Genomic DNA, 138,729 nt, shown 5'->3' on the forward strand with positions numbered 1-138,729 from the left:
CCTCCCCTGTGTCAGGCTGCCCGCCCCCATCAGGCCGGCCCTGAGGGAGGGGCCCAGGAGGAGCATTCTCACCAGTACAGAAGCCTCTGCCTACCCTACTTGCAAGGTCAGAGAAGCCCCTCAGAGGGCGACCGCCCCCCCAGCCTGGCGCCTGTCTACACAGCATGAAACCCACCTACACACTCAGACCTAGCTGTCCCGAGCCTTTCAGCAAAGTGGCTCCCCAGAGCCCCACAGCTGGATTTCCCCACACGCCTCAGGGTCTGAGTCAGAGGTCTCCCCAAGCTGGAAAGACAGGTCCTCTGGGGTCAGACGCTGCCTGGGGCTGGGAAGTCAAATCCCATAGGGAAAATGGAGTTGGCAGTGGAAGCAGCTGCTGTGTGCCAATTCCAAGGGTCCAAGTGACCACACACAGCCCCCTCTCTCTCTGCTCGCACACCCTGGCAGCCCCTGCTCACACTTTACCCCTCCCTAGCAGACTTTCAGATCTTTCCAGAACACCCCTTCTCCCCCCCCACCCCAAACACACATACACCATTCTTCACCATCCTTCTCTCTCTCTTCCCTTTTTTCCCAATATTGATTTTTCTTTACTGGGTTTTTTAAAAAGGTGATTTAATTGCTTTTTTTAAGGTTACTTCAGTCTGGGACCCAGCCAAGAAAGCGGGAGCTGCCCCCCTCCTCTTCCTCCACTGCCTTGGAGTCCTGTGTATCCCTGAATTCCTTGCCATGCACTGAAATCTCAGGGTCAGGCTCATTCCATCATCCGCTGGCCTCCATCATGAGCCCGGATGACGCCCTCTGTCCTGAGAGACACCATGGCAGGAAGCCTTCCACCTCTAAAATGAGCGGGGTTGAGTAGTAACTGGGTCTGGGGGAAGAAGAGGAGGGGGTATAGGGGCACTCTAGGCTGCTAGGAATGTAGCAGTAGTTACATGCACACCCCATCCTTGCCAATGGCCAGCTGTCTCCAATTGTCCCCACCATCCATCCAGTCTCCCAGACCTCCAGTTATCTGGTTATGCTCAGTGGGGGGTTCCCCCCACATCCTTTCAGTCCATCTCTTGGCTTTTACCACCCACTCCTCCTCTGACCTCCTTCCTGTTCCTCTACACCCCCTTCGTCTCTGGTCCCCCATCCCCTCTCTTTCCTCTCCCTGCTTCCCTGCCTGCATCGCTCTCTGCCCGGCTGCAGTTGGGTGATAATCTCCCTCATTTAGCCTCCCGGCTGCTTCCCCGGCTCATTGCCCAGCTGGTCCCTGGGGCCCAGCCCAGCGTCTTCCCCACCCCCAAGCCCTGCGCCCAAGCTCCCCCAGCTCCTGCCTGTCCCCCCCATCCATTCCCAGGGGACCAGCTGCCCCTTGCAGGGAAGCATTGGGGCTCAGGGGAGCTGGTCAGGACCTCAGCCAGATGTGAACAAAGCTTGCTGCTGTTTAGGGCCCTGGAGCTGGTTGTGTGGGGAAGGGGGTTGCTGTATGGTCAGGGAGTAAAGCCTTAGCCAGGGTTCCTCTGCCCCCCCAATTGTCCCCAGACTTCTCAGATCAATTCTTTACCCACTTCCATTCCCCCTACTACCAAGGAAAGAGCTAGGCTTCCAGACCACAAGAAAGTGGTAGACTGGCGAGAAGGCAGAGATTAGACAACAGGACTGAGAATGAGGGGGAGGGGGCAGGGAGGTGGGGGACAGTGAGGGCAGGATGTTCTGACTCTGAGCACCTGGGAGGAAGCAGGGGGGGGGGTTCTTTGGGCAAATAAAAACCTTTGTCCCAAAAGAAGAGCTGGGAGATCTCCCAGGATTCAACTTGATGGCGTCCTAAGGGAGTCCTGTTCTCAACAGCTAGAACCCCCAAGCTGAACCGCATTTAACTGCCCCCCCCTACTGTGTGTGGACAGCAAGCTCACTGCCTGGCTATCTCTATTTGTGACCCTTCTACATGATCTCTTTACATGGCTCCTGACCTTCTAGACAGTATTCCCCACAGTCCCCAGCCTCCTGTTCCCAGGGGACAGCCCTTTACTACCTTTCCCAGCCCAGAAACCTGCTGCTGGTGCTGATGGGGGGGGGGGGCAAACCAGTGTGGGACACACATGGGTGGGAAGGGACAAGGATGGGGTGGGGGCAGGCCAGGCCTGGCTGGTGAGCAAGCAGCGGTGACAAACGGGCTGTGCACGGGGGCCGAGGGGCGGGGGGCGGACGGCGGCTGATTTATCTGGGTTATTTATGCTGCGGACGAGGCAGGAGAAGCGGTTAATGAGAGTCCCTGCAAAGGGGGGTGGGGAGGCCCAGGACGTGATCTGAGGCAACTGAAGAGGGTTAGTGTCCCACCGGCAGGCCCTGCCCCCACTGCTGCTGGTGCCCTTCACCCCCACCCTAGACCTTTTCGGGGCAGCCCAGCCCTTTCCTCTGTCTCGTATTGAAACCTGCAGTCCCACTCAGGCACTCTGGCCATGAGTCACCAGGACTGGAGGGGGGCAGGTCCACAATGGGGGTATCAGGAGGAACTGAGGAGGGGACCAGGAAGGGGAGGACAGAAAGAAGAGATATAAATGCTGGCTGGCCAGAAAATGACCAAGTCATAGGGTCTATGGAGAGGGCTGAGGTGGGAGAGGGGCTGGGGAGCGGATGGACAGCCCACAGCCTCTAAAGGAAGCTAGAGCGGACAAAGGGTGTTGGAGCACAGATTGGGTGTCAGCCCAGGGCCCCGACAGGGGCTGGAGTACGAGAGAGGCTGGGGGCGGGGGGGGGGGGCAGACACGCTGGTCAGAGACAAGCGAGAGCCAGGAAGGAGGGAGAAGATCCGAGGAGGAGGGGGAGAGGGCTTTGCAGCAGCGAAAGCTGCTGGGAGCAGATAAGGCTGCACAGCAAGCAGGAGGGATTAAAGCTCTGAGGGGCATGGGGGGGGAGGGTTGTGAGATGGGGAGAGGCAGTGAGGAGGGGGCTGGGGGCAACACACCAGGACAAGATGAGGGGTATGTGTAAGGGCTGTGGAGGGCAGGATTTAGCCAGAGACCAGGATGCCATCATTAACTGGGAGAGGCAGCCAAGAAGGGAGTCTTGATCATCTATTGTGGGGAGGACTTCTTTTCTGCCACTGATGGAGCCCTCACGCCCGGCATGTCAGGGGCAGCAGAGCTAAAAGGAGGGATTTGCTGCAGAGGGCACACAGTATGGTGGGATTATTGGAGGGAGGAGGGGGTGCACGGAGTGGCAAAGGCCTGCCTTGGGAGGCCATGGCTGAGCTGATGGCTGGAGAGGGAAGAGCGCACAGCACCTCTTTGAGGGTGCCAGCCAAACACAGGCGTGTCCCCACAACTGGTCAAAAGTGTCCAGTCCTCTGCTCTGGAATAGAGACCCCATCACGACCAGGCTGTAGCAAGAATCAAAGTTTGGGAAGGGCTTTCTTTGTAGGGACAGGTGTAGACTTGGAAGGACAGCAAGTGTTTTCCCAGGATGCATCCCAGATGCCCCTTCCCACCCTCTGCCCACCTAGAAAGGGGTGCTTGGGGCTGGCGAGGCACCTGCTCTCCCCAGGCCAGAGTCCAGGGCAGTTCAGAGGGCGGCTTTGATGACAGAAAGCAGCCTCAGAGGGAAAGAAGAGAAGGAGGGAGATTGAAGGAGGGGTGCGGGGGTGGCAGGCGGGGCTGGGTAATTGCGTGTTTGCCAGTTCTCTGTCTCTGCACACGAGGGAGCGAGGGAGCGTGTGTTGGTGGGTGTAGCTGTGCTTTGAGGAGTGTGTCTATTGGCAGAGGTGTCAGTGTGTCTGTCTCAGGTCTCTAGGGGTCTCCTTGGCCCCCCACCACCACTTTGCATTTTGGGGAGCGTGGCTCTGGGCACACCCAGCTGTGCTCCGTGCTGATGCGGCAGATGTGGCGGGCCCCAGCTGCGCCTGCTTCCCTGAGAGGAGGAGGGGGCTGCAATCTGCTCCCCCCCATAATGGCTGCTAAGTGCCACAGGGAGGGGGCTGAGATGGAGGTGGGACTAGAGCCCTGGGCAGCCCTGCCAAAGGGATGGGAGACGAGAGCCCTGCCCCACCCCACCCCGGCCCGGTCCAGCCTCCCCGCCTCCCCCAAGGCTGTGTTCTTGGCTCAGCCTCTTCCCCTCCGCTGGCGCTTGAAGCCCATCCAAATTTCTCTCCACACTCAGTCCCTGTCCCCAGCTCTTCCTCCCCTGTCGCCCCATCCTGCCTGGTGCCAGGGACCCACCCCCATTCCCGGCCCCCCAGTTCACTCCCCCTCGCCGATTTTACAGAATGATCTTTTTATGGAAACTGAAAAAAGCACTAATGGCAGGAGCGCACCCCTCCCCCGCATCCCTCTTCTGTTTCCTCCCCCCACTCCCCCCCCCCCACACCAGTTCTCTTTCGTTTCTCCCTCCCCAAATCTTCTCCCAGGCCAGCATCCTTCTACTCCTCTACCCCAACAGGGCCAGTGATAGCTGGATACAAGGTCCCAGAGGTGGCACAAAAAGGCAGGGTGCTCTGTCATGGGTGCTGAGCTGCTCCCTTGGATATGAATGGAGCTTCAGGTTCTTTCCAGCTCAGAAAAGGGCTGAAGGGGCACACACATCAGTGGCTGCCCTCATTCTGGGGTGTTACAAAGGCCTCGGCTTCCCCAGCCACCCCCTCCCAACACTGACCCCTTTCCTCTTCCACTGCCTTTCCCCACCATGTCCCCACCCCCACTGGGTCTGGGAGGGGGGTCCCGGGGGCCAGGGCCTGACACAGACTTATTGGATTTCACGGTGTTTTGCTGAGAAAATAATTAAATTATCATATTTATGATGGAGCTGCCATGGCCTCTGCCAACCACTCGGAACAGAAGGGTCAGGACAGGGGAGGAGAGGGAAGGGATGCAAAGCCTGGCTCTGTGGCCTGGCCCCCTCTCTCCTAGTCCCTTCCTAGGGGAAGTGACCCCAGGCTGATTGGGCCTCGACAGCTCCCTACTGGCAGAGATGATCCATGCGGACTAAAGGAAACATGGGGAAAAGGAGCTGAGGCAGGTAACAGGTCAGCGCTGCTCAAACCCTGGGCCATGCTCCATGGCTCTCACACAACACCTAGATCCTGAAGAGGTGGGGAGGTCAGTGGAGCCAGCCTCCAGGTCAGTCTCAGGCAGGTATCTTCCTAACTGCCTGCCTAGGAAGCTAGGAGAGCCCGGGCTCTGTCCCAGACTCTGGTGCTGATAACAAGACCCCAGCACCCAGTGCGTGCCACCCCAGCCTGCTGCCAGGACCTTCCTCCCTCCCACCTACCCACACCCTACCCCCCCACCCCCATTCTCTTCGGGTAATTAGATTCCTCTCAATTAGCAGATTACGATCATTACCAGCTCATCTGGCAACTAAGCTCGGCACCCACAGCTGAGGAAAGGGGGGCACAGAAGGGGCACACGGGGGTCATGGGCAAACATGAAAGATGGCAGGGAGAGGAGGGCTGAGACCTACCAAGGGGTAATACCAGATGATGGGAGGTGACCAAGGCTCCCCCACCCTTCCCCAGAACAAGTACTCTCTTTTCATTGGCATCATCTCAGACCCACCCCCTCTGCCAGGGAAGCAGGAGACAGAGACACAAAGCCCCAGGCAGGGGTGAACCCCCACCTCGCCAAGAGCCAGGCTGGGAGCAGATGGAGCTGGCAAGGCGGAAAACGGGCCAGGGCTGTGGCTCGGCAGGAGCTGAGGAGAATGGGTTGCTGGGTCCAGCTCCAGGCCCAGCTGAAATCCTCCCTCTTCCCTGAGAAAGCTACGCTAAAGGAGCTGGGCCAGGCCAGTGAAGCAGCCAGCAGGGGCCAGCAGGCTGTGGAGCCTGGAGGGCCTTTCCTCTAGAGCAGAGCAAGAGGCTGAGGACGTGGGAGGGGGAGACTTACCAGGGCTCTAGATTCATTATTCATGAGCCCGCAGCAATGACTCCAATTTAAATGCTAATGTGGGGGGGCCTGACTCAGCTGTCTCCCTTCTGCCCCCACCCCCCAGCCCAGGCACAAGCAAAGTCTGTGCTGGCTCCGAGGTTCACGGGGGTTTATTTGGGGAGGGAAGCCAGGAGTCCCTGGCCACCCACGTCGCCCCTGGCTTCCTCTGCTCTCTTCTGGACAGAGGCTGGCCAAGCACGCAGCAGCCTCAAAGAGAAGCGGAAAAGAGTTGGGGGCCTTCCGGCAGCCCCAGTCAAAGGATGATCTGGTTGGTGAAGCTGCGACTCAGCTCCTTGTGTGGCAGAACAATGGAGTTCAGGATGAGCACCTCGGCAGGGATCCGGACACGGCAGCCTGTGGCGGGGATGAGGGCAGCAGGGGCAGGTCACTCATAGGAGGGGGCAGGGGCAGGGAACTAGGGGACCATAGCCATCCAGAAGGGAATCTCTCCCTGCCCATCCGGGCACCTGGCCTTACGCACCTAGTGACACACTTAGGTCTGGCACACAGCAGGCACTTGGTGAATGTTTGCAAAAAGGAGGAAATATACAACACACACACACACACACACACACGCACACACACTCACTCTTGAACTCCCCGAAGACCTCTAGACATCACCTGTGGCACATCCCAGCCCCAGCCCCCGAGAAGCCATACCCAGGATGGTGATGGCGGGCAAAAGTTTCCCATCCTTGAAGAGGCTCTCACTGTCCATACGAGCTCGGGGGTCATTGGGGTTTGGGTCATTGGGGGTCCCCTCCACACGAGACCAGCGCCCCACGGTGCTCCCCCAGCCCACGATGCTGTGCAAGACGCAGGTGTGTTCCTGTCAAACAAGATGGTGGAGGTGAGTGGGGTGGGGTGGGATCTGGAGGCAGGGCTTAAGAGGTTTACTGTTCTCCATTCTGGGGGGTACCTAGGCCCTCCCTCAGTCTCTGGGGTGTCACACACCATTGTGTGCCCGGGGCCTACCTGTAACGTGGCTCCATGGAGGACGATACTCTCTCGGAGCCGCACACCCTCGCCCACAGTCACCCCTTTCCCAATGGAGACGTTGGGGCCCAGCTATGGAGAGGAGCACACTCCGTGAGTCTTGGAGGGACCTAGGGGAGCCCAAGTCCAGTCCCCTCCTAGAACAGATAAGGCGGAAGCAACCTGCTCGAGGCCACACAACAAGCTGAGACAAAAACAAAGACCAGCACCCAAGCTCAGGTGGTCTCTGGGCACCCTCATCCCAACAGCCACCTACGGTCTGAGGCTGGGCCCGCAGCTTACCACAGCAGATGGAGCCACTTTAGCCGTTGGGTGGATATAAACATTTCCTAGAAGCAGAAAAGAGGACCATATCTAGATGGAGAAAGGCAAGAAGTGACACCCTGCCTCTGGACCTTGAGGTTAGGGGTCCAGGCTCAGGGCAGAAGGGGGTACCTCGGATTCGTGGACCCCCTGGGGTATGCTTGGCCAGTCGTTCTGGGTGCGTAATCTGGTATCGGTCCAGATAGAGGCGAGAGGCATAGAGGGCTGAGCTAAGAGCCAAAAGGAAATGAGGCGGTCAGGAAGGAGCTAGCAGGGCCCGGGTCACCACCGTACAGTGTCAGCCCCCCAGGTGTGCCCCATGTTCCGGCCCACATACCCTGCAGACTTGATCTGGCTCCAGATCCCATCAGTGAGGTGCACATAGATCTGGCCCTGCCCAGCCAGGGCTGAGAACACGTCCTGCTCCAGGCGGATAGTTCCCGCCCCTGGCCAGGAGCCTGGAGAGTCCTCTCTGGCAAAGAAAGGGTTCGCCATCAGTTTTCCTAGTTGAGCTGGAATGTGAGGCCAACCTAAAGAAGTGCAGACGACTCGCACAACCTCTCCAAGTCCCCTACAAAGGGCTGTTCCACACCCCTCCATCAGCTGTCCTCACGGGGGAGCCCCAGGCCTAGGCTGGCTTTGCATCCCTGCCTGGTATCTGCAAGGTCCCCCCAATTTTCACATCCTCCTCTCCAGTTACCCCCCTAGACACCTCCCCCAAAACTGGATGGAATGAAACACAGACAGACTCACCCCAGAGCAAGGCAGCTGGTGAGGGCAGAGACAGTCACAGAGAGAGGGAGAGAGAGATGGTAGAGATGCCAGTTCAGCAGAAACAGAGACAGAGAGGCCAGGAGAGATGGAGAGAGAGATATGATGGGGTGAGAGATGGCTATGAGCAAATGAGGCGTGCATCAGGGGATGGGTAGGAAGGGCAGGGGGGGGGATGGAGACAGAGGAGCCTGCCTAGAAGGTAACAGTTTTCAGGCCTTGGGGGGAGGAATGACCCTGGGATTGGCAAGCAGGCTCTGGGGCTACATTCCAAGGGTAGCCAGCCTGAGAATGTGCGCGTGCGCGCACGAACATGTGTGCACTCAAGTGTGTTTGCCGTCTGTTCTGAAAGACATCGTCTCTGGGATACTCAGGGCTTGAGAGAAATGGACCAGAAGGGGAGTGGGCAGGCAATGACAGAGGAGGAACTGGGCGGGCTAAGGAAGAGGGACAGAATGAGGTTAGAATGGGAGGAACTCGTGAGGCGGGCTAGAGATGGGAGAAGGGAGGAGGAGGGTGAGCAGGTTGAGACGGAGCCTATGGAGCCTGGCGTGGGCCAGGATGGTGTGACAGGGATGCCTGGGGTTACAGGGTCATGGGGCCTGCCTCACAGTTGCCCATCCTGCTGATTCCGCTGGAAGACATCACGAAGAGGCTTCAGGGCTTCTGGGGAGAAGAGGTAGATGCCGCAGTTGATAATGTCACTAATGAACGTGCTGGGTTTCTCCACATAGTGCAGGACCTGAGGAGAGGGAGGGCTGGAGTACTGGAGTGGACTGCCACCTGCTACAATACCTTAAGACCTTCTTCCCTCCCTGGCAGGGTGGGTTTCCTAAAATGCACCGAACATCTTGTCCCTAACCGGCTTTACATCCTGAGATAACTGCCCTTCATCTTCACCTTCAAGGCAAGTCCCACCCCCATGCCTCCCTCCATTCCATCCTCCCTACTTCCTATCACTAAGAAAGCATAGCATTCAGGCCATACACACCTGAGCCTGGCTGGAATGCCCTGCCCTCCCTCTTCCTCTGAAAAACCCACCTTTCAAAACCCAGCTGATAGAGCTCTCTCCTTGAATCTTCTCTTGCCTGCCTGAGTTTGCTGTCCAGGGCTGGCACCAGGTATACTATACCATTTCCAAAAGAAATGCTGTTCTTTCCTCTGTCTTTGCACATGCTGTTCCCACCGCCTGCAGTACCTTCCTGACTCCTTATTCATTTAGACAAATCTAACTCAGTTCAGTCCTCAATGCTGGGCCTCCTTTATGTGTTCCGTAACACCCTGTGCATACATTTATTATAGCGCCACACCTTCAGAAATGAACTGTCACCCCTTTCCCTCTGCTATCCTCTCTTAAAGGGCTACATGATGATTAATCAGGGATCTGTCACACCCATTTGACAAGACTGGGACCCATCTCACCATATTCCAGCATCCTCTAGAGGTAGGAAGTGAGAGGTAATGATCCAGAGTAGCCCCCCCCCCCAGCCCCCTCTCTGCTCTCACCTCATGTGTCTGTGGATTTTCAACGATGCAGCCGTAGTTGAGGGACTGTGTCCTGTTAGCCTGAAAGACAGATTCACCCCAGACAGTGACCAGCCTGCTCCAGGGGTAGTCAGGGCTGTTTTCTTCTTTCTTTCCCTCCCCTACAGCACCTGGCACGCAGCTCTGCCACTGACAAGCCTTCAGCATGGGAGAGAGCTGACAGCTGCCTCCCCCTCCCTACTTCTGAGCAGCCAAAGGGCACAGGGTTGCCAATGACACTTCTGTTACTGCTAGGGCAGTACATCTTCCTCCCAACACACGTTCCCACTTCCAGCACAGGGAAGCCTCTGCCTGTGACACACCCTCCATCCTTCCCAGCGCCCTTACCGTAGTACCAAGGAGTAAGAAAGGGTGGCGCTGGCGTCTGTGGGCATCCAACATAGCACTCAAGGGGAAGTCAGAGCAAACATCAGCATTGAGCACGAAGAATGCTTCAGGGCCGCCAGCCAGGATCTGGTCCCGAAAATGATACAGACCACCCCCTGTGCCCAGGGGGGCAAATTCCTGGAGGTATCTGTTCCCAGAGACAACTGAATTAGATCCAGTGAGCTAGAGCCCCTGATACACACTCCATCTCCCAGAGAACTCCTGGCTTAAGTCTCACAGAGAAGCTCAATAAATAAGGGATTCTAATATGTGAGGGTAAACTCTGCCTTGCATACTAGACTCAACCCATTCTCATGAACTCAGCCCCAGTCTCCCCTACCCCCATATATATGTGTAACAAACACCTGACTGGAAGGTTAAACTCCTGCTGAGCAGTTTCTAGGAACTGGGTAAGGGCCTCATCAGGTTGGTAAAAGCCAATGAGCAGAATCTCCTGCATCCCAGGGACCTGAGGACAAAGGAAGAGGTTGAGAAAGAAAATATCCGATAGGAGGAGTGATGGAGAGATCCCAGGGCTGACCCAGAAGTCCAGAGGCTACGGTTTTAGGTTCAGCTGGGAGCCCCTGGGCAATCATCTTATAAAACTCAGGCCTGCTTTTTCCTCTGGATAATAAGGAAGCTAGAGAAATCTCTGCCCAGATCTTCCCATCTTTTATATTCCCTGCCCTACTTAAACTGGGACTCTAGAAAAGACTTTGGCTACCAAGCTACATCAAAGTAAAATCCATGCATCTTTTCTCTCCTTTTCTTATCTGGGAGGCAATGCTTGATACCAAGGTGAGGTAAGGGTATCACTTATCAAGGGCCTGCATTGAACTAGGCACTTTACAGCTTCTGTCACCTCACAAAGGTCTAATCTCTACTCGATAGATAAGGAAGCCCAAGCTCAGGGAGGATGTGAAGTTCACTTGCTCTAGGTCTCACAGCAGGGGCAGGCTGGATTCAAAACCAAAACCTTGCTGTCCCACAGTGAGCGAGAGGATGAATTCTGAGCTTTAGTATCATTGAGGGTCCCCATGCTATGGCTTTAAATTGTCTCTAAGATCCCTTTACATTCCCTACTTTAAAACAGGCATGAAATCTGAAGCAGGAAGAGGCCAAAACAGCAAGGCAGCTGTGAACAATTTGAAAGATTGTCATTCATATCTATGAATGATGGTTAGACCTGATGGGAAGAGATCATGGTTGGGAAAGGGGGAAATACAGCATGACGAGATGAGAAGTAAGGGTGGTAGGAGAGGGGAGCCTGTGAGGTTACCTGGGCACAAGCCTCAATGTGGTGCTGGATCATAGGGACCCCCGCCACAGGAAACAGTGGTTTGGGTACTTCAAAAGACAATGGCCTGAAGCGAGTGCCTAGGAGAGGAGAGAACATTTCAGCCTCCTGCCTCCCTCCATCCCTCAACCCACCAACCATTCCTGCCCAACCCTGGCCTCCTAGCTCCTCACCCTTTTGAGGACCTCCAATCAGGATCACAGCTTTGAGCATGATGGTGAACTACCTAAACTTCAAGCCCCAACAGAAAAATTAGGCTCAGATTTCACACTCCAAAACAAACCCCAAATACCAACAGTTAGCCCTGGTTCCCAAGATATAAAGTCACCCAGAGTTCAATGGAGTCCCATCACTGGATACATACAACACCACAGAAATTTAACATCTCAAATCCCAACCCATCATCATCCAGCTGGTCTTGACAACTCACAGTGATTCTGCCCAAATTCTAAAATCCACACCTCACAATTTGGGCCCTGAACCAATCCTGCAAATTTGGAAAGTCAGCAGATCACCCTCTCCCTTCTCAGACCCCAGACCTCAAAAACCGGAAACTTCCTTCTCCAAGACTCTTTCTAGATGTTCAACTCTGTATTCCAACAGGAATTGCACACCTAGGCTAGGATCCAGATATCTAATTTCAGTTCTGAACGTGAACCCCAACTATTGAACACTGATAGGCACTTGATGAACCCCAGTTCTAGCAAGACGGTCTCCAGATCCTAAAATCACTTTCTATGTGGAACTGCCAAGAGACAGGTTATCTTAGCATCTCAAACACTAAACCTACTACCCCTGGAGCCCCAATAGGGTCTGGAACTGAATCCCCGGATGCGGATTGACGGCTGACCCTCTGAACCCCACCACTGATCCTATCCAATAAACACTATTCTCTCGTAGCCAGTGTGATGAGACGAACACAAATACCGGCGCACAGAACGCCAACCGTGACCTCGAGAGCTCGCCCCGAACTAGGGGCGCTCCGCCGCTCCCACGCCTCCCGCCGCCCCTCCGCCAGGTCCCTTTACCACTAAACTCCCTTTATTCCAGCTCTGCCGCCTGCCCCTGCTTTCTCCTTCCGCGCACGTGTCTTCTCGCAGCTCGCGAGATCTGGTTCGCAGGGCCTGCCGGGAATTGTAGTTCTGAAGATCCCGCTCTCTTTCCAACTTTTACCAGACACTAGGGGAAAGCAGCGGTGGAAGCTAGGGGCGTGGCAAAGGGCGAGAGGGGGCGGGCCTCTATGGAAAAAAGGATGGGGCTTAGAAGCTGGTTTAAGCAGTCCCGAAGACTGAGACTTGCTGTCCAGGAATGAGCTCGGGGGAGAGCCAGGTCACAAGGGAAACAGGACTGAAGAGGACAGGCTGTAACTTGCCTTAGAAGAGGCGGGAACGGAGATCAACGAGCCAGGACAGGGTGGGACCTAAACTAAGCAAAAGATAAGGCAGAGTCATAATTCCCCCGCGGGTCCCACTAGGGAAGTCTGACTTTAAGAGAAATCCTATTTCGGATTTACTATTTGTAAAAATGAAACACTGGGGCCTGATTCGAGTGGCTCATACCTGTAACCCTAGTTACTCAGGAGGCTGAGATCTAAGGATCATGGTTCAAAGCCACCCCGGCCAGGCAAGACCATGAGATTCTCATCTCCAATTAAACACAGACACACACACACACACACACACACACACACACACGAAGCACTGGATTAGGAATGCTCTCCAGACTCCCTTTGACTCTAATAGTCTATGATCTTGGCATGTAGGTTTGGAATAAGTGTAAGGAGTAGGTGCGGGGAAGAAGAAATGGTGATACAAAGGAACAGAAGAGAGGCAAAATAAATCTAAAAACAAAATCAGAGAGCAGCTTTACTAATCAAGACCCAAGGGCTGTCAATCCCACTGGCCCCTGAGCTTGAAGCAAGAGTGAAAGGTCTGGCGGTGCCTTTCAGGCCACGTCCACACGAGCAAAGCTCTGGTCCATGCCAGGCTGTTCTCCACATGCACCTCATACTTGCGACTATCCTGGGGTTGCGGCCGGGTAGTGGCCAGCGTGGTAGAGGCGATCTCGAAGAACACCCTAGACCCTAGACCCGAGATGGGAGGGGCGGGGGGGGGGTAGAGAGCACAGCACACTGGGTCAAGCTAACGAACCAGCTCTGTTCTTTGCCGCCCAGTTGTCTCATTGCTTTCTCTCAGGGTTTCTGGGCACAGTACCACCCACATTCTAGCCCCAAGCCCCGCCCTGGCTTAAGTCCTGGCCCTGGCCTGTTGTCCTCCTCCATGTCCTCTCCGTCCTTGCATCAGCCCCCATCGGGTGGAGGCTCGCCCAGGATCTCCAAAGTCAGCGTGCCTGTGTCCTTGCCCGTGGTGCCTTCGCAGGCCTGAGTGGGTGTTGTCAGGTCCCCTATGAACCTTGGCCAGGACTAGACAAAGGGGTGGGGGGGTGGGGGGGTGGGGAGAGGGACCCAGTGAGGGGCTCTAGGGACATCACCTCCCCAGCGAATATTTTGCCCTAAATACAAAGTGCATTTGGGCTTGTAATACGATATTGTACAAATTATTAAGCCTTTCTAGTTTCATCTCCTTAGCTATTAAACGAGACGCATTCCCTGCCCCTTCTTACTTCCGCGGGGATGCATAGAAGATCAAAAGAGCTAGACGCCCGGGAATGTTTCCACGCCTCCAGGTGCCTTGGAGACAAGCAATGGAAATTGCCTAGCTGTACCAGTTGTACCCCTGGCTGTGCTTCTGGCTTGCTCTGTGACCTTGGATCCCTGGAGTCGTGTGATCTAAGCCCACAGCTTAGATCTTCTGGGGCTGGGTGGGGCCATAGGGAAGGAAGAGCCCTGGCAGTGTAATGAGGCACACCGGGTTGCGTCTGGGGCTGTGCTCCACCAGACCCCGAGTGTCCCCACGCGCGCCCCTCCCCCTCCTGCACCTGCCTCCCACGAGGATGCGCGCCCAGTGGGAGCACTGGCTGAAGGGGTTGGGTAGGTTGATGCTGTACTGGCCCGGGTCTGTCTGCCCACCAATGCCACAGTCCTCGGAGATGTGGTACTTGTGCCCATCGCATAGTCCTTGTCATCTTTGCTCCAGCAGGTGAAGGGGTCTGGGAAGCGCATGTCAGCTTGACCGCGCTGCCCTGGATCCACATGTCCTTCAGCGGCTCCAGCACCCTCGGGGGTCCCTTCTCATACAGTTCCTTCTGAGACTACCCATGAGCCAGCTCAGGGCCCAGGGATGCAGTGACATGCATGGCTCTAGCCTGTCCACCCCCTTTGGACCATCTCCAAATAGGGAAATGCATAGGGATGTGTAGAAAGGGGGTTGACCCTGAACTGTCATCCTATTAGAAAGACCCTCTCTTGACAGTCCTTTCTGCACCTCTGTGACTGCACTTTCCTAAGGCCAATGATCCTAGTGGTTCGTGACACTGACTCCATGTCCTAGCCCAGGCTGATCTTCATTGAGCTGGCCATCCCTCAGGAATGTGTTTTCCACAGTTCCATCTCCCTTCCTCTCAAGGGCTTCAGGGGTCCCTGCTCACCTGAGGCCCCTGTAAGAGGCCTGGATGAGAATAACAGCACTCTGGACCTGCGGGTCATTGATATCCAGCGTGCATCCTGGAAGTGGTGCTGCTGGTTTCTTGGCACGTCCTGCTTTGGACATCTAGATTCAGGCTGAGACACAGCCTCTGACCTTCAACCCTTTCCCTGTCTAATTAAGATATCCTGAGTAAGGATAGGGTTTGGGAGATGCAAGCACACCTCTGAGGAACGGACTCACCCTACTGGGCTTGCCTTCAGGATTTCTGCTGACTGGTTGGATTCAAGCAAGCACAGAGCACTCCTGGGTAACACAGCAGGAGGGCAGTCAGGTAATCAGCTTCTGTCCCTGTTTTTATACGTTGTTCTCTTCCTTGCCTTGTTTGGTCTAGTTGCCCCTAAGCTCCTTGGGACCCCAGCCTCTGCCCCCTCACTCAAGTGGGCTCCTTATATAGCCCTAGGATATCTGGGATGCTGGCTCAGCCACTGATGCAGGCCCAAAGGTGAAACGAGAGTGGTTCTGGGGTATTCTGTGAGTCAGCACTCAGACGGCTGGACAGCTGGATGTGGTCCCCTATGTCTGTGGACCAGGCATAGCTTCAAGATAAGACAACTCAGGGCTGGAGCCGCTTTATGTGCAGGTCAAACTGAAGGCAATCAGACAACATGCCTTTTCCTAGATGTTGTAGATAAGGGGGGTACAACTGTTTGTGGAGGTGTCCCTGAATTAAACTAGAGAAGGCTTGGACTTCATGGTCCAGATAGCCAACCATGACAGGACCAAGGCTGACAAAACCAATGCCAATCACCTTACTCTTTCTCAATACCCACCCTTACAATCCAGGAGTTTATGATGGTTCTGCACTGTGCCCCCTGGTGGTAAATTGATGTAAATCTAAAGGAGATTGGACACACACACACACACACACACACACACACACACACACACACACACACACACACCTCTCTCTCTCTCTCTCTCTCTCATATATATATATATATATATATATATATATATATATATATATATATGCCCCTTTGATGATATTTTCACTCCTGTTCACTCTATTCTGTATGACAGGGGAGGGTCTTGCTGGTTTGCTTTGTCCCTGAAGATTAGCACTACTACTAACCTAGGTTTGCCCAAGCCATTTTGGAAGATAAACTGCCTCATAGGGGCATAAAATCACCTGGGTGAAGGGATTCTGTTAACCCCTCAGGGATTGACTGGAGTCCAGTCTAGCCAGGCCAGGGCACAAGGCAGAGCATGGCTACCATTTACTGTAACTACTTACGTGGGTATGGAGCGCTGTCACCTTTTGATTAGAACAATCTTGACACTGCTCTGCTGACATAAATTACCTTTGCTCCACCGGGTTTAGAATAAGCAGTTCATATGCCATTTCCAATGGAGATGGGAAGGGAGCTCCAGATCAAAGGGGGGACAAGAGAGGAATTTTACCATTTATCAAGATATGAGTCCAGGCACCTCATTTTTATACAAAAACATTTGCAGTGTGTAGGGGATTGGAGATTCTCACAGGCGAACTGTATATCTTCATTGCTAAAATGACAGGTGGGGAAGGTGTCTCTCTCACCGCCTCCAGCTGGCTTTCACATCCTACTATTTTATGATGATGGGGTTTGCCTCTTCCCTGGAGTACTGGGAAGCTGGAGAGGCTGGGCTGTATTGGGCAAAGGGCGGTTGGAGCTGGAGCCAAGGGGCTCTCAAACTCAATTGACAACATACCAGTGCCAACACTCTCTGCTCATGGCCGGAGGCGTTGTTCTTTGTACTTTGCCAAGAGCAGAGTTATCAAGGGAGGGAACCATCCCCCTGGACACAGGAAACCAAGGTTCTTTTTTGCCCTTCACCTCAGCTTAGTTCCAGTACCCAGTGACTATTTAGTGGCTTTGCATGGGAGTGCCCCTGGCACCCAGAAGATCCAGTGAGATGCGTCCAACAGCACTGTGAAAATGCTGGACACAGATGTCCTAAGCCCTCACAGATGCTCTGTGTGCTTTGTTCTAAACTCCAACTCCAAGAGCCTGGGCCTTTGACTTGTCCTGGTTTCTTCTATAGGTCTTCACTTCCTTCTCTCAGGGTGAAACCTTTCTGCCCCTATGTACAGGATCAGAGTAAAGGAAGCTGAGACTAGACGGAAGCATAGGCTGGCCCATTCCAGAGCCCAGCAGCCCTCAGTTGCTATGAAGGAGCAGGTGAGCAGGGGTGGAGGTTACCAGAGTCTAGTTTGGTTAGAGGGTGATGGTGGGGATCCAGTAGGACTGCCAGCATTCCAAAAACTGCAGGGCGAGAAACAGATCACATTTTCCCTTTCTTCTAGAAATAAGGGATGAAGGATCTGAGGCTCAGAGAAAGGAGAGGGGTTAGCGGATACACCTTCCAACATGCCTTCATTGCCCAGGAAAGGCCAAATGCCCCATCCCAGGATTCGCACTCCCTACCACTCAGCCCTTCCAAAGAGAGCCACACAGGTCCTGCTGCTTGCTTGTCTGTTTTTATTTTCTTTATGACAGACACACAGAGAGCTGCACGGAACAGCTGGATGGCTGGGAGAGGGGAGAGGGTATTGGTGGTGGTGGTCAGGACAACATGGGCAATTGGGTTTAGATGGAAGGGGAAAACTTCATAAAAGTCAATAAATAAATAAATAAGAATAGGATGAAGGGTAAAGGCCAATGGAGAAATGGTGGGTACATCTTTGGGCTAACAGAGAGTGCCCAGAGCTGTACCCCACTGGGAGAGGAGGAAAAATCCAGCCACTGGCCTACGGCTCTCTTCTGCTCTCTGTTCTCCTGCTGGGATGCAGCTGCTGGCCCATCCCTCGTCTCCTGAACCTGCTGCCCCCCTTTTCCTACCTGCTGCCCTCTCTCGTGTCCTGGCTCTCGTTCCCTGGCACTTCTCCATGTCTTGTCACTGCCTCGCCAACGCTCGCTGCCAGCTCGCTTTCCTGCTTCCTTCACCTTCCTGGGCTCTCCCTGAGATGCACCATGCCCCCACCTCCAGAACCTTCAGTCTCCCCCTTCCTGTCTCTCTGTATCTTTTCCTCATCATTTCCCTATTCCCTTCTCACTCCTTTTCCTGTTCCCACCCCTGCCCTGCCTGGCTGATGGGTCCTGTGCTCTGGCTCTGGCGGGGTGAGGGGGGGACGGGGACAGCAGGTAGAAGTCCTGGGGCCTCATCCCCTCAGGTCCATGAGGTATAGCCTGGCCAGATGTTGCTGCTGGTGATAGCTGAAGCCCCAGGCCCACCGACTCAGCGTGGGTCCTGGAATGTCCCTTGGCAGCGGTGGCGGCATCAGTGGGAACCGGAGTTGGAGCCCGCAGCTGGGCTGTGGTCCATGCCACTAGGGGCTGCCAGGATAGGAGCGGAGCAGCACCTTGTGGCGGGTGGCAGTCTCAGCCCTGCGACGCCTCTGCTCACCCAGGAACTCTTTGAGCCGGTTGGTGGTAAAGGTGAGCGTCTGCCGACGCAGCTTCATCAGGTAGGCGTCCTGTAGCCAGGGGTGGGCCAGGCAGTCCTGCAGGGAGGGCCGGCTCCTGCCAGAGGAAGCCAGGCAAGGTGAGCCAGGACAGAAGTTTCCCATAGGGAACAGGCTCCAGACCCATATCCCAGACCTGAGCCACTACCATGTGCAGTGGCAGCTAGAGTGGCTGTGCAGTAGAAGCAGCAGCCATATATTATTAGAGTAGGGGCAATGGGGGAAATGTAGCCAGTGCAACCTGCAGACAGCGGCAGGTAGGGACCTACTCACCAAGGATGCACGGAGAGGACCTTTCGCAAGAAGAGGGTGGCACTCTGGGAAGTGTTAGGGTACAGCTGGAAGGCATCAAAGCGGCCCCCCACAATCCGAGCCTCCGTCTCCTGGGGTTCTGGCTCATAGAATGGGGAGTGCCCACTGAGCCTGTTGTGGAAGACAGTTTAATTGACACAGTTGACACAGTCCCAGCTTCCCACTCACTAGCTCTCTACCTTAATAGACTGAGGGTCAGTTTGCGAACAGGGCCACCCTGTGGTCCCGTGGCTGGGGAGGCAGCTGAAGCCTGGCCAGACACTCACATGATATAGGTAAGCACGCCTGCTCCCCAGATGTCCGTAGCAGAGCCGATGGGTTCGCCCTTCACCATCTCAGGAGCTGACAGGAGACAGGCCAAGCTGACCCAGCTTCCCTGTGGTAGGGAAACAGGGAGAGGCAGGAAGGCCCCTGGGGCCTTGCAGAGCAGAGTAATGCCAGGCCATCACACCATGGGTCCAACCAGAGCAGCAGGCCTCGGAGGCCAGCAAGCAGGACAGAGGTGGGATGTGGTCTGCCTTGAACAATTAGCAGGGTGCTAAGTGCTGAATGATGCGGAGGTTCCCAGAACTCAGGAGAACTGACAAACGGCGTCACTAGCTCCCTTGGATCAGTCTCAGGTAGGACTTTAATTCACAAAGATGGTGGCTGACACTAAGATTAAGAGCCTATGAAACCAGCCCGGCTGGCTCTAATCCCAGGCTTGCCCCTTCTAGCTATGGGACCCTTGGCGATTTACTAAACCTGTCTGGCTCACCATTGTCTCAGCTATAAAGAGTTGCTTGTAAGACTAACTCCAAGAAATAGAGATAATAAACATCAAACACTTAGCAGGTAGCCAAATGACAGCTCGTTTTCCTTATTTATATACCATAATCATTGATTTTCCTCTATCCAGCTTTGGCAAATCCTGTCTCTACCATTTATAACTGTCAGATTGGGCAGTACTTCACTTTCTCATGCCTCTGTTTCCTCATCTGTAACAAGTGGGTAATTCTTTTGTTATTTTTTTATTTTATTTTTTGTCGGTTGTGGGCCTGAACTCTGGGCCTAGGCTCTTCAGCTCAAAGCTAGCGCTCTACCACTTGAGCCACAGCGCCACCTCTGGCTTTTTCTGCTAATGTGGTGCTGAGGAATTGAACCCAGGGCCTCATGCATGCAAGGCAAACACTCTACCACTGAGCCACCTTCCCAGCCCTCAAGTGGGTAATTTTATGCCAAACTCCAGGGCTATTGTAAAGACTCACTGAAAATGTGGACTAAGTCCATCGTTAGTACACAATAAGCATACAGCGAAGAGTACACACATGTGAAGTGAGCCCCAGAGGCTACTCCCTCCACCCCACCAATGCCCCAATCCCTCACCCCAGTTGCCTACTGGTCCTCTCACCCATGAACTCCAGTGTGCCTGTACGGTGGCCAAGGGGCCGCAGGGCCTGGGGATTGTATGGCTGAGCACTACCAAAGTCCACGATCTTGAGGGCATTGTCAGAGGCCAGCAGCAAGTTGTCTGGCTTGATGTCTAGGTGTAGCACACGGTGGCCGTGGAGGTAGTCCAGGCCTTGTAGCAGCTGTACCACGTAAGTGGCCACGTCATCTTCTGAATACCGGAATCTGGGAGCAACAGGGGCTAAGTAAGTGACATTCCAACTTGTCTCCCCAACTCCATCTTTCTGATCCCCGCAATGTCTGCCTACCTGTCACTCAGCCCACAGAGCAGTTCCCGGTTGCCACAGCTCTCAGCGATGAGCACTAGGTACCGAGGGGTGATGTAGGCTTCGTGCAGGGACATGAGCCGCTCATGGTGCAATGCTCGCAGCACTTCGTATTCTTGCAGGACTTGCCGCTTGCCCTCCGCGGCATATGGCACAATCTTGGCCATGAACGTTCGGCCTGTGGCATTCTCTCGACATGCTCGCACAACACCAAAACGACCCCTGTGTGTGCGAGAGAGGCATCACAGATTTGGGGGTGTGTGTGATACTTCTATATGAGGGCTGAGGGGGTAGGGAGGCCTGGACCCTGGGGACAAGAATGTAGTGGCTGCAGAGGTCAGCCCCAGGAATAGAAGGATCCTGTTGCAGCTGTCTACCTTTGGCAAACTTCCACAGCCTCAGTTTGCCCACCTGTGAAATAGGTGATGATAATGACGATTATCAAGTGGTGTCTTCCTTTCAGAGTATGAAGATGAGGCAATAGCACATGGCTACTAGGCTCAGTATAGCACCTAGCGCAGCTGACTCACCCCCTGCTGAACTCAGTAGTTCTAAGGACCCACGTCTCACCAGCTTCCCACAAGCCCCGCCAGGACAGCTTGTTCTACTCTCCGAATCCTTGGGCTCCTCGCATCCCACCCACTTCCCCGTCCTCCTTCCCTTCCTGGGTCTGCTTGCCTGGCCTTTTCCTCCAGGAAGGTGTAGGGTTTCTGAGGGAGGCCCTGCCGGAGAGCAGTCCCCTCCGCTGTGGGGGAACTGGCCACTTCCTTGGCTGGGCTGAGGCTCCGCACAGTGGCCTTGATGGGCTCTGGAGGGGGTTCGGGGGCAGGGGGCTCAGGGGCTGGGGGTGCCGACACAAAAGACGTTACCATATACAGGGCAGTAGAGGAAGATGCTGGTTTCACCCCTTGAGGGGTGGAAGCTGGGGTTGGGACTCCAGTGTCAGAGACAAAAGACTCGGGCTCACTTGGGGTAACCTGGATACTAGGTGGGGTGGGCTCTGCTTGCTGGGCAGCCTGCAGGCCCCTGTGCTTTCGTGGGGGAGTTTGGGGTGGTGGACCCACAGCCTTGAGAGAGGACAAGGCCTGGCTGGGGGCAGTGTGGGGAGATGAGGGGCTGAGCTTGGCTGCCTGGGAGCCTGGGGGAGCAGGAGCTGAGGCGGGGGCCAGTGAGGTAGGAGAGTCGGGTGGCGGGGCCCTGGCCGGCCCTGAGGTAACAGGGGCATCTTGATGAGCAGCAGATGGCCGAGTGGAAGAATCTAAGAGGTGGGAAAAAAAAATCATCATCGCATGTCCTGTGGGCAAGGCCATGGTGCTCTAAGAAGGAAGCAGCCCCATTTCCTCTCATGCGCCCCCATCTTCTGACCTTGAGTGCCCTTGACGAGAACCTTCTCAGAAGGGTTGCTGAAAGGCCCCTGCCCTGCACGATTGACACAGGCCACACGGAACCTCACCGTCAGCCCGACGGGTAGATTTGTCACATTGTAGTAACAGTCAGGGATGCCTGCGCTCACTGGGTGCCAGACAGACTCCCCTGCGGACAGCACAAGGGGGAGGGCTGAGGCCGCAGAAGGGATGGCCTGACCTTCCCATGCCAGCTGCAAAGAGCCTGCAGAAGCAACTCTATCCAGAGAAACTTGCCTTTCCAGCCCTGCACCCCCCCCACACACACCCGGCTTCCTCGACCTTACCATCCACTCGCCGCTCCAGCGTGTACGTGCAGGGCGCCCGGCCATCCCCGGGTTTCCACAGCACCAGTGCCGTGTCTTGGTAGGTCTGGGGCACCTCTGGAGGAGCTAGTTTTCCTGGGGTGCCTGGAAGGAGGAGGAGAGGTCCAGTGATGTCCCAGCTAACAGCACCTATCAGGCATCTCCATCACTCCACCCTTAGCCCTGCCCCGGGCTTACGGGCCACAGCCACGGTACAGGAGCTGGTGATGCTGCCTAGGACGTTGGTGGCGGAGCACTCATAGAGTCCAGCATGCCGTTTGCCTGCCCGGGGGATACTCAGCAGCTGCCGACCATCTTTGCAGGAGACGATGACCACCGAAGGCTCTGCCCGAAGGGACTGCTTGTCTGGGAACAGGGAAGGTAAGAGGGCCTGCTGAGGAGGGCCGCACCCATCTAGGCCCCCCTCTTACACCAGCCTCCCATGAGCCATGCTCACCCCAAGGCTTTGCCTCACCTTTCTATTTTCCACCCCCTTCCCCTGCCTTTCTCTGTGAGAGATAGAAACTGCTTACCTTTCATCCAGGAAATACGAGGTGCAGGGCAGGCCGCCGGCAGGCAGAGCAGGGTGGCTGCCTCCCCCTCGAGCAGCACCTGGTCCTTGAGTTTGATGTGGAAGACTGGGGGGAAGTCTGGAGAGAGAGCAAAGGCAGTCATCTGTGTGTGGGACCCTGGCGTCTGTCTTACTGCTGAGGAAGGGGCAGGTGTGTGTGAATCCTGGCATGGCAGGAAAGCCAGGGGAAGGTTCTCTCTTCCCAGCCAAACGTGGGGAGTGGAATCTCATGCTATGTTCAAATACTTTATTTTTTGAGCCAGCACCAATTCCCTCAGGCCCTCAACATATGCTAGAACTATCTTTTCCTGGCACTGATTATTAAAGATGTTGAATAAGTACCTCATGTTTGTAAATCACTTAGCACAGGGATAGGCACTAGTTAAGTGCTCTACGAGTATGTGTTAAAAAAAAATAAAAGCAAATTGTGAAAATCATTAATAGTTAAAGTCTTGCCATACCTACTCCCTCTGGGGTATTGCAGGATGGAAAGGAAGGGAAAGGATACAGATTTCGTAACCAGAATGAACAGTCTCAAAAGGTCTAAAGCCAATACCACGCTGTTCAGCCCCAGAAGTGTGCCAGCATCCCTGTCCAGCTTCCTGTCTGGAGTGTGGGTGAGGCTCTTGTGTACTAATTCAGGTCAACCAAGTTGAGCTTTTGAAAGGGCAGGAATCAGTCTCTACATGACCATGAGCAAATCATTTACCCTTTTACAAACTCCATTTCTTATCTATAAGCAGAAAATACCAAGGTCGGAGGGATGATTTGAGAACCAAAAGAGGCATATAAAATGCTATCAGGGTGTGTGTGTGTGTGTGTGTGTGTGTGTGTGTGTGTGTGTGTGTGTGTGTGTGTGTGTGTGTGTGTGTGTGTGTGTGTGTGTGTGTGTGTGTGTGTGTGTGTGTGTGTGTGTGTGTGTGTGTGTGTTTGAATTCAGGGTCTCCTGCTTGGTAGGCAGTTAGTTACTCTACCACTTGAGCCATTCCACCAGCTCTTTTGTGGAGGTTATATTTGAGACAGTGTGTCACGTAATGCCTGGGCAAACTTGGACTTCATGATATTCCTATTTGTGCTTCCCCAAGTCACTAGATGATAAGTGTACATCACACAGTGCCTAGTCATTGGTAGAGATAGATTCTCAAGAACTTTTACCAGCCCCTAGGCTGGCCTCAAACTGTGATCTGCAATCTTTTGCTTCCCTAGTACCTAGGATTACAGGTTTGAGTAACTACATCCAGCTTAAACAACTCTGTAGTTGCTATGATTCTGTCTTTATTATGCTTGACACAAAAGCCAGGAGCAGAATTCAGGAAAAGAGATGGTTTCAGCAAAGCAAGGAAAACGGTTTCACCACTGGCTAGTGACCTTGTCCATGGCAAAGCTGGGACAATAAGCTTTGCTCCAGCACTGCTGGCCCGTAGCACCTTAGTGCCTGAAGGATTTGAGTTTGTGGCCCCTGGAATGATTCTTTAGAAAAATCCCAATCTGGGCTGGGAAGGTGGCTCAGTGGTAAAACGCTTGCCTTGCATGCATGAGGCCCTGGGTTCAATTTCTCAGCACCACATAAGCAAAAAGAAAAAAAGCCGGAAGTGGCGCTGTGGCTCAAGTGGTAGAGTGTTAGCCTTGAGCTGAAGAGCTGAGGGACAACGCACAGGCCCCACGACCAGACCCCCCCCCCAAAAAAAGAAAAGAAAAATCCCAATCTGAAGTCAGACGCCCCTGGCTCACACCTGTAATCCTAGCTACTCAGGAGGCTGAGATCTGAGGATCCTGGTTCAAAGCCAGCTGGGGCAGGAAAGTCTGTGAGACTCTTATCTCCAATAAACGACCAGAAAACTGGAAGTAGCACTGTGGCTCAGGTGGTGCAATGTTTGCTCGTCTTGAGTTGAAGAGCTTAGGGACAGTGCCCAGACCCAGAGTTCAAGCCCTACCACCACAACAAAAATCCCAACCTGATTCTAGCCACAGGGAATGGGGACATTCTTTTACACTTGGGCAGAGATAGCTGAAGACCCCTGAGAGTCCAACTGCTGCCTCTAAGAATCAGGAGGAAGAGGTGGGGCGCGGCGGGAAATACACCTGAGCTGGGCATACCCCCACCATACCCCGGGAAGGAGCTTCTCTGAAGTTCCCAAGTACTGTGAAGCCAGTCTCATCAGCAGCTTCCACCAGACCAAGTGAGAGAATGAGGGAAGGAGGGAGAGGAGGGAGAAAGGTCACCTGCGTCCAGCTCTTCCAGTCATACCCCAAATTCCCTAGGACTAGCCCTGGTTGGTAAAGTGGACACGGGGCAGGCTTCTTCTGAAGGGAAAGGATGAGGTCAGGGAACACTGTGCGGCAGGAAATCAGCTGCACAAGCAAAATGGAACTGGGAGGGAGGCCCCAGATGGGAAGGGATCAGCTGTTCCCAGGCTTCAATGCTAGATGCTCTCCTCCTTTCCCCCTCCTTTCCCACCCTCCCTCTACCAGCTGGCCTCCCTCCCCCTCACTCATTCATTACAGCCCTGGCCAAGGCTGGACACAGTCTTGCCTAGTGAAAGCAAGGCAAAAACTATTCTGAGCAATTTAAACAGGAACTGGACAGGGATGAAGCAATGGCTGATAAAGTGGTATACACAGCCTTGCTTGGTGTTTGGCTCCTGTCCTTTCTGCTGGTCTGGAAGGGAAAACTAAGGCCTTTGCTTATAGTCCTTGAGTAATGCCCATTTTTCCAGCTGGGGTGACCCAAGTTGAGAATGCTTCCCTCCTCACAGCTCTAGGACACCTGCAAGAAACAGACCAGGGCATACCTTAAGACTGCCCACCCCCCAGCATAGAGCCCCAAGGCTGCGTTTCCACTGCCTTGTGGAGGGGGGCAGGGGAACATCGAGAGGCAGCTATGAGTTCAGAGTTGTAGAGAAAGGGAGAATTTAGGAATTGGTTCAGCCAGAGTCAAAATGTGTCTTTGGGTGCATACTCCAACAACTCACCTGAATTGGAATGTGGAGGCAGGGGAGCACAATTCTGAGTTTCTTAAAAACTATACCTAGAGCAGGATGCCAGTGGCTGACGCCTTTAACCCTAGCTACTCAGGAGGCGGAGGTCTGATGATCACAGCCAGCCCAAGCAGAGAAGTCCATGAAACTCTCATTTCCAATTAACTACCAAAAAGCCTGAAGTGGAGGCTCAAGTGGTAGAGCACCAGCCTTAAGCAAAAAAGCTACAGGATAGCACTCAGGCCCTGAGTTCTAGCTCCAGTACCAGCACAAACAAACACACTAACCTAAACATAGGTTTAAAAAATAATAACAAACAAACCTAGAATATACCATAAGACAGAGGTCAAGCCAAAGAAAAGCCTACGTAGAATGGTCCGAGAGCCACATCTGGGCAGTGGCTGTAGAAGGCTACACAGTCCAACTCTGGCTGTTCTGCTTTCTAGCTGTGGAACTTGGACAAGCTGCTTAGCACCACATTGCTAAGCCTGTTTCCTCACCTGTAAAATAGGATGATGACGATAATTGTTCCTAAACAATGCTGCAGCACTGAATGAGACAATGCTTGTAACACGCTTAATGGGACACTTGGCTTTGCTAATTAATGGCAGCTGCTGTTATGATTACGGTAGTTGCTTTCCTGACTCGAGGCCTCTTCCACAGCTTGTCCAGGCTCCTCCAGGGGGCCAACACCTCATCCAGCTAAGACTGCACACCTAGCAGGCCTCTCTTACCTGACTCACTGGGCACATACTGTTGACCCAGGTCCTCTTGGACACTGGCAGAGAGGTTCGGCTGTGATAAACCCTTGTCCTTCCGTAGCCTGGAAAGGCCCCAGCGCAGACGGCTTCGGCTTTCCCCAGGAGCTGTGCAAATCCAGGCCTGAGATCAATGGTCCAGCCAGTACCAGCGCACCCCAACCTCCTAGCAGCCCAGACAAGAACAGAGCACCGGCTCCCAACTGCTTACACCCCACTTCTCTGCTTCTCAACCTGTTCATCCTCTCTCCCCTCGAATTCCAACCTCAGGACTTCCAGCACCTCTGCAGCCTCTGTACACGACTGCCCCCAGCCCTCTCCTCCTCTCAGAGCCTCTCTGCCGCGAACCCCACCATCTTCCCCTACCCCAAATCCCTCCTCACCCGAAGAGCCCGACGTGCCACTGGCCTCGGAGCCCAGGGACTCCGCAGAAGGCGTGGTGGCGCCGGCCTGCGAGGCCAGCTGGTTGTGGGGGACGCCGAGGCGTCGCAGACTCTCGCCTTCCGAGGTGGCCCTGCGCAGCTTTCCGAACAGCGGGGTGCTGCGCCCCGAGGCGCCCCCGGAGTCCTCGCTGCTGCTGCCGCGCTGCAGACGGCTGGACAGCCGCTCGAGCGTGGAGCTCAGCCTCCTGCGCACCGCCAGCACCGGGGAGCCCCGCGCCGAGCTGCCGCCCTCGGAGCTCTCCCCGTCCGCGCCGCGGGCCTCCCAGGCAGGGTGGCGCTGCGAGGGCGGCGTCCGCCGCAGCCTCTGGGACAGCGACAGCGACAGGCGGCGGACCAGGCCCGGCTCCCCGACAGCCCTGAGGTCCTGCACGGAGCGGGAGCGCTCGGGCCTCCGTACCAGCTCCAGCGGGGTCCCCGCCGGGCTGGGCCGGTAGATGCCGTCCTCCTCCTCGGCCCCGCGGAACGGGCCGCGCTCCTCGGAGCGCGAGCGGCTCAGCAGCCGCAGCCCCCGGGACAGGGGCGATTCGCGGCTGCGCTTGAACTTAGCCTCGAACACCGCCTCGGACTCCAGGTTCTCGATGCTGCTGCTGAGGCTGCTGCCCGGCCTGGGGGGCACCGTGGGGACCCGGGCCTTCTCGGCTACCATCGGAGGAGCCCTGGCCGAAGGCGAGCGCTTCCCGGGGCCCCCGGCGGGCGGGGAGGCCACCCTGGCGAACACGGCGGCGTGGGGCTGGGGCTCCGCTGGGAGCGCGGTGGGGACCTGCGGGGACTCGGCGGGGGACAGCTGGAGGGACTGCATGATCTGCGCGTAGGGGGTGAGGGGCAGCGCTGCGGGGGCCTGGGCGGGCTTGGCGGTTCGGACCGGTCTCGGGCTGGGCTGTGGGGCCTTCTCTGGAGCAGGCTGGGGTGCCGAGGGCGGGGGAGGCTCGCTGGGTGTGGTGGGGGCCGAAGGCTCCGCAGACTTGGGGGTACTGGGTTTGGGAGCACTAGGCCGCGCAGGACTGGGCGGCTGGGCCTCACTGAGGGCGGACAAGGAGGGCGACTCTTGTAGCCTGCGGGCCCCAAGTTTGGCTACCGGGATTTCAAGGGGCGCCCCGGCGCGGCGATGCCGACCCCGGGGCTCCGCCTCGCCCTGCGAAAAGCTACTGCTCTTCTGCAGGCCCCGCGACTCCGGGGGCGGCGGGTGGTGAGGCGCTGCCTCGCTGGAGGCCGCCCGTGCCATCCGGGGGTCCCGCGCACGTCCCCCCAGGCTCTCCAGCAAGGGACCCCTGAGGCCGCTGACCTTGCCATCCTCGGCGCCTCCCCGCAGCAGCCTCTGGCGCAGGGCCTGCAGCCTCTGGGCGTACTCGCCCTCGCCCAGGCCTCCCCGGGTCAGGCGGGTGGCGCCCGGGCTGGGGCTTCTGCGCTGGGGCAGCTCTACGGATGCCGCCTTGTGCAGGCCCCGGCCCGGCTCCCGCGGCCCGGCCCGGGGCAGGGCGCTCTCAGCCGAGCTGCCCCTGCGGAGCTCTCCCCGCCGGGGACTGGGCCCAGCTGGGGACTCCTGGCCTGGAGAGGGGAGGGTCTGAGAGCTGGGAGCCTCCTGGTCCAGAGAGGGAGCCCTTCCCTGCTCTTGCCAGTCCAGGGGGGTGGCGACCCCAGCCTCCGGGGACCCCAGGGTCTCATCCTCAGTGGGAATGTCAGTGAGGGACACGCGAGAGCCAGAGAACTCGGGCTGCAGGGGGCGGGGCACGGAGGGTAGCTCCTCCAGGTCTTCCTCTTCTGAGTCCGAGGAGGACGAGAGCCCCCCACTCGGGGGAGATCTTCTGGGCATGGCCACCCACACCCGCTCCGGGGGCGCCCGCAGCAGCTCCGGGATGGGGCGCAGCACTAGGTGGCACTTGTAGCTGATCTGGGAGCGCTGGAAACAGGGTACTACAGTAAGATCAGAGGGGCCTAGAGCAGGAATGCCCCAGGAGAGAAAGGGCAAAAGCAGGCAAGGAGTCAGAGGGGAACCAGGTACTGACAAATGCAAAAGCAGGAATATATTAGAGGCACAGGGGAGGGTCACCATGGAAAAGGAGGCCGGGTGAGAAAAGACTGAGCCACACTTACCTGCCACCTCCTTCGGGACAGGAAGAGCTTCAGGTGATCCGTGCTCACCTCTGCACCTTTCGCCTGTGTCTGCACACCCAGGAAAGAGGGCCTGAGAGACAGCTCTCTGTCAATCTAGACCCCTCAGTACTTTGCAATCAAGACAGGATCTAAAGACAAAATCCAAAGCCACACACTGGTGGCTCACGCCTATAACCCTAGCTACTCAGGAGGCTGAGGTCTGAGGATTGCAGTTTGAAGCCAGCCATGAGACTATCATGTCCAATTAACCACTGTGAAAACCAGAAGTGTCACTATGGGCTCAAGGTAGTGGAACACTAGCTTGAACAAAACAGCTCAGTGACAACGCCTAGGCCTCAAGTTCAAGTCCCATGAGAAAGGAAAAGGAAATCTACTGGGAGGGGGGGACGGAGGAGGGTAGAGTAAGGGGTGGTCTGAGCTCCTGTAGGGTCCCCTTGAGTCTTCAGGACAACCCCCCATGGCCAAGATACACAGCTGTGACAAATCCCTGAACCTAAAGGAAGGCAGAAAACAGGTAGCTCCAGGAGTGGCTTCTGAGCTTCACCAGGGCCCAAGGACCTTTCTCCTGATACTCTGGCAGTCCCAGAGACCACCTCTTAGGCTGCTGGCTAGCCTCTCCCCATTGGTTTCCACAAAAGGCCAGCAGCCCAAACATCTGGAACAGTAGTGGTTCAGCGAAAGACAAAGGCTGTCCACAGAACCCACCTAGCCTCTTAATGCCATTTCTGGTCTGAGGAAGACTCTTATTTCAAGCACTGCTGGGGGAATGACCTCAGTCTTCAGCTGACTGACTCAACACAGTACTCAATGGAGAGTTTATTCAGGGGCCCTTCTACTCTCATTTGCTTGGCCCTCAACCCTATATCTAGCATTGTGTTCTAAGGTCCCAGTCTCTGGAAACAAATGAGAATTCTGTCCACATGAAGCTCATAATGAGGGAGTAAGCTAGCCAGGCCACCCACCCACTTATTACAGTGTATGCACTCTGACCAATGTAGGACACAGCTGGGTCATGAGAAGGGAGATAGATCAGAGCTGGTCTCAAGTTCCAGGGAGAACCTTGAAGAGATGCCCTGCCCCTTTCCCCAGGCTCTCGGTCCAGATCGATGTCTGGAATCCATGATACTCCAACTTGATCATTGATTTGGGCCCCAATTTCCCTATTAACAAAACAAGAGTAACAATATCTTCCTTTGTAGAACTATTGGGAGGCTAATATATGTATCATAGATACATATATATACACACACATATATATATACATATATATTATGTATCATTGTTACTGTACATAGTAGATGCTCAAGAAATTGTTAGTAACTGTTAGTAACATTTTCTCTCCCTCCACCTCTGCATCACCACTTAGCAAGGCTAGACTCACTCTGAACCAAGGATGTTCTAGTGTCTCCTCTGCAGTAGGTCTCCTGTAAAGGAATAAGAATTAAGCACAGATCTGCCATTCATTTGTTCACTCATTCAATCAGTTAATGAATATTTGAGAAACTGGAGCATCTTGGGAGCTGGGGTGTTGCATGTCTAAAGGCAGTTGCTTGTAGGAATAGGTAAGGGCATGCAGGGTATGTGTGTGCATGTGCAGGGAGGGGGGGTGTCCTGTTGGCCTCATACTCACAGCCTGTCCTGCACCAGCACTTTGATGAGGAAGCCCCGGGCCTCTCTGCTCAGGCTCAGGAACGTGGTCTCCTCAAAGGCCACATTGTAGTTTCGGATGTTCATCAATGTTGTACGATCATTTTCCCCAACAAAAGGGGAGATGCCTGTCAGACTGCAGGAATAGACAGCGCTGTGGTGAGAGGTGAGCAGGGCCCTAGGGCTGAGGCAGAACTAAAATGGGATGCCCAAGGGGGTACAGAACTAGGGACAAATGGAGGCCCCAGGTCATGGGACCAGCAGAGGCCAGAGGATCTGCACAAGAAAGCCAAACCTTTCAGACTTCTAGTGTCCTACCCCAATCTGAGCCCCACAGTGGGCAGGGAGGTAGACTCCCCTGGGATGTGGTGTAATCATGCTTTAGAAGGCAGGTTCTGTCCTTCAGTGTGACCTCTCCATGACATGAGGCATATGTGCCAAGGAAAAGTGCCCTCCCCCGCGAGACTGAGTACTACCCCTTCTATCCATGCTGTAGACACTCAGGACCAAGAGGTGCAATGCTGAAATGGTACTGAGCCTGCACTAGCCTCTCTCAGTTGAGTGATTCCACCTCTCAAAGAGGGATATGGTGATTGGAAGAGCTTGAACAAGCAGCTTAGGCATCCATATTCATGCTCATCACTCTTCCTGAGTGAGGAAAGAGGAGCAGAGGGCGTGGAAGACAAGGGAGCACCAGAAGACTGCAGAGGGGATCTTACCAGAGGAAGGCAACAACGCCCACAGGCCTGTGGGAAAGGAAAGGGATGGGTGAGAGGACAGCTCATCTCTGCTGAAAGTGAGTTCCCTCTTCCTCAAATCGGAGAGGAACATGACACCCCTCCCCCAGAAACACTGCCCTGGACATATGGGTACAAAAGTGCCCGCCACCCTGAAGGAGGATCCTGGATCTAGTGGTCCAGATCTCCTGGAGAAATCAAAGGTCAACACAGGACTGGCACAAGCCCAGGCAACTTTGGGGACCATATCTACTTTGCTAGGGGGAAAGCCCCAACTTCAGGGGAGCCAGGTGATGCCCTGAGTGCTTAGGTTAGCGCTGATCCATACAGGATGGGGAAAACACAGACAGGAGACCCCCAGGACCACTGCCACCAACTGACAGACAGCAAAGTAATCCAAGCTTCCTAAAGCTCCTCCCTCCAGGCCATACAGCAGGCCAGCATTACCAGATATCAGTGACTCCAGACACAGGGCTCTGGTTGACAATCTCAGGTGCCACAAACTCAGGTGTGCCATACTGGCAGTACTGGGGCTCCCCTGGGGTCAACTCCTGGGCATTCCCAAAGTCACAGATGCGCACCTGCTCTTCACCTCCTTCGCCATCCCATACCAGAAGATTTTCAGGCTATTGGACACAAGCATGTGAGGGATCTGAGTGAAGAAGGACACCTGCCTCTTGGCCCTATAGTGGCTGCCCCCCCACCTCACCTTCACATCAAGGTGTAGCACGTGGCTCTGATGCAGGTAGCATATTCCTTCCAGCACCTGCCGCATATAGGCCCGTATCTGTGGGAAAAGGGGAGCAGAATCAATGGGGATGGGGAATCTATGCTTGATCACCACCAGTGCTGTGGCTAGAGTCAGGGATTGGAAACGCAGGTGTGGTATTGTTAATACCTAGGGATACCATGTACCGCAGCATATGTTGGGCACTGCACAATTAATTAAACATGACATTATAATATAATAAATAGAATTGTGCAGTATACAACATATAGAGCCATCTATGGAAGCACTTCAATGGCATCAATTGAGCTCCTTCCAAGAAAAGACTAGAGATCAATAGTTAGGGTGGGTGTGCTATCATTGAGAGTGCACAGCACAAGTCCCAAATAGACAGTGGTTTCCTGGGTTGGGAAGTCCTGCTGCCTATCAAACTGTACTCTCTACCACAGGACTAGGGCAGGACCTACCCAAGGGTTCTCAAGAGTTCACATACATGAAGACTGGTGCCCAACCTGGCCCCTGCCACCCACTGCCCTCACCTCAGACTCACACACGGTGGGCTTCCTGGCCATTCTTTCCAGCAGTTCCTCCGTGCAGCTGTGATGCGGATCAAGGAGAACAGGACTAGTGTGACAGCCCAGCATAGCCTCAGCCTGGCACTGGGGTCTCCTCCCCCGCCAGGTACATACCATTCAGATACCATCTACCTTCCCTTTCTCCAGCACAAGTGGCACCCCCCACCCCCACCCCGTTAGATTCTCTGGCAAATCACTTATCCTGTCTGAGCATGGGTTCCCTCAGGGGTAAAATGGGGATAACATTTCCTCCCCTGTACACCTTAGGAAGTTATTTATAGGGATCAAATTACAGCGCTATCTTGTTGACGGTTGGTGGAACTTCTTGACTCTATTTGATAATGACCCAGAGGTCCACAGCAGAATAATCTTGTCATTTTGCTGAGGTTTGGATTTGGACAATGCAGCCTGGGTGGCTGGTGTGCAGGTCATGGTCACCTTGCTCCAGGAGGGCTGAGCCAGCTACCCAGCATCCTTAGCGCAACGTGCCTTTGTTTAACCATCGCTTTTGTGAAAAGGTAAGATCTGTTCTTTATTAAAAGAGCCCTCCAGATAAAACTAGGAATTGGTGCGCAGTCTGAAATGGGTCCCTTCAAATGTGCAGATATGCTGTACTGTGTTTTATGATTAAAAATAATAATAATCATATGCCATCTGCTAGCCGTGTGACCTTCAGCCAGTTATTTAACCTCTTCATACCTGTTTTATCAGCCATAAAATGGGGACAATAAAATTCTACATGGTATACATGAGGGTTGTCTAGGTTAATATTTGTAAAACTTGTACAACACACATTAAATGCTACTCAGGTTCAAGCTTATATAATGGCTTTTGCAGAAGTCTCTAGATTCATTCCTCCCAACTATCAAGGGGACCACTTTGTAAATGGTAGAGTATGATGCCCATTGGCTGTTACAAGAACAGGAACAAACGGGTGTCCTCCACTCCCCAGCCTGTCTAGGATACAGCTCAGTGACAATGACCAGTCCTCGGCGTCTCTCGAAGGCTTCGTGGAAGTAGAGCACACAGTCGTGCTGAAGCCGGGCCAGCAGCCGGGCCTCTCGCCGCGCCGATGCCTTGGGCTTGGCCTGGCTAGGAATGAACTTGGCCGCAAACTCTAGGCCAGAGCTACGCTCCACCACACGCCGCAGGTAGGAGAAGGCTCCCCTGGATGAGATAGGTAGGGGATAGGTAGAAAAAGGCTTCCCTAGGTGACCATGGCCCTCAGTTGTTATTATAGCCCTGGCTGTTCATCCTTCCTGGTTCCAGACCCAACAGTCCCTCTGGACCCCAAACTCTGGCTCCCTCTTAGCCCCATACCTGCCAATCTCCTGGTGGATATCATAAAAATCACTGAGTCTCCTTCCTCGGTGTTCTTCGTCCTCTCCGACCCCCTCAACCTCCATAGCTGTCTGAGCTGGGGAGGAGACAGACAGGTAGGGAAGGATAAGAAAGGGATGCAGGCAGAGACGAGGACAGGTGGAGATGAAGGAGACAGAAGGGGAGCAACATCGCTGGGCCCAGGCAGGTACAGGGTTGCAGGTTGGGGTGGTCAGAACAAGGAAGAGCTCACAGAACATTCCAGGATGGTGTCCTGATCCCTCCCTCTCCCCAGGGACACCAGCCCACCTGACTGCACAGCCAACTCAGCTTTGCAGGAGACTTCGCCTGCCAGGTTCCGGGCAGTGCAGGTGTAGACTCCTCCATCCTGGACCCCTGTGCTGAGCACCACGAGGGAGCACTCATTCTCCTCATACACGAAGCTCACGTGATTGCTCTCAGCCAGCAGCATCTCATCCTGCAGAGTGGGATATCACCACCAGCCCAGGCTTGGCTCCCCAACACCAGGGCCCCCAGCTCTGGCTCTCCATGGCAGAGATTAAGTTTCACCTGGACCCAAGGGCCAGGAGCCTGTCTTCCTGGCCTCACCTCTGTCTATCCCCAGGACAGTGTCATCTCCCCTCCAAGACTCAGCTTTGGCTTCTCCCTTAGGGTCTACCAATATCCCTATGTCGCGAACCACTCCTCTGCCCAGGCCTAGTAGGAGCCCTCACATCATCCCCAGGGAGCACCCACACCCCCCCCCCCAGGATCTCCACAGCTGCTGCCATTTCCCTCTGACCTTGTACCACATGATATCCGGCAGTGGTTTCCCTTCAACAACCACAGCAAAGCGAGCTGTTTCCCCAGCCCCGACCTCCACATCCTCCATGATAGACTCAAACCGAGGGGCCTCTGAAATGTACAGGAGAAGGGAAGGGGAGGTGGAGGGAGCAGCAATTGGCTCAGCCAAACCCTCCTCTCGGGGCACCAGAGTTTCTCCCTTGAACCATGTGCCTTCTCTGGCACCCCCAAATGTGCTGTCCTCAATGCTTCAGTCACAGGTGCAGGCTTGCTTTGTTGGACTCCCAGTGTTCATTTGCCGGCTTTGAAATGTTCACACACAAAAGAATCTGAATTTCCTGTCTCTTGGAAAATCAGGACTAGCCTTTCGGAGCCCTTCCCTGCTTGCAGTAATCAGGCGAGACACAGCTCAATGCTGCCCCCTGTGGGTGATCGCCCTTCTCACAGCCCCACATAGCAGCTTTTCTGACTTTGCCTGTACTTGGCCCCTGTGGGAGGCTCAGCATGACCTAGAATTAAACTCATAAATGACTCTATCTTGAAGGTTCTCTCTCTGAATCTTATTTAAATGTTTAGGGGTCTGTCTATCATCATGGAGATGGCAAGATAAACAAATGAGTAACCTCCTGATTAGCTGTGCAAACTAGAAGCCAACTCTCAGCTTAGTTCTTCCATACATGGCTGGGATTTTATTCTCCACATATAACACATGTCACAGTGTTCCCTATAAAGCAGCCTCTAGTTCTCACCATGGAATCAGAAATATTTTGCTATGTGAAGAAGTCCATAGCTTCCAGGTTACCCCTGTCCTGAGCATGCCTGAGGATCTAGGCTCTAAAAGATTGGGGTTTAAGGGAAAGGCAAGGTGGTTGGGTACAGACTGCCAGAGAGACCTACCTGGCTTTTATTCTGGCAACAGGGAGACCATTCTAGGGGTGGAGACGCGGGTAGGAGCTAACCATTTCATTTGCCCTGCCTAGGGGTAGGGTGGGGCCTAATGGAACAGTATTGACGTCAGCCCCAGGCTGGCTTTCCTGGCTGGCTAGGATGCAGTCTCCGTCTGTGACTGTCCAGAACAACATGAGCTGCAGAGCTCCAGATGCCAGGGCCTTCCTGTATCCTAGATGTGGGGCTACATTCGGGATGATGAGTCTAGCAGATGGTACTGTCCTAGAGCGAGGTAGTGTCACAGCAGGAAGTATGAGAGCAGGGCAAGGGGCAAGACTCATCAAAAGGCCACCAGGGGCCTAGGGCAGCACCCTATCTAACATCCTTGCCACCAGGCCAGGAGGCCCCATCTCTTTTTCTCTCATACTATGTCTGCTTCTTATCTACTCTGTTTTTCTTTGCTGGCTCCAGGGTTCAACTCAGGACCTCATGCTTGCTAGGTTTATTTAGCTAGTGCTCTACCATTTTGAGTCCTATTCGCTGGTTAATTAGAGGTGGAATTTCACAGACTGGGAAGCTGGCTAAAAACTTTGATCCTCTGGATCTCAGTCTCCTGAGTAACTGGGATTACAGGCATGAAGCACCAGCACGTGCTACTTCTTACACAATTTACAGGCACCTTTCCTCCCCTTTAGAAATTTAATTCCCAGTCCACTGGGGTGTGTATGTAGAAGGGGGTGCAGTCTATGAAAGTCAAAGCACAAAGGTTTTGAAGTGAACTTCAAGGTGTTTTTTTTTTAAAAGCACCAGAAAATATCCATTTGCCCGCAGATCACCTGTGTTAACTAAAATGTCACCTCCTTTGCTTTTGGCTGGAATTGTATCCACCCAGCAGGTTACACTATTCAGCTCATGTGGATCTGAAGTTCTGAGTGGCGGTTACAGATGTCTAGAGTTAATTAACAAACCAGAAAACAGAACAATTACTGCCTAATGCATGCTAGGGCTTGAGAGGCTGCGACTTTAAAGGAGAAATTACAAAAAAAGGCCTTTTCTACAAGGGTTGAGAGGTTTTTTCAAACAAGCTGTGTCAAAGGGCAGCCAGGAACCTCGGAGCTGGAAGGCAGGAGATAAGCTGTACTCCTAGCGTTTGTTCTTTAATCCACTTGGACTTCTCATGCTAGTTATAATTGAGACACTACTTCCTGTTGTGCTTAGTACAGGAACTAGACATGGCTCCTGGCTTTGCAGTTTGATGTATAGACTTGAACTCAGCTCCAGTAGTTGTTTTGTTTGTTTGTTTGTTGCTGATCCTTGGGCTCAAACTCTAGGTTTGGGCACTGTCCCTGAGCTCATTTTTTTTATTTTTGTTTTTTGCCAGTCCTGGGCTTAAACTCAGGGCCTGGGCACTGTCCCTGAGCTTCATTTGCTCAACGCTAGCACTCTACCATTAGAGCCACAGCACTACTCTGGCTTTTCTGTTTATGTGGTACTGAGGAATCAAACCCAGGGCTTCATGCATGCTAGGCAAGCACTCTACCACTAAGCCACATTCTCAGGCCCCCTGAGCTATTTTTGCTCAAGGCTAGCACTCTGCTACTTTGAGCCACAGCACCATTTCTGGATTTTTCTTTGATTAACTGGAGATAAGAGTCTCACAGACTTTCCTGCCCGGGCTGGGTTCAAATTTTGATCTTCAGATTGCAGCAGCCTGCAGAGCAGCTAGGATTATAGGTATGAGCCACCGATTCCCAGCTTCTGTCATTTTGTGACATCAGGTTGTGTGACTTTGGACTAGGTTATTTAGCACTCTTTAAATCTCAGCTTCCTCAACAGTGAAATGGCGGTATAACTGACCCCTTCTCACAAGGGACTGTAAAATAGAAATGTGATGATATATATGAAATATTAAACACTGGTCCGGGCACGTAAGAATAGTACGCTATGTACTATTACTGCTCATCACCAGCACTGGTCCTATTACTGCCATTAGAAACAGGGCATAGGTGCTGGGAAGGTGGCTCAGTGGTAGAGCGCTTGCCTTGCATGCATGAGGCCCTGGGTTCAATTCCTCAGCACCACATAAGCAAAAAGAAAAAAGCTGGAAGTGGCACTGTGGCTTAAGTGGTAGAGCACTAGCCTTGAGCTGAAGAGCTGAGGGACAGCGCCCAGGCCCAGAGTTCAGGCCCCACGACTGGACCCACCCCCCCCAAAAAAAAAAAAAAGAAAAAGAAACAGGGCATAGGATTGGTCCCAGTCAGCGGCAGGTGAACGTGGGCGCCTGAGAATGTGACTGAGCCAATGGAATGAGGAAAACCCTGTTGTCACTCACCTGCCAGCTCCAGAGTGACTGAACAAGCCTTTGTGCCATGCCGATTACGCGCGGTGCAAGTGAGGGGTCCCAAGTCCCGGCGGCTCACCCGGCAGATTCGAAGACAGTACTGGTCATCATCTGGCTGGCTCAGTTCATAGACACCTGCCCGTGCCTCCAGCAGGGCCCCTCGGCAGCTAAGAGACACATGACAGGGAGGTCCTACCAGGCTGGGCCAGGCCTGGGCTGTCATAGGTGGGAAAATCGGTGATCACGGGGAGTCCCTACCTCCTCCAGACGACCTGGGCCTCCACATGATTGAAAGTGACAGTGACACGGGCAGACTGTCCCTCTACCACATACACGATGTCAGGTTTGTCCAGCACAGCAGGAGCCTCCTCCAGGGGTGGACCTGGGAGGGGGGTGGTTGCGGGGGGAGTCAGCTCTGCACAAGGTTGATGCTAGGACCTTGGTACCCCCTGTTCCTTTCACACCCCTGATCACCACTTAAGCTCCAATTTCACAGATGAGGAAGCCGAGGCTCCTAGACAGCTTTATTTAGCCTTTTGTTCTGGGAACACAGCCAGGTAGCAGAGAAGTACCAATTGGACTCCAGCTTGTTAGACCCCCCCCCCAAGCCTTAGATTTGTCCCCTAGATTTGATGGGCTGGGGAAGAGGGGGGGTCCACCTGGGGGCGGTCCCACCCAGCCACACTGTTCCAGCCATAGTTATCAAGTCTAGAGCACTCCCCAGGCTTCACCAGAGCCCCCTCCCCTTGCCCGCAGGAGTGCCTGCTCACCTCGCTCCAGCAGCTGTACAGGCTCAGAAGGAGCTGAAGGCTTGCTGCTGCTCTTGCCACTAGTGCTGAGGACCCGGAAGACATGCTGGAGCCCCTTCCGTAGTCCCGTGGCTGCCCACTCAGGCTCTTGCAGGCCTGTAGCCAGCACTGTCCACTGGTCAGAGCCTAGTACCTGGTGCTGTACTGTGTATGTCAGGGAGTCTGGGTCTAGAGAGAAGAGGAGAACAGCAAAGATGCTTCTATCCCTCCCCTATACTTAAGCACTTTGCTCCTTGGTGCCCCTGCCTGCTCCTTTCCTGCTCATTCCTTTCTTGCCCATCCTCAGTCCTATGTGGCCCAGACCTACCGATGGCCATGTCCAGACTCCTGGGGGGATTCCAAGCAAGCATGACCATCCTTCCTGTCACAGCCACTACCTGCGGTACGCCATCTGGAGGGCCTGGAACCACATCTGAAAGCCACAAGGTGGAGATCCGCGTGTGTCCTTTAGGGCCCAACAGCTCCCTGGCATCACCAAATGTTGGCTGGGGGGCTGGGAGTACAGCTCCAGGGGACAGGGAGGGCCAGATGGCCCTCAGGGAGTAGAAGAGGGAACCGGGTGTGGAGGCTCCTTCTTGGCATCCCCAGGGGTGCGGGAGGTCAGGCTGTGGATGTAACTACCCAGGAAGGTGCCTGCCTCACCTGTAACATAGAGATGAGCGTAGCAGGCAGCTTTGCCCAGCTTGTTGGCGATGACACTCTTGTAGACACCAGCATGCTGAGGACCCACGGCAGGAAACACCAGGCGATGGACATCCCTGTCTGGTGGGGGAAGGGCAGTAACACAGGGACTGAGCGAGGAGGCTGTGTAAGGTGGGTCCATACCATGCATCTGATCACTCAAGCCACCCAATAGGGAAACAGGGAGGGCAGGCAGCAAGAAACAGATCTTTTCATGTCAGTCCGAATCAGGTCCTATCTCATGCCAGTCCAGATCTTAGGTTCTATCACCCTGGCCTCTCTTGCCACCCCTGTAGCGCTGTGGGCTAGCGAATCCTTCATAAACTGGGTTATGCTCCTCATCCCTGCACTTTGAAGGGGTCAGAGTTGTGACAAGACTTTCTTCCTCCCCCAGACCCTTCTTCTCCATCTCCTAACCCACTCCTATTCATCTTGTCTCTGGCAGAGACTTAGGAAAAGTCCTCCATGAGAGCCACCAAAGCCCAAACTCCCCTCCCACCATGCGGACTGCTACGCCTTCACATTTTAACCTGCACAGACCATCAGACCAAGGAATAAGCCACCAGAGTTTCAGCTCCAAGTCTTTGCTTATTAATTCCTTTTTTTTTTTCCTTTTGAGTATTCTCCTGTTACCTAAGTCTTCTTTTCCCTTCAAGACACAGTAGAAGCGAGTGAAGCCCCAGGAAACTCACCAGGCATTGTCCTGGTCTCCCTTTCCTTTTCCCTAATTTCCTTCCTGAGATTCCAGTCTTTTGACTGGCACATAACTTGGCCCACACTGCTTTGGAGGATTTTTTTCCTCTTTGCGTTCAAACTCCCGTCTGGCTCATCCTCTTAAAGACAAGTCTCCTTTTGTTCAGATTGGCTTGTCCAACCCAGAACTCAATGCCTTTCACACATATAGTCAGTGCCAAATACATGTTACCCTATCAGTTATAATAGCAGTTGTCTACTCTATGCCTAGCCTATATAGGTACTTGACATGCTTTATCTCACCCTAATCTTTTCAACAACTCTACAAAATTATCCCCATTTACCAGTGAGGTCAGAAACAATGACTGACTCACCCAAGGTCACACAGTTCATAAATGATGAAGCTAGAGATGGAATTTAGTCTCATCTCATTCCAAAGCTCTTTCCTTACACCCTGCTTCCTGAATGATAAAGAGGCTGTCTTTGGTGAGGACACAAAGAGCAGGAGGCACTGTCCTCCTCCGCATTAGGGATGTCCCCAAATACCTCTCTCTTCTCTTAGCAGTTATCTCCACATAGAACAGTCACTCATCCATTTATCTCCGCTGACACTATTTATAAGAGAAGAGATGCCAAACGCTGCCAGTGACCTCAGATACATGCAGAAGCAGAGACGCCAGATCTTGAGTCAGACACCCACCCAGGCTCAAAGCGGATGGGGACATAGGGAACTCTTGTGGTTTAGCAGTGGCAGCTGCTGGAGGGGCTTGAGGGTAAAGGTCAGGGCTAGAGTGGTGGCTAGAGATAGGGTGAGGTTAGGGCTGGGAGAACGGGACATGGGCAACTGGGAGGGTCCCTGAGGTGACAGCCATGAGTCAGGAAGTCCTTGATTGCCTTTGAGTAAGTCCCTGTACCTCTCTAAGCCTCAGTTTCCTCATCTAGTAGTATCTTCCTCATAGGTACAATGATCTATGTCAGGTCTTTAGCATTTGGGGGTCTGGCACATAGAAAACCTTAATAAGAGGAACTTGTTCATCTGTAGCTGTTGGAGAAAACCATCATGGGTGACACTGTGGGTAAGAAGGAAGGAAGGCAGAAGGACCTCACATGAGGATGGAGCATTGGTGATTCCTTGAGAAAACATCTAGGAGGAGAAGGTGCCAACACAGAGGGCACCAATCTAAACATACTTCCCTGGACATTCCTCCCAGGACTGCCACACTCTGTTACCATGGCCCTTTCACTGAGATTTCTTAGGGACTACTGGCAGCACTGTTTTAATAGCAATTATACTAAGATTTACCACTTACCGACTTGTGCCAGGCCCTGCTTTTAGTGCTTTATATTTAAGAACTTGTTTCCTTCTTGTAATAACCTACTCAGATGAGGAAACTGAGGCAGAGTAGGTTCTATAATCTGCTCAGGGTCCCTAGGCTGGTCAGTGGCAGGTTGACTTGCCCATCCAGTAAGTCCACCCAGGGGAAACTCAGAAGGTAGGTGCTGTGTGAGCTGAAGGAGGGAGACACAGACCTCAGCCCCTGTAGGCTCCCTTCCCCGAGCAACTCATCTCGACCTGGGAGGCTACAGAAAAGGGAGAACCCTGAAGCCAAAAGCTTGCTCGAGAGAACAGGCCCAAGGGTCCGTTCCCAGACACGTACACTGTGTCATGCGCCGGTCATCACTGCTCTGGATGCGGTGGCCATTGTGAAACCAGCTGATGGTAGGATACGGCAGGCCTGTCACCTGACATTCCAACATGGCCTCCTTGGCTAGTCCCACCTCCAGGTCCTGCAGCGGCCGCAGGAAGTCAGGAATGGACAGCCGCTCCAGCTCCCCCTGCTCTGGCTCCTCAGGGATGGATGGCATCTTCTCCAGTTTTGAGCTGTAAAAACCATATGGCTACCCAGAGGCTGAGGGCTATGCCTTCAAGGGCAGGGCAGGGGCATCCCAAGGCAGCTAGCAGCGCCTGGAACTCTAGATGGTACCTGGGGCCCGAGGCAGCTGTCCGAGGCTCCTCCACATAGAGCTGGGCGGAGCTGTGGGCCTGGCCGTGGGTGTTGGTGGCACTGACTGCATAAAGACCCTCATCCTCGCTGCCCACATGAGCAATGTGCAGTGAGTGCAGACCCCCGTCCTGCCGCAGGCGCAAGTTCTCACTCTCCTCCACTGGGCGGCCTGGGGATGGGGGGAGGCAGGGATGTAGAGCAGTTACAGTAGAGGCCCGGCTCTCTGGTCATGCTCTAACCTAGCCAGGACCCTTAAGGGTCTCTCAATATCTGCAGGGTGGGGGAGGCATACCAAAATGAGTCCAGGTGATGGAGGGGGGTGGGGTGCCGCTTATCTTGCAGTCGAAGCGGGCTGCACGGCCCTCTAGCACCTCTATGTCTTCCAGTAGCCGGGTGAAGAGGGGTGCCAGTGAAGGCCGGACGGTCAGGCGGGCACTGCAGGTCAGCTCATCTGGGAGGGAGGGGAGCACGGCTGTGAAGGCCCAGGCACTGCCATCTCTTAGGTCCTTCCCAGCTCAGGGAATCCCTGGCAGAGCCCTGCAAAGGCTCTGGGCATGAGGGCTGAGGCAGTGGGCAAAGATCCATAGACCCGATGTCTCAGGAGGCTGGAGGTCATCAAGGATGGGCATCAGGACACTAGGTTGCCAACCTGGGCTATGGATGCCATGGAAACCCAGGGCTTGGCCCAGCTTCCCTGCTGCCTCACTCTGGCGACCAAAGATGAAGCACAGCTTGGCTAAGAAGGTTCTAGAAGCCAAGCCCACTGCTTCTCTCACCACCCCCTCCCCTCCCCCCCCTCCTCAGAATTCTTCTCTGTACCATCTGAGGAAGGTGTCATCACCTTTGCGTATCCAGGAGGACAGGACCAGGTCCAAGATGTCATGCATAGCAACAACTGGCACCTATTAGATGCCACCCTTTGCCCAGGCCCTACACTTTGATCTCTGCATAAATGATCTCACTGATCCTGCCAACCCCCACTATGGAGCTGGTATTAGCATGATCTTTTAAAAACAGACGATTAGTGTCAAGTTCAAATAGAGGAAGAGACTTGTCCAAACATATGGTTGACAATTTCCAAGGAAAGAAGGAGAGCCTAAGACCAGGTTTGTTTGCTACCCCTTAGTACACCTGACCCCACAGGGGAACAGTGGACATGGGAGAAGGTACCTTCTGTCCCAGGTATTATTCTAGGTGCTTGTTGTTTAAAGGCTGGAGTCTTGCACTATCTGCACTTCCACAGAGATAGACTCCTGTTTCCTGGGCTTCGTATTCTGCCCCAGCTCTTTCACATCCAGCTCCCTCCCTCCGACTCTGGGATGAACCTGAGCCAGTGGTTACCTTTGGCTGTGCTGAGCTTGCAGGTGTAGGTGCCACTGTCGTCCTCATGCACAGAGGTGAGCAGCAGCTTGCACTTGCGGCCATCAAAATGCATCTTGCATTTGAGCAGCGCTGGCTGCAGCAGACGGCCATGACACAGCCAGTCCACTTCCACGTCGGCGGGACCTGCCACCAGGCACTCAAACAGCGCCATCTCCCCGGCCCCCACGTCCACGTCCTGCAGGGGGGCCAGCACGGCCAGGGACCGGCTTTCAGGGTGTGCTGGGGGAGGGGAGGAGGAAGCAGCACAGGCGGCACACACAGAGCAGAGACGTACAGGGCGAGGGAGACACACACATACACACAAAGAGACAGACACAGAGAGAGAGAGATGCATTTTGTTCCTCTGAAGATGGGGGGGTGAGCCCACCCACCCCGGCCAGGACAACAAAGGGCTTCTAGACCTGGCTTTAAGATAGCAACCCAAGCTGGCCCAGAGAGGGAGAACTGGAGAAGTGAGAGTGAATTGGGGGGAGGAGAATCGAGAGGATTATGTGGTGGCAGCAAACGGCGGTGGAAAAGAAAACACAGCACACAAGCTGGGTACAAACTGGACTTTATTTGAGCTAAGAAATAGTGTTTCCAAATACCTCCACCCCCCACTATGGCCCCGCTGCTGCGCCGATCCTGGCTACCTCCCTCGTTCCCACAGCATCCTGGGCCCTGGCTGTGGATGTCCCACTGGACCCTAAACCTGCCAGGGCCAGGGCTTAGCTGGGGGCCTTTGGCTTTTTTGTCTCTGGTGGAGTAGAAAGTGTTGTGCCATTTGAAACCCATTTCTGGAATGGTCAGCACCCTGCTCGCTCCCAGTGGGCCCTATGTCCACAGCCCCTGTCACTCTGGGCCCCTCCACCACCCTATGGGTGCCATGCCCTGTCCTTTCACCCCACTCCATCTAAGAGGCAGCCTTCCCTGACTGTCACAGACACACAGACAGACAAACAGATAGACAGTGGCCTATAGCAACATAGCACATGCATTCGCTTAGTGCTCCCCCACAGTGGGCTCGAAACCCCTCCTGACTTGCCCCTCCCAGCACTCAGTCCATCTGAGGGCCTCCTGGCCTGCACAGCCACATGTCCACTTTGGGAAGAAGGGTCCACAGGGCCCCATGGGCTACCCCCAGAGTGCTGCATGGGCTGGGAAAGATAGGGGAGTCTGGGCGGGTCCGGGCCGGTGGGCCGGCTGGGTCTGTGGGCAGGAGGCAGTGAAACACAGCGAGGTCCGAGAGGTGCCTGAGACAGGGGCGCAGCTCGGAGGGTAGCTGGGGGGAGCGCAGGTGGCCCCCTGAGCTCACTCGCCTGTGTACAGACAAAAACCTCAGTCAGCAAGCGGCAGGTTAGTGCAGCACACGCGCGTGTATACACACACACACACACACATGCATGCGCACACCCACAAACACTCGCACAGACCTAGCTAGGGCCCTACTGGCTGTGGCTCTGCCTCTAAACCTGCAGGGCAGCCACTTTCAGCTCCCCAAGACTGGCCGTGGGGTGCAAGGGCCAACGGCTAGCCTGGTCCCTGAGGATCCTAGGTAGGTGGAGACGGCTGGGCATCAGGGGAGAGACATTCACAGGTCCCCCTCAAAGCCTGTGGGATATTGCAAAGCATCCCAGAGAGAGAGGAGAAGCACCAAGACACAGGTTAACACAGAGAAAGGAGGCAAAGCTAGACCCTGGAGAAGGAGTCAGCCAGAGAGAAGGGGCTGAAGAATTTGTAGACCAAAGAAACGGCAACCATAGGATCAACAGATGCCAGACAGAAGGTAAGCGAGGTCTGGCAGATCGACTATGAACCTAAGGACCAAGATTCCCAAGCTGGCCTCTGCTGGGCTTGAAAGGTCTGAGCCCCAGGGAAGGTGGGGAGGGCTGATGGTGGAGTGAAAAGCTGAAGAGAGATTCCTGGTACTCTGCCATCGCAGGAAGGGTGAAGGCAGAGGCCCAGCAAATGGCCAGCCTATGGAGAGGAAAACCCAGTAGTCCCTGGGGGGGGTAACCTGCCTAGGTCCCATCATCTCAGCTGCCTAAATGTCCCCATCTTATGCTCCCCAACTCTGGGGTCCCAGCCTTCTCTGGATTTCAGGGCTCTGGTCATCCTAGCACACCTGAGGTCCCTGCAATATTCCATGCCCAAGTCACCCCAAGGGTCCCTCCGAACGGGTCCAACCACCAGACTCCCCACTGCTGCCCCATCATGAAACTGTATGCCAGTGGGATGGGTAGGAGGGCAAGGGGCAAGAAGAGAGCAGGATGTGGAAGGGCCTGGGCAGAGCAGGGTGACAAAGGCTTAGAAGAGTGTGGAGAGAAGACAGCCAGCTACAGGAAACAGGGTTTCTAGCTGACATTAGGGGCTGGCGTGATGAATCTGGAAACATTAGCTGTGTGGCCTTCAGCAAGTTGCTTCTTCTCTCTGGCCCTACTTTACTCAAGTATAATATAGAAACAGCCAAATGAGGGGATCTTCATGGCCCTTTCAGTGTGGCACTCTCTAGGTGAGGTTGTGTGAGAGCCATTAGTAGGATAGAGACCTGGGCCAAATTGCAGGGGAGGGGGTTGTGTGTGAGGTTCTCACCTCGAACCTCCAGGCGGGCCTCACACTGCCGAGCGCCATATTCATTGACTGCCTTGCAGGTATAGAAGCCAGCATCGCCCCTCTCCGCAGCCAGGATCCGCAGCCGGCACAGTCCTCCCTCAGCCTCCTCTGCAAAGCGCCTCTGGTCGGGGCGCACAGGCTGGCGGTTTCTCAGCCTGTTAGAAGGGTAAGAACTCAGTCCTAGAGCCCAGGCCTCGCCCTGCAGGTGCAGTGAAAGGAACACCGCCCCTCCCCACCCCCAGCTATGGCAAGACTTTGCTTCCCCACACTGCTCACTCACCCCAAATCTATCCCTCTGCCCATGGACACCCAGGGGGCTTCAGGGCTAGGTTTTAACCCTGATTCTTATCCCTGCTAAGAACTTCCAACCATCATGGCCCATCTGACTCTCCCTTCTCAGAACCCACTGCACTTGGGAGCACAACCTTGCTGTTTCGCTGTTACTTGTTCCTAAACTTCCTCATGTCGAATTTTCATCTATTAATACCAGAAAGATGGCTTGCCCACTTTCCAAAAGGAATACAAAAGAATTCACAATGTTAACAACAACAAAAATCACAAGAGACCAGACAATCAATTAAAAATGAAAAACACAAAAGCTAAACCAATAAAAATCATGCTGGGCAGGAGATGTTCTAGGAGCCTGGGGTAAGCTAGGCACCGCAGCTGAGACCCACATTGAATTCTGGGCCTCCCCAGGAAGCTCAGAAACAAATTGTAACGCCCAGGCCAAGCACAGGATTGGGTAGAGAGGAACTCAAAAGTCACCCTGTATCAAGTGACTGGATGGGGGTGGGTTAGCCTTGTCCAGGACTAAGAGTCAGATGTGAACCTTATATTACTCCAACGTCTCCCGAGAAGAAGGCTCTGAATAAACCTTGAATACCATGGTGACCTCTCACCATGGATGGGAGTGGGACTGCTAGCCCTGGGGTAAGAACTCCCAAGGAAGTCTTCTAGGGCTCTGCTCCCTTCCGCCAAAGCCAGCTCTCAGAAGTGGAGATGCTGTGGGGGTGGTAGTAAGTGGCCACTACTTACCAAGAGACCACAGGCTTGGGCTCACCCTGCACACGGATGCTCATGATGACATCTTGGCCTTCCCTTACTGACTGGTCCATGAGTGAGACCTGAAAGGGAACCCCAAAGTGTCAGGAATGATAGGGTAGAGTGCTGGGGAACTTGGGACAGAGATCTTTTCCACGTCAGTCTCAATGAGGCTGGCTTTGGATAAGGAGGAATAATAAGGCTTAGGCATGACCCCAAGGGGCATCCCAAAGAATGGGGTACATAGGGCCTGGGAGTCATCTCAGGGGTCTGACCTTAAAGGTAGGTGGTGCTTTGCAGCCAGTGTCAGAAGAATGACGATCTTGGCTGGGACTGAGCTTCATGGTGGGGGTTTGGGGCCAGGTCTCCCCAGGCTCTGGGAATTCCTCTGGGGGGCTCAGGTACTCTTCATCGGAGGTGATGGGGCTGCTGAAAGGGGATGTGGACCCACCTGGAGGAGAGACAGAGAGGATGCCAGGGGAGGAAGAGACAGAGAGACCAAACACTAGCTGTGAATGTCACAAAGAGCCCAGGAATGAAGGGCTTCTGTGGGCCCTGCCCTGACTTTACCTCCTGGACTCCATCCAACTGCATGCCCAAGTCCTTGTTATCCCTGGGCTCCAATTCCTCCTCCACCTCAGACCTTGCCAACACTGACCCTGTTCACCCCTCTAGGAGGGACACCACAGCACAAGGGTGGCAAATGGACTTTGAGAGGGAACTCTGAATTCTAAAGGAGCAGGAAATTTGCATTCCTGGTGAGAAGCGTGAGTCCAAACGACCAATCACAGGCCCCCAAAGCAGGCAGCACAGGTCTCTGCAGCCCCAGAGTAGCAGAACCAAGACACTGCTTTCTTAGGCAGGCTAGGCATGGTGCAGAGGAACACACACCTCCGACGAGTCCCATTCTGACCTCCGTCCAGAGCCAATGATGTGGCAGTGTCCAGCCTGCCCTTCCCCCCTCCCTTCTCAGCTTCCTGCCACAGATACCGCAGGAGCACCTGTTGGCCCTAACTCTACAGCAGGGACCCCAAAAGTCCACAGGGAGGGGGAAGTGGAGCCATGGTCATCCACAGAAAAGGGTGACTCCGTCTGGTGGAGAGGACACTAGAGTGTGCCTTTGGGGGGGGAGGTGTCCCCAGAGCCCTGACACCCTCCCCCAAAGCTGGCCAGGGGCCCAGCCATGCCGAGCTGGCTCTTATCCGACTGCCAAATACAGACATGGATCTACCACAGCCCCTGGGGCCCCTCCTCCTGGCTCTCCCCCCCATACTCTAAGCCCCCAAAGAGCTGCACCCCAACTCACTCCGAGACTCTGCACACGGACCCCGACCTGCACCTTCCAGGAGGCTCTGCTCTGGCACCGGTCCTTCCTGCCGCCTTCCTACTGCCCACCGGGCCTTGGCTCCCCAGGGAACAGACACCCAGCCGGCCAAGCCCCACTCACTCCCTGCCCCAGCTGAGGCCCCTACTGAGTGGGCCCTGGGGGAGGGGAAGAGAGGTGGGGGTGGCCAGTGGGAGGCTAGCCTGAAGCAGGCAGCAGGCAGGCAGGCAGGCAGGCAGGCAAGCGCTGGCTGGGAAGGTGGTGCCTGCTGAGACCACAGGCAGCCGGGCCAGGAGCCGAGAGGGAGCAGAGGGAGGGGCAGAGCCTAATGGAATGGCTGAATTTAGCCCTAGCTCATTCCCAAGAAGTGGTCTGCCTTTCTTCTCCTTACAGCTCGGGGCCCTGACAAGAGCAGAGCTCCAGGTGAGAAGTGGGAGGGAGTGGGGGGCTCGGTCCACAGAGGGGGACAGAGTGGGTGGCACTGTACTATGCCGTTCATGAGCCTAGCCTCACCCATTAGGGTCCCCAAGTCCACCAAAGGAGCTGCCCCTCCCTAAGCCCCCCACCCCGACCTGGGAATGCCCGGATCAGCCTCAGCCCTACAGCCAACACACTCTTTGCTTGCTCTCTTCCCCCTTGACCTGATGGGGGTCCAGAAACCCCACTTCTTCCTCCCCAGTCCTGGCCTAGCAGTCATTCCAGAACATGGGGTCAGCACCCCACGAGCCCTGCAGAGCACCTGCTGAAAACCTGCCCTTCACCCATCATGCCACCAGTGCTAGAGTTAAGGTAAGGGTGGGTCCCCCTTGCCAGCCCCCTCCTCATAGCACTTATTTGCATCTTGCTGGGAAGCCTCAAGAGGAGGCTGTTAAACAGGGGCCACATGTCCTTCTCCCTCCCCTTCTCACCTTATCCCCTCCCAGGGCCACATTCCCAAGCTATGACCAGTGTTTCCCAGCACTGCCAGTGAGGAAGGGAGGGTGGGAACCAAGAGGGGAGGGCCCATCTACAAGCTGGCAGTCTTGGAGGGTTGCTGCTAGAGGCTTGGCCCTCAGCTGACACTGAGGTCACAGGCATGGCCCCTCTCCCTCCTGAAGAATGGAGTCCTGCTCCAGGGTCACCCCCAGGCTGGACAGTGCTGAGGTAGCTCCCCCGCCCACGGAGGGAGGGTGGGGAAGAGATTTATGTGAGATTGGGAAGGTTTGCTGGGTGCCTCAGAGACCCCTGGTGGCGTCTGTGGGAATAGCATCTCAGGGACATCTAGCCATAGAGCAAGCCCAGGTCCTCAAGCCCCTTGGACAAAATGACTACCAGCCTTGTCCAGGTAGGAGGTTCAGGGGAAAAGTAATAGCGGTGGTCCCTATGTTGACATACCCCCAAACTTCATAGTCAAAGATGCTGATGGAGGATCCTGGGGCCCCACACTTGTCTCTACCAGCCTGTCATTGGGTTCCATGGCCAAAACCACCTTTGTAGCTAGTCCCTAATAGGCCAGCCCTGCTCCACCCACAAGGCTGGTTTTCCCTGTGGAAAAACAACACTCAGGAAGTGGGGAATAGATACCCCCACCTAAGAGGTATATACCACAGAAGGCCTCCCATACTGACCACCCAGTCCTGTATCTGCCCTTTGAACAACTGTTCCCAGGTCAAACGCAGTTAATGAAAACACTGGCATTAGGAAGCTCACAAATAAGGGAATTGTCCTTCCTCAGACCAGCCTGTCCCAACCTTTTCCAACAGCCCTGTGCTCTCACCACAGAGAGAGCTGCAGCCACCGCATTAGATACTAGTTAATATCTAACACATGAAATGTGCGCCACCGGATTCCTGGGCCTTGCTTGGCCTATAGAATTAAGGTTTTTCTGATACTAGATCAGGAAATGGCATTTTCAAAAGTACTCAAATGATTCCTATGCATGTGAAAGATTAGGGACCACTGCTGATGGATCCTCATGGGAGAAAGAAAACTATTAGGTAGTTTCATTGAGTCCCGGTTAACATAGTCATTCAGCTTTAGAGCAGGGCCAGCACAGCCCGTGAACTTCCCGCTGCACCAGCTAGCCTCTCATCTTGAGCCAGATCTCTAAACCCCTACAGTGCTTTTCAAAGTTTACTAGGCAGTAAAAATCACCTGGATGGCCCCTTAGATTATAGATGGCTGGAATGCAATCCTGGAGTTCCTAATTCAGGAGGTCTGGGTTGGGCCAACAGTCTAAATTTCTGATACATTCCCAAGGGACACTGATGCTGCCAGTCTGGGAACCATACTATTAGGACTATAGTTTTCCTCCACTCTTAGGCAAAACCTCACTAACCTGCCCAGCCTTCATGTGTTGCCCAGAATGCCCTCAGTACTTGGAGCTGCTGAAGCTTTCTGTCCCCAACTTCTACCTCATATCCAGTCCTTGTCATTTACATAGTCCTTGGATGTCCAGGAAGGCCTCCAGGGTTGACAGCAAAGGCTAGAGTATAGAGAAGGCCCAGATATGTGTTCAGTAGCCTTTGACTAGTAAGGATGACAAGTCAAGCCCAGAGATGACTAGACCAGCAAGCAGCAATGATTGACAAGGTGCCCAGAAAGGAGCAGATAAGGGCCATAAGAGTGCTGTGGAGAGCTGGAGATGACTTTTGGCTCAGGGAAAAAGAGGGAACTAAGGGAAGAGGTGGTATTTAAACAGGAAAAAAAATAGCATTCAAGGCAGAGGCACCTGCATGAACAAATGTTCAGAGGCCTGGAAAGCACAACTGAGGCCTGTAGCTCAACTGTCTGGTGACAGAGCTGGGGGAAGAAGCCAGCAATGCAATGTGAGAGCAAGTGCCTTTTGCTGCTTCCTGTCACTGTTGATGCATCCTCAGGTCTCTGACCCCTCCAGCTAGGGATCCAGAAGGTAGTGATCAGCTTAAGGAATGTAGCCTTTATTCACAAGGCCAAGAGGGGCTCTCTGTGTTGTAAAGAAGAAACATGCTGGAGGTTTGCCTATATTTCCACTTGGCCTGGCCCTTCACTCTCCTTCTACCTGCACTGCTTCGGTAGGTTCTCATAGATCCTTTTAGAAATGGATGCTACAGCAATGTCCCATGGAAAAGCAAGAGGAACAGAAGGTATAAACTATCAGGAGATAAGACTTGGCACTGGGTGCCAAATGTTTCAGTTTTTTTTTTTGGGGGGGGGGGGTCTGGTCGTGGGGCCTGAACTCTGGGCCTGGGCGCTGTCCCTCAGCTCTTCAGCTCAAGGCTAGCGCCCTACCACATGAGCCACAGCGCCACTTCCGGCTTTTTTCTTTTTTTACTTATGTGGTGCTGAGGAATTGAACCCAGGGCCTCATGCATGCAAGGCAAGCGCTCTACCACTGAACTACCTTCCCAGCCCCAAATGTTTCAGTTTTGACTCAAAATGTATTTGCCAAGCATCAGTGTCTCATACCCATACTCCTAACTACTCAGGAGATCTGAGAACTGCAGTTCAAAGCCAGTGGGGAAGGCAAGTCTGTGAGACTCTTATTTCCAATTAATCACCAACAATCCAGGTGTGAGGCTGTAGCTCAAGTGTCAGAATGCCAGCCTTGAGCAAAAAGCTAAGGGACAGCACCCAGTTCCTAAGTTCAAGCCCCAGTACTGGCACAAAAAGAAAATAATGAAATATATAAAGCATGTCAGGCATGATGATGCACCCTGTAGTTTTTCTCAGTGTTCAGTAGACTGAGGTAGGAGGATCATGAGTTTGAAATTGGCCTGGGGCTGGGAAGGTGGCTCAGTGGTAGAGCACTTGCCTTGCATGCATGAGGCCCTGGGTTCAATTCCTCAGCACCACATAAGCAAAAAAAGAAAAAAGGCGGAAGTGGCGCTGTGGCTCAAGTGGTAGAGCGCTAGCCTTGAGCTGAAGAGCTGAGGGACAGCACCCAGGCCCAGAGTTCAGGCCCCACGACCGGACCCCCCTCCCCCAAAAAAGGAAAGAAACTGGCCTGAACTTAGTCAAATCTTGTAGAAAGAGAGAAAAAGAGAGAAAGAGAAAGAGAGAAAGAGAAGAAAGAAAGAAAGAAAGAAAGAAAGAAAGAAAGAAAGAAAGAAAGAAAGAAAGAAGGAAGGAAGGATGGAAGAAAGAAAGGAAGGAAGGATGGATCAGCCCCAACTTGAAGGGAGGAAAGACTTCTGTAGAAAGGAAGGACTTGAAGTCCTGCAATAAAATAATACCCTCTTCCAACTTGAGGAGCATCAGGAGCTAGACCCTAGGCAAAGAGACAACGCTTTATCCACCTGCCCTTGTCTCTCAGGCCTTCCATCTCATAAAATCCCAAACTAGCCCCATCTTTCATCCTCAGGCCAATGGGCCTCGGTGAGATCCCCAAAAGGGCCTAATGCATGAGAGGCACTGTGCTGGACAGACCTGTAGGAAGCAGAGGGGAGGGGAGGGGAGGAGAGGGGAAGGGAGGGAAGGGAAGGGAAGAGGTGTATAGCTAGGTGCCAATGGCTCATGCCTGTAGTGTTAGCTACTCAGGAGGCTGAGATCTGAGGATCTCGTTCAAAGCCATCCTGGACAGAAAAGTCTGTGAGAATCTTATCTCCAATTAATCACAAAAAAACCGGAAGTGATGCTGTGGATCAAAGTAGATGAGAGCACTAGCCTTGAACAAAGAAGCTCAGGGAGAGTGCCCATGCCCGGAGTTCAAGCTCCATGATTGATTTTTTTTAAGTATGTATGATCACAGAGAATTTCACATGGTCAGACTAACCTAGCAGGAAAATGTTGAATTTCTCACATATGATTATCCTGGACTGCCTCAGGTTAGATAAAATGTTTGCACCCACAATAAATAAGGTCTCCATTCTTTGCACAGACAGTTGGTAAAGTCTATTCTAGGTAACAGTTTTGGGGACACAGGGTATTCCTGCTGTTGTTAGGAGGAAGGGGAAAGGAGGCTGAGTCTGGTGGAATGGACCATGCCACCCTACTTTTTCAGATGTTTCTCAGACCAGATGTTGTTCAAGATGAATAGCAGAAACTATGAGGTATATAGGTTCCCACCATTAGCAGTAACTGCCATCACCAAGAACCTGAAACTAGCCAGGCACCAGAGATCCATGCCTGTAATCCTAGCAACTCATGGAGGATGAGATCTGAGGATAACAATTTGAAGCCAGCCATGATATGCTTGTCTCCAATTAACCATCAAAAATGCTGAAAGTAGAGCTGTGGCTCAAGTGATAGAGTGCTGGCCTTGAGCTGAAGAGCTGAGGGATAGCACCCAGGCCCAAAGTTCAATCCCTAGGACCAGCACAAAAGAAGACAAAGAAGAAGAAGAAACTGCTGCTGCTGCTGACACTGCAGCTAGAGGCAGGGGTCTGGGGCAGAAGAGGAGGGTAGGATTTGAGGGCATGATTTTCTTCCTTTTCGTTTACATGCATGACCCCAATAAACAGCTTCTTCTTTGGTGTGAAAGTAATGATCATGGAGTTGGAGGTATGGCTCAGTTGGCAGAGTACCAGCCAATGAGTGAATGCATCAAGTACTAAGTTTGAGAATCAGTGTTGGGCCCTCCACTACAAAAAAAGTGCATAGACTGAAATCTCTCTTTCTCTACTAAATCTATATCTATACATATATGTATGCATATATATATAGAGAGAGAGACAGAGAGAATCAGAGACACAGAGAGACAGACAGACAGACAGAGACAGAGAGAAAGAGTGATGATCATATGAGCAGGGCCAGAATGTGCCTGACTAGCATTGTCCCCTGTCCCAAATGTTCACTGTCAATTCACCTTGGCCACAGAACCTCACTTCTTTCTGAGCATAGAGTCCACCAGTTAGTCTAGAACCTTAGGCTCAAACACAGACCTGAAAGTGATAGGGTGGAGGTGCAGGCATGTGAAGCTACACTGCCCCTCTTCCATTGACCAGCACTGAAGGGCATCTTACCAAAGCCCACAGTGACAAGGAGCCAAGAGTGCCAAGGACAACAGGCTGAACGCCACAACAGAGTACACAGGAGAATCAATAGGAAACACTGAGAACCCCCAATCAGACCACCCAGAGGCCCGAGCAGTCTCCTTTTTACAAGCTCAGGAACACAAACCCATCTTATCCCTGAAACTCTTCATAGTATCAGGAAAGGGAACTGGATAGTACAGTGGCTGGGAGGGCTACTTGGGAGACCTCAGCTTGCAAAAGTCTCAAGATCCTAAAGCTCAGCATCCCAATGAGGGAGGAGCTCTAGCCATTGAGACTTAATGCACAGGACAATTAAAATGACATTGAATGGGGCTGGGAAGGTGGCTCAGTGGTAGAGAGCTTGCCTTGCATGCCTGAGGCCCTGGGTTCGATTCCTCAGCACCACATAAGCAAAAAGAAAAAAGCCAGAAGTGGTGCTGTGGCTCAAATGGTAGAGCGCTAGCCTTGAGCTGAAGAGCTGAGGGACAGTGCCCAGGCCCAGAGTTCAGGCCCCATGACTGGACCCAAAAAAAAAAAATGACATTGAATGAAAACTTCAAATCCTCCACTGCACAACCCACTCCAAATCATTTATTGTTTAAAACAATATTGTTTAAAACAATCTTCCAGGAAGACTTAATAGAGACTGCTGGCCTGCTTCTAGTTCCAAGTCTTCATCCCCTCTATACTTTTGTCTTTCTGTCTAAAAGATGGGACTATCACCACCTGCCATGGGGCTATTTACATCTGTATCTCTTCAGCTCTGTGTAGAGATATCAAGGAAAAGGACATGGAAGGATTTGAAAGAAAAGCACATGGCACCCTTCAAACAGAAGAAACCACTTAGAGAAGGAGCACTTGCCCTGGTGGGTGCTCAGCAGGGGCCTATGCAATGAATGAGGCAGTGGCTGGAGAAGGCTTCACTCGAGTGAAGCACACCCCTCACACTCCAGTCTCAATCCTCCATGAGAGGGTTGGTTATTCAGTGCGAAGGAGGGACTTAGGGTTGGGGCGGGGCTGCCAGAACTGACGAATGCCAGGCACTGCCTGAACAGCCCCTACTCCCCATAAAGAGGGGCTAAATTCTGTTGTTGCCTTGGTTACTGTAGTTCCCAACCAGAAATAGAGATTTGTGGACTCTCAAAAAAGCTGGCCCTGTTGGGATGGGCACCCCAGAAGCACACTGGGCAGCCAGCCCTGGTTTCCATGGCATTGGGTGTGGGGGTGGGGAGATAAGAAGAAAGGAATGTGGCTCTATGTATGCCTCTTCCCATAAGATACTATCCCAGTATCCTCTCCACCTGCTCCCACTGCTCTCGCTGCATGATTCCCTGTCAAGGCCCACCCTTCACTCCCTACAGACTTCAGGCTATGCTGCCCTGCCTCCCCCTTGCCAAATGTCTTTACCATCACTAGTTCCACCTACTGGCTCCTCTCCAAGTCCCCTGGCTCCCATCCAGCTACTTTGGACCAAACAGTGCCTTGTAGGGTAAGAAAGTCAGCTTGTTCCATGACAACCAGTGCTGAGTTTGGACCTGGGTGCCTGCCTCTTGGGCCCTGGAGCCAGCCTGACTTAAGGGGGACTGCTGAAATGCCTGGCTTATCAATTAATGTGATAAAGGCTTTCTGGCTCCTCAGGGCAGAAGAGGCACAGAGATGCTGTGACAGACTGAGGCCCCAGAGGTTGGAAAATAAGGAGTATCTAGAGGACCCCTGGGATTTGTGAGATCAGGGTTGGCATTGCCAAGGCGCAGACCGTCTGAAGAGAGGACTAAGAGGGGACAAGGTGCATCCCAGGTCCTCATGGAAAGCCGAGCTTATGTGCACAGCATCACCCCTGAATGCTTAACAACTAACATTTGTCTACAGCTTTACAGTTCATAAAGATGTTTCGCACATTCCCTTTCATCTGTGAGGATGGTATAATTATCTCTGGTTTACAAATGAGGAAACTGAAGCTCGAGGAGGTTCAATGTGGCAAACAGAACTCCCAGTCAAGTGCTGACAGCTGCTGTGCCCCAAGCTGCCTTTCCAACCTTAAAAGGCTCCCAAATGGCCCTGAGCCAGTACTAGGGCACCCTGCACCCCACCTCTTGCCAGATCTCAGCTTAAGCCAGGTATTGACTGGAGTGCTGGAGCCAGGCCTGGGCCCCCTAGGGGAGCTGGGAGCTGACTCAGAGACCAGATCTCTGAGGTGATGGAAGGGTAGAAACATGCAGTGGAAGGATGGGCATGAATCAGCGTGATGGGAGAATGAGGAGAGAGAGAAAGCCTTGAATATGGCTCCTAGGAAGGATGTGGAAGCAAAGCAAGATGAAGAACTGCTGTTACACACAGCCTTACAGTGCTACCAAAGAGGCTACTTTAGCATGAGCTGAAACCAAGGGCCCTGACACTAAGCTGGACTGCTTTTACCTCTCCTGTGGCACAGAGTGAAAGAAAGGCACAGAACATCATGTGCTGTTCCTCCTCCCCTCATGTCTTCTCCCACCCCTGCCGTCTGAATCCTAGCCTCCTCTAGGGCCCTGAAGTATCAGTGCAGGCATCCCAGAATGCTGAGCTGGGCTAGCCTGCTCTTGGCACTGGGCTCATCTGCCCTGCACTGTCGTCTGAGCTAGATTTGAACCCCTGAATGGCAACCCCCATGATGGTCATGTTTGGGCCTTTTCCTTCCCACTGCCCCAATACAGTGGGTGGGCACACTGTCAGACCCAGCCAGTCACCTGAGTGAGTGGCACAGGCCATACACCCTGACATGGGTCCCCGGCCCACCTGAACCAGAAAGACTGGGCTGAAACCCAAAGAAGTAGTCTGACACCGAGTGAGGGATTTTGTAAAAATAGAAAACAAGGCAGCCTTGGAACAGCCATCCCCTTATGGTGCTCTTAGCCACAGCCTCTTTTGGCTTGGGGTTCAGTGAGGTTGGAAGTGGAGAGTGGGGAGTGGCACTTAAAAGCCTCTCCTTTTACTGGGGCTGAGCTGTCCTAGAGAGGAAATGAACTGAAGGGCACCTGATGCCTGTTAAGTTTTTTGAGCAAATTCTTTTTGTCAAGACTCAAAGACCATCTGCTTTCCCCACCGGACCCTGTTCAGGGTACTGCCACAGGAAAATGGTATTTACAAGACATCAAAGACAAATTTCACCAACTTCGGGAATTGGTCAGCCTGGGAGGTGCCTTGGGAATGTGGCCCCTGCCCTGACGCCAGCACCGTTTAAAATGCTTTCTCCAAAGAGGAAGACATGCAGAAGAGATTAAGCATGTTGAGAAGCCCAAGCTCTTGGGTGAAGTGGGAAGAGACTAGATTCACAGCCTTAGAACTACTGTAAAGTATCACAACTCAACCCCACCAGATCTGGGCTTATGGCTCCCTACCAGGTTTCACGGCAAGTGAAGCAGCACAGCTGGCCTGGCCCAGTTCATTGGTGGCAGTGGCCATATAGTTCCCAGCATCACTGGCCCGGGCTTCCCTGAGCAGCAAGGTATGCCGCTCGCCCTCTGCCCGGATGAGGAGGCGGCCCTCAGTGCACAGCTCCGACCCATTCTTTTTCCAGGACACTGTGAAGAAATAACAAGAACCAACTCAGCATAGCCCACATGGGGTCATGTGGAAAATCTCATCCAGCCTCCGTACCACACAGCAGCCTAATGTACCTCCTCTCCCATGGTGGAAATCTGGAGGAGTCTTACCTCACTTGAGAAGCTCAGAGAGCCTTGCCCTCTCTTGAAGTTGGGCAATTTCCCAAGGTTCAGGAAAGCCCACAGTGATCATCCCCCTCCTCTTTTCCTCTCCTTTGGAGGACTCTTGGGGAACCTACCCTCCCCTGTCCTATGTGTTCTCTATCTCAACCTACTGGCCCAGCCCTGTAGCTTACCTTGGGGTGGGGGGTTGGCGGTGATGATACACTTAAGCAGAACATCAGCCCCTGGTGCTGCCACCACATTCTGCAGGGGAATCTCAAACACCGGAGCCTCCAGGGGCTCTTCTCCAGCTGATACATAGGAGTCATCTGAAGATTCTGCCAGACACAGGGGTTGCAGGGTAAGTGGACATAATTCCTGTGGGGTCAACTCAGGTAAAGAAGTGAGGTTGGTGACCTTGTATCCTAAAAACCCAGAGAAGGGGCTTCTAGCAGGGTAGGCTGAGGGAGCAAAGGGTTCCTCTTGAATGGTCTGAGACAAGAAGAGGAAGAAGGTTCTTAACCAAGCCAGGGCAGCACAGCTGAAATCCACAATTAGTGCAAGTTTCTGAAAGGAGATAGGGTGTGTGGTGGGTATTTTCCCATAGATCAGCCATCAAGTGGGGCATAATAGGCCCTGTGCAGACACTCTAAGAGGTACAAGACTGAACAAGCTCCAAAAGGACAAGGTACCAGCAAGTCAAAATCTAAGCAGAAGTTGGGCACTGGTGGCTCATGCCTGTAATTCTAGCTATTAAAGAGGCTGAGATCTGAGGATTAAGGTCCAAATAAGTCCAGACAAGTCCATGAGAAAAATCCATGAGATTTTTATCTCTAAATAATCAGCAAAAAAGCCAGAAATGAAGGTGTGGTTCAAATGGTAGAGTGCCAGCCTTTAGCTAAAAAATCCAAACAAGAGTGCAAGGCCCTGAGTTCAAGCCCCAGTACCAGCATGCACGCACGCATGCATGTGCATGCACAGCGTGCACTCTCTCACACACACGCACCCTATACAAAAATAGTTATCCAGAGCAACATGTGGTGAATAATCAAATTCATGAGATCACCAGCTTCAAAGAAGGAGCAGCAAGGGGATCAGAGAGGCCTGTAAAGATCAGCTCTGATCCTTCCCTCCAATAAACAACATATTGCACTTACTGCATGCTGATCACTGATGTGCATTAGATATAAGAAGAAATAAGATGTAGTCCCTACTTACAGGAAGCTCATAGAGACACAGAGACACAGAGACAATCAGACTCCACTATTGTGGTTCTCTTTGGGTATTTTCCAACTCTTGACATTCTATAAGCTAGACAAAGGATAATGGATGCAGCCAAAAGGGTAGTGAGGATTCCAGTTCTGCTGTTTTCTAGCTGCATCAATTTCAGGAATGAGATTTTCTTTCTAAGCCTAGGTTGTGTCAGCTGGAAGGAGAAGGAATAAAACTCAATGCTTTGCACTGCTGGCATACAGACTGAAATGAGATAGCATTCGTTCCTAGGACCCAGTTAGCCTGTCAGGAGCATGGTATGCAATAATGGTGGTCAGTATGTTGATGAATGGGGGTCTCCTCATCTAAAAATCCTGAAGTGATTGATACATGCAAAAGCAATTTTAATGAAGAAAAATATGGGTGTTGAGTGCAATAGTAGAGATAGAAGTGAGGTCTCCAGGGGACAGAGAGGAGAAGCAGCAGGGAGAGGTAAAGGGTGAAGGAGGCTTCCTCTGCCTTCTCAGGAGTGAGCCCCAAGTTGCTGTTCAGAATTCAGGGTTAGAGGCAACAATATTCTGTTCTGATGTTGCTCATCATTCATGAGAAAGCACAAAGAGAACGCACAGGTTGGCATAAGTAGTGACCTCGGTCAGATCAGTGATATAAGTGGCAAGGATGGAAGAGAGGAAGCTAGAAAAGGAGGCTGAGTCTGATTTTAGTGGTCACAGATGGGTCAGGAGACACTGGGGGGAGGGGATGGACAGAGAGATGGGGTAGGTAGCCCAAAGCTTGCCTGCTTCAGGGTCTGAGATCAGCTACCATGGTTTCTGTTGTTTTGTTTAGGCAGAGGGATAGGGAGTGGATGAGGGTTCCTCAGGTTCCCACCTGTGCCTCTTCCTCTTCTAGTTGTTGGTTCTTGATCCAACAACCTAACAGGTCAATGGACCTTAGGGACCTACCAGTCTTACACCGCTGCTCTAGTCAGCCTCCATCCAAACACACTCTGCCTCTGCAACCGGGCAGGTTCTAACACAGGACCTTCTGAGCTTGTGTCTACGCTGTGTTGAGGGCAGCCTAGCAGCCCCAAGCCAAGACCTGGCTCTGGCCAAACAAGCTTGCTTCTACCCCCACCCCCACCCCCACTTCCACCCAGGTCTGGGAATCGTCTTAGCTTTCCCAGTGACCTTACCCAACTCAGGGGAGGTGGGCCGGGCCCTGCGACTTTTGCCCTGGCTACGGGCCCCTCTGCGGTCCCAGGGCCCCCAGGGACCATCCTCTTCGGGTGCTCTGCGCAGCCTCTTCTCAGCCTCAGGCCCCGCCCTGTTCTTCTCCAGGGTCTGGGCCCCCGCAGCGCCCTCGACTCCCGGTGTGGCCCAGGGTAGGAAGCGCACGGCCTGTGCGGGAGGCTCCCGCTTCCGACCCGCGGGGGCTCTCGTCCTGGCCTCTGGGGGCTCGGCGGCTGGGGGTGGCACGGGGCTTCTGCACTCCTGGATGGCTCTGCTCCGAGTCAGTGGGAACTGGTCCCGACGCCTCACCTCTTGCTGCGGGCCTTCCCCCGGCTCTGTCCTGCCCACGGGCCCTCGGCTCCGGGGCCTCGCAGGCTCATCCCCTGACTTGCTGCTGGGAGCGGGTGGTGGCGGGGCGGTGGCGGGACTCACAGCCCGCGAGGTCTTGGGGGTGGAGGGCCTAGAGAAGAGCGGGGGCTCGCCCGGTTCCCGGGGTGACGGCGCGCGCTGCAGCGTGGCGCGCAGGGACTCGTGCGAGCGCACCAGCTCCTCCCGCGACGTGGAGCGCCGAATGCGGCCCAGCTCCTGGGCAAATCGCAGCTCCAGGTCCGAGGCCGGGCTGCGCTGTCGGGTGCGCTCATCCAGGGAGGCGGCCTTCTGCTGGAACAGGCGGCGCCGCTCGGCCACACTGCCGCCGCCGCGGGGGCCGGGCAGCTCCTCCTGCGAGGCCCCGGGCGTGCCCCATGGCGCCTCGGCCTCGGCCTTGGGCTGCTCCAGCGAGCGGGCCTTGCGCAAGGGCACCCAGGGCCGCAGGGGCGCCGGCGGCGAGTCGCTCCGCTCCAGGCTGCGCCGTCGCTCCTCGAAGAACTGCAGCTTGTCCTGAATGCGGGAGCCCGCGCGCACCAGCCTGGGGGAACGGCCCAGCGCCGACTGGCGGCCCGAGGCCTCGCTCAGGGGCGTCTGTGGCCGGGACTCCGCCGTGCCCGCCACTGAAGGCCTTTTCCCTCGCTTCTCTTCGGCAGTGGAGTCCTCAGGCAGCAGCCCGGGCTCCTGAGTACGTCGGTGGGGCGACGTGGGGGTGGCTGGGGGCTGGGCACTGGGTCCTGACAGAGCCCGCTTACCCACCCGAGGGGACGGCGGGGGGAGCAGCGCCGACTTGGACGGGGGCGGAAGGGCTGGGCGAGGACGCGGGGCTTCGCTGGCCGGCGGTGGCTGAAGGTCAGGCTGCTCCCTGCGAAATCCACTCTGCGGGACACTGCTGCAGAACCAAGATCAAGAGGGGTAGGGGATTCAGGGGGCCTTCCCTCCCAGACCCTCAGCTTGTGACAGGGATTAGGTGGTGAAGCATGCTGGGCAGGCTTGGGGTGACAGGGGCCAAACTCTCCTGCCCCACCCCCACCCCCCAGGAGTTGGGCACAGGCCAGAGCAGGTGCTGGGGAGAGGCCAGCAGCTCATGCACCAGAAGACTGGGCTAGTAGTGGCTGGGTCCAGGTCCAAACTCAGCCCCAGGGGCTCTAGCCAGCCCCCTCCTCCCAGGCCCCAGAAGCTGGGAAACAGCAGGCACAGAACTGAACATGAGGGAGAGAAAGGAATGAGGCTTAGGACCTAAAGATGCGAACATGAGGGAAAACAGGAGGGCTGGATGGAGAGAAAGCCCTCTCAGGAATGCAGTGTCCCCCTCCCCAATTCCTGCCCCTAGCTGGCCTCCATACCCCTGCTCGGCCCCAGCAAGACACCTCCTTCACAGTAGTCCCTGAAAAAGGAGCTGGTGCCTCCTTGGCCAGGCATCAACTTTCAGGGAACAGGGCCCCATCCCTGTGATGACTTGACTTCGGTAAAGACCAGATCCCATCCCTAACATCACCTAGTGCTGGAAGGGCACAGCAGGTGGCACCTGAGGGTCCTGGCAATAAGATATCCAGGATCCCATTCTCTTTGCTCAGTCTTCCCCTAGTATAGGCTTTTGTTTTTATCTTCTTCCTGTGCAAGTTACCCTGAGTCCTTGGAAACCCTCCTAAGAAGCCCAGAAGTTCCCTCCAAGGGGTATGCTCAGAAATAGCTCAGCACAGAAATAACTACCAAGTGGGCCTGAACAAGGGGTGTGGGAGATGAGGGGGAGGGAAAGAACTCGTCAGCCCAGAGCACCCCCTTACCTAATAGAGCTCTGATGCCCAAGAGCTAGGCCTCAGCCTCCCTAGGGGTCCTCAGTTGGACCCTTGGGGGAACACACCAAACATAAAGATCAGAGAAAGAAATCTGAGAGGCATTCTTATATCTGGCACATTAGAGAGAGCTTACAAACCTACGAGGTGTCTCACTGAGTACTTACTGGGTGGCAGGCCATGTACTAGGTGCTTCAAATGCACTGAGTCATTTAATCCTCAAAACAGTCCCCTGAGATAGGATATGAACCCCCATTTACAGATGAAGAAACTGAGGCTTCAGAGGTTACACAGCCGCCCAAGGTGACAGCTAGGAAATGGGTAGCACTAGTTGACTCCTGAAGCCCTTGTTCCCTTCCAAACAGAAAGAGTAGCTTACTAGCCAGAAGGAGTTCTAGGGGTGTCTAAGTGTAGGGACATTTTAGCCTATCTGAGTTAGCTACCCACACTGCAGACCCACCTCTGGCTGGGGAAGGAGGGGGTGCAATTCTGAGTCCCTGAGGGAGAAAGGCCTCAGCCAGACACCAGCAGGGAGGCAACCTACTCTGAGGGAAAGCAGCAGAGTCCCCAGGGAATGGCCTCTGGGAACCGGGTGAGGCCTGAGAGAAATTGGGGACAGCAGGGAAGGCCTTCTAGTCAGCAGCTTGGAGCTCCAGGCCAGGCTCTGTACCACAGACATCACTAAGGAAATGGGTTCCTCTGAAGTTACCATAGCAACTCCAGGCTCAGGCTGGGGCCTGGGAAAGAAAGCCAGGGAAGGAGTGCCTGGTAATGCAAACAAGATAAGCCAAGAGAGCTCCTCAGGTCCCTGCCCCAGACCCAGACCTCTCCTCTGCTCACCATTAGTCATTTCAACAACCCCAGCCCCCCCCCCCCAGCCCTTCTTTCTTCTTTCTCCTTTAAGATGATGCCTCTCTCATATCAATACCCATCACAAATCTGAGCCTCCCCCCCAAGCTCCTTGAATGTCCTCCCAATTACCTCCACATGCAGCCACTCCCCTCTCCTGCTACAGATCGCCCTCCTGTATCTGCCAGCCCCCAAACGCCAAAAATGGCTCTAATGCCTCACTCCAACACCTCCACTCCTCACCACCCCCCACCAGGACCAGCACAATCCTGGACCCACCTTTAGGTGTTGCCCACCAGATCATCCCAGGCCCCCTGCCGCTGTCACTCCAACCCTCCACCTGAGCCCACTTCCAGCCCCTTCCTTTTCCAGTCCCCTACCTCCCTACAGCCCACACTCCCCTGCTTACAAAGGCCCCCTTGCCCCCATCTGCCCCTGACCACCTCACTCTCTTCTCTCTCCTGGTTGCTTGCTTGCTCCCTTGCTCTCTCCTGCTCTCCCGGGAGCTGCCGTGGGGAGAGGTTCTGTTCCTCCCAGAAAAAGGCCCACATGGGAACAGGAATGTGCAGAGAGATGAAAAGGCAGCAGCTGCTGAGACAGCAGGCACGGAGGGGGCCCTGGAGGGGGGGGGGAATCCTGGGGACAACTGGAGCCTGAATGGGCGAGGCAGGAGAGGGCCCCTGACAAGCTAGAGCTCTTAGAGGAGACAAGGAAGGGACAGAGGGGTCCTGGAGACGGTGGGGATGGCATGGTGAGCCAGGACGGGAGGATGTGGGTGGTGATGGCACAGAAGGAAGGAGGGGTGGAGGAAGAATGTGGAGCTGGGGACAGGAGTGGAAGCAGTGGGGGGGGGGGAGTGCACAAGAGATGGACAGGGCAGGGGAGATGAAGGTGGAGGCCGATGGAGCGAGATGGGCAGTGCAGGACAGCACAGTGAGATGGGACAGTACGGGCCCAGATGAGGCCATTACTTACACGTGGATCGAGAGCGCCCGTCCTCTGTACAGACTGAACGCGCTGCCATACAGGTCACTGGCCACCGAAAGGCTATCCTCTGACCCCCAGCTTGCGCCCACCAGATTAGCTCTCGATGCCCGCACCAGCGGCTCCACCCCCAGGTGCCGTGGCCCGGCCCCGGTTGCCTGTGCTTGCCTTGGGCTGCCTGGGAGGCGGCAGGTGCCACCCCTGCTGCCCGCTTCCTGCTCCAAGACCGTCTGCCCGCTGCCCCACCAGCTCACTTGCTCTTCTGAGGTGCCTGTCACGGAGGTCGGGGGTGTATCCAGGGAGGTGCCCACCAGGGTGTCAGAGCCCCCTAGAGAAAGCAGCACGGTGAGATCAAGACACCCCTTGGAGGAAGCCCTTGGGCTTGCTCTTAGGAGTACCCAGAGAGCTCACCCGTGGGGGTGCTGAAAGCCCCGTCATCCCGAAGCTCCAGGCGCTGGGTCCCCTGCACATCGCTGATGTCATCCTCAGCCGTCTCCGAGTCTGGAGAAGAAGGGGTCTGTGTGGGCAGGGCCTCCTTCCTCTGCCTCCAACTCTTCCCTAGTCGCCTCCTGCCTGCCCCCCATCCCCCCAGCAGGATCCATCTTACCACAGGCAGGGCTTCCAGGACCTGGTCTGCTCCCCTGTTTTGTTCCTGACACCCCCTTACCCTGACTGTGCTGCTGGGGGCAGCCCCTCCCATGCCGGTACCCTGGCTCCACCTCTACGCCCTTAGCTACTTCACTCTAGCCTCCGTGGGGAACCTCAAAATGGCCATCCCACCCACTTATCACCTTACCAGGGCCTCCTCCCCCTCTCTGACCTCTCCCTGTCAGTAAAAGCTTAAGTTCCTGGACAGTACCCCAAATAACAAGGCCCTAGGGTCCAAGGCTCAAAGGCTGGGTTCCTGTACCCCAGGAACAAAACGGAGTCACCTCAGCGTTGTACTGTCAGGGCATTCAACCAACCATGGGACCAGGTCTGTATTCTATCCCAAACCAGCCGGAGGGCATCAAGGTGCAGCTGAGGCAGGGTGAGGAGAGGCCCAGGCTGGATGAGGAAGGGGATTGGGGGCTAGGGCAGGAGCCAGCTTCCTACCGTAACTTTGCTTTCTGCAGGAGCGGAAAACTTCGCTTCCATAGGAGCAGCAGGAGAGAGACGTGGACAGACAGTTATCAGAGTGTTTGTGGGGTGGGACATGGTGGGTAGGCAGGACATGGGGTATGAGGGTTGAGGGTCCCTAATGCCCTGAGATGTCCTGGTGGGGTAGGGGGGAGGTAGTCACCCAGAATGTGCTCAGAGCTGGAGAGCCCACATATCTGGGCTGATCATCTCAACTGCCCTAACGGTTCATTTGTACATTTCACACTGGTGCTCCCACTGCACGCATGCACACGCGAATGCACACACACACACACACACACACACCTGCTTGTGCCCAGTCCAGCCACAGACCCAGGCCTCCCTAATGTTAGGAAACAGGCCTAACTCTGTTACAGAGTTGCACTATATTCTTACCCCTCCTTACAAATGAACTCCTATCTATCTGCACCCAGCACCGTCAGCCTTCTTCCTCAAGAACCTACTCTTCTACTGTCAAATGGTCCTCAACAAAATGTTCAGTGGTAGGATTAGGAACAAAAGCTCCTGGGTGTATTTCCAACTTTCCTAGTCTATCAGTTTCTGTGCCTCAGTTTCCCTCTGTGTGCCATGGCAAGCAGAAGCCATTACACTGGTTGCCAGAGCACAGCAATGAGCTCCTCCTCAGTTGGTCCCACAGATGGAGACCAGAAAGCCCATGCTCAGGTAGGGTGTGCTACTGAGTACCCTCCCCACTACTGGGGCTTCTCTCGGCTGCAGGACATAGGGACCCTCTTGGGTGGGTAGTAGATGGGGTTGAGTCTCATATTTCATGGGCTATCTTCAGGGCCTTGATGCATCCTGAAGGGATGTGGACTGAGAGGAGGGGGTACAGGTTACAGCAACCCACAGTCCACGCACCATGGGTAAGTCGGCCAAAGGCCCGGCGGGAATGGCCGGTTTTCTGAAAGAGAAAAGCCAGAATGAGTTGTTGAGGGGGAGGCTTGCTCCTGAATTCCCTATTCCTATGGCCTCAAACTGCTAGATCAAGCCCAAACTAAAAAAGGAGAGAGAGAGAGAGAGAGAGAGAGAGAGAGAGAGAGAGAGAGAGAGAGAGAGAGAGAGAGAGAGAGAGAGAGAGAACCTGTGTGTGTGTGTGTGTGTGTGTGTGTGTGTGTGTGTGTGTGTGTGTGTGTGTGTGTGTGAAGGGGTGATGGGGACACAGATTCTGACCGGCCAGCTAGCCCAGGAGGGAATCACTACTCTGCCCTTCCTCCAGGTTACCCAGCTGGGCTATGGAGAGGAGCCGGGGAGGAAAGCCAGAGAACGGAAGCGAGGCTGAGGTCAAACGCTGGGGGACTCCCTAAGGGAGAAGCTCCCAGTCTGGGGTCATTCCCAGAGATGGAGGAGAGGAGACAGTCATGGAAACTGAGAAGATCGAGGGGGTGCGTTTGAATGACCGGGAGGTGGAGGGCCGAGGACACAGGTAGCTGAAGGTCAGATACCTGAGATAGGTGTCAAACAGGCCGGGGGGGGGGGGGAGCAGGGATGATGAGCAGCAAAAAACGTAAGCGCTCCCGAAGGACCTGAGCCTCCCAAATGCGGGAAGGAGGCCCCGGGTACGCAGCGGCCAGGGCCGGGCTTTGGGAACATTTATTGGGCTCAGCGCAGATCCATGCGCTTTGCTTTCAGGATCCCCGGAAAATGGAAGGTTCCAGCGGGGTGGGGGGGGAGGGCGGTGATGGGGCGAGCTGGGAGGGGGAGACCCTGGCCGGGGTTGGACCGAGGTGAGAGAAAACAAGATAGCCGAGAAGACAGCGGGCGCCGCGCGCCGATGGCTGCCGCGGGGGAGGGGCGTCTGCTCCCGCGGTGGTCGCGGGATGGGGGGCCATGCAGGGGCGACGCCTGCGCCCCGGACTCAGGCCGGACCTCCCCCCTCCAGCCCCCGCCCCGGGACGCGGCCGGCCGCAGCCCTCGGAGGGGCCGGGGTGGGGCAGGCGCCGCTCCAGCGCCCCCTCCCCCGGGCCCAGCCGCGGTGACCCGCCCTCCCCGCGGGGCGCCCAGCCCTGCCTGCCCCGTCCCGGCACCGCCCGCCCCCGGAGCCCTCACCTGGAAACGCTTCTTCACCCACAGCTTCTTCATGGCGGGGGAGGGGGCCGGGCCGGCGGCCGGGCGAGGAGGGGACGGGCGGGGGCGGGGCGGAGTCGGAGGCGGGGCCGGGGGCGAGCGGGGGAGCGGGCGGGAGTCGGCGCGGGTGGCGGAAGGAGCCGCGGGGCCCCGGGAGCCGGGGTGGGGGTAAGGCGGCGGCGGCAGCGGCGGCGGCGGCGTTGGTGGCAGTGGCGGCGCCCAGAGCCCGCCTCTCCCCCGCCAGGCTGCACCCCACCTGGCACCCCTTCCCTACCCGGCCCCCCGGCGTGCCCCCCGCCGGGGCGGCCCTCGCCTGCCTCCCTGAGCGCCCACGGGACAGCTCCGCCCCACCCCACCCCGCATCTGCCTCTGTGGCCCTGCGCACTTGGGGAAACTGAGGCACAGAAAGGGATTCAATGGCCTTTAGTCCAGGCTGTTCTCCTTGGCATCTCAATGCTTCCTCCTGCGGGGCAGTTCTAGAAAGGTCAGCAGCATCTCAACCATCTCAACCCGCTCCCTCCACAAACATGCGCACAGGCGCACTGTGCCAGGCAGTACCCAGCTCCCCGCGGGGGGCACAGCACCGATGGGGCGCCTAGGTCATACATGGGGGTCCTCGAGTCAGTGTTGACATAGACCCTAGATTGAAACTTCCAGGCTTCAGACCGCTAGAAAGCTTTTTCCGACCTCAAGTTTCCTAATGCCCTCTGCTCCCCCATACATACAGAGCAAGTGCCCCGAGATTCTCCTGGTATTTTGGCCAACTCACCAAATTCGTGTGTGTGTGTGTGTGTGTGTGTGTGTGTTTCCCCTCAAACATCGCACCCCACCACATCCAGCACCATGCACTCTCTGCATAAAGCTCCATCTTCTCAATAATCATCGAAGCTAGTTTTCTTTAGCATTTGCCAAGTGCCTGACACTTTACAAATGTCATCCCATTCACAACAACTTCATGAGCCTAAAACCCTCTGAGCATTGCCATCCCCATTCAATGACAAGTGGCTGAGGCTCAGAGAAGTCCTTTATTTATTTATTTGTTTTGGGGGGGGGGTCTGGTCGTGGGGCCTGAACTCTGGACCTGGGCGCTGTCCCTCAGCTTTTCAGCTCAAGGCTAGCACCCTACCATTTGAGCCACAGTGACACTTCCGGCTTTTTTCTTTTTGCATATGTGATGCTGAGGAATCGAACCCAGGGCCTCATGCATGCAAGGCAAGTGCTCTACCACTGAGCCACCTTCCTAGCCCTTTATTATTTTTTTTAAGTACTGAGCCTTGAACTCCATACTTAGCTCTCTTGTTTGGCTCGCTCAAATCTGGCACTGTACCATTTGAGCCATACTTCCACATCCAGCTTTCTGTTGATTGTAATTGAGTCTCACTGACTTTTCTATGCAAGTTGGCTTTGAACCTTGATCCTTAGATCTCAGTCTCTTGAGTAGCTAGGAATACAGGCATGAGCCACCAGCGCCCTACTCAGAGAAGTCTTATCAAGCAGCCAGAGCCACACAGCTGCAGTCTCCTTATCTCTAGGTTAGAATTCTTCTCCTAGCATATATAGGTGATGCCAATCCTGGTGCCCCAAGTATGATTACAGTGTGAAGTAATTATTAACACTTGGCCTGTGCTAAGCACTTTGCACAAATGACTCATTTCATCCTTACAACAAAGAGGGAGACTGAGGCATAAGGAGATTACCTGTGCAAGGTTACACAGCCAATAACTCCAGGGAGCCAGAATTCTACAGCTGGGTTATTGATCTCTATGTTATAAGGCATTGCATGCTGATTGGTCAGTGTGTCCTTTTAACCATTTTGCTTTCAAGCCTGGCTCACACCTATAAACCTAAGTATTCAAGGAACTGAGAGCCATCTGGGCATTGTGGTTTGAATCCAGCCCAGGCAGGAAAATCCACGAGACTCTTATCTCCAGTTAACCACCAAAAAGCCAGAAGTAGAGCTGAGGCTCAAGTAGTAGAGCTCCAGTCTTGAGTGAAAAAGCCAAGGGACAATGCAGGCACCGTCAAGCCCCAATACCAGCACACAAATAAATAAAATAATAAAACAAAATAAATACAGAGACAGACCCACAGAATGCTGTTAAAACTGCACAACATCTGGGGCAAGCCAAGCATGCTCAACTCCAGCTCCTTACAATAGCATCTCCCTCACTTTCTACTTGGCTTCTTAAGATTTTTGGTGTTACTACTTTTTGTTGGTGTGTGTGTGTGTGTGTGTGTGTGTGTGTGTGTGTGTGTGTGTGTGTGTGTGTGTGTGTGTGTGTGTGTGTGTGGCCAGTCTTGGTGCTAGAACGCAGGGTCTGGGTGCTGTCCCTGAGCTTTTTTTGCTCAAGGATTGAGCTCTATCACTTGAGCTCCACTTCTGGCTTTTTGGGCATTTAATTGGAGATAAGAGTCTCATGATTTATCTGCATGGATTGGTTTTGATCCTTGTTCCTCAGATCTCAGCCTCCTGAGTAGTGAGGATTACAGGCATGAGCCACCAGAGCCCCGCTTCTTAAATTATTTGAGTGCCCCATCTTTATTTAAAAATTTAAGGCCACATTGTACATTCTGGGTACACACGGGTGTTCACTTGCTTCCCAAACTGTCAGTGGCATATGTTGAACATACAGACAATTTCACAGGGCCATGCAGAGAGCACATGTGTATTCCTTGAACACCTCCAAATTCACTCACAAATAGGGGAGCTGAGTGGAGAGATGGGGGAAACTTGAGTCCCTGTTCTCCAGGAGAATCCGAGGGGCTGGCACATTCCGTAGCAAAAATAACCAATGGGCAGCGGGCGTGAGTGACGGGACAGCTGGGCCGAGGAGAAGCCGGCTGGATTCTGTGTCCATGCCCAGAGCCCTCACTGCTCACCCCTTTAGGGCTGGTGGGTTTGGAACGTGCTCTCAGTATGGACCTCCACAGTTGGCCCCAGATTGCCCTATTTTCCCTCATGGCTGAGCAGCTGTGCTCCCCTGCCACTTCCCCAAGCCCAGATTTCTCATTTCTGTTCTGTCAGCATTTCTTCTTAACCAGAGAAACCCCAGTCCTCATTTCTAATGCATGCAGACCCTCCTTTGAGCCCTGTCTATCACCACTCTCCTCCCCTCTGCCCCGCCTCTGTTTCTTCCATGTTCCCATAGATTATCCTGCACTGTATTTTTCTCACAAACCAACTTCTTTACTATGTTTACTGTGTATTGTCTGCCTTTCCTTACTAAAATCATCTTCAACTGGATGCTCGTAGCTCACACCTTTAATCGGGCTCAGGAAGCTCAGATCTGAGGATTAAGGTTCGAAGCCAGCTTAAGCAGAAAAATCTCCCAAGACTGGGCTGGGAAGGTGGCTCAGTGGTAGAGTGCTTGCCTAGTATACATGAGGCCCTGGGTTCGATTCCTCAGCACCACATAAGCAAAAAGAAAAAAGCTTGGAGTGGCACTGTGGCTCAAGTGGTAGAGCGCTAGCTTTGAGCTGAAGAGCTGAGGGACAGCGCCCAGGCCCAGAGTTCAGGCCCCACGACCGGACCCAAAAAAAAAAAAAAAAAAAAAAATCTCCCAAGACTCCAATCTCCAACTAACCAGAAAAAAAAAAGCCAAAAATGAAGGTATGGCTCACATGTTAGAGAAACATTATTTTTTTTTTGGGGGGGGTGTCCATTCGTGGGGCCTGAACTCTGGGCTTGGGCGCTGTCCCACAGCTCTTCAGCTCAAGCACTCTACCACTTGAGCCACAAGTGTCACTTCTGGCATTTTTCTTTTTGCTTATGTGGTGCTGAGGAATCGAACCCTTGCATGCCTCAGGCATGCAAGGCAAGCGCTCTACCACTGAGCCATCTTCCCAGCCCTAGAGAAACAGTCTTGAGCCAAGAGGTTAAGAGAAAGCATGAAGTCCTGAGTTCAAGCACAAAATACCAGCACACATTTTTGCTTATTTGTTTGCTTTTGTCAGTCATGGGGCTTGAACTCTGGGCTTGGGCGCTGTCCCTGCGCACTCCAGCTCAAGGCGAGTGCTCTACTACTTGAGCCACAGAATCACTTCCAGCTTTCTAGTGGTTTATTGGAGATAAGAGTCTCACAGACTTTGCTGCCCAGGCTGGCTTTGAACCATGATCCTCAGATCTCAGCTTCCTGAGTAACTAGGATTACAGGTGTGAGCCACGGGTGCCCGGCACAAAAATTTTTTAAATTAAGTCATTTCCAGGATGAGATGAATTGTAGCCTTCCCTTCTCACACATGATCATCTACCCCAAGCACCTAGAGTTGTACCTGGTACAGAGAAGGCACTTGGTAAATATGGGGATGAGTGGCAGAGCTGCTGGGGAGGGGAAAGTACGAGGACAAGTAGAGATGGACATGCATCTTCCAGAATAGCTCCACTTACCCTTTCCCCCTTCTCTGTCCTTTATCCATAAGCTGAAGAAATAAATGATCACACCCACCCCACCCCCAATTCCACCCAGATCTTCCTGGGAGAACCTGCTTTTATCAGGTAAGTGTCTCCTACATTGGATTTGGCTTTGGCTGATTGGTGGAGGTGGGGTAGACAGGAGTTCTCTGCTTCTCTCCATCTTCTTCCCAGGTCTTGTCTCTGCTACCCCTTTTCCTCTTCCTTACTAGCACTTGGCATAAAGAGCTTGCAGCATTCTCTATACCCACTCCCAACTCCATATTAGTTTCCTCTGCCTTTTTATCCACACATAACAAATTCCAGGTAAAACAGGAACTGGAGAATATTCCTCAATGCAGGTTTTGATGTATTCCCTTCTGTTTGCTGGCCTAAACTGGCCTTCTTGCTGTCTGTAACTTCTCCCCTTTTGCCTTCAAGTCCCCAAGATGGTTCGTTGTGACCTCTGGCCCTTTTGATTAACACTAGAGAGTTCCAGATCCTGGCTACACAGATAAGCCTCCTCCCCTTGCCTCTCCTCTCAGCCACTCCTTCCTCCTGGTCTTTAGTGCAAGGAGAGCTCTTCTTTGGCCCCATGTCTTGAAAGCAACGCTTGTGCTTGTCATCTGCTTTGCACATAGCTCCTTGCCTATGCAGATGGGAGCCTGCCTGGTGTTTGAAAGGGGAGAATGCCTACCTATGTTGGACATATAACTGGAGGTGGATTGGGATATTGATTGAACAAAGATAAGCATGACAAGAAATACTTGATTTAGGCTTCCCCTGCTTCTCTGTGGATAGGCAAAGTGGACTCAGACTCAGAGATCCAGCCTTTCCATCTTCACCAGCCTCGGGTAAACTGGAACCTTAGATGTCTTATGTAAAAAATGGCCATACTATTAACAGGGTTTGCAAGACTAAATAATTAAATAAGAGAGGTTGTTTTAAACATATTAAGAATTTTACCAGTGTCCTGAATTTCTGTCATCTTCACCTCCATTATTTCCTTCATTGTATTTTGTGCCAGTCCTAAGGCTTGCACTTAGGGCACTTTTCCTTAGCTTTTTCTACTCAAGACTGGCTCTCTACCCCTTGAGCCATAGCTCTACTTCTAGCTTTTTGGTAGTTAATTGGAAAAAAAAAGTCTCACAGACTTTCCTGCCCAAGCTAGCTTCAAACTGTGATGATCCTCAGATCTCACCCTCCTTGTTAGCTAGAAATACACTAGCTATTTCCTTCCCCACCCCAATTTCTAAACCCACAAATCTTACCACTTATATCCATTTCCCATGCTCCAAACTCACTAGCCTGAGCCCTACTTATTTCTCAGAGACTTGTTTCTTAGTATCTCTCCATCTTCAGCTAATATCCCAGGCTTTAGGAGTACCAGGAGACTTCTCTTACCCCGTCTTGTCCAGCAAGAGAACAGCCCTGGCTAGGGAACTGCCTGCATCCCTCTGTAGCCAGGTCCTGCGTGGCTTCCTCGAGTACCCTAAAGTTCTCCTGCTGTTGATTCCAACCAAGAAAGTTTTCCATGACTAAGACTGAGCAATGCTGAGCTGCTTGGGCAGCTGCCACAGACCAGAAGCTGTTACCAAACAGATACTGCTGTGGGGTGGGCAACACAAGAGGGTAGAAGTCAGACTCTCCCAGTCAAATCCACCAGCATCACCACAACAAAGTCCCTCTGAACCGCAGGTAACCAACTGAGGAAGATTGTAATAGTCAAGTATGTGGCTTCTCCACCAGTTCTGCCACCTTTTATCTGTCCAGCCTGAACATGTTCTTAAATGTGACATAGTGCAGCCCAATCCTCTTCCTGTTCTAACATCAATATTAAACACCCCAAATTCAGACCTACAGTACCCAGGGCTTTCCCTTCTTTCTAAGCGTCTCAAGCCTGCTCCAGCCTAGAGACCACCCCCCATCCCTGCCCCAATCTAGAGATGTCCAGACAAGTTAAGCTTTGCCTGCCATGCAACCCAGATGAAAACAGTGACTAAAAAGCCATGATAAACCAGTTCTGCTGGGGGATCTCCCACCCATTACTCTAACAGCCTACAGATCAGGAGGTCTTTGCAGCCATTCCCCAAACACAGGATCATTCTCTCCACTTCCCTCTTTCTTGCCCTCTTCCTTGCCCTTTCCCTCTTTCCCTCCCTCTCTTTCATCAATCCAGAATTCCTTGAGTAATAAAAAGGCCCCAGAACCAGGACAGAGTACTCAGTCTAGGTTAGCTAGCTACATATCTTAGGCAGATCTTCCTCTCCTGTAGTCTTCAATATCCTCCTTTGTAAAAGGAAATGTTTGGGGCTGCAATTCTCTGTGGACCTGTCCAACATTAAACAAACATCATGACCAGTAACTATCTTTTCTCTGCCCTTCTGTTCCTTTCCCTAATCTGTCTCTCCTACTGCTCATCTTTTCATTCATTTATCTATCTTAACCTCTGATTTATGTTCTGTTTTCAGCTTCCTTTGCCCTTGATCAGAGATAAGGAAAACACCAGGGAATCCATTCCTTCTCAAAGCAGAACTCAAATAGACTGTGCTTCATCCCCCAACCCAAGTGAAGAAAGTCTGTACCAACCTGGCCATTAGGCCAATCTGGGTCTTCTCTGACCCAGACCATGGAGAACTAATGATGGGAGACAAGGAAGTGAGCAGAGTATGGATGGGAAAAGAAGATGCTGACAGGAGAGGTTTTCCTATTTCCTGACTCCTGCACATCAAGCTTTCTTTCCTCTCCAGCTGTTGAGGGTCTTCATCCTGGGCCTCCTCCCCTATGGCTGGGCTCCTACCAGAAGAACCACAAGACTGTAGTGAGAGCCCCTCTTGCAAATACCCCTCCCCCTGCCCCTGGCTGTCTCACTCAAATACAGCCTCCTTCCTCAAAATTCTGTTTTTCAAGATTCACTTGGCCCAACACTGCTTTTGGCTTAGACAAGGACCATTTGGCTCAAGGGCTGAGGAAATGAAAGAGAAAGGCCAAACATTGGGCCCAAGGAGAATCAACTCTGTCCAGGCATCCACCCATCACAAGAGGATCATGAGCACAGGGCCCAGACTCCTATCTCCTCCCTTCTGCCTCAGACCACCAGCCTGGAACTCTGCAAAGGCCTGAATCCCAGCCCAGAGACTCCCCTTCTGTGCCCCTGCTTCTTTTGCCACTGAAACCTCAGTAGACATGCTTTCCATACCAGTTCCAATTGTCCCTGTCCTCTATCTGCACAAGCCAGAACCTTGCATAGCCTACATTATAAGCACACACACACACACACACACACACACACACGTATATGTAGATTCTCAAGCAGACACACCCATTCATGGCCAGCCCTAATTCCATCTCCTGATGCCCTGGACCTCGTTTGTACCTATCCACTCATTGGCCCGTTCCACCAGCCCTGCCACAGCAATGGCTTTCCAGGAGCTCCAATCACATTCTCTCCATATTGCACACAGAGGACTTGGCCCCTCCTTCAGACAGACACACCTGTAAAGGAGTTCATTGTGGGACTGTAAATCTGTTTTTAGAGATGAAGAGGGCCATCAATTTCCCTTCTCTCTACAAAACTCAGTGGATTTCCAGCACAGAATTCCCCCAAGGGGCCTATGTGCATCTCAGGCCTGGCTCATCAACTGCTGACCCTTGACCTCTGACCTTCCTGGAGGAAGACTTTCTGTATTGATACCCTCTCCTCTTGATCTGCCCTTCTGGACCAGTGCACCTGAGAGTCCTGGGCACCCACCCCTCGTGGCCTGGGCAGCCCTCCTCTCCCTTCTGCGCCCCGCGGCCTGGCCAAGCCAGGTGAGCGCCCCTTGGCCCGCATTACCTCCGACTTCCAGCACCGTGAGAACAGCCTCGCAGGAGGCCCGGCCCCGCTCGTTCTGGGCGCTGCAGCTGTACACGCCGGCGTCGTGCGCCCCGCAACCCCGCAGCCACAAGCAGCTGGGCTCGGGGGTCGGCGTGGGCAGCGGCTGCCCATCCCGGAACCAGCTGAGGCTGGGCGGGGGCGTCCCGCTCACAGCCACCCGCAGCCGCACGTCGCCCCCGGCACACACCGCCGCGGGCTTCAGGGGCCGCAGGAAGACGGGCGCCCCGGCCCCGGCCCCGGCGCCAGCCGCGGGGGCCCCTCGGCCCGCCGCCACCTTGGCCCTCTTCGGGGGCACCCCGGGGCTGGAGGGCGCCCTCGTGCCCGCGTCCTCGCCTCGGACGCCCCGAGCTCTCTGCATGTTCTCTTGAGAATCGGGCTGGGGGAAGAACGCTGCGACCCGGCGGCCACGGGGGCGCCCGGGGGATGGGGCCCTGGGGAACGATCCTGGGGGGCCGGCGGCCTGCCTTCCTGCTGCCCGCCCGCCTTCGGCCTGTGCTACCCAGAAGGTCACCGGGGCGGCCCGCGGATGCGCCTCGGGGGCTATTTTTAGGCCCCCCGGCTCGGGTTGCGAGAGAGCTGTGGAGGGAGGGGACTTGGACTCCCCCGGGCTCCCGCTCCCGCTCCTGGAGCCCCCATGGCCACCCAATTTGCAATCCCTGGCGATTGGTTCCAGGACCCCTCCTCCACGGTGTGCCTGTCCTCCCCCTCCACCCCCAGCCTCCCGGGTGTGTGGGGTGGGGGGCAGGGAGGAGTCGAGTTACCCCCTGGGCTCAGTCCCATTTCCCTTCCTCCCTCTCAGGCCCCAGAGCTCCAGTCTCACTCGGCCGGTGGAGAGGAAGAGGAAAGGTCCTGGTGAGATGTGAGATGCCAGAGAGGTGCGTGCCTGGAGGGGCAGGCCGCAGTGGAGGTGAGCAGACGGCTGGACAGGGAGGGACGGGCCAGAGGGACTGGCCCTCTCCCATGGCCTCCATTAAAACTGTCAAGTACTAAATGAGACCCAAAGACTGGCAGTCTGGTAGATTCTGGCTCCCAGCTGATCTGGCCTTTACCCACCAGGTGGGTGTCACCAATCCTCTCTCAACTTCCCAGACTTCATCTGAACAAATGGGGAGTGGGATTAGGGTTACAAGAGGCAGCAAAGAGAGAGGACAGAATGAGCTAAATGATGATGGCAAGATGAAAGGAGACCACACAGTCTGAGAATCAGAGGGGTTGGGAGGGATTGAAAGGGGCGGGACCTGTGGGAAACTTTGATTGGTAAGGTCTATGTTCTGCAGGCCTGGGGTGATACTGGGCTGTATAAAAACTGATCAGAATTGCTTTGGCAGCCAGTGTGGACTTTGGTTGGGAGAAGGGAGGCCATATTAGAGCCGTGGTCCTTAAAGGATGTGCCTACTAGTAATGCACATTCTGGCACCCTAACTCAAAGAGACCCTGTCTCAGTAGGGGTGCCCAAGAATCTGCACAGTTAATAAGTGGCCCAGGTGACTGTGATGTGTTGCATTTTGTCCTGTAAAGGGACCCTGAAGCTTTCAGAAGTCCAGAGACTTTTGTAATAGACTACGTCTGTATGTGATGATCACAGAAATCTAAACAAGTGGAAAAACTGCATGGAACTACACACATAATCTGCATCTCAGACTGGTAAGCTAGAAGAAAGAAGATGGACCTTACCAATATCACTTTCCTGGTGGAGACACTACACTGTAGTATGAAGCATCAACCCATTGAGGAAAACTAGTGATATGTGCACAGAATTGCTATTGTTTCTTTTCTTTGTTTTTCCTCTCCTCTCCTCTCCTTCCTTCCTTCCTTCCTTCCTTTCAGTACTAGCACTGACCTTGAACTCATAGCCTAGGCACTGTCCCTTAGTTTTTCTATCAAGGCTGGCACTCTACCACTTGAGCCATAGCTTCACTTCTGACTTTTTGTTAGTTAATTGGAGATGAGAATCTTGTGGACTTTTCCTGCCTGGTCTGGCTTCAAACCACAACCCTCAGATCTTAGCACCCAGCTTGTCTAGTCCTTTTTAGTTTCTTTCCTTATTTTTTCTTTTGTGTTGCTCCTGGGCCTTGAATTCAGGACCTAGGTGTTGTTGTTAGTTTTTGTTGTTGTTCAAGACTAGTCCTCTATCATCTGAGCCACAGCTCCACTTTTGGCTTTTGGTGGTTAACTGGAGTCTCATGGACTTTCTTGCCCAGACTGGCTTCGAACCTTGATCCTCAGAGCTCAGCCTCCTGAAGAGCTAGAATTATAGGCATGAGCCACCTAGGCCTGACTTCATCTATTATTTCTTCAAAGAAAAAGTTAAAAAACAAAACCACCTAGAAGCTATGGATATAGGTCAGTGTAGCTCAGTGGTAGAGTGCTTGCCTAGCACACTTTGAGTTCTAGACTCTGGGCTCAGTCCTCAGCACCACAAAAAATGATAGAAAGGTGTGTGTGTTGTGGGGGCCAGGAAGGAAGGTCCCTAGGACCTTGAACCTTGAGAGATGAAGCCTAAAAGGGACTGAGAAGCCATGAGTTATTCAGAGACGGGAAAAGCTACTCCTAGCTTTGCTTGCCTTCATCTCCCCTTCTTTCATTCTAGTATAATGAAATCAAAAGGGGTGTGTGTGTGTGTGTGTGTGTGTGTGTGTGTGTGTGTGTGTGTGTGTGTATAACATAGTACAAAAGAAACAATTTAAATGCTGAACTGTGTCCATGGAGATTAAGAGCCTTGAGGAATAATTTTTCTTGTACTTGGCATACATTGGTGATGTACAGTTCTTTGGGTTTTGACAAATGCACAAAATCATGCATGCACTACCTCAGGACCATACAGAGCAGTTCCATCACCATAAATATATTCGCTTGTGAATCTTCTTTGTAGTCAGCCACACCCTCTCCTGCAACCCCTGGCAACCACTGGTGATGAATTAAGTTCTACAATGTAAATTGAATTTATAAAGGTAAAAAATGTGGGAGAAGGGATTGCAAACAGAACATCATGAACATCAAAGCCGAGATTTGTTTAAAAAAAACAAAACCAACAACTTATAACCCAGTCAGAGCTGGGAAGATGGCTCAAATGGTAGATCACTTACCTGGCAAGTAAAAGCCCCGGAGTTTAAACCACAGCATTGACGAAATAACATAATAAAATAACCCAAAGCCACCTAACAGACTCAACAATTGCATGGAATGTTATACATGCTGAATGTGTTGATTGGCTAGCTGATTAGCTGAATAACTCACTTAACATCTCGAAAAACTCAGTTTTCTAATCTATAAAATGGGAGTAGCCCAACTCCCATTCATTGCTTACTTGTTTTGTTTTGTTTTTTTTAATATTTTCAAGTGCCTATTGTGTGGCTAGCACTGCTGACAGCAGTGACAAATTCAGGTTGTTTCTATGAGAGAAGAGAGACATGCAATAAATGTAAAGAAAGTTGTAAAAACTATCAGGTAAGTACTAATGAGACAAATACTGTGGAAGCAGTCCAGCAGAATACAGGGATGCAAATATGGTGGGAGATTGCTCTTTAAAGCAGGGTGATTGGAACTGGCCTCCACCGGAACACTGGAGCCAGCCTTGAAGGAACGAGGAAGCAAATGACACAAAGGGCTGGGTAGGCCTGCTCCAGGCAGAAATAAGATGTACTTGATGGGCTCTGGGTTCCAAGAAGAGCCAGAAGGTCAGCAAGGCCGGAGGGAGTGAGGACACACAGCTCCCAGCACAGGGACCAGATGGCCTGGCATCTTGCAGGCCATGCTACGTTTATTCTTAGTGAAATGGGAAATCATCTCAGGGGTTTGAGCAGAATTACACGATCTGACTTATGTTGTTATGATGGCATTAAATTATTATATTAAATTTTAAAACGAATATTAACTATTTAAAAGGGTCTGGCACAGAGCCTGGAACATGGCTGTCTCCTGCTTTCTTATGCCCATAAGGAAATCATTCACTGACTTGCACCCAAATAAGGGGTCTGTGGGTTCCGGAAGGGAAAGCGCAAGGCCCATGCAAGTCACTGGCGCCCTCTCGTGGATGAGCCCATTCAAGCTATGATAGCTGGACGCTATTAGGCTCTTGCCAGTCCAGTTGCCCAGGGCAGCTGGCTTTGAAGTGCTTGTCTGTCCCTGGGCATGCACCCCGAAGAACCCGGTAGCTTGGCACAAGGCTGGACATGTGTGCTGCCAGTCTGCCTTGCTTTTTGATTACAAGTTTATGGTGTCATGGAAAGAGATCTGGGCTCTGGAGGCCAAGAAGCCTCCCTCTCCCTCATCCTCCTTTGCTGCAGACTACTGTGTGACCTTGGCAGGTCACCCCACTTCTCTGGGCCATGGGACCAATCTTAATGATATACTGTATACCTAGCACATAGGAAAATATTGTCAGTCAATATTCATTGAACCAAGTGGGGGCCACTAGCCCTTTATGGTGAATATTTAATTCAGAGAAAAGTAAATAAAATTGTCCACTGGGTATTCATTCAAGAGGCACTTGAATGTTTAATGAGTACCTACTATGTTCCAGGCACTCTTTTGGAGCAGTAGGGATATAAAAGTGAATAAAATAGACAAAAACTATCTTTGGGTAGCTGACATTTTAGATATTGAATCAAAGATCAGGGGGGTTATTTGCATATTTGGGGCTTATTTGCATATTCAAGCCAGCCTGTGGTGAGAAGGAGAAAGGGGATGGATATGGCCTCCAGAGACAAGACTGGGAGGGGAGCCAGAGTGGACAGATGGGGTAGGAAAGTGCCCACTGGGCCCTCAGTTCCTGCCACAGTGACCTGTCCCTCTATAGCCCTTCAAGCTCAGTTCCCCCAGATAGGATTAAAGCTGGCCTGGGCCTGGCCCTGGGGTCCCACAGGAAACTACCAGTCTCTGTCAGCCCTCTTCTTCCTTGATGTTTACAGCCTTGTAGAAAACCTCAGAGCCCCTCAGGAACAGAGGGAGACTTAGGTCTAGGAGGCCATGACTAGTTATTGCAAATAAGGGAAACCATGGGACCTGTGTTTCTTTGGGCCTGGCGTACTTCACTTAATATAATTTTTGCCAAGTCTTTCCATTTCCTAACAAATAGGGCAATGTCATTCTTTCTGATGGAGGCATAGAATTCCATTGTGTATATATGCCATATTTTCATTTTTGGGGGGTTCCGTCGTGGAGCCTGAACTCTGGGCCTGGGCGCTGTCACTCAGCTCTTCAGCTCAAGGCTAGCACTCTACCACTTGAGCCACAGCGCCACTTCCGGCTTTTTTCTTTTTGCTTATGTGGTGCTGAGGAATCGAACCCAGGGCCTCAGGCATGCAAGGCAAGCGCTCTACCACTGAGCCACCTTCCCAGCCCCATATACCATATTTTCTTGATCCATTCATCTACTGAGGGCCATCTGCGTTGGTTCCATATCTTACCTATGGTAACTAATGCTGCAGTATACATAGTTGTGCTGGTAGCTTTAGTATGGTCTTGTTTGTGATCATTTGGGTAAATGCCCAAAAGTGGGATTGTGGGTCATGTGGGAGCTCTATGTGGAGTCTTTTGAGGAACCTCCATACTACTTTCCAAAGTGGTTGAACAAGTTTACACTCCCACCAACAATGCAGTAAGGTTCCCTTCCTTCCACATCCCCTCCAGCTTCTGTTATTAGAGTTCTTGATTATAGCCATTCTAACTGGGGTGAGGTGGTATCTCAATGTTGTTTTGATTTGTATTTATTTTATGGCTAGAGAAGTTGAGCATTTCTTCATGTGTCTATTGGCCACACAAACCTTTTTTATTTATTAATTAATTAATTTTTGGATTGTTTTGTTCATCCTCTGGATTCCCTGAGTCACTGCTGACTCTGGGTGGGACGGGCCCAGGAAGACTCTGCTCAGGAAATGTTTTCCTGGGAACAGAGGGCAGATCTGAAGACCAGTGGTGTAGTCACGGGTCATAGGTGTGCAGAGAAGAAAAGCTTCCCTTCAGAGCTTTCCCTATTGGTGAAGCCTCCATAGAAGCAGAGTTCTGGATGCCGGGGACATGGAGAGGATTACTGTCCTTCATGGAAGCGGGGGTGAGGCTGGGAAGAGGAGGTACGACTGAGATCCTGATCTTCCCTACATCCCCACTGACTAGTTTGTACTTAGGAACTGCTTTTATAAAGGTGGGTGGTCGACAATTTAGCTATCCCATTGTTTCTTTCTCCTTCATGGGGGAGGTAAATGCCTGCAGTTCATTCAGGGGAAAGAGAAGGCTCAAGGCTCCTTTATTTTGTCTCAGATAACCTCCTTCTTATCCACCGGGGCCCAGCCCCTACCCAGATATTTTCCTTACAGAGAAGTCAACTCATATTCTAGGCCCCACATGGTTCCAGAATTAAGAAGTTCCTTGTCAGGCTGGGAGGTGGCTCAGTGGTAGAGTGCTTGCCTTGCATGCATGAGGCCCTGAGTTCCATTCCTCAGCACCACATAAGCAGAAAAAGCCGGAAGTGGCACTGTGGTAGAGCGCTGGCCTTGAGCTGAAGAGCTGAGGGACAGTGTCCAGGCCCAGAGTTCAAGCCCAACGACCAACAAAAAAAAAAAAAAAAAAGAAGAAGAAGAAGCTCCTTGTCTACTTTTCCCCCTCAGCCCCTGCCCGTATGTGGAGACATTGCAAATGCTACTGCCAGGTCTGTGTTTTATGGAGTTTCTCTGGGGGAAAGAAATGATTGAGTGACAGGTGGCAGAAGTGGGGAGTTAGAAGGACCCCGCAGCTTCCCCAGTGCAAAGGGGGCAACCCACGTTCTTACAGAGAAGGAACAGCCTGTGAGCCAGGCAGGATCACACCAAAGGAGAGGGAGAGCCACCGGAAAGAGTTTTGGAAGTTTCTAGAAAAACCAGTTTGGGATGGCAAAGTAGGGACGTTTAGGCTAAAATCTTGATAGGTTTATTCACAGGCAAATTGAGTTCATCATCTTTGCAGTCTCTATTGTGTTCCCAAGTCCTTTAAAGGATAATCCTTTAAACGTGAGAGGAATAGCCTAAAGTCTGAGATCTGGGGGACCCATCAAATTTCCCAATTTTTTTTTCTCTGTGACAGTACTAGGATTTGAATGCTCTTCCTTAGGTGGTGCTCTACCACTTGAGACACGCAGCCACCTTCAGGTATTTTTTTGTGTTTTGTTTTGTTTTGTTTTGCTGTTCAATAGGAGCCTCTCAAATTTATCTGCTGAAGCTGGCTTCAAACTATGATCCTCAGATCTCAGCCTCCAGAAGTAGCTAGGAATATAGGCATGAGCCATGGGTATCCATGGCTTTTTGGAGGGAGTGAAGAAATCACAACATGTCTTGATTGTCCCCAAATCCCTCTATTGATTAATTCAGTCATCCCTAAACTAAAATAATCACCTTTTATATACACTAGAGTCTCATATGTTTGTGGGTTTTTTATTCCACTAATATTTTGTATATTTCTTCTTCGGTAGCAAGTCTTTTGAAACTATTTATGGCTTCATGATACACTGTACGATTGTATTCCATGATTTCTTACTTTTCTCTCATATGTCCCACACTCACCTCCCATCTTCCCCAGTTCTCCCACATTTTCCTTTGAAATTTGACTCCCAAAGGTATTGTGTTCCAAAAGCACTGCATTGAAATTACAGATGAAGGTAGGATAGACCAACAGTTTTAGAGTCTTGAACCTTTTTTTTTTTTTTTTTTTTACCGAAACACAAGTTAGGACTTTCCATTTTCAGACCCTGTAGTTTTTCCTGACCTGAGCTCTGTCCATAAAAGAGTCTTAGGCTTAATAGAAAGAAGACAAAGGCTTCTTTGAGAGCCTCCATCATAGCCAGTCTATGGAAGAGAAACACAGGTGTTACCTTGCCTCCTGCCTTTACCCTGCTGATCTGAGGGTGAGGTTGGGGGAGCAAAGGGATAGGACAAGAATTAGGTCTAACAGAAGGTACTGTGGCTCCCCAGCCCTGCTACATGTCCAGCTCACATCTGTCCTACATGCTGCCCCTATGTACTAGGGCTGGGAGGTCCAGGGGGGGCAATCTGGCTAGGCTAGAGGGTGTTATGGTCCATCTCAGAGTAATGGGTGGTGTGGGAAAAGACCCTGCCACCCCCCAGGGGACCCAACAGTCAAGACAGCAGGGGGCACGCAGGCTTGTGCTCATTCTTTATTGTTTCTGTCCACAGCCCCAACAATAGGAGGGTCAGGCAAGGGGAGGTGGTGCCCTCCTGCCAGCCTGAGCCCAGTCTGCTTCTCTCTTTCCTCTCCTCTCAGCATCTCATCCTCTCTCCTTCTGTATCTCCTACTCCCACATCCAACACCTTCGGGGGTTCCCTCTTACAGCCCCTGCTTTCTAAGTTCACCCCAAGCTGGGGAAAGGAAAAGGAGGGACCGGAGGAACACTTCCAAGTGCCTCAGTCCCCATAGAGGTCCTTGCCCAGCTCGCTTAGGAGACCTTCCTTCCTTTCTCTATCCAGGCTAGGGGGTAGGAAGGGTCAAGGGCCCCATCCAGACCTTGCAGCCCCAGACCCTGCTCCAGATCTCTCTCCCTAGAGGCTAGAGCCGGAAGTCAGGGATGTGGGACTGGCTTCTGGGTTGGGCCCGGCTCCATCCAGTACAACAGTCAGGTTCACCCACTTCCAACAGCCAGGATGGAAGGCAGGATCTGCAGGGGTGACTAGGGAGTGCTCCCTGGGGCTTAGTGGGATGGGACTATGGGGAAGGGGGTGGTGGACAGTGAGGAAGAGTCAGAGGCTGTGAGGAGAGAAAGGCAGCTGCTGTGGCATCCCAGGATGGAAAGGTTGGCTTGAGGAGGCAGTGAAGTGTCTGGAGGGGCCAGGACAGTGTCTGAAGGTCTCTGGCTTTAGAGTACCTCATGCTGCTGCTGTGTGGCCTCACTGACAACCTACACGGGAAGAGAAGCCCAGTCCAGCCCAATTCAACCCACTGCTCGCTGAGAGGAAACTCAACCCTGTTTACTCCACCTCAATTCAGTAGGGACCACTCACCCTCAGCCACAGGCCCCAACCAGCGTAGGTGGTGGAAAATACCTGGCTGGCAGCTTCCCAGATACCCACCAAGGACAAAGGGCCAGGCAGACCACTCACCTCTCCATCTCGCGTCTCAATAGTCTTGATCATCACAGTCTTCTTGGTGTGGACCTCGGAACCCCTTTGTTCAGGGCTAGTTTCTGTAAGAGACCCCACCGTGTGCTCATCCTAATTCTGGGCTACATGGAGGACTAGAAGCTCAATCTAGGCTGTATCACCCAGAGCCATGGCAGATTTCCACACCCTCAAGATGAGTGTTTGACTTTCTCAAGACTTTAATACCCATCCCAAAGCCCAGCACCTAGAAAGTGGGTCTAAAGAGTCCTGAGCCAGCTCCAAAGTTGGAATGGTCTCAGAATCTTTGAGGGTCTAACATTTATATTTTCCCTACCAATTTTTTTGCTTCCTTTCCCCCTTGGGCTCCAGGAAAGTCCTACATCATTTTGTATCTTGGGAATCTTGGGAGAGAAGATGAGAACCATAATGTCCAGCATTGTTTTTGGTTTTATTTTGTTTTGTTTGTGAGTACTAGGGCTTAAACTCAGGGCCTAAGTGCTGTCCCTTGTTTTTTGTTGTTGTTTTTTGTTCAAGTCCGATGCTCTATCACTTGAGCTAACACTCCACTGCTAGCTTTTTGGTGATTAATTGGAGATAAGATTTTCACAAACTTTCCTGTATGGGCTGGCTTTGAACCATGATCTGAGGATCTAGTGCTCCTGAGTAGCTAGGATTATGACACCAATGCCCAGCTCAAGCCCAGGTCTGAGGCACCCTTTTGGAGGATCTTTGAGACCCAGACTTCTTTGGGCTCAGAATGGGCAGCTTGAGGTCTTAATAAAGCGAGATGGAATGGGAATTAATCACTGATCACTATGCTGATTCTCTGACCTGTTGTGCCTCAGTTTCCTCTCTGGGAAATGGTTACAATTATGCTTGCTCCTATTGTGGCACAGAGCTATCAATCTGACAAAGAAAGCACCAATTGATTTTACATGCAAGACTCACACTTGGTGTCTGTATAAACAACCAATTGAAAAGAGTGGTCTGAGTTTTATAGGGTGGGTCAAATTTAAGCTTTTAGTATCACAAGTTTGGCATTCACAAATCTCCTTAGCAAGCATAGCCTGGGCTGAATGCCGTGACTCAGTGGAGCAGTGGAGCACAGTGTGTATTTTTTCCTGTTGGAAATGAACATCGAAGACATAAAAGGTTTGATCTAGGAAAGGAGAAGCTGCCAAGGACTCTGACTTGCCTTCCTAATGTGTCATTAGAATGCGTTTTTCTGCTTTCTGGGGTTGGAAAGCCATTCAATCTGCATATTACTAATGTCGAGATGGCAGAATGCCCTCAGAGCTCATTCTTTTCATTGTTTGGCTTTGCTAAGATTTGGCTTCGTTTTTTTCAACCGTGCATCCAATATCTTATTCCCACAAACTTGAGGTGCCCAACAAATGGAAGTCAATGTTTGGCAACATGCAGACAGATCCTGGAGAACTTGTCACCCAGCAGGTGAGATGAACCTGCCACCTGGAACTCACTCCTGGTTCTTTCAGAGTTTGGAATTCAGAACACAGGTCACTTCCCGAGGCCCAGTACTCCAGGCAATGTACATCACAGTCCAAAAAAGAAAGTCTCTCTCTCTCTCTCCTTTCTCTCCCTTCCCCCTCCCCCCCAGTGCCTGATGTGCCTCTGTGTACATTCTCCACCTGCCATGGGATCCCTTTCTCCTCCAGGCCTGGCCTGCCTCAGTTCTATCTACCCCTCCTGGCAGGCTTGAGCAGTGCCCAGACTGTGTTCATGGACCCTGTAATCCCAATTCCCCCACCAAACACACATTTACCTCGGAAGTTGAGAGCAGAGAAGGTCTGGACAGGGAGATTGATTCTGGGGGAAAAAAAGACAAGTCCCCGGAGGGTTAAGAACACTCCCTTCTCTCCCTGTGAGCACCCATCAAGCCTCCTCATCCTTGTCCTCTCCCTCAATGCCATCCTCAGCCGTCCCAATCTCACTCACTGGCCCCCATCACTCTTACTGCCCGTACTGTACACAGCCTAGGATCAAAAGCCACCTCTAGCTGTCCTGGGAATTGTCTCCTCTGGAAGGATCCAATGTTGGCCTGTAGGTATGAGATGAGGATGCCCAGCCCTATTGTACCGCACAGGTCCCCATCACTTCCTCCTGTTCTGGCCCTGTAGGAATATGGCCAGCAGCTGTGAGTGGCATCTACCATGTGCCCGCGCTCCAGACAGGCCACCCTCCAGTTCTAGAAACTGACCATGGATCACTGGTGCTGGAAGGAGGGGGGCAGGGAAACAACAACAACAACAAAACACAGCTCTTGCTACCTTAAAAGGCTATTCATCTAGACTGCACTTTACAAAATCTGAAATCTTTTTTTAGGTATAAGTCCATAACTAAACACGTCTGCCACTTTGTTTTTAACCACTGCTTTATTTTTATGACTATTGATAAGTACCATTCTTTCGGAACAATAGATCTGTCTTATACTGAGGATAAATTTACACACAGTGTAATGGGAAGATCCAATGAATGTTATCAACATCTGTATCCATGTGACAACCAGTCTGAGTCCAGACTCTGTGTGTGTGTGTGTGTGTGTGTGTGTGTGTGTGTGTGTGTGTGTGTGTGTGTGTGTGTGTGCATGTGCTGGTCCTGAGGCCTGAACTCAGGACCTACAATGCTGTTACCGAGATTTTTGCTCACTGCTTGAGCCACAGCTCCACTTGCAGGTTTGTGTTTTGTTGTGTGTGTGTGTGTGTGTGTGTGTGTGTGTATGTGTGTGTGTGCGTGCGCGCTTCGTAATTGATTGGAGATAAGAGTCTCAAGGACTTTTCTACCCAAGCTGGCTTTAAAGTGCAATCCTCAGTTCTCAGCCTCCTGAGTAGCTAGAATTACAGGTGTGAGTCACTAGTAACTGGCATAAAATAGTTTTATCACCCCAGAAATCTCTCTCATATCCCTTCTAATTGGTTGCTACCCATGTGTAAAAAGGGATTACTTTATGCACATCACCTATGTGTCTTCTTGTGAGTGTGCACCTGTGGGCTCACACTTGTCTCTTTGTGCCCTCACTTAGCCTATCATGTGTGCAAGGCTTTCTTTCTATGCCTTCCTGTCTCATTTATCTCTAGTTGCCCCCTCTCTTTCCTTCATCATTCCCTAGTCTGCTTTCATCTCTCCCTTGACTGGCAGTAATATTTTATTACTGATTGCTGAATATGATTTTGTGCTGCTGGTTTTTAATTCTAAAGCTGGGTAAGGGAATACTTATATTTCTCTTTTTATAAAAGCTGTTAATTACATCATTCTGTACCCAAATGGCCTTTAATTCTCTGCGATGAGTAAGTGGAACAGTGGCCTCTTCTATCAATTATTTTGAAGTCTTGTTGAGATGATCTGGACAGACTGGGTCCCCCTACACCTAACACCCCAACCAACCCCTGCCTTGTTCCTCACCGGCTCTCCTCGCCCTCCAGCAACTTCCGGTAGGTGGCGATCTCCACATCCAGGGCCATCTTCACATTGAGCAGGTCCTGGTATTCGCGCAGGTGGCGGGCCATCTCATCCTTGAGGTGCCGGATCTCCTCCTCCAGGCGGGCGATGTTGTCCTGGTAGCCGCTGGCCTCGTTGGCAAAGCGATCCTCCAGCTCCCGCATCTGCCTCATCAGGGAATCATTCTGCGGGAATTGGGAGAGCTCAAGTCACGAACAGGCTCAGAGCATCTCCAGAAACGAGGACAGAAAGGGACCAGAATGGTTCCTTAGAATTGCTAAGCAGCAATTCTAGGTGGTTAGGGATTGTCAAAGCTTCTTAACTAGGAAACCCTGAACTCAGGAACTCAGATGAAGTCTTAAGATCAAGCCACATAAAAGGGAATATCTTCATTTAGTCTCCCCATTCCCCACCTAGGGAGATGCCCTCCAGAGCCTTCCAAGTCCTTAGAGCCCAACTGTGAACCCAGTCTGTTTTCACCCCTGTTGTGGATGTGAGAGGAAGACCCACAGAGGGAGCCAAAGTCATCAAGTGTGGGTGTGAGCAGCAGACGTGAAGGGACTGAGCTTGTGGAGGTGGGCAGGAACTCACTGTGCCCTTGAGGGCATCGATCTCACAGGTGTAGGACTGGATCTGGTGTCGGTATTCCATCATCTCCTGTTTAGCCTGGCGCAGGGCATCATTGTTCTTGTTGGCTGCCTGGGTCAGGTCGGACACCTGCAGGTAGAAAGAGGACCTGTGCAGGTCTGGCAAGCAAGGAGCCTGGACACTCTATGCTCACCCTCCTCTGTAGATGGAGTCACAGGCAGCACCTCCATGCTGGGATTGAGGGGGACAGAAGTACCAAGTTCCTGGGCCAAGACACTCACCTTGGACTTGTACCACTCCTCAGCTTCAGAGATGTTCTTAGCCGCGATGGTCTCGTACTGAGCCCGGATATCCCTGAGGGCCGCTGTGAGGTCTGGCTTGGACATGTCCATCTCCACATGGACCTGCTGTTCTTGAAGCTGGGCCTGCAGCTCACGGATCTCCTGAAGGGTATGGCTGGGCTTTAGTCCCCTTTCAGGTCCCCAGGAGCCCCCTTACACCCTCACTACTAGAGTCAGCCCCATGTTCCAGCTGCTTTCTACGCAGTCCAAGGACCCTGCGTACCTCTTCATGCACTTTCTTAAGGAATGCAATTTCTTCATTGAGAGATTCGATTCTGCGCTCCAGGTCAATGCGAGCTAAAGTGGCTGCATCTACATCCTGGGAAAGGTCAAGCAACAAGGACAGAGTCAGGGAACAACCAGGTGGGGCAGAGGGAGACCAGAGAAGACACAAGGGAAAAGACTACTGGGGGGCCAGGGACCACTCACTGCTCTGAAGGCAGCCAAATTGTTCTCTGCTTCTTCTTTCAGTTGGATTTCTTCCTGCAGCCTAATCAGGACAGACAGAACAACCAACAGTTGGGGTGGAGGGAGGGGCAGACAAAGTAAGGAAGTTGGCAGTGACAACAAGGGGTTCATCAGGGAATGGATTCAAGACAGGAGGCCTGCCAGCTGAGTAGAAAGGAGAGGCTCAGAAGGGGAGTGTCAGAGGCCACGCCCACCCAGGGAGGGGACCGGAAGTGGCTTCTCTGTCCTGGAGCCACACCCTTGAAGTCTCTGTCTACCAGACCGTGACCTCCCTGGGGTTAGGAACTGTGTCTATTTTATCCATCTCCGTGTCCCTGTTTCTCAGCCTCAGCCAGACCCGTGTAATGGTTCAATTATAGTTGGTGACTGGCAGTAGCAGGAGGGTGACTGCTCACTGGGTAAACAGAAGCAGGACCCATAGTAATCTACACTCAACCTTTGCATATTGGATGCGTGGTGGAGTCTACCTGCTAGTTCTCCCAAGCTTTCAAAGGCCAGAGCCCTCCCCCATTCTCCTCTTGACTCAAGCTCACCCACTTACCTTGTGAAATGACACAGGCTCAGCCAGGCCCAGGCCACAGGTTCCCTTCTCTTCTCCCCTCCCCAGAGCCTCATCACAGCAGAGCTTGGCTTCCCTCCCCTGTGCCCACCTTTCCTGTCCCCAGTCAGCCTGGCTTTCTTCCTCGGACGGTTCTGAATCCTGCGACTCTTCCTCCTCTATCCAGCCCTACCTCGGAGGCCTCTTGGATTCTTTTTAAGGTGGCTCCCCACAGAGCACTGGGCTTCCTTCCCGGGGCCTCCCCTGTCTTGTCCTTGATCTATCTCAAGACAATTCCTCCTGGATTAGGAGATTGCAAAGGAGAGAGATCTGGGGTCCATTTCTTTTTTTTTTTTAAGGGAAAGCTGGGGGAGAAGGGGGTTGAACCTCTCCAAGCACAGGGTCAAGGAGGATCCCAACCCGCCCCCCCCGCCCCGCCCCGGGAGGGGGGCGGGCAAGAGAGTGCTGAGCAGTGGGGCCCTGCTCACTTGGCCTTGAGGCGCTGCAGGTCGTCGATGAGGTTGTCGCGCTCGACGTCCACGCGGGCCCTCTGGTTGGTGAGCACCTCCACCTGGCGCCGCAGCTCGCGCAGCTCCTCCTCGTAGAGCTCGGCCACGCGCGTGGGCTCGCGGCCCTTGAGTCGGTTGACCTCGGCGGCCAAGGCGGCGTTCTGCTGCTCCAGGAAGCGCACCTTCTCGATGTAGTTGGCGAAGCGGTCATTGAGCTCCTGCAGCTCCACCTTCTCGTTGGTGCGCGTGGTCAGGAACTCCTGGTTCACCGCGTCGGCCAGCGAGAAATCCAGCAGCTCGCCCGCGCCGTACGACGAAGGCCCGCGGGTGGTCCCCAGCCGGCTAGCCCGCAGGGACCCCAAGCCCCCGGCGCCCCCCGACGTGCGCGACACCTGGTACACGCGGGAGGTCATGGAGCTGGAGGAGCCCTTGGTGCCGAAGCCCGCGCGGGGGAACACGGGCGAGCTCAGCGGGGAGCCGAGCGAGAAGCCGGGGGCGCCGCCGAAGGTGCGGCGGTAGGAGGACACGCGCTGGCTGGACGAGTAGGCCTGGCTCATGGTGGCGGCGCGGGCGAGGCTGGCGGGGGGCGCACGGAGCAAGGGCGGCGGGCGGCCGGCGCAGAGTGGACGGCTGGACGAGGGGACACGGAGCCCCTAGGCGTCCGCTCTATTTGTAGCCCTCCTGACATCAGCCCGCGCCGCCCCTCCCCTGACAGCTGCAGGATCCCTCTGTCCTGCCAGGAAAGGGCGGCCGCTGGCGGGCGGGCGAGGGCGGGGAGGCCGGCTCCCCCCCCACACACACACACCGCGGGAGGCCCGCGCCCCCAAGCCCGCCCAGAGCCGAGGGGGGGCTGCCTGGCTCCGGACAGCAGCAGACAGGCAGGCCGGCAACAAGCCAACCCAGCCGGGCTGGAGCCCCAGGCAGGGGACTCCTTTCAGCATTGGGGGGTACCTCCCTTCTCCTGGGGAGGGATGGTGTTGGTGACTGAGAAGAGCAGGCTAGACATTTCCATTTCATTTAGGGGAGGGTCCCCCCCACCTTTTTTCTTTCTCCAAGGAGAGACTTTGGGTCATTTGAAAGAATAAGATCTGTACCAAGAAAGGCCCTAAACCACCCTATTTCTGAAGACTTAGACATTGGAGCTGTGTGGCAAAGAACAGGCGTCCAGCAGCTAGGCAGTGAGGGAGGCTAGGAGGGCACAGAGCAAGCCTGGCCAGAGCCTGCTTGCACAGAGATGTCCCCTGGCACTTTGGTTCCAGCTCTGAGCCTCAGTGTCCCTCTGGATGATAGTAGGCCTTCCCCCTCTCCCCCCCTTATCAGCCAGCAGGGTGATTTCCAGAGTCTGATGGTGTCTCTCAGGTTCCAATGGCTGGGTAGAGTCATCCCCCACCCACCTCCTCTCCAAGCCATCCCCCTACTCACACCGCCCACACCCACTCACACCGGGGGTTTGTGAGGGTTTGTGATTTGTTAGGAGCCACGTGTCAACTCAGCCATCTCCCTGGCAGTAAACAGCTGCCCAAATACCAGAGCTGGTATTTATAGAGGAGAATGCAAGGGCTCCGAAACAAGGTACAGGAGAGGAGCTAAAGGGGTGTGTGTGTGTGTGTGTGTGTGTGTGTGTGTGTGTGTGTGTGTGTGTGTGTGTGTGTGTGTGAGAGGCACTAAAGGTGTGTGTGTGTGTGTGTGTGTAGGAGAGGCGCTAAAGGGGTGTGTGTGTGTGTGTGTGTGTGTGTTCCTGCACCTGAAAAGGCATGAGCTTCAGAGGTTCTAGGAAAGCTAGAGGTGACAAGCCCCAATCACTTCCTACCCCTACAACGCTCCAGGCCTCCATCAAGAATGAAGCCCCAAGCTGAGCGCTGATGGCTCACACCTGTAATCCTAGCTACTTGGGAGGCTGAGATCTGAGGATCTTGGTTCAAAGCCAACCCAGGCAGGAAAATCCATTAAGACTCTTATAGCTAATTAACTACCAGGAAACCTGAAGTGGCACCGTGGCTCAAAGTGGAAGAGCACTAGCCTCGAGCAAAAGAGCTCAGGAACAGTACCCAGGCTCTAAATTCAAGCCCCATGACCAAAAAGTAAATAAAAAAAATTTTTTTAAGCTGGAAAAGATGGTTTGCTTCCCTCTCCTCCCCCTCCCCCCCCCACTGAGCACAAGGCACTTACTGACCCCTAAGAACATCCACATTTCTCCATGCACACTGGCTGTATCTCTACACCTCCACCTGGCACTCTGTAGGCCAACTCTAGGGAATGAAAAACCCTAGAAATAGAGCACTGGATTAGGAGCCTGTAGCTGGTACTGTCCCCAGCCCTGCAGGAAGACTGACTAGAAGTTACATCCTTCACCTTACTGAGCCTTCGGGTCTTCAGCCATAAACTGGGACTGGTCAGCTTTGCATTCCACCCTATAGAGTGTGAAGAGGCCCTAGCAACAAAAATACACAATAATAATACAGTATGTTTACTAACCACCTGTTGAGTATGTCACACCGTGATCCCCAGTTCAACAACCCCATGAGGTAAGGACTTGCATCATATTTCTTTCCTTCCTTCTTTCTTCCTTTCTATTTCTCTCTCAACCTCCCTCCTGGCCTTCCTTCTTTCCTGCCTCCCTCCCTTCCTTCCTCCCTTCCTTCCTCCCTCCCTCCCTCCCTCCCTCCCTCCCTCCCTCCCTCCCTTTCTTTCTTTCTTTCTTTCTTTCTTTCTTTCTTTCTTTCTTTCTTTCTTTCTTTCTTTCTTTCTTTCTCTCTCTCTCTCTCTCTCTCTCTCTCTCTCTCTCTCTCTCTCTCTCTCTCTCTCTCTCTCTCTCTCTTTCTTTCTTTCTTTCCTTCTTTCTTTTTTGGGGTCTGGTCGTGGGCCTGAACTCTGGGCCTGGACACTGTCCCTCAGCTCTTCAGCTCAAGGCTAGCACTCTACCACTTGAGCCACAGCACCACTTCCGGCTTTTTTTCTGCTTATTTGGTGCTGAGGAATCGAACCCAGGGCCTCATGCATGCAAGGCAAGTGGTCTACCACTGAGCCACCTTCCCAGCCCCTTTCTTTCTTGTTTTCTTTCTGTCATGGGGCTTGAACTCTAGGCCTGGGCCCTGTCCCTGAGCTCTTCAGCTCAAGGCTAGTGCTCTACCACTTGAGCCACACACAGTGCCACTTTTGGCCTTTTCTGTTTATGTGGTGCTGAGGAATTGAACCCAGGGCCTCATGCATGTGAGGCAAGCACTCTACTGCTGAGCCACCTTCCCAGCCCCTTCCTTCCTTCTTTCCTTCCTTTTTTCTTTCTTTCCTTCCTTTTTCCTTCTTCCCTCCTTCCTTCCCTCCCTCCCTCCTTCCCTCCCTCCCTCCTTCCCTCTCTCCCTCCCTCCCTCCCTTCCTCCCTTCCTTCCTTCCTTCCTTCCTTCCTTCCTTCCTTCCTTCCTTCCTTCCTTCCTTCCTTCCTTCCTTCCTTCTTTCTTTGCCAGATCCTGGGGCTTGAACTCAAGGCCTGGGCACTGTGGGAGAGGAGGTTGGTGGGGGGGGGGGGGTTACCACTTGAGCCATACCTCCACTTCTAGCCTGTTCATGGTTAATTGGAGATAAAAGTTTCACAAACTTTCCTGACCAGGCTAGCTTTGAACACCAGTCCTCAGATCTCAGACTCCTGAGTAGCTAGGATTACAGAGGTGAACCACCAATGCTCAGCTCATCATTTCTATTTTCTAACTCAGCACACTGAGGCAGTCTGACTCTTTGGCCCTGGACTGGATATGAATGTTCCAACTGAACTATAAAGGACTTTGCTACTGCTGGGTTGTTGTTTTTGTTTGTTTGTTTGTTTTTTCCCTCAAAGCCCTTCACGTTAAATGTCTAATTTTTATCCAAGAGACAAGCTTATAAAGTGGATAGGGAGTTCCATATATTCTTATCCAGCTTTGAAGTCAGTGCAAGCTGTTGTGTTCTGGTTATTTTTGTGTCTCAGCATCCATTCTTAGACTGTGGACTCCTGGATGGCTGTGTAGAGCCTTAACACCCTAGAAGCAGCACCCTCAGTTGTCATTATCATTCAAAGTAGCTTACAAGCTTTCTTGCCCTTCACTTTATTTTGAGGACATCCACTTATGGTTGCACCCTCCTCGACACCCCCACAAAGAGTATCTGTGCAACTGATCTCAGCTAGTCTCATTAGTGCATCTCCAAACACAGTTCAAGGGGTGGGTCTGGGCCTGAGCAAGGCCAATCGGAGGCCTTCTCTGGGATTTATTGATTGTTAAACTGTGCTGGCCCTGTTTCCTGCCCCCAGGGTGAATAGAGGAAGAGAAAGATTAACTTGCAAGAAGCTGAGAAAGCTAGAGAGGAGGAGCAGGCCTGGTTGGCAGGTCTCAATTCCAGCCCTGGGGCCCTGCTTCCTTAAGTACTTTTCTCCATTTTGTGAGTTCCCCTCCACCTTTCTTGGCCTTGAGCTAATAAACTCTTTTCACTTAAGGCCGCTAGTGTTGGCTTAGATCCCTTATGCCCAAATAACTGACTAATCCACTATAGACCACTCATACTTTTTTCTTTTTTTCTCTATTAGCATAAATCAACTACACAAAGGGGAATTTCACTGTGACATTTCCATGCATGCATATAATGTATGCCAATCAATTTTTTCTATCTTTCACTCTCCCTTCACCCCTACCATCCCAACAGTGGTTCAACAGCTTTCAGTGTTCTATTTTCATACCTGTAGACAGACAGTTTTGACCATCTCCATCCTCTTTCACCCTCATTGGGTGAAATGTGTCCCCCTGTTTCTCCCTTCACTCTTTGATCAACAGCTTTCACTGAGTTCTTTATGCTGTTTTCATATATAATCTGCACACTCATTTCTATGATACTACCAAGGATGACTTATCTGGGCTTCTCCCTGTGAATGGTCTCCAGACCACATAAGGAAATTGGCTTTTGGACCAACCAGTGGCCTCAGTTCCTTGATGAAATGAGGCAGAAAGTAAATAAATACCAACTCCTTTCTAGTCCAAACTAACAGCTACCAGATTTGGCTCTGAACCAATTGGGATTGTTTCCAGCATTTGGTTTCACCCCTGAGGATTTGCTACCAATGAAGGCAGCAAAACAACACCCTGGGGTCTGGAAGGTAGGTGAATGAGCAGCACACCAAGGCATGCTATAAGTGGACCATCCCCATTGGGAGGAGGACCACTAGAACTGGATGCACTAAAAGTAATCATAGTTTATCTGTATAGGTAATGAGCTTGGGGCCCAATGCAAGATGCATGAAAAGCTATAAAGTGCAAAGTAAGTGTTTTTCCCACTTTTGACACACAGCCACAGGGACAGAGACATCCTTCAGAGATTGCTAGTTTTAGCTTGTTATTGTTATTTCCTTCCAGAGCTACTTTGCACATATAAAAGCACATTTGTATAGAGGAACCTCCTCCTCCTTTTCTCTGTACCAGTACTGGGACTTAAATTTAGGGCCTAGGCACTATCCTTCAGCTTTTTCACTCAAGGCCAGTACTCTACTTGAACCACAGCTCCACTCTGGCTTTTCGGTGGTTAATCGTAGATAAGAGTCTCATGTACTTATCTGCTCAGGCTGACTTTGAACCATGATCCTCAGATCTCAGCAGCCTGAGTAGTTAAAATTATAGGTGTGAGCCACTGGTGCCTGGCTCTTCTCTCTTTTCTTTCATTGTTTCTTTGTTCCTTCCTTCCTTTCCTCCCTCCATCTCCTTTTTCTTTTTTATTTTATTTTATTTTATTTCTTTGGATCCGGTCGTGGGGCCTGAACTCTGGGCCTGGGCTCTGTCCCTCAGCTCTTCAGCTCAAGGCTAGTGCTCTACCACTTGAGCCACAGCGCCACTTCCGGCTTTTTTCTTTTTGCTTATGTAGTGCTGAGGAATCAGGCATGCAAGGCAAGCGCTCTACCACTGAGCCACCTTCCCAGCCCCTCTTTTTTATTTTTTTAAATTAAATTTTATTTTATATTATTTTTGTCCGTTGTGGGGCTTGAACTCTGGGCCTGGGCGCTGTCCCTCAGCTCTTCAGCTCAAGGCAAGTGCTCTACCACTTAAGCCACAGTGCCACTGCCACTTCCAGTTTTCTGGTGGTTTAGTGGAGATAAGAGTCTCACCGACTTTCCTGCCCAACTGGCTTTGATCCAAGATCCTCAGATCTCAGCCTCCTGATAGCTAGGATTACAGGCTTGAGCCACTGGCACCTAACAACTCCCCCCTCCCCTGTCTTTGTCTCTGTTTCTCTGGCTCTGTTTCTCTGTCTCTGTCTCTCTCTCTCTCTCAACAAGGTTGTATTGTGCTATATAGCCCAGGTTGGCCTCACACCCCAGATCCTGCTACCTTAGCCTCTTGAATTCTGAGATTACAGGTGTTTACCACCACAACTAGCTCTCTCCCTTTTAAAAATATTTTACACATTGTCCTGAATCAGGTTTTTTCCAGTGAACATATATCTTAGAAATTGTCCCATTTTATTACCTTGGCAGCTGAATTTTTTTATTGTGATGAAATATGTGTAACAGAAAATTGACCACTTTAGCCATTTTTAAGTGTACAGTTCAGCAGTATTAAGTTCAGTCTTATTTTTGTGTGATCATTATCTTCATCCATCTCTAGAACTTTTTCCATCTTCCCAAGTTGAAACTTCACAATCATTAAAAAATAACTTTGCTCCTAACCCATGAAAACCATTGAAAAAGTAAACTGGGTTACAACATTTTTTTGGAGCAAACAGTGATTTTGAAATTGGACAGCTCCAAACTACTTCTGTAGCTCAGGAACTCCATGGAAAGAATGCACAGAAAGGTGTTTATTGGAAAGATACAAAAGGGAAATGAAAAAAAATATTTGATTGATTACAGTTAGACAGTTGCCTTATTTGGCCTCTCCAATTAGAAAGCCCCTTATTATATAAGTCTGTTGGCTGCTGTTGATTGGTTGAACTCAAGTTTTGTTTCTTTTAATGTAGAGATTTACAAAAAAAAAAAAAAAATAGCTCCAGCTCAGTCTCAATCATGATGGCTGGGAGTATGACACAATTGATATGGCATTTGTCTGGCAAGTTCAAGGCCCTGAGTTCCTATCCCTGTACTAGGTTTGCAAAGCAAGCAACAATTAGATTACTTATAAGGCCTAACTAGTTTTGTCTGTTCAGGGGGACTTCAGGTTATTTTGACATCATAATTCTACTTTCTGTCACTATGAATTTGATTGTTCTATATACTTCAAGTAAGTGGAGTCTTGTAACTAGTTAGTTTTAGTTAGCATAGTATCTTCAGAATTCATCCATGTTGCCTCTTTTTTTTTTCTTTCTTTCTTTTTTGGTGTTAATCCTGGAGCCTGAGGGCTCAGGGCCTGAGTGCTGTCCCTGAGCTTCTTTGCTCAAGGCTAGTTCTCTACCACTTGAGCCACAACTTTTCTTCTGGCTTTTTGGTAGTTAATTGGAGGTAAGAATCTCACAGTCTTTCCTGTCTGGGCTGGCTTCAAATCATGACCCTCAGATCTCTGACTCCTAAGTAGCTAGGATTACAGGCATTAGCCATCAGTGCCCTGCAGAACTCTCTTTTTATTTTTATTTTATTTTATTTTTGGGGGGGGGGGGGTCCAGTCATGGGGCCTGAACTCTGGGCCTGGGCGCTGTCACTCAGCTCTTCAGCTCTACCACTTGAGCCACAGCGCCACTTCTGGTTTTTTTTTTTTTTTTCCTGCTTATGTAGTACTGAGGAATGGAACCCAGGGCCTCATGCATGCAAGGCAAGTTCTCTACCACTGAGCCACCTTCCCAGCCCAAGAAGTCTCTTCTTTTTACAGGCTGGATGATATTTCACCATAAGTAATGGCACACTGTGTGGACCCATTCATCTGTTGATGGATATTTCTATTTCTAGTTATTATAAATAGTGCTGATGTGAACTTGGACACACAATTATCTGCTTAAACCCCTGCTTTCAACTATAGGTACCTAGGTGGGATTACAGTATCCTGTGGTAAGCTATGTTTAATTTTTTGAGGAACTGCACTGTTGTCCACAGTGGTTGCACCATTTTATGTTTCCCATCAGCTGCACACAGATGGCAATTTCTCTCTAACCCTCCCAACACTTATTTCCCAATTTTGTTTGTTTCATATTAATCATTCTAAGGGGTATGAAGTGGTACCTCATTGTGAGTTTAATTTGCACTTTCCTAATGATCAGTGAGGGTGAGCACTTTTTTCATATGCTTATTGGTCATGACATCTTATTTGAATAAGGGTCAGGTCCACTGCCCATTTTCCAACTATGTTGCTCTTTTCATTGTTGAATTGTAGAATCTCTTTATATATTTTAAGATATAAATTTTTACCATATATGTTCAAATGGTTCTCTCATTCCCTTACTAGTGTCCTTTATTGCACAGTTTAATTTTGATGAAATTATCAATTTTTTCTTTTATCATCTTTTATCTTTTGAACTGATTGCTAATTCCAGTCGTGAGACTTTTCCACCATGTTTCTTTTAAGTGTTTTATGCCTTTAGCTCTTACATTTACATATTTATCCTATTTTTCTTTCCTTCTTTTTGTCTTTCTTTCTTAAAGAGCTTTTTTTGAAGGGAGGGCAGTTTAAAATCAGGGCCTGATAAATGGTCTACCATTGGAACCACCTATTCCCAGGCTTTATTGCTTATTTTTCAGATAGGTCTTGCCTTTTTTGTTGGGACAGCTTAAGACTGGTCTATGGTTACCTCTACATCTTCCTCTCTCCCCTAAGAGCTGGGATCACATTTGGATGCCACCGCACATGTCTTATTTGTAAAATGGGAGTCTCACTAACTTTTTGCCTAGACTAGCTCCCAAGTAGCTGGAATTCCATGAATGAGCCACTTCATGAGGCCATATTTTGAGTTAATTCTATAAAAGCTATAAGATAAAGATACTTCATTTTTGCACAAGGGTATTCAATTTGTTTACCACTATTTCTGTTAAGTTGTTCTTTCCTTGTTAAATAGTTTTGGCTCCTTGTTACAGGGTGTTACTTAACTACATTTATGGTTTATTTATGGGCTCTGTGTTCTACTGCATTGGCCTACATATCTGTATTTAATCTGATACTACAGTGTTTTGGTAACTCTACCTTTATAATGTTTTAAAGTCAGAAATTACTAATCTGCCAACTCTGTTCTTTTTTTTTTTTTTTTTTAAGTGCTAGGCATTGAACTTAGGACCTCAGTCATGCCAGGCAGATGCTCTCCCACTGAGCCACATCACCAGCCCCCAACTTTGTTCTTTTTCCTGACTTTTCTTGCTACTAGAAGTCCTTTGAGAAGCATAGTGCTGGTGGCTTATGCCTGTAATCCTAACTACTCAGGAGTCTGAGCTCTGAACATCACAATTAGAAGACAGACAGGGCAAGAAAGTCCTGCAGACTCTTATCTCCAATTAACCACGAGAAAACTGGGAGTAGAACTGTAGCTTAATGTGGTAGAGCACTAGCCTTGAGCAAAAAAACTCAGGGACAGCCTCCAGGCCCTGAGTTCAAGCTCTATGATCAACAAAAACAAAAAGCATATAAACTTTAGGATATATATTTCTTTTTCTTTCTTTTTTTGTAGGTTGTGGGGCTTGAACTCTGGGCCCGGGTGTTATCCCTCAGCTCTTCAGCTCAAGGTGAGTGCTCTACCACTTGAGCCACAATGCCACTTCTGGTTTTCTGGTGGTTAAGTGTAGATAAGAGTCTCACGGCCTTTCCTGCCTGGGCTGACTTTGATCCTCAATCTTCAGATCTCAGCCTCCTGAGTAGCTAGTATTACAGGCATAAGCCACTGGTGCCCAGCAGAATACATATTTCTATTTCTGCAAAAACATGGTGGTGGACTGGGAATGTGACTTAATGGTAGAGTGCTTGCCTAGCATGTATGAAACCCTGGGTTTCCATTCCTTAGTTCCACATAAACAGAAAAAGCCAGAAGTGGAGCTGTGGCTCTGGTGGTAGAGTGCTATCCTTGAGCAAAAGAAGCTCAGGGATAGTGCCCAGGCCCTGAGTTCAAGCCCCAGGATGGGCTGATAAAATAAATAATAATAATATGTTGGTGTTTTTTCTTTATTCTATTAATGTACTGTACTACATCAATTGATTTTCATTTGTTGAACCTTTTTTGCATTGCAAGAATAAATTCTTATTTATAATGTATACTTTTTTAATTTGCTGCTGAATTTGGTTTGCTAATATTTTCAAGAGAATTTTTACATTAACATTCAAAAAGGATACCCATCAGTATACTTTAATTTTCTCTTTCTCCTTTTCTTTCTTTTTTCCTTCTATCTTCCTTCTTTCCTCCCTCCTTCCTTCCTTCTTTTTTTTTGGGTCCAGTCGTGGGGCCTGAACTCTGGGCCTAGGCGCTGTCCCTCAGCTCTTCAGCTCAAGGCTAGTGCTCTACCACTTGAGCCACAGAGCCACTTCAGGCTTTTTTCTTTTTGCTTATGTGGTGCTGAGGAATCGAACCCAGGGCCTCATGAATGCAAGGCAAGTGCTCTACCACTGAGCCACCTTCCCAGCCCCCCCCCTTTTTTTTGACCAGAGTTTGAACTCAAGGTTATAGATTACTAGGCAGGCACTCTATCACTTGAGCAATACCCCAACCCAAAGTTGGTAGCTTTCTTAGTGTGTCTTGTCTGACTTTGATATAGGATAATGTGGCTCATTGAATAACTTAGAAAAATTCAGTAATAAAAAGAAAAAAAAAGAAAAATTTACTAATAAGGCCATCTGGTCTTGTACTTTTCTTTGTAGTGAGGTCTTAAGTCTTCCTTGTTATTTCTCTGGATACATGTGACATAATTTATTTGGCTAGTTCCTTCTTGGAGACACTTATAATGTTTTCAATCTTTTGCTATTATAGGCAACACTGCAGCAAACATCTTCAGGATACTTTTGCATATATACATTTGAATATGCACATATTTTAGTTGACTGTTGGTCTGTTTTTATATATTCACATGTCATGAATTAAGCTTTGAATGTGTACATTTTAATATAGTAATCACATTATTTTATAATCATGCTTCTTCCTTTAGATAATTGATATTGGAAGATGTAAAGGTCCACCAAGACAGAGCATTCAGTATCTGTCAGTAAAATGAGATACTTTATAAGTTGGAGATATGATATGATACCTTGCATAGTCGGTACAAGCCATAAATTTTGTTGAGTGAATTAAGGAAGAAAAATAGTTTTGCATTTTGACATCTTCCCAAAGTACTCAAACTTCAAGTCTTAGAAATAGAAGGTTAGCCGGGCGCTGGTGGCTCACGCCTGTAATCCTAGCTACTCAGGAGGCTGAGATCTGAGGATCGCGGTTCAAAGCCAGCCCGGGCAGGAGAGACCATGAGACTCCTATCTCCAATAAACCACCAGAAAACCGGAAGTGGCGCTGTAGCTCAAGTGGTAGAGCGTTCACCTTGAGCTGAAGAGCTGAGGGACAGCGCCCAGGCCTGGAGTTCAAGCCCCATGACCGACAAAAAAAAAAAAAGAAATAGAAGGTTGCGCCAAGGGCCATGGCTCACACCTGTAATCCTAGCCACTCAGGAGGCTGAGATCTGAGGATCGCCGTTCAAAGCCAGCCTGGGCAGGAAAGTACATGAGACTCTTATCTCCAATAAACCACCAGAAAACCAGGAGTGGACCTGTGGCTCAAGTGGTAGAGTGCTAGCCTTGAGCTGAAGAGCTAAGGGACAGTGCCGCATGACCAACAAAAGAGTTCAAGCCCATGACCAACCAAAAAAAAAAGGAAGGAAGGAAGGAAGGAAGGAAGGATGGAGGAAAGGAAGGTTGGATCTCACAGGTCATAAGGTTGACCAGTGTCATGCTTTCCCATCTCATTTAAGGCACAAATCTCTTTGGAGATATCAACAAGCATGTGTCCTGCTTGAACTCCTCTACTGCCTGGAGATAACCCATTTCCTCCCATGAGGGATGTATACTGCTCTGCTGGTACAAAATATTTCCAGATATTGAAAGCCAGGGGATGTGTCATCTAGACCACTTATTCCGACCTGGGAGCCAGAACAAGGCTTCATAAGATTGCCCTGAAAATCTTAGGGGGACAGTGCTCATGCCTTCTGGACCTGTTGTACTACCTCCAGCTCCTTGCCTTTCTCTGAACCACTCTATCAACAAAACACACACTAATCATGGCCTCCAAGGCCTCAAGGGTTGGTCCTTCCCAACACTTGGTCCACTCATCTCTTCTTCAGGCTCACCTCATTCTTTTCTGTGGGTGACACTGCCAAGCTCTTTCCAGATTCCAGACATTTGCTGTCTCCTGCTGTCCTCTAACACATTGTTTAGAGGGATAATGAATGCCCAGGCAGATCTCAGAGCCTCACAGAAAGTTCCCTGGAAATGCAAAGGCATTAACTGCTCATAGGAACCCCCACCTCCAAGTTTCATGAGTGGGGGACAGGTGATTGTAAGGTCAGCTCCTCACAGCAAAGTCTCCACCCAGTACCTGTGTTACCTAGGCAACTAGGACACCTGGAAGAGGTCACATCTGCATCCGCTGAGGTCACATCTGAATTTGATGTGGCCACACCTTTCTCTGCCCATACCCTAGATAAGGGCTAGCCCAGGCCCAGACTTTCTCTTTCTGTTCTATTCTAGCTCTCTCTGCTACCTAGCTCTCTCTCTCTGTTCTTTTCTAGCTCTCTGCTCTCTCACTGCTCTATTCTAGCTCTCTCTGCTCTCTCTCTCGGCTCTTTTCTAGCTCTTTCCTCTCTTTCCCAGCTCTCTCTCATTCCCAGGCCTTTCCCAGCCACGTGGAGTGCCAACCTTGCCTGGTCCCAGCAGGTCTACTGAATAAACCTACCCCTTACCTGAATACCATGTGAGTGCTGCTGTTCTTACTCGGCTATCTCTCTCGCTGCTCTTTTCTAGCTCTCTCTGCTCTCTCTGCTCTTTCCTCTCTCTTTCCCAGCTCTCTCTCATTCCCAGGCCTTTCCCAGCCACGTGGAGTGCCAATCTTGCCTGGTCCCAGCAGGTCTACTGAATAAATCTACCCCTTTTCTGAATACCACGTGCATGCTGGTACTGTTTTTACTCGGCTACCTCTTTTTAAAAACCTAACAGTGATTGGCATGGTGGATGGCTGGAATGAGGACACTGGTCTGGCTAGCATAGAACAATCACATTAGGAAAAGCTGACTGAAGTTAAAGCAGACCAATGAAGTCTTGTGCTCTCTGGGACAAAGTACAGCATCTCACTTACCTGAGGAGCCCACATTTGAGACCTTGCTGATCCTTCCCCATGGCGGACACCATTTTGTTGCCATAACAAAATACCCAAGACTGAGTACTTTATAAAGGATAGAAGTTTATTTAGCTCAACAGGTGTGGAGATTCATCTGCATGGATCCTCTGGTGCAGCTTCCATGGCGGGTAACACCACAATGTGAGGAGCATAAGCAAAAGAGATCACATGGTAAGACAAGAAGCCAAACAGTGATTCAGAGATCAGTCTCACTCTCGCGAGAACTAACTGGAGTTTGGTGAGAACGACCTTTATTCCTTCAGAGGGCAGCACCCCAGTGACCTTCCTATTTCCCAGTAGGCTCCACCTTTTAACCTCCAGCACACAAGAAGCCAAGCTCCCAGCAAATGATCCTCTGGGGGGGGGGGGGAAGGGGGAGAATGAACTCACCCCAGCCATGCCACGCCCTCATGCTTTGCTCCTTTCTCTAGCGCCATCTTTCTCTTTCTGTTTCTCAGCCTAGGACCTTCTATCCCACCATAGGTAGGTCCAAGAGGCAGACGTCTCAGGAAGTCATGGGGGACAATATGGTAGAGTGAACTCTGGGAGCCAGGCTCTTGTTATCAGCTTTTGCCTTGGGGTCCTGGGGATCTTTGGAGACACAAGCATGGGGAGTGAGTAGAATGGCCAACCAGAGCCAAAGATGGGAGCCCACCCTGGGGGTATAACAACTAGCCATGTGGTTAGGCAGGGCAAGTCCTTTTCCTCCCCAGTCCTGGCATGACCCTGGTAAGAGGGGAGCAGGCCAGGTTATCACTGAGGTCCCCTCAGTTTGAACTACCCTGAATCTTAGGGCCCTAGTGCAGGACTGCCTCCATAACTAGCCACCCCTACCCACCTTCTCTCAGCCTTAAGCTACAAAACCCAGGCACCGAGGCTCAGTGACTGTAAAAGGGAAGGAATGTAGCAGGGGAATTGCCTGAGGCAATTGTTTCTCCCTGATATCACCCATGCAAGGGAGGGAGGGGGAGGCTAGAGAGTTGGGGGACCCAGCCTGAACAGCATCAAGGTTCTCCTGAAAATCCTCTCTCTTTCTCTCTCTCCAGTTGCACCCTCTCCCTTCTGGGAGGGGAGAAAGGCGGAGCTCAGCTAGCAAACCTCACTGCTCCCCATTGTCTGCCCCCCTCCACACAGGATTGGCTTAAGTTCTTTCCATTGCAACCTCCTGCTCCTAAGTATGCTGTCTCCTGCCCCCAGATGCTACCTCCATGCCCCCACACTTGTAAATCCTCCTCCACTCGTCCTCACCCCTAACTCTAGTCCCCACCCTCCACACTCCTTTTACAGCCATGGAGCTCAGTGGATTTTCTGCCTAAGTAGGAGAAGTCTCAGACGAATCTCACCTCCTCCCAGTCCCCAACTTCTACCAAATAAGACAGCCCTGCCAGCCAAGGACAAGGGGGAGGTCAAACCTCAAGGATGATGGGGGTGAAAGTGCCTTAGGACTGTCAGAACCCTGTAAACTTAGGTGCACCTCCTAGAAGAAATGAGGGAATGGAAGGATGGGAGGAGGGAGGGAGGGAGGAAGGGAGGGAGAGACTTCCCTAGCATTAAGGAAGGCCCCAAGCCTCGAGCCTGTGGTTCAAGCCTATAATCCTAGCTACTTAGGAGGCTGAGAACTAAGGGTCACGGTTCAAAGCCAGCCCAGGCAGGAAAGTCTATGAGACTCTTATCTCCAATAAGCCACCAGACAACCAGAAGTGGAGCTATGGCTCAAGTGGTAGAGTGCTCGCCTTGAGCTGAAGAGCTGAGGGACAGCATGCCCAGGCCCAGACAAAAAAAAAAAAAGCCCCAGAAGGTTTTCTATCACATTTGGGAGTGATAGACTGGCAGTGAATTCAGGGCTAGGGCTAGCTGTCTCAGAGTACTGAGCCAACCTTGGGGATTCTGGGATAAGCTCTGTGACATTGGACTGACCACTTTCCCTTTCTGGGTCTTACCTTCTCCAGGCTTAAAGCTCTGATCCTAAGAAGAGGAGTGAAAATGGTTGCTGTGTCTATGTGTGTCTCTCTGTGCTGGTGCTGAGGCTTGAACTCAGGGCTTGGGTGCTGTCCCTTAGCTTTTGTACTCAAGACTGGCATTTTATCACTTATAACCACAGTTCCACTTCTGGCTTTGAACCATGATCCTTAGATCTCCTAAGTAGCTAGGATTACAGGTGTGGCTGGCTTCTCATTGATGCTTCAGGGCCTCCCCTAGGCAGTCTGGTCCCAAGCCTCTGTGCTCCCCCAGATTCACCATAAAACAGGACCCAGACTGAGGGTACCTCCCTCAGAATAGAACCAGTGCCCCTGCAAGTTGCTGAGACATAGCTACAGCAGCCATCTCTTCTTAGACTCCGCCATTTCCCCAACCCTAACCTTCTTCTTCCACATCCCCAGGCCTGGACCCTGTGGTCTCAGCCATGGGTCTTCCTGGCAAACACAGCAGGCCCCAAATTCTGCCGGGCTCTGGGGTCTCCCTTGCTCTGCAGTTGGTGAATCTGTGGGGGGATCCCCTGAACTCTGCTCATCCTTGTTCTCCACATCCTGCCCAGCCTTGAGCCTTGTCCCAGAGACCTTATGAGCCCTAACGTGGCTGCCACTCCTAGGTGGATAGGAGGAAATACTCTCCCCAGCCTGGGTGGGCATCAGGTGTTGAAGGTAGAAAGAGGGGAGGGGTCCTCAGGGAGTGTGGAGGGCTAGGACAGACAGGAGCACAAGGCCCTCCGGAGAGATACCCTCAAACCCTGCGGTAAGGACTGCTGGAAGGCCATCCTGCGTGCTTTCTCACGCCTTACTTAAACTAGGCACGGGCCCAGCAGCATGGCGCCTTCCCTAGAACTCTCTCTGGGGATCCATGGCCATCACTCAGCTCTTTCCTCCGCCTGATTCATCTCCATTCCTTTCATCTTTCCTCATAGGCCTTTTTGGTTTCAGCCCCTCCAGTTTGGTCATCTCCCCACTCTCCTGGGGCCTTGCCAGCTTTCCTACATCTCTCCGAGGCAGTGGACAGCTTTAAACAGGGCCCAAGCAGGCTGGCAATGACCTCACAAGGTCACTATGCACGGCTGCTATTTATAGCCTTAAAGGCTCATCCTCTTCCTCCTCCAACCAGCTGAATCACAGTCAGCGTGGCGTCCACTCAGCCCTCAGCACCTTCTCCCACTCTCTAGGCCTCAGCCCACCATAGCACGCAGCACCGTTTCTGCTGGCAAGTGAGTACCTTAATCTCTGAGTTATCCAAGCACACAATGAAAGTGAGCCTTGGGTTCTGTACACACCTGTAGTGCCAGCCCTCCATCCTTTTTGTTCCTAATGGCCTAATTTCCATTTGACTCCAGAAAGTCAAATGGGAAAGGGGAGGGAGTTGGGAGGGAAGGGGTATTCATGAGCTCATCTCTGACCTGCCTGTCACTCTTGGGTTAGTTACTTCACCTCATCAAGCCTCAGTTTCCTCATCTGTAAAATGATCATAAGAGCAGAGGGTATAGGGAGATAAACTGAGAAACAAGGAAGCACCTCGCATAGGGCCTGATACACTAGGGGCCCATCATTATTAATGTATTAGTCTCCCTTGAGCTATAAGGAGGTTCAGAGTCTAACTGGAATCCTTGCCTAAGATCATCAGGAATAAGACCAAGATTCATAACCAGAAGTGCATGACTCCCAAGCTCTTGCTCACTCCTGATAATAAACAGCTACCACTAGTTGAGCACCTCCTGTCCACCAGACACAGTATGATGGACAGCTGTTACATAATTAATCCACCCAACATTGTGAAGCAACTATTACTATCTCTATTTTACAGCTCAGAGATGAGATAAGTCCCTTAAGGTTGCACAGCAAGTAGAAAAAAGTAATAAAGCTTAGATTTGACTCTTGTGGGGGCCCGTGGAGAGCCCACGCATGCCTCTGTATGGGCTCTGTGTGGGCACAGATTGATTTGATTTTGGCTCAGCCTGGATTCTTCCATCTTAGCCCTGTAGGGGATTCTCCCCTGAAAAAACAGCCCCTTTCCAGGGTCAGGCCTCTTCTGCCCTTCTGCCCTGCTCGTCTCCCCCACCCCCTAGAGCTGGGCTGGGCATGGGGGGGGGGGTGGAGGCAGAGGACAGAGTCAGGCCTCACCTTTAGCCCACCGGAAGTGGGGGAATAAAGAAGTCACCCATAAACTGTCCAGGCCCCAGGGCTCCCCGGGGGCTGGAGAGGCTCCCCCCAATCGAGCTGGCTCCAGACTGCCCCCATCTGGCTTCATCCACTCCTCCCTCCGGGAGTGGACGTCTGGAGTACTGGAGGCCAGGCTGGGTTCTGAGCCCAAGGTTGGAAAGAGGCTCTGGGGTCCCTGCCAGCCGCGGAGCCTTCCCCCTGCCGGGGTTCCCGGCGCCACCACGAGGGGCCTCTGCGGGGCGCCCAGGGGAAGGTCCCCAAAAGTACGCTTTGCAGAAAACACCAAGGTTGCTTCTCAGGCCCACAGTGGTGAGAGCTGGGTCCCAGAGTCCTTCCAGATGCCCTCGTCGTCCGGCCTCAAAGGGACGAGTACCCCCGCCCCCCCCCCCGCCCCCCTCGGACGCCCAGCCCGGGCCCGGGACTCAGAGGGGCGGGGGGGGGGGCGGGCGCGCAGGCCCCCCGGAGGCCCCAACGTCTTCTCTGCGATGCACACCGCTCCCCAGCTCCACCTTGCAGGCCATGCTGCTGGGCACCCCCGTTCTAGCCGGGACCTGGGCTTGGAGCCGGGTCTGCACCCCGACCATCTTCTCGTTCTCTGGATCGCTTCTTCACCCCACCGCACCCCCCAGCTCCATCTAAGCGATGGTGGCCCTGTAACTGTGACCCCCGCATTCCAGCCTCACTGGGGTCAGGAGGGCTTCCGGCCTGAGGCGGGATCCCCTCCTCCACCCCGAGGTCCCAGGCCGCTGTCCAGTGCCTCCCAGCTGCTGGCCCTTCCCAGTCTTTCCTCGGACACCTCCCCCCTCCTTCCCCCAGCCCGGGCCTAATTTAGCTCCTTTAATCTCCCCTGAAATCCAATCCTGCCTCTTCCTGAGCACACACAGCATTTCCCAAAAGGCCTGTCCCAGGAGAGGGGCCGGGGCAGGGTGGCCTCTGCCCTGCCCGAGTGGGGCAGCCCCCCCCCCCAGCCCTCCCACTGTACCCTCATCCTCCACTCCTAGAGGCGCTAGTTGCTCTCCGGGCTGCGCTGGCTTCTGTTGGGTTGTCTTGGCTTTGGCAGAGCCCGGATGGAGCCTGTCCCGATGCCCCCACCTCCCTGAACCTCTAGGACAGGGCTTTGTGCTCCACAAGCCCTCTCCCCAACACCACCAGCTTCCTCTCTACCAGTTTCTCCTCTTCTCAGAGCCCAGACTGCAAACCAGACCCCTGTGTGTCCCTTACCCAGGCCCCTCTTCTTCCTAGCTGTGTGACCTGGTGCAAGCTGTTTCTGTCTCTGTGTCCTAATGATGAGGTCCTCAAAGGACAGCCACGCACAACAGTTGAATAACTCTATGTCAAGTGCTTAGGACAATTCTAAGTACTCAGTCAATGAGATTTAAATGTTAGAATGAAAACCATTATTATTTCCTCCCGCGTATAACTAAGATGTTATTTCCTCAGAGTTAAGACATCATGAATTGCGAGAGACTTCATTTATTTAATAACATCATTTCAGGGAGGGGAGGAAAGAAGCATTATCATATGAAATGTATAAATTGTCTGTATGTATGCCAGCTTCCAATTTCAGAATGTATAAATTGTTCCGTGACAACGTGTAGCATCTCCCAGCCTCTACCCAGACAACCCTGCCCCTTTCAGCTTTTCGTGCATTCATTATTTATGGTTGGTGCTTAAGGAGCTTGAGTTCAAGTCCTTACTCCGAAATTTGATTGAACTAAATTCTTTGATTTGCCTAAGCCTTCATTTTGTTCCCCTAAATAGCAAAAGTAACTCAAAACAATAGCAGTGAATATTAACTGAAACCTTACATGTGTGCATGCATTTTACACAGCACCATACTGGATATTCAACACTAGAGACCCATCATTATTGAGATGGTATTGAAACGTTTGTTGAATTAAATCACCGTTTTCCAAAGACATGGCGGAAGCCTGGTCTTTCATGGTCCAAGTGCCCTCTAGTGGTCACCAGGGGGAAGCTGCAGTCTGCACGGTAATGAATCCTTCCTAAGCTAACCAAGAAAGAAATTTAGCCACTTCCACTCACAGGCTTATCTAACCCTCCTGGAAGTCTTCACATTATTCTTCCTTTTGAACAGGCCTTTGGGGCTTCTAAAGGATACTTAGTGGGATAAGGTGTGCAAGACAGACATTTATTTCAGAAAAGCGACAGACCAGTCTCTCAAAGCCTCAAAGCTTATGGGCCAGGACCTCTATAGTAAGAGGTAAGACGGTGAGTGGCTCTGCGCATTCCAGTTCTCCTCTGGCCCAGACACTACGGGACCTAACTTGTGAAAGCCCATCTCCAAAAATCTAGCACCAGACAAGTACAGCCCATTCCAAGAATCTGTTTCTGTGCTTTAACACATTCGTCATCGGTTCACCCATGCACTCCTTCCTCCCTTCCTCTTCGTTTATCCATTCATCAATATTTATTGAACATTGGCTGGGTACCAAGCCCTTGTCCTAGGTGCTGGGGGTTAAAAAGATCAATTTAACACAGACACAAACACAGCCACCAAGAGCTGTTCACAATGTCCTAGACACCACATGCAGAGCGAATCCTTGTATTCAAGTGTTTACAGCATCTCTGGGTGACTGAGGGGTGGGGGAGGAGGGCAAAAGCATAGAAACGAACATCTTGGATCCCAGCTGCCTGGTTTCCTTGACAAAATGTGTCTTGATCTGGCCAGGTTGGGGGCTGTCGTCCTCCTCCTGGGGAACACTGAGAAATCGCTCCATCTCCAACACTGACCAGAGCCCCAGCTCCAGCTACACCAGAGTCCCTGCTCTGTCCTCTGTCATTGTTTCCTACCCAGGGTCCATATCTGTGAGATGGGTAGGAGGCAAGATTCGTTTGTTTGTTGAGACAGGGCTTTGCTGTGGAACCCGGCTAACCTGAGACTGGAGATCCTCCTGCTTCAGTCTCCTGTGTGCTGGGATTTCAGGCATGTGCTACCATGCCTAGCTTGAAACAAGGTATTTTTTAATCCTCCCTTGCAATGACCTGGCTAAGGATTTCACTTACTACTTAGCATCCAAACAAAGCTCACTGGCCATCTGTGGCCAACTGCTCATATCCAGGACTAAAATGAAGGGATCTTTATGATTGAGTCATCCCATAAGAAGGTAGAACAAGTGCCTAGGCCTATTCTTCTAGAAGACGGTGGGAGAGGAGGCAGAGGTGGGGATGTGTACCATTCCTGAGACCTATGACCTCCTGGAGGTACCCTCCTCCATCAACTTCTCATACATCCTCCCTACCTTCTTCTTCAGGGCCTCTTGCTGGCTCCTGTTTCTTCAGAATGCTGCTCAGCTGCAGTAGCATGGTTTCCTAATGGATCTTCTATACCAATGCCCTCCAGTAGAGATGAAATGGGACCCACACACATCATTATATAGAAGCCACATTTTCCCATATGAGTATATTCACAAACAAATTGACTAGATGATAATCATAGGGGCAGATTCCAATGGTATAACTCCTTTGAACGACTTATTTCTAGTTTAACAAAATGAATACAAAGGCCAGGCTACAGTGGCTCTGTAATCCTAGCTACTCAGGAGGCTGAGATCAGAAGATGGTGGTTCAAAGCCAGCCCTACCAGAAAAATCTCCATGAAACTCTTATCTCTAACTAACACCAAAAACCTGGAAGTGAAGCTGTGGCTCAAAGTGGCAGACCACTAGCCTTGAGCAAAAGAGCACCCAGGCTTTGAGTTCAAGCCCCATGACCAACCAAAAATAAACAAACAAAACAACAAGGAAACAAATACAAGGAAGCTGTAATATGTTTTTAAGGAGGAAGAAAGGTCCAGGGGGGTGGGAAAGACAAATGGCGGGAGGAAGGGTAAGCAAATATAGTCATAGTATTTTCATTGTACATATGTGAAAGTGAAAGCAGGTAACCTGAGAGGATGCATAAGGTTTGGAGAGATGGGGGAGAGATGGCAGATCAGGATGCATATTCATAAATTGATATGTTGAAACTCCTTTGTACAACTACTTAAAGATAATTTAAAAAATTAATGTGTGAGGAAGTGGCGCTGTAGCTCAAGTGGTACAGTGCTTGCCTTGAGCTGAAGAGCTGAGGGACAGCGCCCAGGCCCAGAGTTCAAGTCCCACAACTGACCAATAAAAAAAAGTAATGATGTGCAAGAAACAGATAGAAAGTTGAGTGCACAGTGGCTCATGCCTGTAATCATAGCTACTCAGGAGACTGAGATTTGAGGATCCCAGTTCAAAGCCAGACCAGGCAAAAAAGACCATGAGACTCTTTTCTCCAATTAACCAGCAAAAATCTGGAACTGGAGGCATGACTCAAGCAGTAAAGCACCAGCCTTATGAAAAAATATAAGCACTAATATAAGGCCTTGAGTTCAAGTCCTAGTACTGGCACAAAAGAAACGAAGTAAATGGGAAAATACTGGTGTTTGAACTCAGGGTCTTGTGCTTGTTAGACAAATGCTTCTATCACTTTAGCCACCCACCCCCACCTCTTGAAATTAAAATTTTTACCGTTACTTTTAAAGAGCTGTACAAAGGAGAAATAATTTCATAAGTCAGGTTATAAGTACAATGCCTTCCCCCTTGAAATTAATTTTAGTAACAGTATATTTAATTCAATCTATACAAAATATTGTTTCTCAACATGTAGTCAATATCCTAAAATGGGAATACTTTATACATTTTGTTTGTAACTCACTGTGTACATTATTTGATTCATACAGTATTTATCAGTGTGAGAAGTTGTTGAACACGTAGCTATATTTGTTTGTTTATAGCTCTGTTTCAAATGCTGAATGGCTACTGTTGAGGGCAGTGCAATTCTAGAAGGCTCTAGAGCCTTCTCTGGCTACTTGGCAGACACCATGTGCTATGTGCCATTCGTCATTTCATCTCCAGGTGTCCCGTCTCCTTAGGGAGATTAGAAAGCCCCCTTGGGGAAGAGTTCTCATTTTATTCATCCATTTATCCCTCTTGACACCTAAAAACTGTGCCCCCCCTCCTCAGGAGGCCTTCAAAGCCTGTTTGTTGATGGGAGTGAACGTTGGGGATTGATTTTTGTAGCTCGGTTATGGCTGTAAATGGTGTTTTATAGATCACTTCTATAGAAGCACCCTGCTGCAATATTAGCAGAAGCAAGCAGCTGTGGTTGTCAGCAGAGGCAGAGGCCTCGGGGCAGATGGGGCTCCTGAATCAGGCGGGGGGGAAATCCTCCCAGACAAGGCACCATTTCTCTGACTTAAGAACCTGTCAGTGCCACAGCGTGCTCCTCCATGCAACCCCATCTCCATTAGACCTCCGATCCAGGCCTTGTCAGACTGCATTACACGAAGGATGTGTCTCCAGCTTCCTACCACCAGTGTGGGAGCTCCTTGGGGCCAAAAAGGAGTTATTCAGGCTGACAAGAGTCTGGCCTACAACAGATACCCAAAGTGCGCTTGTCAATGAGTGAATGAATGGATGATGGGAGCTAGTGGCTCCTCTCATTCATGTATTCATGCACCAAAAATCCTTAATGAGAACTTACTACACAGGCTCTGGTGGCTCTGGATGAAGCAGTGAGCAAGGAATGGGGTCCATGGAACTCACCTTCATTTTTCTTTATATTCCTGGGACTTGAACTCAGGATCTCGGTGCTCTCCCTTAGCTTTTTCACTCAAGGCTGGCTCTCTACCACTTGGGCCACACCTCCACTTCTAGCTTTTTAGTAGTTAATTGGAGATAAGAGTCTCACAGACTTTCCTGCCTAGGAAAGACTTGCCTGGCTTTGAACCAGGATCCTCAGATCTCAGCCTCCTCATAGCTAGGAGTACAGGCATAAACCACCTGTGTCTGGCTAAGAGCGCACCTTCTCAGGAAAGGAAAAGAATATAAACACACTGATGAGATCAAATAATGAGCACACTGGCTGCTGGGAACGAAAGAAAGAGATCAGACAGCAAGGAAGGAATCCCTCAAGGAGAGAATTTTCTGGAATGTAAGACTTCCCTTCAGCAGGTCACCATCAGGCACTGATCACCACAGGCTAATCTGAAGCTCTTGGTACTGTGAACACATCATTGTTCCAAGGTGACCAATGATGTCATAGTGGCTGAGGGGATGGAATTAGGATGCTGTTAGTTGAGGCAGATGGACCTGCCCCAGCCATAGAAGGAGGCGAGCAGCTCAAGCCATGGCGCTCAACCTCTTCCCAATGTCCACTCCCCACTGCTGGTTGACTGGCTACCGTGAGGTAACCTAGCCTGTTTCTTGCTCTGTGTTCAGTGGGGGTGTCCTGGCCCATGCAAGTGGGGCTCCCTCTCCCCGAGCATCAGCTTCTATGAGAGTACACGATCTTGGCCATTATGGGGGATGAATAGATAAATGAGACATAGTTCCCACCCTCATTCATCCAACAAATTAGAGGTGGAGCAATTAGCCTCCCTGAAGGATATTCCAATCAGCCTGGCTGGCCTTGGAGGCCCTGAGTGCTGAGCGCTGAGGTAATCGTTCCTAATGAGCCTGTTTGGTATCCTAGCTCCATAGCAGTGAACTTGAGGGCAGCCCACCCATTGGCGTATTTTTGAGAATCTAGCTTCGTGTTTCATGGGATGGCCTAAAGATAGCAACATCCTTTACAGCACCTGTTAAAAATGCAGATTCCTGGGCCCCAGTCCAAGTCTTCTGAATCAGAATTTTCTGATGCATCTCATGAATATGTATTTCTTTAAAAAAAAAATCATTCTAGGGAATTGGGTCCCTCAGCCCTGCCTTAGGGTTTTAGGGACCCATCGCAGTTTGCTAGCCTGGCTAAGCAGGGTGGATCCATTGCTCTGTTAGATATGAGTATAGTCTTTTGATATTTTTATTACTGATGAAAAGCCATGATTCACAGCCTGCTGGCGCCCGCTGCCAGGCTAGAAGGAGTCAGAGGCCACTAAGAACAGAATCCCCTATCTTTTCGATCCATCTATAAAATGCTTACCTGAGCAGACACTGTTTAAAGGCCATTAAAATACCAGACACAGAATAACCCAGTCCCTGGAACTTTATAGACATATTTACTCAAACCCCAGTGCTTGCAAAGAGTAAATAAAAGGGAAGCAAAAATGAGTTAGCACCCCTAGAAATAAGAACTGAAAGTAAACAGCCCTGTTCACTAAAATAAACAGAACAAATCCAGTAAGGATTAAATGACCTCTAGTCAGACAGGCTCAGAGCCAGAAATGTCCCTTATCTTGGCTCCCAGAGGGAGAAAAAATGCCTGTCCCTGATACCAGGAGGGGGCACTACAGGAGCCTTGGTCCTTGGAGGTCAGGACCAGGCCTGTATAGGTGGACATCAGACTCAGGTGGTGGTAATGTGACCAGACTTCCATAGCAGCCTGCCCCAGGACCTGAAAATCTCCGAGACTAAAAGATCATGTCCTTACAACTCACAGCCACATAAGGCCAACAAAATCATGTGATTTCCGATGAGACAGACACATATGCTGCTAGCGTTGTCGCTCATTGGCTGCTTGAGGCTGTCTGCCTGTGTTGATCATTTTGTATGGTGCACAAATGATGCTATAAATATCCAAATGGCCCTTGGCAGAAAATAAGATGTTCCACCTCTGCAACATGCAGATTTTTCTAGAGGCATATTACCCCCAAGTTACTATTATTTGTCATTTATTCAGTGACTTAGCAAACATTTACTTAGCACCTGCTATATGTCAGATTCTGTGCCAGTTACTGAAGATACATAGATGAGTGAAGTGCATACAGAGAGATGGAGAGAGAGAGAGAGAGAGAGAGAGAGAGAGAGAGAGAGAGAGAGAGAGAGAGAGAGAGAGAGCGTATAACCTGCCCTCATTCAACTTTATTCTGTTTCTCACAGTCTAATATGAAAGAGAATACTAACATTCATTACCCACACACTCTTTGACAAACTTAATTGCTTATCTCATTTAATCCTTTTGAGGTCATTATCATTAGTTTCCCCCATTTTGCAGATTGGAAAACTGAGGCTCTTAGTCTGTGGTATGAGCGTAAAGGTTTAACTCTTAGCTCTCCAAAGGGGGCGGGGAAGAAGTCTAGATTTATTGTGTCTGCCAATCTGAGCAATGTAGGTAATTCAAATTTCAAGTTCTGTTTCCACTTCCCTGACTGACATCTCTGATTGTAGAACAGGATCAAGGCAGGAGTGGGCAGGCTCCAGCCTGCCCTGGCAAACGCTGCCCATAGCTAATTAAATGGAGAAACCAAGATCTGACCCAGGGGTGTCTGTGACCCAGGCCCAGTCACATTCATAAGGACTTTGTTGCCACAGGGAGGCGTGTGGCTGGAGACCTTTGGAAAGTGCCAGTTGTATAGCTCTCCAGAAAACGGAAACGTTCGGAACCATCACTTTCCTACAGTTGTTTGTGTGGCTCCAACAGATTGGTTTTCTTTTGAGGGCTATTCAAATACTCTTTTCATTTTGTATAATTACACATTCATGGGTGTTGAAACACAGTACAGAGAGGTTCCTGTGTGCCTTTCTGTCAGCTTCTCACAATGGTGTTAACTCACACAACCACAACACAATACCACAACCAGGAAATGACAGTGGGAAAATATGTGTGTCTATACCCTTACACTATTTTTTTTCCCTAGGATTGCTAGGCTTAGTAAATAACAATACAGGACAGTATTTTTTTAAAGTAGAAGTACATTCCATGAAATATTTGCGCCATCCTTATACTACAATTAACAACAACAACAACAATAATAATAATAACAAAAACTCTATTCCTTGTTTGTCTTCTATTTGTTTGTTTGTTTTGTGGTAGCAGGGAATGCATACCTTATGTATGTAACGTAGGAGGCCTACCACTGAGCTACCCCTCCAGCCCTTTTCATATTTTTATTTTAAGACAGAATACCATTGGATAGCCCAGGATGCCCTTGAATTTGCCCTGTTACCTCAGCCTCCTGAGCAGCTGGCATTGCAGATGAGCTGTGTCTGCCAATGTCCATTGTTCAGGCCTGTTTCAAGTCCCTGTCTGATGCCACTGATGTACCACAGGAACAAGACAGGAGTTGAGTGGGTCTCATTAGTCTCAAAATAGAGAGCCCACAGCTAGTAAATGGAGGACCCAGGATCTGACCCAGGTATGTCTGAGCCTGCCTGTACACCAAGCCATTACAAATCAGCTGCCAACACTCCTATTTATATCTTAAATTGAAATTTAACTGGGATCCTATCCTGTATGTTATTTGGTAAACCTAATTTCATCATATGTGGAGTTGTAAACACCACTGGGAGTGAATCTACCCTCATCATATAGATGCTCCTCAAGTTGTTCCTTTATAGTTGGATTAATTAACCCCTCTCTCTCCATCCACCAAACCTTTGAGATCACTCATCTATCCTCCAGCTCTGTAATTTATTATTTTTTCACTCAGCCTAATGCTCATGAGACCCAGCCGCATTACTGTGCTTGGTGATAGTACTTTTTTTTTATTGCTGCATAGTATTCCACAGGGGTCTTATCCACACCTATTTTTCTTTAATAGCCCAACTATTTTTGAAAAAGATTACTTTTGAAAGTCTCATTCATCTAGTAAATGTTCATTGCATATCACTATTTGTCAGGTCCTGAGGATTGCACCAGCAAAGTGAAAATCATTATTGGCCATTGTCTTGTAGGTTATTCTACACTGATGAATAGGAGATGACATTGGTATCAGGAAAGGACAGAGGACCTGACCATTGTCCTGTGGGGGTGGTAGGGAACACTCAAGAATAGGGATGGTAGGGACAGCTGTTTGTACTAAGGGATTGAACATGGGCCTGAGAAAGGTACCATGCATGGATGATACTAAGAATTTGGACCTGTAATCCTAGCTATGCAAGAGGCTGAGATTTAAGGATCCATGGTTTAAAGCCAGCTCAGGCAAAAAATCCAGAAGTGAAGCTGTGGCTAACATGGTAGCATGCTAGTCTTGAGCAAACGAAGCTCAGGGACAGAGCTTAAGCCCTGAGTTCAAGCCCCAGGACCAACACACACACAAATGTATGAGGTGTTGAAACTGGAACAGAATTGCCATTTTCTGGTCAAACACTGGCTCATGTCCATAATTCTACCTATGCATATAGCAGAGGTGGGAAGGACTATGGTTAAAGACTAGCCAAGGCAAAAATGTTAGTAAGACCCTATCTTAATAAGCTAGGATACATAACAAATAAGCTAGGTATGTGGGAGGTCATAAATAAGAGAATTACAATTTGAGGCCAGCCTGAGCAAAAACATGAGAGCTAGTCACGTGGCTCAACTTGGCAGAGTGCCTGCCTAGAAAGCATGAGGTCCTAAGTTTAAATTGCAGCTTGAATTGCCATTTACTGCGATGGGATGGCTGTGGATGGAGCAATTGGGTTGGGGGTAGGGGGAGAAAAAGTTTAGATTTGGATGCAGAAAATTGAAGATTCCCACTGAACGCACAAGTGGAAATTTTGACAATTGGATCAATGTGACATCAGAAAGACATCTGGGATAAAGATCTGTACATTTGGGAAGTGCTAGGAAGTAGACACTATTTAACACCATGACATTGGGGAAGGTCAAGAAGGGCGAGAGAAGACATATTCCTAAGAACTCAGCCCTGGGGCGTCCATTGATGCTGTTTTTGACCTTCACAAGTATTGCTGGGATGATTAATGTGACAATGTCAATTCCAGAGGGTTTGCAAGTATGAAAAGAGGAATGTCTGACAACAAGCCTAAATAATTCTTTTGTAAAAAGATTTACTCCAAGAGGGGCAGATATAGAGGTCATTGCTGGAGAAAAATGGGGGACTAAGGGCATAAGAAGAGAGGAATTGAACCTAGGGACTTGACAAGAGCTCTACCACTGAGCTATATTTACAACCTTTTTTTTTTTTTTTTTTTTTTGTCAGTCATGGGGCTTGAACTCTGGGCCTGGGCGCTGTCCCTTAGCTCTTCAGCTCAAAGTGAGTGCTCTACCACTTGAGGCACAGCTCTACTTCTAGTTTTCTGAATGGTTTATTGGAGATAAGAGTCTCTCAGACTTTCCTGCCTGGGCTAGTTTTGAACCTCAATCCTCAGATCTCAGCTTCCTGAGTAGTTAGGATTACAGGTGTGAGCCACTGATGCCCGGCACAGCCTTTTTGTTTGTTTGTTTTTGGCTGGAACTCAGGACCTCCTGCTTGCCAGACAGACACTCTATTTACTGAGCCATGCCTATAGTCCTTTCGTGCACTCATTCCACCACACACACTCCCCCCCCCCCCTCAATTCCTGCCCAAGTACATGCTCGGGTCTCTATGCCTATTTTATTTTTATTTTTGTTTTTGTCAGTTGTGGCACTTTGAACTCAGGGCCTGGGCCCGGTCCCTGAGCTTTTGTGCTCAAGGTTAGGCCCCTATCACCTTGAACCATAGCTCCACTTCTGGTTTTTCTGGTGGCTAATTGAGAGAGAAGAATCTTATGGACTTTCCTGCCCAGGCTGGCTTTGAACCAGGATCTGAAGATCTCAGCCTCCTGAGTCACTTCAGGTGTGAGTCACCTGTACCTATTTTAGACTTCCCACTGTAACTAAGGTAACTGGTTCTGGACATTGAGAAAAAAGTATATTGTCAACTTCTCTGTCTAAACTGGCATGGGACTGTGATCCTCTCAACCCTGACAATCTCAAGAGAGCACCAGTACCCAGCCCCTGCTGCTTACTACCATGCCTCAGGTGGTTTTTAAAATTTTTATTTTCAGACAGGATCGCACTGTTGCCCAGGCTAGCTTCAAACTTGGAATTCTTTTGCTCAGCCTCTTAAGTATATGATGGAATATCTTATTTGTGCTGAGGAGGAGGGACAGGAAGACTGGAGAAGCAAGGCATGAGCAGGATCTATAGCCTGTAGTTCCAGTGAGGGTGAAGACTTTTCCTGACGATTTCCCTATCTTATGTCCAGGTTTCACTTCTTCATCTCAAATATCAACATCCATAGAAATAGTCCTCTGGGTATGGTGATACAGTCCTGTCATCCAGCACTCAGGAAGCTGAGGCAGGAGGATGGAGAGTTAAGTTCAAAGTCTGCTTGGCCTATATTCCATGTCTAAGTAAAGACATCAATTAATTAGTAAAACCAAAAAATAGAAAGGAGGGTGGGAAGGGAGGAAGAAAGAGAGGAAGGGAGGGAGGAAGGGAGGGAGGAAGGAAGGAAAGAAAGGAAGGAAGGAAGGAAGGAAGGAAGGAAGGAAGGAAGGAAGGGAAGGAGAGAGAGAGGGAGGGAGGGAGGGAGGGAAAGAGAAAAAAGGAAGGAAGAGAAGAAGGAAGGGAAGGGAGGGAAGAAGGGAGAGAGGAATGGAGGGAGGGAGGAAGTAAGAAAAGAGAGAGAAGGAAGGAGAGAGGGGGAGAGGGAGGAAAAGACTAGACAACCATCCATTGTCCTTTCTGTGCGTCTTCTCTTTCTACGTTTTCATACTAGAGGATAAACATAGCTTTATGTGTGCATTGTTGGACAGTATTATTTTACTGTAGGGTATTAGGTTAAATGCTAATCGAGTGATTACTAATTCAAATGGTTTAGAAGACAAAAATCATGGCCACAGGAAATGCTTAAAGAGCAACTTTCCACCATTACTTTTAAATTCTGTTTAATTGTTTTAAAACCTGCTTGCTTTTCAAAAAACATATTTAGCCATGTGCATAGAAAATAACTCAAAAGGGATATAAAAGTAACAATAAAAATAAAGGAGAAAGCTGGGCGCTGGTGGCTCACACCTATAATCCTAGCTACTCAGGAGGCTGAGATCCGAGGATCACGGGGTCAAAGCCAGCCCAGGCAGGAAAGTCTGAAAAACTCTTTATCTCCAATTAACCACCAGAAAACTGGAACTGGTACTGTGGCTCAAGTGGTAGAGCGCTAGCCTTGAGCTGAAGAGCTCAGGGACAGTGCCCAGGCCCAGAGTTCAGGCCCCACAACTGACAAAAATAATAACAATAAATAAATAAACGAGATATAAAAGGATTTATAAGAAAAAGCCATCCTATTTCTCTTTCCCAGAGTCAGGATTTTCTTCTGACTCCTGATATAATTTAAACATGTCAGGGTGTGTGAGTGTGTGTGTGTGTGTGTGTGTGTGTGTGTGTGTGTGTGTGCCCACTTACACATAAGTGGCAACATATCACTATTGCTATGCCACTCATTTTTTTCAACTTGGTCTAATACAGTATCTTTAATTTTTTTCCTATTGCTACACATAGAAATGCTTAAAAGGTAGTTTTTAATATAAGTGGCTTATAAACCTGAATTTGGCCCAAAGGGGAATATGGCAGGGTTGAGAGGCTAGATCAGGCAGATAGCAGCAAGTCTTTTTTGCAGCAAGCTTCTATTGGTTTTCTGAAGTGAGCTAAAATTTGGTAATTGCCCATTGGTCATGGGCAGTTTCAAAAGATTGTTTCTTCTTGTGTACAAACATCCTAGACCTGAGGTTTGCAGGCTTCTGGGCAGCCAATTTAACCCCTGATCTGCTGAGATACTCATCATCATACTTGTCCTGGCTTCATGGTTGTGTGTGGACCTTATGATAAAGCTGAGGAGCTATACGTGTTTGAGGGGATGCTGGGAGTGAGGAAGGTGGAAAAGAAAGCACCTAATGGGATGCTGGTGACTCCCATCAATTACTCTGGAGGTTGAGATCTGAGGATCATAATGGGAAGCCAGCCCAGGTAGATAAATCCATGAAATTAGCCAGGTGCTAGTAGCTCACTCCTGTAATCCTAGCTACTCAAGATCTTGTACAGGCTCACGACTGTGATCCTAGCTACTGAGGATCGAGTTTCAAAGTCAGCCCAAGCAGGAAAGTCCATGAGACTCTTATCTCCAATAAATAACCAGAAAACCGGAACTGGCGCTGTATCTCAAGTGGTAGAGTGCTAGCCTTGAGCTGAAGAGCTGAGGGGCAGCACCCAGGCCCAGAGTTCAAGCCCCATGTCAAAAAAAAAAAAAAATCCATGAGATTTTTTCCCCCAATTAACCAGTAAAAAGCTAGAGATAGCACTGTGGTTCAAATGGCAGAGCATCAGCCTTGGGTAAAAGAGCTAAAGGACAGTGCACAGGCTCTGAGTTCAAGCCCCAATGTCTGTCATTTGTGTGGTCATCTTGAACCCCTCTAGTTTTAGCTTAGCCTCGTCATAAGAGATTCCAAGTCTATAAACATTCTTTCGTGATAAAGCTATTAAAAGTGTGTTGTGAATGGATAACAGTTTAAGGTCTCAGAGTTAACATGCTTTTTTTTTTTTAACCTTTTATGGTAGTCCCTACTTGTTACAAACAGGTCATACTTTTAGTAGCAAAGATGTAGAGAGTGCATGGAGTACTAACTGAATTGGAACCGACTTGGACCACTCAGAAGAATGGATGGTCACATTCCTAGGAATTAGTGAGCCTGTAAGAAGTGGCCATTATTAAAATATTAAATTGTAAGCTAGGTGGCTCAAACCTGTAATCATAGTGATCAGAAAGCTAAGGATCACAGTTTGAAGCCAGACTGGGCAGAAAAGTAAACTCATATCTCCAATAAACTAGCAAAAAGCTGGAAGTGGAGGTATGACTCAGGTGGAAGAATGCCAGCCTTGAGTAGACAGTGAGAGGGATAAGTTCAAGCTCCAGTATCTGTACATACACACAAAAAATTAAATTATATAGACTTCAAATTAAATAAGCTATATTATAGAGATAATAAAGGTTCAAAAAATTTATTGTGGAAAATGGAGCTGTGGCTCAAGTGGCAGAGCATTAGCCTAGAGCAAAAAAAAAAAATCGCAGGGACAGCACTCAGGCCCTCAGTTCAAACCCTAGCACTAGTGCACACATGCGTGTGCTTACACACATGTGCACAAACACACACATAGGATTATATTTCCACACATTTACTATATTCTCCAACCAATCTCACTCCCTTATCACTCTCCTTTCCCCCTTCTTCCCTTCGCTAAACAATTTCAATAGGTTTTATTGTTCTATCGTTGCAAACACTCTATTTCCACTGTCTTATTCCCTTCCCCCTTTTCCGGTCTTCTCCTAAGCACGGCACCTCATTTTTAACTTGTATTTCCTTGGTTAAAGTAAGATTGATTCTCTCACAGGTTTATGTCTTAGAATTTAATAGTATTTCTTGTTCTTATAAATAGGACTTTCTTTTATATTTTCTAGTTGATTATTGTTCAAGAAAGCCATTTTTAAAAAACCAGGCCACCTCTTCTATCAGTTCTGACAGCTTATTTTATTAGGGTTTCTGAGTAATCATATAATCTGAAAATAATAATCAATTTTATTTTCCCATATATAATTGCTTATCCTGTGGCCACATGGCTGCCAGTAGGAATAGTTTATCATTGTCTTACTTTGGATTTGAATAGGGCACCTTTGTATCCTTTCACTAATGTTTGCTGGAGACTTCTTACAGGTATCTTCTCTATCCTTTTTCTTTCTGGTTCTCTAGAGGATATGTGTGTGTGTGTGTGTGTGTGTGTGTGTGTGTGTGTGTGTGTGTGTGTGTGTGTGTGTGTGTATCTGTGTGTATCTGTGTATTTATATGTCTCTGTATCTCTGTGTGCTCTGTGTGTGCCAGTTCTAGGGCTTGAACTAAGAACCTGGATACTGATCCTGAGCTTGTTTGCTCTACTACTTGAGCCAGAGCTCCACTTCCAGCTTTTTGCTTGTTAATTGGAGATGAGTTTCATGGACTTTCCTGCCAGGGGTTGGCTCTATACCTTGATCTTTAGATCTTAGCCTCCTCAGTAGTTAGGTGTGAGTCACTGGTACCTGTCTATTGTGTGTGTGTGTGTGTGTGTGTGTGTGTGTGTGTGTGTGTGTGTGTGTGTGTGTGTTTAATCTATCAGTAAGAATGGAGACTGAACGTATCAACTATTTACTTTTATAAGTTATGCATTTTGGTGGTGTGTGAATTGCTTATCTGAGCATGCTCTCTCATTGACAGTTCTTTTGTCAGTCTCCTTCCTTATGCAGTCTTCTCTGCATCTACAAAGGTTTGGTGGTATGACTTCTGTGGATACCCAAATATGAGACATCCTCATGTTCCTTACATAAAATGTTACCGTGTCTACCGTGTCTATAACCTTTTTTCATTCTCCCACTTATTTTAAATTATCTTTCAAGTTCTTATAATGCAAACTATTTAAATGCTGTATAGTTAATCCCCAGTGTTTAGGGAACAAGGGAAAAAATGTCTGTACATGTTCAATACAGACCTACCTTTTTCCTGAATATTTTTTATCTGCAGTTAGTTAAATTCAAGGATAAAAAACTCACTGATCTGCAGAGGCTGACTGTATCTTGTATCCCCATTCCTGCTCTTCTCTCTGTCCTCCTTGAGTGTGGCCCTGCCATAGTACCTAACCTCTAGCATCTCAGAGGACAAGAGTGTTTTTCCCATGGTTCATTCAGCACTGAACTTTACATATAATGGTATTTTAATTGTAATTATTTAAACCCATTCAATTGCACCAATTAATGGGAACATAATAGTATTTCAGTAAGTGGTTAGGGAACCCAGTGAATTCAGTTCATCACCCACAGTATGTTCTAATCCACTCTTCCAACCTCACCCCTGCAACATCTACTTATTGAAATGAGGGTGGCAGGCTCCTCTCCTTACTCCACATCACTGCAACCCAAAATACACTGACAGGAGGTTGCCTCACGGACTGTGATCCCTGTAAGGTTGGTTTATACCACTGGTTGATTATACCAACAGCTCTGTGGTCTGTATCTATAGTAGGTAGGTACCTGGGTTTCACTACTCTTGACATGGAAATATTAGATTTATCTCCAAGAGTATATGGAGATTGCTATTTTCTGTCATTTTAGAAGTGGAAAGAGCATGGATTTTAGAGTTAAATCTAGATTCATACAAATAGCCATGTGCTCTTGGGCACTAGTTTCTGTATCTCTGAGACTTCCCTTATCAAGGCTTATCCAGGCCTTTTGGCCTTTTGGAAATGACATGGGAAACCTGTTATCAGTTGCTCTAGCCTCCGCAAATAAATTGATGGAGTTCAAATAATACCCTTACCATTTGCCACTTTGGACAAGTTGCTTGTTGGTATTCGGTTAGTCCATACAATGGCTATAGGGCAGTTGCAAAGATTAAGCGAATATGTTAATCATAAATCTAAAGCTCATCTCATGAACATTAGCCACGTTGCTTTTATTACCACGAGGGTGATGCGAAGGGAGAGCGCCCTTCGGACCAAGTGAACTAACTGGCTGGCACCCACTGGGACTGTGAAGAGGCTCTCGGATGACCTAACACCTCCCCGGCGCTAGAGGGCCCTAGCCTCAGTGTGGTCCGAGCTGAAGGGGCGGGACCGAGAGCCGGGGACCTGGGCGGGCGTGTGGTTGAGGGGCGGAGCGGAAGTTGCATCGGGGGCGGGGCGGACAGTCCGAGCCGGCGACGTGCTCAGCTGAAAAGTCCAGCCAGAAAGAGAGCGGGACGTGGGGGCGGGAGAGGGGGCGCGCCTGGGCGCGGCCTTCTAGGGGGCGTGTCGTGGGCGTGCCCTGAAAGGGGCGGAGCTTGCGACGCATCGGGGGCGGACCCGGGAGGCGGTCTGGCGAGGGGCGGAGCCGGCAGCGGGGCGGGGGCGCGGCCAGACCGGGGTGGGGTGAGCGGAGCGCTGGGGGGGCGGGCCGAAGCCCGGGTCTCGTGAGCCTTCGCGGCCTCGGGGCCCTAGACGGTACGTGGCTGCCGCGGGCGCTACGAAGACTTGGGTCCCTGGCTCTGCCCGGCGTCCTTTCGAACGTAGGTTTAGCGCCGCTCTGCGGTGGGGGTTCGCCGGATCCAAAGCGACGCCGCGGCCCGCTCGGGGTGACCTGACCGTCCCGGGGGGCGGGGGGCGGGGCGAGGTCTCCCTCGGGTTCCGGGCTGCGGCGGCCGCGCGCGCCGGGTGTGCCGGGTGCAGGCCGCTTCCTGGCTGGCCAGGGACGTGGGCGGCGGGGGGGGGCGGGGAGGGGGGGGAAGGGACCTAGGAAGCCGGGCCCTCCCGAGCGAGCCAAACGGGGGCTCAAGTGTGTAGTAGCCAGTAGGCAGAAAGCTAAGGCTTTCCGCCGAGAGGTGGTTGGAGGGACCCCGATCCGGGTGTGTTGGTGGGGAATTCCGGGGTGAGATCGGAGGAGGGGACGGGACCCCAGACCTGGTAGGAGTCTGAGCGCCCCCCTCCCCTAGGTGGCTATGAACGGCCGGGCCCGCAAAGAGGCGGTGCAAGCCGCGGCCCGAGAGCTCCTCAGGTTTGTGAACCGGAGTCCCTCTCCTTTCCACGGTAAGTGACCGGGGCCAGGGAGGGAGGGGGGGGAAGTGTCCGCCATTCGACTGCTGTAGCTTCGAGGGGATCCTCTTCCTACAGCTGTAGCCGAGTGCCGAAGCCGCCTCCTCCAGGCTGGCTTCCATGAACTCAAGGAGACAGAGAGCTGGGATATCAGACCCCAGAGCAAGGTACTTGGGATGGGTTGGGGGCTGATGGGTGGATCCCTAAGCTGGGTCTCAAAAAAGCCTGTGTGCCAGCTGACTAAGCAACTTAGACTAATGCCTCTGATCCCTTACACAGTACTTCCTGACCAGGAACTCCTCTACCCTGATCGCTTTCGCTGTGGGGGGCCAGTATGTTCCTGGCAATGGCTTCAGCCTCATTGGGGCGCACACCGACAGCCCATGCCTCCGGGTAAGGAGCCAGGTTCTGCTGGGCTGAGGGGAGATGTTAGAGTGCTATGGGACAAAAATGGGAAGGTACAAATTTAGGTGACCCCTCCTTCACATTCTTGTGTCATCTCCAGTACCACTCATTCAGCTATCTCTGACTTCCTCTCTATCTTCATGCTCAGGTGAAACGCCGGTCTCGCCGCAGTCAGTTGGGCTACCAGCAGGTCGGTGTAGAGACCTATGGTGGTGGGATCTGGAGCACCTGGTTTGACCGTGACCTGACCCTGGCTGGACGTGTCATTATCAAGGTGGGAACCAGGGTTGGGAGTCCGAGATGTTCTCATCCTGGGTTGCTTGAAGATTCATTGTCATCTTCAGTGGACTTACGGAGAGGACTGTGGGGAAGAGAGGATAATGGTTAGTCTGGGTGCAGTCAGAGCAGTCCTGGTCAGGTTTGGGAAGTATCCTAAGCTCACCTGGCCTATTCTACCACAGAGCCCCACTTCAGGTCGACTGGAGCAGCGGCTAGTGCATGTGGACAGGCCCATTCTGCGCATCCCACACCTAGCCATCCATCTGCAGCGAAATATCAATGAGAACTTTGGGCCCAACACAGAGATGCACCTGTGAGACTGGGGAAGGGGGCTGTGGAAGGTGGGAGGGGTGGGATATGGTGCCAGGTGGCAGAAGGGGCCCTAGAGGGGGCTAGGAAACCAGTGCGTAATGGCCACAATCAAGTTCTATTCTTGGGATCCAGCTTCTGCCCAAGGGGCCTTAAAGCTCTACTATTTGGAGAATGGGCTAGGAATTGAAGGGTAAGCGCAGTCTCCACCAAAAGACTCCTGAGCTCGTGGATACCCTGCCCCCCCCAATTGCCTTCCAGCCTCCCCCCCATTCCGCCTTCTCACGCTTCTCCCCACAGAATCCCCATTCTTGCCACAGCAGTACAGGAGGAGCTGGAGAAGGGGAGTCCTGAGCCAGGGCCTTTCAATGCTGCTGTAAGAGGGTCCCCAACTCCTGGGGAGGTGGGTAAAAGAGGAATAGACCAGTTTACTGAGAATGGGGGAAAGAGAGGAGGAGCAGATGGTCCTTCCAACATCCTCTACTCTGCAGGATGAACGGCACCACTCCGTCCTCATGTCCCTGCTCTGCTCCCATTTGGGCCTGAGCCCTGAAGACATCTTGGAGATGGAGCTCTGCCTGGCAGACACCCAACCTGCGGTGAGGAACAGCTGCAGGTGTTTCCCCAACTTGTGGGCGGGGCCTCAGGGAGGCCAGCTGGCCCTAGCTTGTTGTCCCCTGATGCACTCATCCCTCCAGCAGCACCTCAGTGACTATCATCCCTCCTCTTCCTGTGCCCCCAGTGGTTCCAAGTAGGCAAGTTCCCTCCCTCTCTGAGACATGCCGACTGGGACTGTCTGTGGCATGGGGCCTGGAATTGGCCCTTTTCGTGGATTCTGCAGGAGTTTCTGCTATGGGCTATCCTTATCTACTTTGACCCACACTGGTTCTGAACCCCTCAGGGCAATAAGCCTGGTTGTGTGCTATGCTTTGCCTCCCAGTTGCTAACAGTAGGAGGTTGCTGATTCTGGATCCCCTATCTTGCCCGAATCCCTACTAAATGCCAACTGAGTTTTCTTTTGTCACCTTTGTGTTTTTTTGGCTCCTTGTTTGTACCCTTCAATTCTCCCTCTTCTGTCTCACTGGAAGAGGTCAGGAGCTCCAGGCCTCTTCCTGGCAACCCCACCCTGCTCTCCATTCTCTGCTGTGTCTGCACAGCGGAAAGATGGTACATTAGGCCAAGGGTCAAGAAGTAGTTGCACAAGACACCAGACATTGGTTCAACTGAAGTTTTTGGGAGCCGGAAGTGAGTTGGAGGTGGATGCTAAAGTTAATTTACCTGTCCTGTCTAGGTCCTGGGTGGAGCCTATGATGAGTTCATCTTTGCCCCTCGGCTGGACAATCTGCACAGCTGCTTCTGTGCCTTGCAGGTAAGGAGAGGTTAGAGGTGGGAGTGGATAGGATGGACTTAAGCCCAGGGGGTGATGAGAGAGGACAAGTGACCACTCCCAGTTTGCTGGTATTGAATGGACCACTGGAAGGGGCACAAAGGCTGTACCTTTAACCAAGCCACCTTTGCTCTTTGACTCTGCCCCTGGCCTGGGGCCAGGTGCTGAGGTAGGAGAAAGCTGACAAGTATTCAGAATGCTATGGTGTCTTGTCCTAACCCTGTTCCTGCTGCTTTTCCTTAAGCTAACAACCTCTGGCTCAAAGGAAAGGCTGAGCCACCCTGCAAGGTACTATCTTTCCCCTGGCAGGCACTGGTGGCTCACGCCTAGCTACTGAGGCTGAAGATCTGAGGATTGAGGTTGGAAGCCAGCCTGGGCAGGGAAATCTTATCTCCAATAAACCACCAGAAAACCTGAAGTGGAGCTGTGGCTCCCTGAGTTCAAGCCCCGGGGGTGAGGGGTAGGGGTGGGGAGCAGGGGGGCGGGGCGGGCAGCAATAGTGTCTACTTTTCTCCCCATCTGCTTTTCTCCCACCTGCCCTGGCTTAAGCCTATGCAGTCTTCTTTCTCTTCCTTGGGATCTTGAATCCTGGTGGGGCAGTCACCTCCATGTCCCATCACATACACACACACCTCTCCCCCCCCCCATACTAGGTCTTGAAATCAGTACCTGGATGATGCTATCCCTTAGTTTTTTGCTCAAGGCTGGCCCTCTGAGCCACAGCTCCACTTCTAGCTTTCTGGTGGTTAATTGGAGCCATTCTGCCCAGGAGGGCTTCAAACATCTATCCTTAGATCTCAGTCTCCTGAGAAGCTATAATTTTAGGGATAAGCTACCAGTTCCTGGCCCCTTCTTTCTATCCTAGTCAGGACTCCCTCTCCCTCTCCCTCTCCCTCTCCCTTCTCCTTTCCCCTCCTCCTCTCTTCTTGTCTTCCTCCTCAGACCTTAATCATCCTGGTCAGGACCTTTTTTTTCCCTTTCCTCTTGTTATTACCCTTCCCTTGCCTTTTTCAGTCTTTATTTCCTCTTGCCAATCCCGTGGCTAGAGACAGGCTTTGGACAATAACTGAGACTAAAGCCAGACCCAAGGCCTATCCCACTTCTGAGTCAGCTAGATGATGGTCTCCTAATGTTCTAGTGAGCTAATGTTCATTGAGGCCCATCAGTTTACATGATCCGTGAAGTCTTTTGACTTCTCCACCTCTCATATCATCCTCCTGCCATTTGCAGGGGAAGGTGTGGGAGCTGGAAGGTCCCCACCATGTCCTCTGTGAGGAAGGGCCTTAAGAGAGGATGCTGCTGAAAGTCCAGCCCACTTCACATCCTTTAGGACAGATGTGGGTGGGGGCATGCCCCTCCTAGGTACTGGAAGGCTAAGTTGTGAAAGAAGAGAGATAAGAGTGATGTGCTTATTCCCTTCCCCTTCCAGGCCTTAATTGATTCCTGTGTATCCCCTGCCTCCTTGGCCGCTGAACCCCACGTGCGCATGATCACACTCTACGACAATGAAGAGGTATGCAGCGTCTTCTGTGGGCAATACCATGACCAGGGCCATTCTGGATGTCCTAAAGACAGGCAGGGCGAGCTGCCCGTGCATTTGATGTCCCCTTCTGGCCCAGCATATATATGCTACTTCCAGTGGAACCCCATCTTCTGTATCCTTCTGTGTGACTCAGCTCCTCTTCTCAAGGCCAGGGACACTGCCCAGGCTTCAGCACACAGTGGGTCCCAGTGCTGCGTGGTGTGGGCTATGGCAGGCCCGTAGTCTGAGTTGCAGTAACAGAGCTTGACAAGTAGATAGTTTTCTCATGGACTAGGCAGGTCAGAGTTAGCAGTTCAGGATGGGTTTCTGTCATTCGGAACCTGGTTGTTCCACCTCTGGCCATCATACCTACACCCACATAATAGGAAGAGAGTTAATGGGAGAGTGGGAATGGATGCCTTGCTTTCAAGGGTGTGATCCAGAGTAGAATTCATCACTTTCATATGTTTAGAACTTAGCTTGGCCACAGTTAGTTGCAAGGCAGGCTGGGAAAGTTAGGTTTAGCTGGATAGTTTGATGCTTAGCTATAACCTGATTATTCTGTTATGAAAGATGTAGACAGCCAAGCATGGTGGCTCATGCTTGTGATCTTAGCTACTCAGGAGGCTGGAATTGAGAGGATTGGAATTTGAGATTAGCCTGGACAAAAAGACCTCATCTAAGTCAATTAAAAAAACTAGATACAGTGGCATTTGCTTGTCCCCTCAGCTATGTGGGAGCATGAATAGACGGATCACTGTCCAGGCTTGCCTGGACAAAAATCAACCCCCTGTGTGAAAATAAGGAAAGTCAAAAGGTCTAGAGGCACAGTGCAAGTGGTAGAGCACCTCCCTAGCAAGTGCAGGGCTCTGAGTTCAAACCACAATACCACCAAAAAGAAAAGGAAAAGACCATTATCCAGTGTGCTTGGAAATCTCTGTTGAGCTTCAAGTGTGGAATTTGTGTAGAGAGAAATAGGCCAGTAAGGACACCCCACACTGCTGTAATGATCCAGGATTGGGGAGGTTGCTAAGGACGCTCCCCGTCCCACGCTGTGGCTCAGGAGGAGTCGGCCCATCATGCCAGCCTCGCAGCCCAGGCCTGAGCCAGGTCTCTGCCGTGCCCAGGTGGGGTCCGAGAGTGCCCAGGGAGCCCAGTCCCTGCTGACGGAGCTGGTGCTGCGACGGATCTCCGCCTCATCACAGCACCTGACAGCCTTTGAGGAAGCCATCCCCAAGTCCTATATGATCAGCGCAGACATGGCCCATGCCATACACCCCAACTACCCGTGAGTCTCCTGTGCCAGGCCCAGCCCTCACAGCTGGAGATGCCAAAAGAACCCACCTTCAGTCTGGGGCCCCCCCCCCCGGGCCCCACCTCTTCCCTATCCTCTCTCTGCCAAGAGACTCTGTGGATCTTCCTTTTCACTGTTCCAAGGCCTGACTTGGTCTAAAGCCATTGACTGTCTAACCCAGGCTGTTGAATAGACTTCTGTCTACAAACTTGTTACCATCTATATTGCCAGAGGCTGTCAGGAATGCTTTTGTAAACTGACTTGAGGACCTGGGTTGGAAGAGTGCACGCCTCTGGTGGTGTGGGGCATGCCATTCTGATCCTAATCATCTCTTTCAGAGACAAGCATGAGGAGAACCACCGGCCCTTATTCCACAAGGTGAGACACCCCCTTCTCCTTAGAGATCTGAAGGTCTGGCTAACTCTAGGCCCCACGTTGTTCCCACTGCACCTGCCATCATCGCTGCCTCCCTTGACTCTCCCCAGGGCCCTGTGATCAAGGTGAACAGCAAGCAGCGCTATGCCTCCAATGCAGTCTCAGAGGCGCTGATCCGAGAGGTGGCCAACAGTGTTGGAGTGCCCTTGCAGGTGAGAGTGGACCCCACCTGGGAAGTGTGATAGAGGGAGCAGAGTGGGGACACAAGCCGATGGGCCCTCCGTGAGTGGGAAGTCTTTTGGAGAAAAGGGATCCCAGGAAATGAGGAAACAGAGGTCTTGGGTAGAGACAGTTGGACTCAATGCTCTTCTGCTGTGGTGCTACCTAGGACCTTGGACTGGTCTCCTAAGCTGCCTGGGTCTCATTTTCTGCATCTGTAAAGTGGGGTGGTAAGGATGCCTACTTCTGAGAAGATTGAAGATACATGTTCTCTTGGTATATGCCAATTCGTTCTTTTTTCCCTGTCAGCGCCCCACTTCCCCTGTGTCATCCTTTTGTGTGGATGACAGTCCTGGGGCTTGAACTCGGCCTGGGCGCTGTTTCTGAGTTTCTTTCACTCAAGGCTAGCATGCTATCACTTGAGCCACAGCACCACGTCCAGCTTTTTCTGAGTAGTTTATTGGAGATAAGAATCTAGGGCTGGGAAGGGGGCTCAGTGGTAGAGCGCTTGCCTTGCATGCATGAGGCCCTGGGTTCGATTCCTCAGCATCACATAAGCAAAAAAAAGCTGGAAGTGGTGCTGTGGCTCAAGTGGTAGAGTGCTAGCCTTGAGCTGAAGAGCTGAGGGACAGCGCCCAGGCACAGAGTTCAGGCCCCACGACCGGACCCAAAAAAATAAATAATCTGCACTTTTCTGCCCAGGCTGGCTTTGAACTATGATCCTCAGATCTCAGCCTCCTGAATAGCTAGGATTATAGGCATGAGCCACCAGTGCCTGGCTCTTACATAATCTTATTTCCCCCTAAGGGATATCCATTGCTGGGAACCAACTATTCATTTTCCCTTTACCTTTGAATCGCTCACCTAATCCTTGTGCGCGTGCGTGTGTGTGTGTGTGTGTGAAAGAGGGAGGGAGGGAGAGAGAGATTGTATACATATGTATCTATCAGGGACTGGGTCTAGGGTGGTCCACTGACAAACATAGTAAGCAGGTCAGGACTTGGACTAGGGTTCTTGTGTCCCATGTAGAGCTGGTTGGTTCTACTCTCAGAAAGGCCCGTTGGGGGAGGAGATATCCCACACCTGGAGAGGCAGCTATGGAGGCTCTGGGAAAGAGCATCCTTGTCAGAGGGAACAAGTAGAAAGATACCAAGGGTGACAGGCATGAGTGGGTTCTAGCAGGGGAGGAGAACAGCCAGGGTGAGAGCAGGAAGGGTGTGGAAGAGGGCCACCTGGGCTAATTGTGCACGTTCACACACTCGTGCATGCGCACACAGAGAGAGAGAGAACATTAAAATTCCTGTTGATTTTTTTGTTCTTTTTGCTTGTTCGGGGACTTGAACTCAGGGCCTCATGCTTTCACTTGACTGACTTGCTTGTTTATGGTTCCATACTGCCAGTCTGGCTTTCTGCAGACTGAAGATGGAGTCTCTCAAAAGGGCTTCTCACCAGGCACCAGTGGCTCACACCTGTAATCCTAGCTACTCAGGAGGCTGAGATCTGAGGATCACAGTTCAAAGCCAGCCTGGGCAAGAAAGTTTGTGAGACTCTTATCTCCAATAAACCACTCAGAAAACCGGAAGTGGCGCTGTGGCTCAAGTGGTAGGGAGCTAGCCTTGAGCTGAAGCACCCAGGTCCAGAGTTCAAGCCTCATGACCACCACCACCAACAACAAAAAGGGCTTCTCTGCCCAGGCTGGCTTCAGTGATCTTCTGTGTCAAGCCTCCTGAGTAGCTAGGGTAGCAGTCATGAACCATCAATACCCAGCAGGATTGTTTTTTTGGGGGGGTCTGGTTGTGGGGCCTGAACTCTGGGCCTGGGCACTGACCCTCAGCTCTTCAACTCAAGGCTAGCGTTCTACCACTTGAGCCACAGTGCCACTTCTGGCTTTTTTTTCTTTTTTTTGCTTATGTGGTGCTGAGGAATCGAACCCAGGGCTTCATGCATGCAAGGCAAGGGCTCTACCAGGATTTTTTTTTTTTTTGAGGCAGGGTCTTGCTGTGTAATGAAGTCTGGCCTGAAAGTCACTTTGTAGCCCACGCTGGCCTCCTGATCCTTCTGCCTTAGCCCCCCAAGTGCTGGAGTTGTAGTTGTGTGCTGTTAATTATATACTTTCCTGCGTTTGAACTCAGGAGCTTATGCTAACTAGACAGCTGTTCTGCTACTTTAAGCCATACCATAAGTTTTGTGAAGGTCTTCCTATGGATTGCTTATGGAGAAAAGATGACGACAGCTGGAACCAAGGCAGTGGTAGTGCAGATGAAGTGGGATGGATTAAGAGTATGTTGTCCTTTGGGGTCTGCCAGTTAGTGTTGGCCTTGTGATTTCACACTGTTCTCTCACACCCTGAATTTCTAGGATGGCTTTTCCCTTGGCCCCAGTAAGCACTCACCACATGTGGCTCATGACCTCTCCTCCTTTCCAGGATCTCATGGTGCGGAATGACTCCCCCTGTGGTACCACCATTGGCCCTATCTTGGCTTCTCGGCTGGGGCTGCGGGTGCTGGACTTAGGCAGCCCCCAGCTGGCCATGCACTCCATCCGGGAGACAGCCTGCACCACAGGTGTACTCCAGACCCTCACCCTCTTCAAGGTAACTCCCTCCCAACTCTCCTCTCCATCACTAAGTACCCGGCGTAGATGCTAGGGCATGCCGTGTGGGAAAGCAGGGCTTGTGTTAGCTGTCCATTGCTGTAGTAACATGACCGAGATAAATAGTTTGTAAAGAGGAAGAGTTTATTCTGGCTCATAGTTTTGGACCAATTAGCCCACAGCATACATGGGCATACATGGTGGAGGCAGCAGCTCTCTGTGATGACCAGGAAGTGAAAGAGAGACAAGAAATGACCAGGGTTCTGATAGTCTGTTCAAGGTCATGCCCTACCCCAATGACTTAACTTTCTCCCACTAGAACTCTTTAAAAGGGCTCACCTTATCCAATACCTTACAGTTAACTAAACATACTGGTCTATGGGAGACACTCATCAAAACCACGTTGATCCTCTAGTTTTAAGTCCAGAGCCCTGATGTGCTCCTGAAGAAAGGGCCAGGAGAGGAAACAAGGGATAGAAAGCAGAGCAGTCATTAAGCCTAGAAACTGATGGGGGAATACCTCACCTGTGTCTGGCCACTCATTAATTTCTAACCCCACATTGCCTCCTACTTTAGGGCTTCTTTGAGCTGTTCCCTTCTCTGAGCCGTAACCTCTTAGTGGATTGAGGCCCCTTGGCAAGACTTCTCCTCCACCCCTTTGTACTGGAGAGGAACATTCTGAGCTGAGCTGAAGCTAGATTATTAAAGTGGATTTTTCATTCACCTTCTATTGTGCTTATTTGGAAACTTGGGGTTGAGGGTTGAGCCTGGCTTGAACCTCCAGAACCAGAGCATCAAAAGAAGTTGGGGTACTCATTACCTTGCTCATGTAATTGTAACCTCTCTATACAGTATTTTGACAATAAAAAAAATTATTTAAAAAATTAAAAAATAAAAAGAAGCTGGGGTAGATGATAAATTCCTAGAAGCAAAGTTCAGGAATTACAGGTACATATTTAAAACATTGGTAAATACTGTCTTGTCCCTAGGAGTTTGAAATCTTAGAAAAGGAAGTACTAGCCCCCCAAACACCTGTTCTCAGCCCACCTAGACCAGAACCTCCCTTTTACACAGGAGTAGCTATTTGGATTTTTAGCTATTTTGATTCTCATACTTTTTTTTTTTTTTGGATAGTTAAACTCATTTTTAAAACATTTTAAAAATTATTGTTAGGGGCTGGGAAGGTGGCTCAGTGGTAGAGTGCTTGCCTTGCATGCCTGAGGCCCTGGGTTCGATTCCTTAGCACCACATAAGCAAAAAGAAAAAAGCCGGAAGTGGCGCTGTGGCTCAAGTGGTAGAGCGCTAGCCTTGAGCTGAAGAGCTGAGGGACAGTGCCCAGGCCCAGAGTTCAGGCTCCACGACCGGACCCCCCAAAAAAAAAATTACTGTTATAATGGTGTTGTACAGAGGGGTTACAGTTATAAGTTAGGTAAAGAGTATATTTCTTTTTGGACAGTATCACCTTTTTTGGTCCTGGGCTAGAACTCATGGCCTTCAGGGCACTGTCTGTTAAGCTTTTACACTCAAGGCTAGCTCTCTACCACTTTGAATCACAGCACCACTTCCAGTTTTCTGGTGGTTAATTGGAGATAAGAGTCTCCTGGACCTTCCTGCCTTTGAACTGTCGTCCTTAGATCTCGTCCCTCCTGATGCTGAGTAGCTAAGATTATAGGTGTGAGCCACCAGCACCCAACTATCTCACAGACTTTTTTTTTTTCCTCACAAACTTTTTTTTTTTTGTTGGTTGGTCATGGAGCTTGAACTCTGGGCCTGGACTCTGTCCTTGTCCTCAGCACGAGGCTAGTGCTCTACCATTTGAGTCACAGCACCACTTCCAGTTTTCTGGAGGTAAATTAGAGATAAGAGTCTCACAGACTTTTCTTGATCTCAGCCTTCTGAGGAGGTAGGATTACAGGAGTGAGCACCACCACCTGGCTTCCTCAAAAACTTTTTAAGAAATTAAAATTTTGTCACAGCTTGTCCAGTCTAAGAAACATAAGATGTTAGGTTGATTTGCGCATAACCCAGGCTCAGGGATACTTCCTTTTCCAAAGACAGCCAACTCTAGCCATGGACTGGTCATATTCATTTGTACCTTGTTTGACTAGATTGATTACTTCTGGAAAGCAGACACACAAGATTCTTTATCATAAATGTCTTTCTTCTTCATCCAGCATTTCTGGAGCCCAGCACCTATAGCTTCTTCCCTTGGGTTCCTTATGGGGTAGGTAGGAGGTAAATTACACAGAAATTTTAAGATGATTGGTTACCTCATTCATTCGTGGATACTAGGGAGCACCAGGCAAGTCTTAGGACTGGAAACACAATGGAGATGAGGTACACATCCCACCCTCAATAAGTTTGAATGAGGATCTGATTTTTCACTTTCCACATTGTAACCCTTTTGCTGACCTGCTGTGTCATGGACAAAGTCACTTGACCCACTGGTCTTCAAGGTTCATGTCACTTTTCCAATCTCATTTGGCTGCCTTCCTACATCTGGTCCATCCTCCAAATTCCATCCTGCTGATCTCAGTCTTCCACAAAGCGAGGGTGACAGGCACACATCATGACACCCAGCTATGGATTGAGAAGGAGTCTCAAACTTTTCTGCCCAAGCCAGCCTCCAACTGCAGTCTTTCAATCTCAGCTTTGGAAGTGTCTAGGATTACAGGTATGACCCACCAACACCTGGCAAAACAACATTTTATACAGAACAATATTTACAACCAGCAGACACTAAAGGGAACTGAAGCACAGAAAGAAAATGCCCTTTAGATGCAAGAAGGTGAAAAAAATATTGGTAAACATGTTGGTAAATTTAAGTAGCTAGTGAATGTGTAAAGTAACATTGATGCTTACAAGCTTTACAGTATATGTAATTAATGACCGCATCATAAAGCTCGGGAGAGGAAAACAGGTTCAAATGTACTGTTTCTTACAATCTCAAAATGAAGAAAATCAATCTATATTGTGCTTAAGTAAGTCAAGGATACATACTAGAGTTTCAAGGAAAATCACTTAAAGAATTAGAGTATACTGCTTCTGTAACAAATCAATCAGACCTTTTGGCCTTCTGCCAAAGACACCAAAATCCTAGCTCAGGACCTGTCAATGTGGAGATTATTTGGCAACAGGGTCTTTGCACATGATAGAGTTAAGATGAGGTCATGAGGATGGGCTGCAATCAATCCAGGATGACTGGCCTTTTAAAAGAGAAATTTGGCCAGGTGGCTCATGCCTGTAATACTAGCTACTCAGGAGGCTGAGAGTTTAGGGTCATGGTTCAAGCCAGCCTAGGCAGAAAAGACTGAGACCCTCATCTCCAATTAAACACCAAAAAAAATAAAAAATAAAAAGAAGAAAGAAATTTGGACAGAGACAGCCACAGAGGGAAGATATACAGATAAATGGAGAATGCCCTGGGAAAACAGGATCAAGGTGATGCAGCTACAAGCCAAGCTAAAGACTGCCAATAAAACACCAGCAGCTAGGAAACAGCAAGGAGCGATGATAAGCCCACAGCCCACAGCTCCCTATGAACCATGGCACTAAGGGCAACTTAGTTTTGTATTTCCAGCCTCCAGAATTGTGAATCAATACATTTCTGTTGTTTTTAGCCACCCACTTGGTAGCACTTGGTTGTAGTAACCTCGGAAACCAATTCCACTTCAGACTAATTGAGTGGAAAATGGAATAATAAAAAA

General features: G+C 51.2%; 5 protein-coding genes and 1 long non-coding RNA gene across 18 annotated transcripts; 2 read left to right on the forward strand and 4 right to left on the reverse strand.

The window, feature by feature from the left end:
• Positions 1-5,998: 5,998 nt before the first annotated feature.
• Gmppa (GDP-mannose pyrophosphorylase A) lies at positions 5,999-12,279 on the reverse strand. 4 transcript variants are annotated; one of them, XM_070016351.1, is made up of 13 exons: positions 12,213-12,279; positions 11,358-11,415; positions 11,167-11,264; positions 10,253-10,356; positions 9,849-10,035; positions 9,483-9,542; positions 8,588-8,718; positions 7,543-7,677; positions 7,338-7,435; positions 7,185-7,231; positions 6,882-6,974; positions 6,567-6,735; positions 5,999-6,260 (listed from the first exon to the last, which is right to left on the reverse strand). In XM_070016351.1, the coding sequence occupies exons 2-13, from the start codon at positions 11,395-11,397 to the stop codon at positions 6,160-6,162; spliced, it is 1,263 nt and encodes a 420-aa protein (XP_069872452.1). In that variant the 5' UTR covers positions 11,398-11,415; positions 12,213-12,279; the 3' UTR covers positions 5,999-6,159. The 4 variants fall into 4 exon arrangements, with proteins under 4 accessions (XP_069872452.1, XP_069872474.1, XP_069872483.1 ...); XM_070016373.1 differs by having other exon boundaries at positions 11,358-11,410; positions 12,213-12,262; XM_070016382.1 differs by lacking the exon at positions 12,213-12,279 and adding an exon at positions 12,112-12,142.
• Positions 12,280-13,128: 849 nt separating this feature from the next.
• On the reverse strand, positions 13,129-14,852 carry Spegnb (SPEG neighbor). The gene is given in 9 exon segments (XM_070025551.1): positions 13,129-13,169; positions 13,172-13,260; positions 13,449-13,570; positions 13,572-13,606; positions 14,126-14,260; positions 14,263-14,301; positions 14,304-14,394; position 14,543; positions 14,731-14,852. Coding segments are annotated over 9 exon segments (675 nt in total).
• A 2,379-nt stretch (positions 14,853-17,231) lies between these two features.
• Positions 17,232-76,277, reverse strand: Speg (striated muscle enriched protein kinase). 6 transcript variants are annotated; one of them, XM_070016404.1, is made up of 43 exons: positions 67,635-67,704; positions 66,447-66,489; positions 65,544-65,573; positions 64,860-64,949; positions 64,440-64,776; positions 60,417-61,711; positions 58,207-58,350; positions 57,707-57,889; positions 47,351-47,526; positions 47,070-47,158; positions 46,011-46,186; positions 43,398-43,658; positions 42,349-42,507; positions 42,036-42,225; positions 41,709-41,932; positions 39,319-39,438; positions 38,984-39,088; positions 38,638-38,844; positions 38,126-38,249; positions 37,859-38,034; positions 34,637-34,749; positions 34,144-34,312; positions 33,835-33,931; positions 33,481-33,681; positions 32,479-32,536; positions 31,922-31,999; positions 31,660-31,838; positions 31,195-31,221; positions 30,459-30,611; positions 30,210-30,252; positions 28,808-28,876; positions 26,657-28,613; positions 26,250-26,381; positions 22,500-22,616; positions 22,165-22,332; positions 21,949-22,071; positions 21,624-21,791; positions 20,937-21,516; positions 20,241-20,480; positions 19,934-20,157; positions 18,810-18,885; positions 18,505-18,654; positions 17,232-18,289 (listed from the first exon to the last, which is right to left on the reverse strand). In XM_070016404.1, the coding sequence occupies exons 1-43, from the start codon at positions 67,665-67,667 to the stop codon at positions 18,097-18,099; spliced, it is 9,477 nt and encodes a 3,158-aa protein (XP_069872505.1). In that variant the 5' UTR covers positions 67,668-67,704; the 3' UTR covers positions 17,232-18,096. The 6 variants fall into 6 exon arrangements, with proteins under 6 accessions (XP_069872505.1, XP_069872496.1, XP_069872522.1 ...); XM_070016395.1 differs by lacking the exons at positions 65,544-65,573; positions 66,447-66,489; positions 67,635-67,704 and adding an exon at positions 75,878-76,277; XM_070016412.1 differs by lacking the exons at positions 17,232-18,289; positions 18,505-18,654 and having other exon boundaries at positions 18,839-18,919.
• LOC138823271 (uncharacterized) lies at positions 66,875-75,827 on the forward strand. Its single transcript, XR_011370773.1, has 3 exons — positions 66,875-67,021; positions 72,072-72,147; positions 74,514-75,827. It is a non-coding gene; the product is annotated as an uncharacterized lncRNA (long non-coding RNA).
• Positions 76,278-84,049: 7,772 nt separating the features above from the next.
• Positions 84,050-91,566, reverse strand: Des (desmin). The gene is made up of 9 exons (XM_070016453.1): positions 90,882-91,566; positions 89,817-89,877; positions 89,611-89,706; positions 89,328-89,489; positions 89,050-89,175; positions 88,423-88,643; positions 86,786-86,829; positions 85,003-85,085; positions 84,050-84,800 (listed from the first exon to the last, which is right to left on the reverse strand). The coding sequence occupies exons 1-9, from the start codon at positions 91,457-91,459 to the stop codon at positions 84,759-84,761; spliced, it is 1,413 nt and encodes a 470-aa protein (XP_069872554.1). The 5' UTR covers positions 91,460-91,566; the 3' UTR covers positions 84,050-84,758.
• Positions 91,567-114,477: 22,911 nt separating this feature from the next.
• On the forward strand, positions 114,478-135,745 carry Dnpep (aspartyl aminopeptidase). Of its 5 annotated transcripts, none has more exons than XM_070016466.1 (15): positions 114,478-114,565; positions 126,541-126,634; positions 126,719-126,807; positions 126,920-127,033; positions 127,194-127,319; positions 127,507-127,637; positions 127,934-128,036; positions 128,125-128,232; positions 128,925-129,002; positions 130,450-130,533; positions 131,670-131,830; positions 132,175-132,214; positions 132,322-132,423; positions 134,856-135,023; positions 135,599-135,745. In XM_070016466.1, the coding sequence occupies exons 1-15, from the start codon at positions 114,506-114,508 to the stop codon at positions 135,647-135,649; spliced, it is 1,509 nt and encodes a 502-aa protein (XP_069872567.1). In that variant the 5' UTR covers positions 114,478-114,505; the 3' UTR covers positions 135,650-135,745. The 5 variants fall into 5 exon arrangements, with proteins under 5 accessions (XP_069872567.1, XP_069872574.1, XP_069872591.1 ...); XM_070016473.1 differs by having other exon boundaries at positions 114,479-114,565; positions 127,934-128,009; XM_070016490.1 differs by lacking the exon at positions 114,478-114,565 and adding an exon at positions 126,006-126,117.
• The last annotated feature ends 2,984 nt before the right edge of the window (positions 135,746-138,729 follow it).

The sequence above is a fragment of the Dipodomys merriami genome, unplaced genomic scaffold (genome assembly GCF_024711535.1).
Source record: "Dipodomys merriami isolate MVZ:Mamm:240054 unplaced genomic scaffold, mDipMer1.0.p SCAF_1, whole genome shotgun sequence".
Lineage (NCBI taxonomy): Eukaryota > Metazoa > Chordata > Mammalia > Rodentia > Heteromyidae > Dipodomys > Dipodomys merriami.

What these genes read in the sequence shown, in the direction of transcription:
- Gmppa (XM_070016351.1), bottom strand. Translation starts at nt 11,397, where the DNA reads ATGCTCAAAGCTGTGATCCTGATTGGAGGTCCTCAAAAGG. An exon ending in AGCCAGATCAAGTCTGCAGG is followed by an intron (nt 7,436 to 7,542) that starts GTATGTGGGCCG and finishes TTTGGCTCTTAG; the next exon opens with CTCAGCCCTCTATGCCTCTC. An exon ending in TCCATGGAGCCACGTTACAG is followed by an intron (nt 6,736 to 6,881) that starts GTAGGCCCCGGG and finishes CTTGTTTGACAG; the next exon opens with GAACACACCTGCGTCTTGCA.
- Speg (XM_070016395.1), bottom strand. Translation starts at nt 76,277, where the DNA reads ATGCAGAGAGCTCGGGGCGTCCGAGGCGAGGACGCGGGCACGAGGGCG. An exon ending in TCGTATTTCCTGGATGAAAG is followed by an intron (nt 22,333 to 22,499) that starts GTAAGCAGTTTC and finishes CCCTGTTCCCAG; the next exon opens with ACAAGCAGTCCCTTCGGGCA. An exon ending in TCTCGTCAAGGGCACTCAAG is followed by an intron (nt 21,517 to 21,623) that starts GTCAGAAGATGG and finishes CCCACCTCTTAG; the next exon opens with ATTCTTCCACTCGGCCATCT.
- Des (XM_070016453.1), bottom strand. Translation starts at nt 91,459, where the DNA reads ATGAGCCAGGCCTACTCGTCCAGCCAGCGCGTGTCCTCCTACCGCCGC. An exon ending in CTGCAGCGCCTCAAGGCCAA is followed by an intron (nt 89,878 to 90,881) that starts GTGAGCAGGGCC and finishes TGTCCTGATTAG; the next exon opens with GCTGCAGGAAGAAATCCAAC. An exon ending in TTAAGAAAGTGCATGAAGAG is followed by an intron (nt 89,490 to 89,610) that starts GTACGCAGGGTC and finishes CATACCCTTCAG; the next exon opens with GAGATCCGTGAGCTGCAGGC.
- Dnpep (XM_070016466.1), top strand. Translation starts at nt 114,506, where the DNA reads ATGGCGCTCAACCTCTTCCCAATGTCCACTCCCCACTGCTGGTTGACT. An exon ending in CCGACAGCCCATGCCTCCGG is followed by an intron (nt 127,034 to 127,193) that starts GTAAGGAGCCAG and finishes CTTCATGCTCAG; the next exon opens with GTGAAACGCCGGTCTCGCCG. An exon ending in AGACCCTCACCCTCTTCAAG is followed by an intron (nt 135,024 to 135,598) that starts GTAACTCCCTCC and finishes CTCCTACTTTAG; the next exon opens with GGCTTCTTTGAGCTGTTCCC.